At 43.2% G+C, this 105,391-nt stretch overlaps 7 protein-coding genes across 13 annotated transcripts; 6 read left to right on the forward strand and 1 right to left on the reverse strand.

Annotated features, from left to right (window-relative positions):
* The first annotated feature begins 3,946 nt into the window (after positions 1-3,946).
* On the forward strand, positions 3,947-6,335 carry LOC146753022 (myosin-binding protein C, slow-type-like). The gene is made up of 2 exons (XM_085531204.1): positions 3,947-4,288; positions 6,145-6,335. Exons 1-2 carry the CDS (start codon positions 3,970-3,972, stop codon positions 6,216-6,218), a joined length of 393 nt encoding a protein of 130 aa, XP_085387330.1. The 5' UTR covers positions 3,947-3,969; the 3' UTR covers positions 6,219-6,335.
* Positions 6,336-11,086: 4,751 nt separating this feature from the next.
* LOC146753023 (kinesin-like protein KIF20B) lies at positions 11,087-20,224 on the forward strand. The gene is made up of 7 exons (XM_085531172.1): positions 11,087-11,370; positions 12,000-12,266; positions 14,031-14,298; positions 14,794-14,855; positions 15,056-15,175; positions 16,386-16,581; positions 19,023-20,224. The coding sequence occupies exons 2-7, from the start codon at positions 12,234-12,236 to the stop codon at positions 19,382-19,384; spliced, it is 1,041 nt and encodes a 346-aa protein (XP_085387298.1). The 5' UTR covers positions 11,087-11,370; positions 12,000-12,233; the 3' UTR covers positions 19,385-20,224.
* A 1,400-nt stretch (positions 20,225-21,624) lies between these two features.
* LOC146753024 (kinesin-like protein KIF20B) lies at positions 21,625-25,657 on the forward strand. The gene is made up of 6 exons (XM_085531068.1): positions 21,625-21,802; positions 22,046-22,171; positions 22,435-22,574; positions 23,771-23,926; positions 24,855-25,045; positions 25,486-25,657. Exons 1-6 carry the CDS (start codon positions 21,763-21,765, stop codon positions 25,655-25,657), a joined length of 825 nt encoding a protein of 274 aa, XP_085387194.1. The 5' UTR covers positions 21,625-21,762.
* Positions 25,658-28,524: 2,867 nt separating this feature from the next.
* On the forward strand, positions 28,525-32,637 carry LOC146753025 (kinesin-like protein KIF20B). Its single transcript, XM_085531173.1, has 5 exons — positions 28,525-28,905; positions 29,848-29,928; positions 30,657-30,783; positions 31,321-31,463; positions 32,477-32,637. The coding sequence occupies exons 1-5, from the start codon at positions 28,681-28,683 to the stop codon at positions 32,555-32,557; spliced, it is 657 nt and encodes a 218-aa protein (XP_085387299.1). The 5' UTR covers positions 28,525-28,680; the 3' UTR covers positions 32,558-32,637.
* Positions 32,638-36,600: 3,963 nt separating this feature from the next.
* On the forward strand, positions 36,601-53,934 carry LOC146753026 (pre-mRNA cleavage complex 2 protein Pcf11-like). Of its 4 annotated transcripts, none has more exons than XM_085531219.1 (16): positions 36,602-36,859; positions 40,044-40,169; positions 42,261-42,449; positions 42,866-43,051; positions 43,954-45,062; positions 45,334-45,523; positions 45,611-46,250; positions 46,744-48,059; positions 49,003-49,090; positions 49,768-49,890; positions 50,416-50,521; positions 50,819-51,002; positions 51,397-51,519; positions 52,018-52,110; positions 52,783-52,818; positions 53,517-53,934. In XM_085531219.1, exons 1-16 carry the CDS (start codon positions 36,671-36,673, stop codon positions 53,640-53,642), a joined length of 4,824 nt encoding a protein of 1,607 aa, XP_085387345.1. In that variant the 5' UTR covers positions 36,602-36,670; the 3' UTR covers positions 53,643-53,934. The 4 variants fall into 4 exon arrangements, with proteins under 4 accessions (XP_085387346.1, XP_085387345.1, XP_085387344.1 ...); XM_085531218.1 differs by having other exon boundaries at positions 50,419-50,521; positions 53,433-53,934; XM_085531221.1 differs by having other exon boundaries at positions 36,603-36,859; positions 53,433-53,934.
* A 2,186-nt stretch (positions 53,935-56,120) lies between these two features.
* LOC146753027 (uncharacterized) lies at positions 56,121-68,149 on the reverse strand. Of its 4 annotated transcripts, XM_085531174.1 has the most exons (5): positions 67,945-68,149; positions 67,654-67,737; positions 65,542-66,100; positions 64,396-64,935; positions 57,737-57,811 (listed from the first exon to the last, which is right to left on the reverse strand). In XM_085531174.1, the coding sequence occupies exons 1-3, from the start codon at positions 68,114-68,116 to the stop codon at positions 66,003-66,005; spliced, it is 354 nt and encodes a 117-aa protein (XP_085387300.1). In that variant the 5' UTR covers positions 68,117-68,149; the 3' UTR covers positions 57,737-57,811; positions 64,396-64,935; positions 65,542-66,002. The 4 variants fall into 4 exon arrangements, 1 of the variants encoding a protein (XP_085387300.1); XR_014940326.1 differs by lacking the exons at positions 67,654-67,737; positions 67,945-68,149 and adding an exon at positions 56,121-56,662 and having other exon boundaries at positions 57,677-57,811; positions 65,542-66,674; XR_014940327.1 differs by lacking the exons at positions 67,654-67,737; positions 67,945-68,149 and having other exon boundaries at positions 57,398-57,811; positions 64,396-64,519; positions 64,826-64,935; positions 65,542-65,811.
* Positions 68,150-89,863: 21,714 nt separating this feature from the next.
* Positions 89,864-92,115, forward strand: LOC146753028 (uncharacterized). Its single transcript, XM_085531069.1, has 4 exons — positions 89,864-91,374; positions 91,489-91,545; positions 91,712-91,768; positions 91,906-92,115. The coding sequence occupies exons 1-4, from the start codon at positions 91,303-91,305 to the stop codon at positions 92,113-92,115; spliced, it is 396 nt and encodes a 131-aa protein (XP_085387195.1). The 5' UTR covers positions 89,864-91,302.
* The last annotated feature ends 13,276 nt before the right edge of the window (positions 92,116-105,391 follow it).

The raw sequence follows: 105,391 nt of genomic DNA on the forward strand, positions 1-105,391 counted from the left end.
TCTTCCATTTCTCCACTGCAAATAAAAGGCAATGTCAATCCCCCTCACACCTGCTAGTCCTGCATTCATGCTTGGAGCCTCTGTCTTGGTATCAACATCAGGACCCTGGGATCTTTCCTGGGACCCAAACAAGCATAGGAAGCTTATTCAAAATTGCTCTGCTGTTACAAGCTGGCTAGCACTAGAGAAGTCCATGATGTAAGTGCGTCAGAAATATTCTGCACTTGTACAGCCTTTTGTAGGGCAAACCATGGAATAGAAATGGAAGCCCATTTATTTAGGGTTTATCTGTTCTCCCACGCCTCAAATAGGAACTAGCATGAATGCTCTCAGCAACCAGTTGTTGGTAAAAGGAGAATCAGATAAAACAGTCATTAAAGTAATCAATAAAAGATTCAATGTATCAATCGATCCCACTTAGCAAAGTGATTAACTGAATCCCCTTAACTGAAGTGTGTATGCCTAACAAATTACACTTGCTATCTTTCTGATGCTAACTCCATTTGTTGACACAAAGGGTAAGGTGGGCTTTAAACACTTTCTTCTATATGTGTTAGGTATTAAGAGGAGATGACCTCAGCCAGTTCTCTGAAGAATCAGGGGTTGCTGAGAGTACAAAACCATGCTTTATGCATAAAACCGAGCTACAAAATCTAATGTAGGCCAAGTATTCACCATATTAAGGGCTATATCATTACCATAGGGTAGAGTCAAAAGATGGTTTTCTGCTCTTAAATTTCTATGGTTTCCTGATTTTGAGGTCTTCATAATTGAGCTGTACTTGGCTGATATCCAGTGTAGAGTGGAGCAATATCAAAAAGACAGACAGATGAAGATCTGTCATTGTCTTCATTAGAAGAAATCTGAAAATTAGGAGTCCAAGCTGATAGTAAAGACTACCCAGAGGGATGGGATGACCACAGGGACTGTGCTGAGGATGCATTATAATGTGTGATAAACACTGTGAAGCAGAGTTTCTCCAGAAAATGGTCCAATACAACATAGAAGCAACTTTTAATGTCTTCTAGTCACAAGCTGTTCATATCTAATATATATTTTACCCAATGTTTTCCAGTTCCAGAAGCAGAGGATGCCTTTATCAACAAGGAGAAGGTGCAGAAAGAGGTGAAGGCTGCACCAACAGAAAATGCCACGCTGAGCTGCGAGGTGGCCCAGGAGAAGACGGAGGTGAAGTGGTACAAGGAGGGGAAACTGATCACCTCGAGCAAGAAGTTCAGGGTGGAGTCAGAGGGCAAACAGCGTCGGCTGGTGGTGAGCCAGGTGGAGAAGAAAGATGCAGGGGAGTACAGCTGCGAGGCTGCTGGCCAGAAACTCACCTTCAAGATTCATGTTACAGGTGAGAGACATTGTTTTGACTGTATTGAACCCTCCAACAAAGAAGGAGGGGAAATTTAAGTGGTTTGACACATTCAACCCCAGCATTCAGTGATGTAGACGGTGCTTAAATTCTGTTTGTGTACATTCCTGTTTGCCTTCTGAAGCTATTAACACAGAGGACTTGGGTAGCCTCAGCTTAAGACAGGCTGGAAATAATTCGGGAATTTCCCTGGGGATCTCAAGTAGATGCAATGATAGCAAAATGAGAAGTCAATAATTACAGGGGAAATTAAAGGTTATTAAAGATATCTTCAGGGCACAAGCACACCCCTGCAAATGCTTCTTCCTAAATAGTCTCAGAGACAGCATTTGGTCACAATGCTAGAAGGCAGCACTGGTGGTTTCTATTAAATTAAAGAAACCTGGAACTAAAAAGGTTTTCCCGTATTTTCTTTTGTTTTCTTCTCTATAGCAGGTACAAAAGAAATGCTTAAAAATAGAAAGCCTTCAAGCTGGTGCTTTTCTTTCCAGAAATGGAGGAAGACAGGCATTCTATTTATTAGGAGAGTCTGATAAGAAAGTGGAAAAAGGCTTTTTACCAGGGTCTATAGCAACATAAGAAGGGGCAATGGTTTCAAAAGTGAAGAGGGTAGACTCAGTTTGGACATGAGAAAAGTTCTTTATGATGAGGGTGGTGATACACTGGAACAGATTGTCCAGTGAAGTTGTGGGTGACTCATCATTGGAGTGTCCAAGGCCAGGCTGGATGGGGACCCTGGGCAGCCTCATTTAGTGAATGATGTCCCTGACCACGGCAAGAGGTTGGACTGGATGATCTTTAAAGCTTCCTTCTATACCCAAACCGTTCTATGATTCCATAGGGGAAACCATTTTATTACTGCCTATGAAAACTCAGGAGATATTAGAACTTTTTTCAGAAATAAGTAGGTGAGAAAAATACATTTCCTCACTATGACTTAATCACAAACAGAATTTAACCTTGACCCTCACCTGGCTTTTGCTGGCAAAGCAACTTACAGCTGTCAGCTTGTTTGGACAATTTAATGCCTGTCCCCTTGTATGAAACAGACTTTTCAATGACTGCGTATGCTGGTGTGCTGCTGGACAGTGGGGAAAGGGGTGTTTTTTAATTTTTGAAGATTTTGGAACATGATACTGGTGGAAATGAAAACAAGTTTAGGGCTATCTAAGCTGTTTTGGTCTGGCAGGGAGGAAGTTCTTCACTGGCAATTGATATAGTTCAGATGTTGGCATTCAGTTCATAGCACTGTCAGGAAATGTGAGTGGGAAAGCTGTCCTCAACGGTACAGTCCAAAGACTAATTTGGGCATTTGGGGAAGGCTGTGTAGAAAAGATTCATGTCTTAAATGTGCCCGTTTGCCTTAAATTCCAGAAGCAGAAGATGCTTTTATCAACAAGCAGAACGTGCAGAAGGAGGTGAAGGCTGCACCAACAGAAAATGCCACGCTGAGCTGCGAGGTGGCCCAGGAGAAGACGGAGGTGAAGTGGTACAAGGAGGGGAAACTGATCACCTCGAGCAAGAAGTTCAAGGCTGAGTCAGAGGGCAAACAGCGTCGGCTGGTGGTGAGCCAGGTGGAGAAGAAAGATGCAGGGGAGTACAGCTGCGAGGCTGCTGGCCAGAAACTCACCTTCAAGATTCATGTCACAGGTAAGACAGGTGTTGTCTGAAATACAGAACAGTAAAGTAAAATCTAGTTTCTATTATACAGTGATCCAGGTGCAGTAGTCTGTACTGAGGTTTTTTCCCTATACTTGACTGCCTGGGTTTGTAGAAAGTATTTGGTTTCAGTATGGCACAAAGACCTGCTTCAGTCTGTCTGTAGAATAATAATTACTGATATATGTACAATGGAAGCAATATTCAAGATATTATTCAAATCTCTCCTGTGCCTGAGATCCCAAACTGTAATTCTTGTTCACCGAAACATTTGACTAAGATAAGTATGTGCAGTGAGGCTGGAGTGCATGTTGTACGTGCAGGCTTTCGTGGCAGGAGAAGCAGGAACTTCTCCTAGTAGTACACTGCCTTTTTACTATGCCTTTATGTTGGAGGCTGCATCTGGATAGGTGAGTCTGCTACTCACAGTAAGAGACCTGGTAGAGCTGACTATTCCCAGAACTCAAAGTAAGATAGATATCTGCAAATCACACACAAAGAACAAAGGACTGCGTTGGTGAGCATATTTCCTTTGTGCCTTTGACAGTCACAGTTGTGGCAATGGTAGAGGCCATGAGGAGTCTGTTCAGGAAGCCAGGAGTACTGTTCTGGGTCATGAAAAGGCAGCCAGTGGTTTGACTATCGCATGTTTATGTGTTTTGATGTTTCACAGTGGGTCTTAAGTAAAAGGAACTCAGGTTTTGGTTGCCTGCAGGACAGATGTTCTTTTGGGTTCAATATGTTTGCATAGTGACTTGCAACCATGGGACTGGTGTTCAAGGACTCTTGGTTCCTTCAGTTCCTAAGTTCTTTCTTGCCTAGATTTGACACTTTGTTTCAACAGAAGAGCTGATATTCTCTAGTGAAGGCTATTAGTTTGGGCACAAGTGGTAACCTAAACCTGTTCCAACCTGTACATACAGACCTGCAAGATGGTCTCATTTCAGTCCTTCTGTTTTTCTTTTCTTCCCTCAGAGCCAAAACCTGTGTTTATAAACCAGGAGCAGGTGCAGAAAGAGGTGAGTGCTGCCCTGTCAGCAAGTGCCTCCCTCAGCTGTGAAGTAGCACAGGATACAACCGAAGTAAAATGGTACAAGGATGGAAGACTGCTTGCCTCCTCCAGAAAGTTCAGAATGGAATCTGTGGGCAAAACACGGCGTCTGGTTGTGGAGCAGCTGGAGAAGAAAGACGCTGGAGAATACATCTGCGAGGCTGCTGGCCAGAAGATGACCTTCGAGCTGGAAACAACTGGTGAGCATTCAGAAATTCTCAGCCAGGATTTTGTAGCCTTGTTGTGAACTGGGTTTTAGGGTGAAATCTCAGTTTTCTTTGCACCTGACAGTGTGAGAATTTGCTCTGGCACTTTGTGTACCTCCCCGGTGCTCAGCTGTTCCTTCCCTTACTTGGGGATAACGTCATTTATTCAAGGTGATGTCCAAACGAGCTTGTTAACAGTCCTCTGCAGTGCTTTAAGCTGTCATATGTCAGCCAGAATTTATGCATGTTCTATAGCCATTCCTACATGTTGAAAACACTGCACTGTGCTTAAGCTTCAGCATATGTTCCAGTAAGTACAGTTCCATTAATTCTAGGGGAGTGGGTGAATTAAGCATAGATCTGAAGGCTGCCTTTGCCCAGTGCAGAGATGGAAGGACTAATGTAGATTTGACTTGATATTTTCCCTTCTAGGATGGGAAGGAGCTCTGTCAAAGTAAAAAAGTGGACATTACTTCCCAGGGAAATAAGAGAAGTCTCATTATTCACAGGCGGTGAACTCTCATTTTCTCTCTCAGTCTGCAACCAGGTTGGGTTGCTGTTTCAGTACTGGCTGTTTTATGCAGGAACTCTGCTCCTGAGGTTAATCCAAGTTGTATCCAGGCCCTTCAGAAGGAAAGGGAAATAGCAGCACAGAAATATGGTCTGATTCTGACATAAATAAGTGCAGACCTGGAGAGTTAAAAGGGATTGTGTGATGTTCAAGGGACTTTGAAGCAAAGATGTCCCCTAGGTAAGATTTGTGGCTGACATTCCCCATACATTGTGGGCACACAAGCTAAGGAGAGACTAGTGATGAGCATGCAGAGAAGCCAATGGTTCAGACAGGTTTGTAGTGACACGACACTGTAGAGTTCTGTCTAGTTCTCCTTGGCATAGTTTGGAAAATAAAGATGAGGTGATTGGTGGTAACCAATATGGCTTCATCAAGGTCAAGCCATGCCTGACAAACTTGGTGGCCTTTCATGATGGAGTAACAGCATCAGTGGATAATGGGAGAGCAACTGACATCATCTACTTGGACTTATGCAGAGCATTTGATCCCGTCCTGCATGACATCCTGGTCACCAAACTGGAGAAAAATGGTTTTGATGGATGGACCAGTTGCAGGATAGGGAACTGGCTGGATGGTCACACTCAGAGAGCTGCAGTCAATAGCTCAGTGTCCAGGTGGAGGGTGGTGTTGGGACCAGTGTTATTTAACATTTTTGTAGGCAACATGGACAGTGGAATCAAATGAACCCTCAGCAAGTTTGCAGATGACACCAAGCTGAGCGGTGCTGTTGATGTGCTAGAGGGAAGAGATGCTACTCAGAGGGACCTGGACAGGCTGGAGAGGTGGGCCCTTGGCAGCCTCATGAACTTGAGTGTGGCCAAGTACAAGGCCCTGCACCTGGGTCAGGGCAATCCCAAGCACAGGCACAGGCTTAGAGGAGAATGATTTGAGAGAAGCCTTGACCCTGAGGAGAAGAGTTGGTCTGGAGGGAGGTGTCCCTGCCTATAGCAGGGGGACTGGAACTAAATGACCTTAAAGATTCATTCAGTTCTATTGTTTTTCTATACTTAATTTTGCTTGAAAGGTTTTAGAATAAATGAGATTCTGGTTTCCATGAAAACTGTTTGCAGGGAGCTCCATTGTAGCTAGTAAGTCTGTCTTTAAGTTCAAGGGCAATAATGCATTGAGTGTGTTGAAAAGGGAAATGACTCAGGAATGGATGATGGTTTAGAATAAAACATAATCCTACTTATTTTCTATGCAAATATGTGTAAGGAAAAGATGCTGCACTCAGTTCTGGAAATATCCTGACAAATATATCTCTACTGTTTCACAGCTGGAGATATCAAGATTGTTAAACCACTGGAAGATGTGGAAGTGAATGAATATGGGAGTGCATCTTTTGTCTGAGATTTCACATGATGAGGTTCAGACCCAGTGGTACAAAGATGACAACAAGCTGAAGGCTGATGACAACATCAGAATGCAGCAAGATGGTAGGGTGTAAGAGGGGGATCTTTCTCCTGAGTGGGGGGTGGGTTGGAGATCAAGCATATAAGACATCTGAAATGAAGTGAAGAGGGTTCAGAAGGGAGTTCCCCCTTTGTTTTGGGACTGAGGTTAGGGTGGAACAAGTGACATGGTGGGATGCTTAGTGTGGGAAGTGTGATGCTATCCCACCATCCCACACTGCTGGGAGCAGGTAGGAAATGAGTGCAGTTATTTCCAAAGTGGGGGTGAACAGGGCAGTCAGTTCACCTCTCCAAAGAGGTTTTGTCTGACAGTGAGTGTGATCCTTCTGTATCAGGTACTTTGAAGGTGACGACAGCCACATTCGGTCAGTCCTTGTAGAAGCCATGTTTAGATTACGCTTTGGTGGGGATGTGGACATGGGGGAATGGGTGGTTTCATTGACATGAGAGAACAGGCAGTGATGCTGTGAAACCAGATGGATGATGCTCAGCCTGGCCATGTGCCTCAGAGCTCTTTGCTCAAGGAAGCAAAGTGTAGTTGTGGGTTTGCTCTCAAGAGCACAGTTTGGTAGGGATGAGCTGGCGGTTGGACTAGATGACCTTAGTGGTCTTTTCCAGCCTTAGTGACTCTGTGGTTCTCTGCTTCAGGAAAGACCTACTCGCTGACTTACACACTTGTCCAAGTCAAGGATGCAGCAGAAATAAAATCTGTAGCAGAAAAGGCAGAATCTCGTGCCCATCTTACAGTTAAAGGTAATTATGCTTCTCATGACGATTTTGATTAAATTATGTTATAAACGAGCTAACATCCTTTGCTTTAATGTCAAGGAAGTTAAACACCACCAGGACCTTTCACAGAAATAAAAACTCCTACCTACCTACCTTTCTGCCCACAAAATATCCAGCTTCTCTTTTGGAATTTACTTTTGCTAAGTAAAACAGATTATTTTCTTAGGAGGTTGATTTTCTACATTTAGACTTCAGATTTGTGTTTGAACGTTGAGGGATAAAAGACATAGCTTGACTTTTTCTTCATTTTCTCTTGCTGTTTGAAAAGAACACAGGGTTTTGGTTTTTTTTTTAAATATATACAATGTTAGGGTATATATATGATGTTAAGTGTGATAAAGAAAAGGGAGACATTTGAGTTAGCACACTACTCAAGAGTTCAGTCCCCAGCTTTGCCACTGTTACCATTATAAGGGCAAGAACTTCCTGGAAAATGAATTTCTCCTAAGTAGAGTCATTACATTTGAGCTACAGAGACCTTTACTAGGTGAAAACTTGTTGTTCAGAGCTAAGTTGCTGTATTTAACCAAAGTAATTATCAATGTCTGTGTTTCATTGAACCTCTATTCCATTTCGTAATGCGAGGAGTTTGATATTGGGATGGGAAGGTCATGGTTTGACTTAGATGTTGGACTGGGAATCAGAAGATCTGGGCTCTTTTCAGGTTGTCAATCTTATTGTCTGACTTCTTAACAACATTCCTTTCTTTCTATTATTTTTTAATGATGTTTTAAGGCATTTTGAGCTGATAGGTGTAGTGTTCATGTGCAGTAATGCTGACGTGAGTAAGTAGGGTGATAATGTAAGGGTTTTTTACATTCCTTCTAAATCTTTCTCTCCTGCTAACTTTATAAACGTATAATGTTCACTGAGAAGATTACACAAAGATCATCTAGTCCAACCATTCTACCACATCCCAGTATGATTTATAGTAACAGTGGTAACAGTTCACCTTGTTTCCCCACAGCCTGCAATGTAGAAGTAACGAAGCACCTGCAGGATGTGGAAATTGAAGAAGAGAGCTCTGCTGTCTTCTCCTGCGAGCTGTCCCATAATGACGAGGACGTGGAATGGTTCCTGAATGGCAACCTCCTTTACACCAACAATTACAATGACATCAAGAACGTTGGCAATTGCTGCACACTGACAATGAAGCAGGTTACGCCTGAGGATGCTGGCACAGTGACAGTGAAGTCAGACAAGGTGTCAGAAATCGCACCTGAAGGTGATAGGTGGGTCTGATCACACCCCTCCTGGATGTAAGAGATGCTAAGGAGCTCCAGTTCATTCTATTGTGCAGCAATCCTGCTTCTAAAGCTGACCTCTCTGGGGTGACAAGTCATCAGAGGCTTTCTTCCAGTGGAAGGTTCCATTGCAGCAGATATCAACGAAGGAGGATGGATTTGGTGTCCTGCCAAAGCATTCCATTGCTTTTTATCATCATTTTATTTAGCACAAGGAGAGTTACAAGAGCAGTTTCTTTTAATGCTTCAGTAACATGCAGTGTCAATGCTGTTGTCTCCAAGGATTTATGACTGCAGGGAGAGATCATTCAGTGTGTGTTTTGCCTCTGGGATGACTAATGACCAGGCTGTGAGCAAGCTGATCTAGCTGTGAATGTCCCTTTTTATTGCAGGGGAGCTGGGCTAGATGGCCTTTAAGGGTCTCTTCCAATTCTAAGGATACTGTGATTCTAATCTGCTCTCCCCAGCAATTAAGCTCTTTTACTCTATGCGCTCAGAGTTTGAAGGATTTCCTCTTTCTCCTTTCTTTTGCATTTGGTGGAAGTTTTTTCCCCAGTATAAACATCTGATGTGTGAAATAGAAGATAGATAAAAGGAGTCAATAAAACAGGAAAATCAAAAGTGTTCAGCAGCTTATCCTCTTAATCCTGTGGCCTGCTGTATGAGCTCTGCTCCATGTGAGGGCAGTGCCAGCTCTCCAGCTTTAGAAGAGCTGCATCCCAATTACTTCATATGATATCAGTCCCACCCACCGGCAATGCAGGCTGTCCCTCCTGTTCCCTGTATTCTCCTACTGATTAGTTCAGAATTCCATAAAGTGCATTCAGTCAACACACATGAAACCGCTTTAGGTTCTATATTGGTGTCGTCAGTGCTGGTAAAGATTTATTTATCCCTCTTTAAAAATCTGAAAGTAACTGGAAATGTCTCAACTTCTGTATCACATTGTTCTGTTTTGCCTTTTTAATTGCAGAGAAGCCTGCTGTCTTCATGAAGTCCTTGGATGATGTTTTTGGTGAGGAGCGGGGTGTGATTAAATTGGAATGCGAAGTCTCTAAAGAGAAGGTCAAACCAGTGTGGAAGAAGGACGGTGTTCTGCTCACTTCTGGCAACAAGTATGAGCTGGTACAGTCTGGGAAGACCCTATGTCCCCTTATCCATGACTTCGAGAAGTCAGATGCAGGTTTCTATACCTGTGATATTGGCACTGATGTTGCCAAATCAAAGGTTGGCATTCAGGGTAAGTACTGTGGAAAGTAAAGGAGTGCTGAAAGCACATTCAGTGTGGTCACTATGTCTTACACCTATTCCCCCACGAGCCTTAATAGTTTCTACAATAGAAGTGTATTACTGCAATTTAGCACAGTGATGTCTGGAAAATTCCCATTGCTTTTGATGTAAATGTATCTCATTTTGCCATGAAAATCACCAAACACATCAAGAATGTCCTGGAAATATTTCCTTTCTAAACATCCCTAAAATGGAGAAATGGTTTGAACACCAGTAGGGGTAGGATGGTAACAAATTAGCTAATAGAAACATTTAATTTCTTGTCATAGGCAAAACCCTTTTTCTCACGCAGCATCCTAGAGTTGTCCTCTCTGTTAGGTTGTTCCCTCTGTAGCTCATTGAATCTTCATTCTGCTCCATGGACTGGGCTGCTCTAATTGTAGTTCTTCCAGAGCAAAGACAAGAGATTCACGTCTCTTTTTTTTTATAGCTTTCTGGTAATTCTGAGTGGAGAATGTCTTAGAGAATACATCAGTAAGGAACACAGCCATGTTCTGCAAATCCTGAGTTAAAACACCAGTACTGCTACTCACATATGTCACAAATGCCTTTTCTCCATATACACCTCATACTAACGTATCTCTTACCTTCCAGAGCTGAATATTGGCATTACCAAACAGCTGAAAAACACTGAAATCCAGGAGGGAGAAGATTGTACTTTTGAATGCATTCTGTCCCATGAAAGCATTGATGAGTTCAAGTGGACACTGAATGGAAGCAGAGTGGAAAATGGTGGGCGATTTAAAGCTTCTAACGTGAGTCGGAAATATACTCTCATTATCAAAAGTGTGACTCCTACTGACGCTGGGGAAGTCGTTTTTACTGCCCGTGGTCTAACCTCCAAAGCCTCTCTGTCTGTGAAAGGTAATGAGATGGGAGAGATTCTGGGGCCTGATTCCTTCAACTGTCTTCTGATAAGATTGTCGTGAGAGCTAACTCATAATATGGTTAAAGTGAATAGCAACCTTCTACTTGAACCTCGAAGCACTGAGAATTTCTCTTAAAAATAAGTAAAAGGAGGAAACATTTTACACAAATGTGAGAACTACCCAAAGCACTGGGGTAGTGTTGGAAATGGGCATCTCACTACAGCTTGTTCCATTAACAGTAAATCAGGAATACTCTGTTGAGGGAACTGTGGGAGCAAATATCCTCTAAGTATAAGCTGAAGGGATGGCCTTCACATCATCTAGCTGTACAACAAATTCCTATCTAGAACATGTGCATCTGAGAGCATCATCCGAGGCTCCCAGTGTGATGAGTGGAGAGAAGAAAGAGGCAGTTTTCAGACATGGTTCATCATCCTCAATTGGGTAGATTTAAGAGAGAATAAATGCTGCCTGGAATTCTATTGTCTGTACTTTGCAGATTACTGCTGGCTGTAGGATGGCGTCTGTTGCAAGTGCCTCTCTAACTTATCTCCAGCATGTAGATGCATGTATTTTGAGAGAGGCATCCTACCCTAACTGTATGTTACTCAAAAAGCAATGTTTTCTTCCAGGAAAACCTACTGAGGTTTCAAAACAGCTGGAGGATAAGACAGCAGCAGCAGGGCAGGACATCAGCCTGAGCTGTGAGCTGTCAAAACCGGATTTGAACATCAGGTGGTACAAGGATGGCAAAGCAATCAGAAAAAGCCAGAAGTACGACTTGCAGCAGGAGGGAAGTGGGCCATTCTGATCATCCATGACTCTACTGCCAAGGACAGTGGGGAGTACCCCTGTGAGACAGAGGACTCCATAACAAAAGCCAGGGTCACTGTGCAAGGTGAGTTGAAAAGCACACTGGGGATGGCATGTAGAGAAGTCGAGGTAAATATCTGCAGCCTGTGGGTGATGTTTTTCTCTTCTCTTTCCTTGAGCAGGATCAATTCTTAGTTTTCAGAAAATATGATGGATTAAAATCTTTTCCTTAAAATAATCTGGAAACCGAATGATTCTCCAGTGTGATGTGGATCTGGGCAGCCTGGTCTAGTGGTTGGTGGCCCCTTGACAGGGGGTTTAAAACTAGATGCTCTTTGAGGTCCTTTTCTTCTCAGGCCACTATATGATTCTGTGATCATTCTATGGTTCTATGATCTTGGTTGTTAGTGAGCCAAGAAAAGATGGCAATCTGAATTAGTCTATATTGAATATGTGTAATCAAAACTATATGCAGTTGATCAGATGAGATCCTACCAGCGCATGTATAATGGTATTGAACTTTCCAGATATCTACTGGAATTATCAAACCTATGTAAATGGGTGGACTCTGTGGTCTTCTTAGACTCTTTGCATCTCTATGTGATATTCTGAAATGAGGGCAAAGGAGATTCAAGACACCTCTGTATGCTTGGGACTTGTTGGGGTAACAAATCCCTTTGTCCTACACCCACATCCTTTTTTTTTTCCTTCCAGAAAAACCTAATTACTTTATCAAGGAACTTTCAGATGTGAAAATTGAAGAAAGTGGAAGTGCACTTTTTACATGTCAGAGCGAGAAAGCCGCATCCTTCGTCATATGGAGGAAAGGCATTGCTGAGCTCAGGCCTGGCAGGAAATACAAGAGGGCACAGAAAGGACAAGACCTGCAGCTGTGCATAAAAAATCTGGAGAAAAGTGACAGTGACGTGTACACCTGTGACATTGGTGATGCCCAGTCCAGAGCCAAGCTGGTTGTACAAGGTATGTGTGAGAGCCATATGACTGCGCATCCTGTTTCTCCACTACCAAGACATTATCCTGGTAGAATTTGTACATTTATGGCAGGTCTTTGGGGCTGCAGCTGTCTGGCCTGAATAGCGGTTCACAAGCCATGCACAGAGCAAGCTGCACGGAAAGGGAAAGAGCTACCGACTAGAGCAGTGCCATTGAGAACTTTATGTATCATTTAAAAACCAAAAATGCTGATGTACGGTGAGGCTGGTGACCCAGAAATCAGTGTGAACTTTCTATCTCTGACCTTTCTGAGTTACAGATAGTCCTCCAGAGTTCTAGGCAAAAATTCCCTTATGCTGCATTCTGGGTAGTTGTCACGGTTTAAACAAAAATCTACCTGTGTCCATGACAGGGGGGCCACAGGCAAGTGAGGTGCTAGAAGGAGCTGAACCTCTGTCCCAACTACTTCAGAAGCAGCCCAAACCCCCTCATACACAGCTAAGATCTCCTTCTCAGTTGGAGTGTAGCACTCCTCAGACCCTTTATATGCTCGACTCCAAAGTCCCGGGGGTTGGCCTTGGGTTTCTCCTGAAGCTCTTTGCCACAAACTCCAAGTGGGACCTTTCTCTCCAGCAGCAGTGTAGAGGATGTTCTTCACATCCTGTCCCGTCCGTACTGGCCCCAAGGCCACGGCACGGGCTATCTCTTGTTTTACCTGCTCAAAAGCCTGCTGCTGCTCAGGACCCCATGAGAAATTATTCTTCTTCCGTGTTACCTGATAGTGGGGGCTCACTATGTGGCTGTAGTTTGGGACATGCATTCTCCAAAAGCCCACTACTCCCAGAAAAGATTGGGTCTCTGTCTTGTTGGTGGGAGGAGACATAGCAGTGATTTTGTCAGTCACATCTGCTGGGATGTGTCGATGCCCATCTTGCCATTTTACACCTAAGAACTGGATTTCCTGGGCAGACCCCTTCACCTTGCTGCGCTTAATGGCAAAACCAGCTTGCAAAAGAATTTGGATTATCTGTTTTCTTTTCTTGAAAATCTCTGCTGCTGTATGGCCCCACACGACAATATCATCAATATACTGCAAGTGTTCGGGAGCAGTAAAATTATTCATGCTTTATATGATGTTATGATGTGGAATACTGATAGCAAAATTACAAAATTATTAAACCATGACACCCTGGTATTTTTCTTTTTTTTTTTCTTCAATATTTTTCTTTTTTTTTTTCTTAAATATTTTCCTTTTTACTATTTAAATGTTATGGGCACATCTTATAGAAACACAAGGCTGTTTACAAAGAAGTGCATGCTGTGTTGCTGTATGATGAGCAAGATACATCTATTCTTCATCTAGCAGGAATAGTTGCTGAGCCTTAAGAACAGTTTCAGAAAGCTTTGGGAATTTGGGCATTTTCCTTGTTTCTGCAACACAAAATGAAAATTTACGCTGTATACAAAGAAAAGGGGAGTCCAAACTTGTACGTTAAATTTGAAGGAGATCAATCTGGGGTAATATTTAAAAAAAAAAAAAAAAAAAAAAAAAGGGAGCGTGGTCATCAAATACTATAAAATATATTAGCTGTTACTAGAATGCCACTTATCTTCCCCCCATACGAATCACTGTCATGTTGTATGTGAATTTGTGAGGTGGGTTTTGAAGCTGAAATTAAAAACTTCTTGTATGGCTGTCTTCATAGTGGCTATCCAGACTATGTGTAGAAATAACAGCTATTATGTAGTCAGCTATTCACCAGTTTTAACTGATTATAAATTACGTTTCAGGGTGGAGAACATAGCATAGTGCCTGACACCTGTGTTGATCCTGAGGGCATTCTTGATTCTGTGCATTATGATGTCATGGATATTAAAGAGCAAGCTGAGGCAGCACATAGTTCCATTGTATCCCTGGAGGACCCGAAGGAAGGTATTGGCTGGTTTGAAAAGCATCTGGAGAAAACTAACTTTGAACTGATGGAGACCAAAGAAGAGCTAACAGAGAAAAACACCAAACTACTTAAAACTGAAGAAGAGCTGATGCAGAAGAACAGAGGTGAGTTATGTGATGTGAAAGGTAGAAGACAGAAATAGTTCATTAATCTAAAAGAGAAATAACCAGTTTGAGTAGGAATTAGAGGAGATGTTCTACCTTTGGAACCATAGCCTGTAGATAAGTGATAGTTTGTTCCTTGTGTATATTCAGGTTCAGCAATTCCACGGTTTTTGGTTATTTCTTTTCTTTTTTTCCCCCCCTCCTTTAAACTGCAACTAGCAGCTTTACGCTTTTGTAAGTATGGGGTTAAATGTCTATATCTTGATTTTTACTTTTATATTGTAATCTCTACTCTTCTTTATGTCTTGTTGATGCAATGTTTTCGTTCCAAGAAATATAGAAAACTTTTGAATCACTCCCAATAAGTGAAGACCACATGCAAATTAATTAATCTGTTCAAAAGCTACCTAAACGTTAGAATATCTGGAAAAATTGATTACTTAATAAACTATCTATTGGCTACTTATGTAATACAACCTTTTCTGTGTGTTACAGACTTTGAAATGCAGGTGATTAAATTGGATGAGTCTGTTGAGCAACTTAAAGAAGCAACTGAGGTAACTTTATCAAGATGTTGTGTAAAATTGTTTTAATACCAACTTGTGGTAGCTTAAAATGCTATTCCAGTAGGCTCCATTAATAGATTTCTTACCGAGCTTAGCTTAACTGAATTTGCCTTTAATGCATTGTGTAATTCAGCTACTTAACACTACATTAGAAACTGATGACTGAATTTTTTTTATTTTTTATTTCCAAGAAAATGAATGCACAAAATGAAAGGATTCGAGAGCTAATGGACATCGTGGTGCAGAAAGATGACATTATTACAGAGCTACAAGACTTAAAATCTCATTTAGAAGAAAAAGTAAAAGATTATGTGAGTTTTACACATCTCCGTATCCTTATACAAAAAAAGGAAAACACTAATTCTATGCTTGTAATCAACACATTTTTGGAAAACTGATTTTCTGTATGTAGCTGGTACTCGCTTGAAATTGTAAACAATTCAAATTTATCTGAAGGTAGTTGTTGTTAACACAAACAACAAAAATATCAGTGTGTTCCACTAACTCCTGCCTCACACTCCTACATCAGAGGAAGAGCAACAGTAAAAGTATGTTGAGTAGAGTTGGAAGTACGAGTATGAATGGTCAGGATATCTCCACGTTCTATGCAGTCCATAAAACTTTATCCTGACTAATGTACTGCGAGCTACTGAATATGTGAAGACTAGCTTGATTAAGTATGTGTGCATACCACTTCTGGTGGTTTTTGTTCATTTTTTGATGTTTGGTAGCCTGAAGTAACATTTATAGTTAATTCTGTCACTCAGATCTCTAACCTTGTAAGCTTAGCAACTTGACCCTTCTTAGTCTTTGACTGTCTGCATCACTGCAACTTAGTATTTCCATGGTGTTAAAGCTGACTGTGATGAGTAGTCATGTCCTCACCTATTACTTCTTCCAAGAACAAGGCTCCAACTCTATCTGTGAGATTGTGTGGCCTGAACACTTCTGGGGCTTTTCTTTTCATAAGTTACTAAAGATGAATAATCAGTCCTTGGCAGTGCCAGCATGGCTTAACAATTGTCATCTTGTAAGTAAGGAAGCTTCACTTGTGGTCAAGGACACAATCTAAAATATGCGTGACAGAGCTGACTAAGCTTTAAGGTTGGATTCTATCTGTCACGATGAAAGTGATTTTAGCAGCTTAGCAGAAGTGTGATGTGATGAACTTGTATGAGAGCTGACCATTTGCTCTTTGACCGTGTTTGTAATTTTGTTGACTTCTTGGAAACAGGAAATTCTTTGATAAACTGGTAAACTCTTGATTGTGTGCAAGTCTTTTACTTTGTAACCTGCTAGGCTCTTGCTTTCCCTTGTATACTCTACCGAGTATTGCACTTGTCATTATCTGAAGGTGTACTTGTTCTGTCTGCTATTGAAATTTGTAACTGATGTCTATAGAGTCACCGGGTAAATATTTTAGCTGTATGGTTTTGTGTAAATATTTGTCTACAGAAGATTACTGAGACTTAAGTGCTCCTTTTGTTAAGCTTCAATGTAACTGATCTTATATCAATACAGGAAAAGACTACCTACCATTTAACTACCATTAAAGCAGAACCGGCAGAAGAGAACACTAATAAAGGAACTGAAAGCAGCCAATTTTCAGTGCTTTCAGTTAAAGCACTGAAACAAGAGAAAACTGAGTTGGAAGTGGGAAGAAAGCGCAGTAATGATGAAGATAAGCCTACTGTGGAAGAGCCACCTCCAAAGAAAGGTACAGTTTCTTCCATCCTTGAACAGGGTGTCTTCCAAAACAATAAATTGCTTCCTATTCCGGATAGGAAACAAAAGGCTGTGAAGCGCGTTACCTTATGGTATAAGGAGAAAAGCCACTGTGTTAAACTGTAAATAGAAGTAACTGTTATGTAAATATCCCTTTTTCAGAAGGTCCTATGCTGTTCATTTTTGAATGCTTAAGAATAAAAGTTTTTTGCACTATTTTTTTACTTTTTTGCTGCTTTTTCCTCATCTGTTGATGAACTTGCAGATTTGGTAATAGTTTTAAAGCAGTTTCTTTAGGATTGTTTCAACTGCTGTTGCTGATCTTCTGAGTAGCATTAGCTGCTCAAGTGCTTTTGTTTGTTTGTTTGTTTTGTTTTTCCTGAAGCAACTATCAAAATTGTTGACGACCTGCTAATTGCTCGCTCATGGGCAATATTTGAGCAAAATGGTTTGGATAAGCTCTGATGCATTTAACTTCACTTCTGGGCACAGCTGAGCATCAGTGTTCCTAGAATTACGGAAGGCATATACAATGTAGAAGGGAAAATCTAAAACTTAGCTGTAGTCCCTTCCTTTCTTGTATTCCTCTTGCAAAATATGTGCAAGGGAGAAAGTCAAGGCCTTCTTTGGATGAGATGCTGTTCTTGGATGATTTGTCCCTGCTGCCTTTATTTGGCATAAATATTGAATCCTAATGTGACCACTGAATGGCATCACATATAAGCATCTTACCAGAGACTGAGGGAGGGATGTGGACTCCTCCATACTCCAAATAGTAGTGGGTTTGTTCTAATCATATGACCAAAGCTCTCATTTAAAAATTAATGACAGCAATGCTCCACATAGGAATTAAAATGGGTAGCTGATAGTCACAATGTCAGCATGAAGTTTTCGGTTAAGAAGTACTGAGTATTCAATCATGTTAAAATTTTCTTCTATTTGTGAGTATTAATAGCGTCCAATTTCAAAAAACTCTTAATATATATTCTTTAGCTGTGTTAAATATACACAGTAGAACAATGAGCACAGGTATGTTGTGCTGGTTCTTTTGTAGAATTAGTTATATAAGTAGCACGAGCAAAAGTGTTTTAGGAGATGCTAGGTTATCTCAGCTTAAAGTTCAGGGTCTTTACACCATTCTCTGAGCTTTTAGGTCTTGTTTCCTATGCTCTGTAATAATGCTTTTTCCCTACTTCCTGTGTAAGGAGCTTCTAGACTGAACATTACAAATCTTCTCCCTAGTCTTATTTATCTTGCTTTAGTGCTTGCTTGTTGTTTTCAGCATAAAGTGTTTAGATTACTTATAAATCATATTCCCCTCACTAGTGTTGCTGGGAGCAGCAATCAAAACCAAAACCTGGTTTGGGGTGGAATATGCCACTGCTGTTTCTTCATTATGACTTTTAAATCAGTTGAGGGCTGTATATAAAACTCCTTAGATGAGTTAAGAGGCTGTTTCCATGCAGTACATGTGAATCTGTATGTAATGCAGGCTGCACGTGGGCACTATAAAATTCTGCATTGTAGTAATAAAAGGACTGTACAAGAATCACCATTGAATATATTGTTGTGGTGACCCAATCCCTAGTAAGTCTTGACTTATATTTATTTTTTTTAATACTTAAAGTATGCATATTATGGAATGGACATAACTGGATTCTAAAGCAATGATGAAATACAGCAGAAGTCGCTTTTGATAGAAAGAAAATGCATGTGATTTTAGCTAATTGCTCACCAGTTAAAGAAAAAAACAGCCCCAAGCTAATGGAATATTTATGGAAACTTGAATCTGCAAATTTGTACAACTTTACGAGTGAACTTCATATACAAAAGAGTAAGTGTGGACAGAAGTAGGAATCCTCATATTTTGTTTAGAGATCAACTGAATAAGAGAGACAGATATCAACACTTAAGTGATCAACTTGTCCAGGGTTTTATCTTTCTTTTAAAAGTAAGAGGACTGTGAGTTGGAATGAAATTTCTTAGAGAACTGTTTATCTACCATTTAGATGTAGATGGAGTGATTCCTGGCTGCCTTATAGGGATTGCTGAAGCAGGGAAGATAGAAAGAATATAGCTGTGAATTATCTATCTCGTTCCCATGTTTCTTAAATCTAATTAGATTTTCTACTGGTGTGGAGTGGAAGGTTTGAGTAGTGCCATGGTAAAAGTGATCTTACAGACTGAAAACCTTTTGCTGTTAATTCTGTATAGAAATCTGAGGCACCTGATTACGTGTTCAGAGGACTTTAATTCCTTCACTAGTATCAAATACTATGTGATGTGAGGGCATAGCTTGCATATTACGACAGTGTTTCACTTAGAAGTTGCTACTTGGTGTTGTGAACTGCTGTGTAATAATGATTTTAATCAATCTGAGCTACATTCCTTTTCCCTTTTTTTTTTTGGTTTGTTTGTTTGTTTGTTTTACAGTAGTTGTAAATGAGAGAAAGAAAAAGAACACTGTAGAGCAAAAGAAAATTGAACACATGAAACAAAAGTGCTCCGCGTACCGAAAGGAAGTACTAGCACTGAGGGAAAGAACTGAAATCTTGGAACATCATTTAACTGTGCTTGAAGAACAATGCAGAAGAGAAAAAAATAAAAAAGAAGATTTCAGTAAGCAGGTAACAAGCCTGCGTATTGAGCTTTCTTTTTCTGAAGAAACAGCTGATGCCCTCCGTGAACAAATTCTGCAGGGTCAAGCTGACTATCGGGAAATTGCTTCTGAACTGGATGAACAGAAATCTATAAATATGACACTAGAAGACAAAAATGCCCAACTAACAACATAGAAGTTGCCAAAGAATGTATAATTGATAAAGTGTCACAAGTAAAAGAAATGCGGACCAAATTAGATGAATTATACAAATGTCACTTAGAGTTTCACGCCATCGGTACTGACTTTGTCAGTGTAAAGGATTCCTCAGACTCTGAAAAAGATGAGCCAGGGACATCTCAAATTAGTTCTGCATGCATTCAGTCACAGACTTCTTCCATCTCAGATCTTGTGCAGGACCTCTCCTTTAACTATAGTCTTGAAAGGATTTGGGAAGTATGCAGAAGTATTGTTGATGTTTCCTCACAAAAAAGTCAGCACATCAAAGCACTGCTTCAAGACAATGAAAACCTAAAGGCGGGACTGAATAATGCTGAAAATCATAATCGTCAACTTGTAATGAAGCTATGTGAGATTACAACTCACACTAGTCAGGAAGAAGATCTTGTGAATCAGTTACATGAGCAAATAGAAAAGAAAACTCAGGAGTTTGAAGAAAAGACTGCAGAAGATCAGAGAGTGATTGCAAAACTTCAGGAGGAAGTTGCCAACTGTGAGGTAAAAATAAGAGAGCTTGAATATCGCCTGGAGGCTTCCAAGACAATTGAAGACAATGTGTCAAAACTCAATGAATTACTTAAAGAAAAAGAATCTATTATTGTTAATCTAGAGACAGTTACAGCAACTCTGCAGGAGAAGTCTGCAAATGCAGACAAAAAGTTTGAAGAGTTAAGTAGCAAAGAAGCAAATCTGATTCAAGAAGTTCTGCAGCTTAAAAACAGCTTGGAGCAGATGAAACACTCTCTTCGGGAAAAGGAAAAGAGTGAAATGGAGAAAGTGCAACGTATAGAATCGTAAGTAACCACTGAGTTAACTTAGAGCCCTTTGAGAATGAACTAGAGTTAAAAATAGTTAATGGGAACATCCCTTCGACTTAATGCATCTGCATGCTTATCAATGGCCAAACTACTACTTTAGGATGCTTTGGTATGCTACTTGAGTTCCAAGGGAAAACAGGAGTGTGCAAGGAAATAAAGAATAATATGGGGATTTCTGGTGGTTTTGTTGTCCATCCCTCAGAATAGCATCTGAATAATTTATTGCTTCAGCATCTGATTATGAGAAGCAAGCTGAAATTCAAAAGTAATTGTTTAAATCTTGTCACTGGTCTAGATAGATTTAAGAGTCTATTTACAAATAGAAACCAACAGGCAGGGCATGGATTAAGCTGTAATTGCTGTTTCCATGAGATGTGTAACAGTAATGTTCTTTGTCTCTTTATTTTTAACATAAGGCTAGAAAATATTCTTTCTGAGAGTTCTGCCCTTGTACTGAATTTGAAAAAAGATTTGCAGAGGAAAGAAGAAGAGTATGCAGATCTAAAAGACAAACATTCTGATGCCAAGAAACAAATTCAGCAAGTACAAAGCGAGGTTTGTAACTCCAAAGCCTAAAACCTAAGTCTTGTGAAAAAACGCTGATAACTGGGAAGAAGAATGCTATTTACTTGAAGAGAAATAGACTAATTTCCAGAGGCTCTTTAATATAAGCATGTATATTTTTTTTCTTCAATTTCAGCTTCAGTGATGTTAATAGTTAAAATTTAATTATTAAACAAGAAGATATCTTAAAACCCATTTTGCAGGATCTTAGTCTGCAAGTTTATTGGGTGTGCTTGGGGTGGAAAATTGAAGCTTAAAAATGAATTCATGTCTTCCTTGGTAACCTTGCACTTGCTGTCGTTTTCCTACTCAGCACTTGTTTGTGAATTCCTCTTTATTTAACAAAGAAGTATTTGGCCAGGTTGGATTACAGAAGTCTTTTAATGAACCGTGAGCTGTGCTTACATTACAGGTGTCCACGATGCGTTCTGTGGAGGAATCCCTCAGGAACAGGATGGATGAACTTGAAAGGATTAATAACCAGTTTAAGGATGAGCTGGATTATAAAGACTATACTATCCAACAACTTAAACAGGTATTTTTCATGCTCTTATTTTTTATTAAATGAATGATGCAGGTTTTCCAAGCAACAGGAAAAAGGTCAAAAAAAAAAAAAATTGGAGCAAAATGAAAGTGGCCAACTGAAATTAGCGGTAGACCATGAAAGATATTCAAATAATTAGTCACTACAGAGCATTGGCAGATTGCTTTAAATACAATAATCTGCATAGTAAATACATATGTAATACATGCATGTAACCTGATCTTGTTGAGTGACATCACGATATGTTAATTGAAATGTCTTACCATAAACTCTTTATATCAGCTTGAGTCCTTATTTATGCTATATGAAAAGCTTATTAATTCTAGGCTGTCTTAAAGATTCTGCTTGTTTTTACTGTGTATGCTTTTCTTTCAACATGAAATATAGGAGCTGGTGGAAACTGAGAGGATGGAAGATATCTCCAAAGACTATGACCAACTATGTGACGGTCAGCCATTATTTGTGTGTGTGTGTGTGTGTGTGTGGAATATCCGTGTAAATGTTGTCACATTGCTAATGACTTTGAGTCTTCTGTGTTTCGATTTTAAAACATGTCTGCATATATTTGTATGTAAATATTTCAATGGAGATGCTCTATTTCTTTTAAAAGAGCTTTTGGTCATGGGAGAATCTTGATTTGAGAATAATGGGAGCTAGTAGGGAGTTCATCTGTAAATTTTCAAACCTTCAGATCTGTGTGCAAGGGATAGAACAATTGAAGTTATGCGGATGACATTAGAAGAACAAGAGGAAATGCAGCTTGAACAAGATGAAATGCTTCAAGCTCAGTTAGAAGAGAACCAAAAATTAGCTTCAGGTAATCTTTCCAGGGAAAGGGAGCAGGGATGCAAAAGGGGTTTAGACGTACTGTGATAACCACTTCCATTTTCATGTGACTGTTACTTAGGCATTAACGTTCCATAGTAAACAACAAATCTCTTGTAGTTAAAGGCTTCTGTTATTTCTTTATGTCTGTAGCAGATAAAACTGAAGCAGCTTTAGTAAAAAGTCATTGGTGTGGTATTTCAAATATATATTTGAAATGATATGCTATCTAACCTCATTTTGTGTATTGAGTAGAACTGATTGCATGGAAACACAAATACAGTGAACTGGAATACCAGAGCAATAGTGACTGGCAGCAAAAGAACAACGAAAGTGATGAGGCAAATTTGAATGAAAACAATACAGAATTAATAAAGCTGCAAAAAGAGCTGGAGGTAACTTAACTTCAAAGTTGTAACTTGATAAAGTAAACTGTTATATTGATTACAGAAACTTCCTGTAAAAGCTGCAGTGCAACATGCAATAGGGACCAGGTGCAGCTTTTTTGTGGTACGTTAAGAATGGCATCACTGATGCCCCCATAGTATAGGAAGTGTAGCCTTCCCTACATTATGCTGCCATGAGCAGTGCTTCTTTTGCTGGCCTCTGAACAGTTAGTTGTCTTATCCCATCTGATCTTATTTTTTGTTGTTGATGTTTGTTTGTTTTTTTAAATAAAAGTAATGGGCTGGCAGTGGGAGTTTTCTAAGTGAGTATACAATAGGTTACATTCACTCTGTTAGTGGAATGGTTCTGAACTTCTTTCCTCCTTCACCTTGAGTAAGCTTATTCATGATATTTTTTTTAATGCGCAGAGCCAATTCACTTTTTCAAGAAGAGGGGAAAGTTGAACATTCATTGCTTCATTCTATACCACGTCAATGTGCTATAAGCAGAGTATGCTTATACAATTGTTGTTTGCAAGAAAGGAATACTAACTCAAAGCAAATTGTAACTTACAATGTATTTGTCAAAACTGTTTTCTGTTAGTTGCTCGGGCAACTAATATAAGCTATCGAAATCATCATCTAACTTTATCACCAGGAAGCCTTTTTTGTTGGGCTGCGGGTCTACTAATTTTCCTTGGTTAAAAGACTTTTATTTTTTCCAAGCAGTTTCTCAGGTGCTCTGTCCTATATATGAGAATGTCTGCCAGTAGGTTTGATAGGAAAGGAGACTACTCCTACAGTGTAAACTGTGTTGCTTTTCTTTGTCTTTCAACCCTAAAGGAGCTGCAAGTTTTTCTACAACTGCTGCAAGGCAGCGTAAAGTGTTAGAAGTTTTTAAGTTAAAAGAGTTTTTCTTATACTGACTTTTGGTGTAAGTTCTGTAAAGCTTGTGTGAACATTTATAAAGAAAAAGAGATGTTTTATGGAGGCTCTCCAGTCTGAATAAGAAATACTGGAAATGATTATTTTTTAATGGAAAAGAACTAATGATTATCCAATACCTGCCTTTGGGAATATTCTGTAGTAAAAACTGCTAATGTTTCTGTTATCTTGCAGAAACAAGTCTATTTAATGATGACCTGGCTTTTAAGACTTTTATTCCTTAATGACTCACTATTTCATTTTTGGTTTCTTTGAAATAGGAAAGTGAGACTAAGTATCAAACTGATAGAAAAAAGTGGCTGGAGGAGAAAGAAGAGCTTCTAAATCAGATAAAAGAAGCAGAGAATCTTCGCAACAAAGAAATGAAACAATTTGCTGAGGACCGACAACATTATGGAAAGCAACAAGCAGAAATCGTAAGTGATGAGGTCCTGGCAGAGTTGTCTGGTGCCTGTAGTTTGGAGACAACTACATACCAAGTATTAACAGTAAGGGTGCATAAGAGCAGCTTGTCCAAGTCCCCTTGCTTTCTTATGTGGCAAAGCCCATATGAGAACTGCTTGATTTGGAAAAGGAAGGAATGGGGGGGCCACAAAAAGAAAGATCTTTCATAAGTGCATAATGAAATGTCACGTATGTGGGACATCAATAAGAAAATTACAGTTGAAAAATAGATCACTATTTAATGAGGCTAAGAAAGTATTTTGTACAATAGCTTTTGTTTGTTCTCTTTTCTGCAAAGCAGAAGGCCTTTAAGCCTTTATAAGGAAGAAAAGGCAATTGAGTTTCTAAAGAAACCCCACAAACTTCTCTCCAGATACTGAATAAAAATACTTGGTCAAACGGCCACAGTTTTGCTCCTTTATCACTTTCCAAATAGTGACTGATAACAAAGTCACTAGACTTACTTGAGCTGTTTGCTGGGCTCTTGTCATGTAACTTCTTAAACATGTGAATCTGTACATTCTGCAAAGCTTTTTTTACATCTGGAAGTAGTTAGTCCCGACTTTCTGGACCTGCAAGCAGCATAGAAGGATGTGAGGAGCTTAGTATTATTATCACTTTGTGACTTTATTTTCCTAAAGCTCATTACTAATCATTAAATGAGCAAATTGAAGTTGTTAAATAATACTAATATTTTTTCACAAGGAGAGTAATGTAGGTTGTCTAATAGAAGCATGGTTTTGCTTCTGTAAGATTGTAGTGCAACTAGTTCTAGAGCTCCTGTGGATCTTGAAGAGATCATACATTTACTAAGACTGTAAAACGGTGCTAACTACCGAAGTGTTAGAACAGTTCAGTGTGTAGTAGGTGATGTTCACTGTTCATCTGTTCTTCTTTTAGGAAAGACTTGTTGCCCAGCTGGAGGAAAAGGACCATAATCTTCAAAAGTGGCGTGAGGAGAGAGATCAGTTAGTAGAAGCTTTGGAAGAACAGCTCAAAAGTTTGGCTTTAAATGAAAGCTTGGAGCAGATGAAACATTCTCTTCGGGAAAAGGAAAAGAGTGAAATGGAGAAAGTGCAACGTATAGAATCGTAAGTAACCACTGAGTTAACTTAGAGCCCTTTGAGAATGAACTAGAGTTAAAAATAGTTAATGGGAACATCCCTTTGACTTAATGCATTTGCATGCTTATCAATGGCCAAACTACTACTTTAGGGTGCTTTGGTATGCTACTTGAGTTCCAAGGGAAAACAGGAGTGTGCAAGGAAATGAAGAATAATATGGGGATTGCTGGTGCTTTTGTTGTACATCTCTCAGAATAGCATCTGAATAATTTATTGCTTCAGCATCTGATTATGAGAAGCAAGCTGAAATTCAAAAGTAATTGTTTAAATCTTGTCACTGGTCTAGATAGATTTAAGAGTCTATTTACAAATAGAAACCAACAGGCAGGGCATGGATTAAGCTGTAATTGCTGTTTCCATGAGATGTGTAACAGTAATGTTCTTTGTCTCTTTATTTTTAACATAAGGCTAGAAAATATTCTTTCTGAGAGTTCTGCCCTTGTACTGAATTTGAAAAAAGATTTGCAGAGGAAAGAAGAAGAGTATGCAGATCTAAAAGACAAACATTCTGATGCCGAGAAACAAATTCAGCAAGTACAAAGCGAGGTTTGTAGTCAACTGAGATATTTTTTTCTGTAAGATTATGCTTGGCTTTCTGCTGTTAAAACTTCTCAAACTTTAACTATGAAGCTGGAAATTTCACACTAGTGTGGCTAGCAGCAAATCTTAGGTAAAGTTGCCATTGAAGCTCTAGAGGGGACCAGAAGTTAAAACATGGTTTCGCATAGATAATGAACAGAGGAAAGTAAAGTTGGTTGGTAGTCTGGAATAAGGTTTGTGAAGAGAATAGCTAATCTGCCTCTGGAGGGGACTTGTTATTATCTCTACGTTACTGGTGACTTGCCATTGGTATCCGTGGTAACTCCAAAGCCTAAAACCTAAGTCTTGTGAAAAAACGCTGATAACTGGGAAGAAGAATGCTATTTACTTGAAGAGAAATAGACTAATTCCCAGAGGCTCTTTAATATAAGCATGTATATTTTTTTTCTTCAATTTCAGCTTCAGTGATGTTAATAGTTAAAATTTAATTATTAAACAAGTAGATATTTTAAAACCCATTTTGCAGGATCTTAGTCTGCAAGTTTATTGGGTGTGCTTGGGGTGGAAAATTGAAGCTTAAAAATGAATTCATGTCTTCCTTGGTAACCTTGCACTTGCTGTCGTTTTCCTACTCAGCACTTGTTTGTGAATTCCTCTTTATTTAACAAAGAAGTATTTGGCCAGGTTGGATTACAGAAGTCTTTTAATGAACCGTGAGCTGTGCTTACATTACAGGTGTCCACGATGCGTTCTGTGGAGGAATCCCTCAGGAACAGGATGGATGAACTTGAAAGGATTAATAACCAGTTTAAGGATGAGCTGGATTATAAAGACTATACTATCCAACAACTTAAACAGGTATTTTTCATGCTCTTATTTTTTATTAAATGAATGATGCAGGTTTTCCAAGCAACAGGAAAAAGGTCAAAAAAAAAAAAAAATTGGAGCAAAATGAAAGTGGCCAACTGAAATTAGTGGTAGACCATGAAAGATATTCAAATAATTAGTCACTACAGAGCACTGGCAGATTGCTTTAAATACAATAATCTGCATAGTAAATACATATATAATACATGCATATAACCTGATCTTGTTGAGTGACATCACAATATGTTAATTGAAATGTCTTACCATAAACTCTTTTTATCAGCTTGAGTCCTAATTTATGCTATATTGAAAAACTTATTAATTCTAATCTGTCTTAAAGATTCTGCTTGTTTCTACTGTGTATGCTTTTCTTTCAGAATGAAATATATGAGCTGGAGGAAAAGGACCATAATATTCAAAAGTGGCGTGAGGAGAGAGATCAGTTAGTAGAAGCTTTGGAAGAACAGCTCAAAACTTTGGCTTCTATTGCCATACAAAAAGAGACAGAAATAGCAGAACTGAGACAATCTGCCTTAAAGGATTCAAGCAAGGTCAGCTCTCCTTTCCTCCTACCTGATTAGCTACCCATAAATTCTGTAAAACTCCTGTACCTGCTCTTTGTATTCTGGGTGTGGTTCTGTTCTTGAACACTGTCGTATTGACATCATGTGCAACTAACCAAAAAAAGCACCAGCTTTTATTTTTGTTCTTCAGAAACAGAATTTCTGTTAATTACTAAAATTTCAATTTTTTCAGTAGTTCAGATAAGCAGATGTCAGTTTGATGCTTATGATCCTACAATCATACTGGACATCTGTAGCTTTTTCTGATAATTCCCAGCATTTCCGGATCCCAAGCTAGGCTCAATACTCAGACAGTAGTTCTGTCTCAGGTTTCTTACTTTCTTTGCTTTCTCTGAGGTAGTATCTACAATGGCATGAAAAGACAGAAGGGGAAGTGGAGAGAGATTAAGGGAAGCATCAAAAAGCAGAGGGGGGATGATCTCTGGAAGTTGCATTTCTTATTTCAACATCCAGCTTTTAATCAGGATAGCCAATCTAAGCCGTAGCATAGAATTTCAGAAGCTAAACAGAAGACTAAATGAGTTGTGCTCTTTTGAGAATGTTTGGATTCACTTTCTCTGAGAAGAAAGATGTTCTCATAGCAAAACTTCCCCTACAACTGCCGACTTTCTCACAGTACCGAGGATTTGGGAACAAATAAAAACTCGGGTTATTATATCTTAAGAGAGATGAAGGCTGAAGCACATAAGTAAAATAGAAGAATCAAAATATATTGTATTACAACTTCCCAGGCAATTCTGTGACTACTGCACTTGTAACAGTGACCGTACAAATCCGTGAAATGTTACTGTTCTTGAATAGTTAAGTGTTCTAGCCTGCAATTCTAAAACTGATGCTACTAAGTAATTGCAATACTGCTTGTGTGTGTTAATTCCTTTTGCCAATCCCATAACTCAGCAGTTTTTACTGTTTATTAGGATAATGCAACTGTGATAGAAGAGTTAAGAAAAGAACTGGCTGACAAAGATGACTTTATAAAGGAATTAAAACAACGCATTAACCACAGTAGCCCTCAGTGTTTGCCAGAAATACCTTTACTTGAAGAAAGACAAAGTAGAAGGAATGACTCTGTAAATGAAAAGGTATGATTATATTTATAGAAAGTCAGTACTTAACATCTTGTTAACCCCTTTTTGTTCTTCTGTTTTCCTAGGAGATACTGGAGCTAGAATCATTTTTCTTAGCATATAGTCCTTTAACTACATATTCAGTGATGAGTACTTGTTGGTTCTTTTTGTCTTCCACTCAAACATGAGCTCTCATCTTCTCAAAACTATTTTATTTACTAGAACACCATCTCTCTGTGTACATTATGGAACTTTTCCATGCAGTTTTCCATGTATTCGTATGTGGATGCTGAAGATTAGGCAGAGGTTTAGCCTTTGGTGTTCTAACATAGCAGCTGTGAGCGTGCAGAGTATGGGGGGAATGGATGACAAAACGACCAGCGTTACAGATTTTGTCCCTAAATAATGTCTCGCTTTCTCTCTTTTGGAGGCAGAATACTGCCTGAGACTGTTAGTGAGACCCAGTAGGGTGTATCTGAAGATCACACAATGAATAGATGTTACTACCTTCCCACACTTGTGCTGTGTTTCAGCTTACGTGTTCATGTGGCGTCTGAGCTTGAGGTTTTACACTGTAACTTTAGAAACCTCGAGATATTTTGGAGGTCTAATGCATAGCCTAATCTTTACTCCTTTTAAATATTTACAGCCTAGGAAACAACAAAGCAAAACTAAAACTGGAGAAAGTATTCCATTAAGATGCAAAGCTGAAGACAATTATTTGTCACGTCGATGTACTAGGAGCCTCACTTCATTAAATGAATCTGAGGTTAGTATGAAACTTCAGATCTGAAAATGTTGTGATTGTATTGCTTTTGATAAGGAATGAGTAGGAAAAGATCTCATGTTCTCTAAACAATTCCCAAGTTTTAATTTATTTATCCCTTTCAAGGTGATCAGATCACCTGTTTTTATAGCCTTTGATAGGAATAAAAGCTGTTGAAACAATTGTGTGATGCATTTTTGTCAGGTGCTGTTGAAAACTCTCCTCATGTTAATGCTTATGAAGTGGCTCATGATTAGATAAGTTACTTGGAAAAAATTCATAGAGCCACTGAAACGGGCACAGCAAATTGAACTTATTTTCTTCCTCTGCAGGATTTCTGGATATTGTTTTGTTAGCAGATGATGTTAATCATTCCTATATAAGTTTTTAATTGCTAACTTTCATAAAATAGCAGTTACATATATTTTAAAAACAAAGTATTTATTAACCAACTTAATTCTTGGAAATACAGTGGGTGGTGATACTCCATTCAGATTCTTAGCAGAGCCTGATAAAGTGGCTCTGACTACTTTTTGTCTTTCTACAATTAAAAAAAGCATTAAAAACAAGCATTAAAAATGCTATTTCTACCTCAGTAAAGTAGCTGAAGAATTTAATTAATGAACTGCTTTAATGAACAAAACTAATAGCCAAGCTCAGTGATAATGGTTTAAGAGAAGGGAATTTCTCTTAACTCCATTGTGTATTTTCTTTGAAACCTGTAGACATAAATCAGCTTTTTAGACATCATGAGATGTCTAATACTGATATCTTCATGTCCTGTTTTTATAATTGAATGCTTATTTATTATTTGATTTACAGTGGAATAGTTACTACTAGCAAATACTTCCCTACTATTAGCAAAAGTGTTTAAAGTGTTCACTTTTGTGACATCAATTGTTCTTTCCAAAAGAATCATGGCTGAAACTTGTCTTATTTTCCCAGGATTCTGTGAAAAGTGAGAACACGAAAAATACAAAATCTGTCATGGCTTTTAATTCACCCTCTGCAAGTGACGAGAAAATGGTTGTTTTTTGTTCAAGTTTTGAAGCTAGCTTGGGACTTCCTGTAATTGTGTGGTCACACGAAAGAAGCAGTGTCTTATCCTTATGTGTATACCTGAATGGGAATCTTACATGCTTATGAGCTCTTCCTATTAAATTCCATAAGCTAACCAAAGGGCAAGTCAGTCTGTCCCCAGAGCGTGTAATGGCTGTACTGTGTAATGATTTGGAGGGAAGGATATTGCACACTGAATAGTTGGGAAGAGAAGCTTTAGTGTATTATCGTGTGCTTTTGTAAGTGAAGCCCTTGTATTAAACTAAGGTTCATATCATTAATATGCATGGCAGTTATTAAAAACAGATGCTCACATGTGATAGCAGTATCCTTGGCATGGTCAGAGTATGAGTAGTAGATTTTTCCCATCTGTTGTCTTCTGTTTTGTATGTTTGTTTATTTTATGTAATTAGAACAGCTTATGTAAGAAACAACTCCACAGCTTGGGAGCTACTATAAAAGAAACTACTGCCTTATTAAGAAACTTTAAGAAACGTATGCCTTGAAATAGCTGAGATTTTGACAACTCCCTAAAGGGTATAAAATTGTCTACATTACTTGCCATTGTGGTATCATCAGCATAATGAACAGAGGTGTCAGTAGTAAAGCTCAAAATGTCAACTTAAAATAACGTTGATCTAAAATGAAGTTTAAACAATGCTCTTGTTTCACATGTTCACATCTCTGTTGAACAGAAATCCGGAAAAGACTACTTCCTGAGAAAGCGAGTACATGCTTCAAGACTGACTAAAAAGAAGGATGAAACACTGCAAAAAGTTGGAGATTTTATTCAAAGCTCTCCTTCTATTATACACTCTAAAGGTTGGTGTAGAATAAGTTTTATTCCATGTTTTCTAGACATTGTAGAATGGCTTGTTTCTGCTGTAGGCTATTAATGTATGTGTTCTTAGACTTGTCTGCCATGTTAAGTTGTCCTTTGATTTATGAAGTAAATGCATTTATTCGTCTCTTCAGAGATTCATTATTACATTTGTGAAAACCTACAAGTATACAGAGAAAGTTGGTTCTGTCTTGTGCTTCTGTCAGCACGAAAGTTAGGCCTGTTGTTTAACTCCTGCTGAAGTTTCTGACTTCCAGCGACTTCTGAGCCATGATTGTCTTTCATACTCCATTTTAACGCGTGCTTTAAGCTGCCGTACCTGAAACTATAAACTGTTTCAGCTATAGAAGCAATAAAGAACCTCGACGAACAAATACAATTTCTGAGTATTTTCACTTAAATGTTACATGTCATTTATAAACCAAGTTTGTTACGAAGCTTTTTTTGCATTCATTGATTTAAAGACTCACAAAACCAGTAAGTTGATTGGTTTATGTATCAAAACAAATTTATTCTAGCCAAGAAGCTGATGTCAGCAGTAAGTTCTCCTAAATCAAATGAACCTGAAAGTCTCGAAGAAGGAGAGACCAAGCCAAAACGATCCAAAAGGAAGCTGTATTCCACTGTCGTTTCTGGCCCTCTAGATATACCTGCTTATTCGGTAAGCGATTATACTGTAGTCTTGGCTTAAAATAAACTACTAAGGAGTCCAAACAGACTGGAGGTTTCATCTATTTGCAGGAGGAGGTTGAAAGTACTGAGGTATTTCTTTATTCTACCAAGTCATTCTTGTTGGTCTTCCTGCTGTTCTGTTTTAGTTTGTCCTCAAAGATCTCTGTGTTTGGCTGGCTTACAGTTTACTAAGTAGGTGATGTAGCAATCACGGAGATGTCTTCTAATTTGGAATCATAGATAATTTCAATGTGTTGGAGTGGGATTATTCTACTACACGCTTTTCTAGAGCACAACGTAGACAGCTTTTTAGGTATGCTTAAACTATGATCTCCTGTCTAAGCCAACTTGCAAAGGATCTGATGTGCCAGTTTCATGACTCTGTCGGCAGCTATTGTGCTAAGAACATTCTTGCTCTGTTGGAACTGCATCTTTTAATTATATTAGAGTCCTTTTTCTGTTCAGCATAGTGATCATTTGCCCATACTGTAATATCCCTCTGAATTCTTTGATGATTTGACGAATGATAGGGGCAGAAACCAAAATGTTATTTTTTTTTGTTAGAGGATGAAGAAGATGAGACAATTTCTTCTCTCACTGTAGTTCTGAGAACATGGAACTGAACCGAGAACTGAAATTCTGGGCAAGTCATAGCTACAGGGATTGAGGCTAAAAATGTTTTCTGAACGCTTCATGTTTCACAAAACAAGTATTATAATACTCTTTTGAAAACAAGTATTTCAAAATGAAAGCTGCCTTCAGGCTTTCCTCAGATGTGTGTGCTTTTTTAAGATAAACAGGATTTTGTACATTCTCCATATTTGTTCCTTGTGATTAAGCTGCATTAAAATGATCTCGGTATCCCATAGTTTTCTGAATAAAATATAATAAGCAAATTCCATTCTCAAATCCATTTAGGGGAAGAAATATGTTTGCGTGTGTCAAGAAGAGCTTGTCAGTCTTGTGTGAAAAGATGAGTAACTTTTGAAATGTTTTCTTCAGGAATCTGAGGAACAAAAGAAGGAAAGTGATCATCTGATCATCAAGCGACGGCTGAGATCCAGAACAGCTAAAAAACCTTGAAGAAGCGTGTTTGTTCCCCTTTCTCAGGACATACTTTTATCGTAGTATTAAAACTGGTTGTTAATAAACAGTAACAGTTACTCCGTTGTGTTCTTAAATTTGTATATAGGTGTTTGTTGCAGAACGGCGGGAGAAAAGCAGACGACCACACCTGTCATTGACATATGATCAGCTATTCTCGTTTATTCCTTGGCTGCGTGTACCTTTATAATACGGATAATTAGCTCATACATATTACAAATGTGGAGCTCATCATTGGTTCCCAATTACATACCATCCCCGAGTATCTTAACAGCTTGTTGTTATCAACTGAAAGCTACTCCCTTGCTGAGTTCCCAGAACCATGGCTAGTTTCTCACCATCCCAGGGCATCCTGTTGTTCTTGCTGTCCTTGCAAGTGTTATGGCTGCTTGCTTAGCTGCACCGTGTTTACGACCCTTCTCAGCTAACTAGCTGTAAAAAACACACTCTACATTTCCCCTGTTTTCTTTTAGGCTGAAAAAGGGTTTGATTTAACGACCGATTAATCATATTTAACAAGCAGTTCAGTTCATTTGTTCAATCAGTTCTCATGTAGTTTTATCCTGCTTCGTAGCTGCTGTTCTGTGAACTTCTCATCTGGATCCATGACGGACGCTCCGTAGAATTTTTCTTACAATACTGCCTATAGAATAGCAACACTACTTAAATTAATAACATAACTATTATAACTCAATCAAGGCCTCGATTGACAATACTCTAAAAGTGAAAAAAGAGACAAGTCAAATACAACATAACAACATTACTGTTAAACCCACTAAAAAGAACAAACATGTTTGTACTGCAACCTAAGTTTCTGTAACCTGAAAATAAATCCATGAGGGTCCCATTGTGTTAATCTGTAACTGATCAGGAAAAGTCTTCAATTTTCATATACTCTGATATATTGATTTTAATGACCACTAAAATTTGTGCAATAAATGCTTTTAAGATGCTCATAACCATGCTCTACCGACTGAGTTATCCGGGCTAATAATTGATTAATGATCGTGCAATTTTATGAAGTAGCATGTCAAATAGAACCAATTTTAGAGGACAAACGTACTAGAGTATCACTAGGGGCATTATTACTTATTGACCCTTGAGAAACAGCAAGCCATGTTGGTGGTGGATGCGACAGGTAGTGCCAGCAGGGCATCCCCTGCTTCAAGGTGCACATTTCCTCTCTCACCCATCACAGATTCTCTCCTGCATTCAGGGTCTGAAGGATTTCTTCCAGTTGTACACCATATCCGCATGGCCAGTGCGTGATATAGAGCCCAAGTGGAACACCTGCTTGGAAAACAGAATAAACTATCAAATTTAGTTCTATTAGCATGCACTTTTGTCTAAAACGATGCATGGTTATATTTCAAAAATCCCAATTAGTTGGATGTAAGAGAGATATCTATTCTATGTTACAGGGTCATCTCTTTGTCTGGGATTCCTTTCCAGGTTTTGTCTTTGCAAATTAAGAAAAGCTAACTAATAGGCTAATAACATCATAACCAAACAGTACTAAAACATTAAAAGAGCTATTCCTGTAGATTCTAGTATTGATTAGATCAAATCCTGTTTAATATACATCTGATCTATTACTAAAATAGAAGAAGCACACAACATCCTAGCTAATGCCTTAAACTCTAAATCTTGAGACTGCATTGGTAAAACAGAAAATCACACACTATGTCAAACTATTACTAATATTATCTATAACACAGCAAGTTACAAAGCAATATCACTAAGTAAGAAACACACAATTACAATTACTATGAAGGCTGGATGCTATTTTCTGCCTTCAGATGAGACCGAAGATATCATGCTGGAACCCACATAGGGCCAGTCCCTGTGGAAATACGAGCATATTCACAACCCCAAGTTGTCAGTGGTAGGGAACAGTCCCAAAGCCCAAAAGCCATATTCCAAACATTAACCATAGGCTGTTCCTTGAGCACTGGGGAAGCCTCAAAATGACGATCCACATAAGGCGGGAGAAAAGCAGACGACCACACCTGTCATTGACATATGATCAGCTATTCTCGTTTATTCCTTGGCTGCGTGTACCTTTATAATACGGATAATTAGCTCATACATATTGCAAATGTGGAGCTCTTCATTGGTTCCCAATTACATACCATCCCCGAGTATCTTTGCAGCTTCTTGTTATCATCCTGAAAGTTACTCCCTTGCCGAGTTCACAAAACCATGGTTAGTTTCTCACCATCCCAGGGCATCCTGTTGATCTCACTGTCCTTGCAGGTGGCATGGCTGCTTGATTAACTGCACTGTGTTTACGACACTTCTCAGCTAGCTGTAAAAAACACTCTCTACACAGGGCTCCTTTTCCAATTCTGTAATGCTTTTCTCTTTCAGGGCTGCTTTTCCTTGCTCTTTTCCCCTTGCAGGGCTCCTTTTCCCCTTGCAGGGCTCCTTTTCCAATTCTGTAATGCTTTTCTCTTTCAGGGCTGCTTTTCCTTGCTCTTTTCCCCTTGCAGGGCTCCTTTTCCCCTTGCAGGGCTCCTTTTCCCCTTTGGGGAAAACAGTATTTCCTCCTTTGGGAGGAAATTTTACTACTCGGAAAGGGTAGTCAGGCATTGGAATGCACTGCCCAGGGAGGTGGTGGAGTCACCGACCATGGGAGTGTTCAAGAAACGCTTGGATGTGGTGTTGAGGAATATGATTTAGCCAGGAAGTATCGGTGATGGTTGGACTGGATGATCTTCCAGGTCTTTTCCAGCCTTGATAATTCTGTGATTCTGTGAACCACAGAGAAACACCGTCTGCTTCCTTAAGTGAATCTGGGCTGGAGAACAAAGGACTTGAGCTCATGTACAGTGAGGTGATCTACATGTAATTAAACTGATGTTCGAAAACCTACAGTACAGTGAGGTAATCTACATGTAATTAAACTGATGTTTGAAAACCTACGGTGTTTTACTCTGGTAGTATCTGCAACCTTAGATGTTTGGGAAAGTACTTAATTCTTGAATGGCTTCTTACCACGGTTTAGTGGGCAAATACTGGTGGTAGGTGGATGGACTGGATGATGCTTTAGGTCTTTTCCAACCTTGGTGATTCTATGATAGTATTTCTATCTACCTATCAGGCCTGGCTGCCCTGCCTGTCTCATAGAGGCATCAAGTTCAGTTTTGTTTCCTCATAAAGGAGCAGCATTTTGGAAGGGCTGTGGAGAAAACACTTCGCCACTGAGTTTATTTCCACAAGCTTTATTATTATCTTTGGGAGAATATCATGAGCAGGCTTTGTTACTACGACTACGGAAAGCCGCGTTACCACAACAACGGCTGGCCAATAGCGAACCTGTTCTAGTAAAGATCTATGTTTGATCTAGTAAATGTGTATGTTTGATCTAGTAAAGGTTTATGTTTGGTGGCCCTGCTAGGCAGGGGGTTGGCACTACATGATCCTTGAGGTCCCTTCCAACCCGGGTCATTCTGTGACTGATTCTGTGTGACTCTGTGGAGGGTGAGGAGGAAAGGCGGGATCACAGCGGAGCACCAATCAGAACTGAGGGCTGAAGGGGAAGGCGGGAGGGATTGGCCCGGGGAGTTAGAGGAGGGGAGTGGGGAAAAACAACCAATCGTAAGTCTGAACGCAGAGGTGAGGGCGGGTTTTTGGCCATAGCAACCAATCATCTGTAGATTGAGATGGTCCAGCGAATCACATTCACGTTCTTCAGGTCGAGCCAATCGCATGCGGAGCGGTTGAGCGTCACCCAATGGGGACGCGCTGAGCGAACAAAAGGGGCATTCCAAGCTGCCGGCCCCTTTTTTCCCTCAGCCCAATTTCACATGACGCAACGGTTGGAGGAAGCGGTTCACGAGCCGTAGCCGCCGCCGCCATTTTGTGAGCGTTGAGACTTGAGCTGGCGGTGGTCGGAAGCGCATCGGCGATCTGGACGGCACTAGCAGCGTCATTAAGCAGCGGAGCCGCAGCTCGGAGGATGCGGTAGAGGAGCCCAGCAGCAGCGGAGGGGGGGAAGCGTCGCTCGGCGGCGGAGGCGGCAGGGGAATCGCGGAGAGGGGGCCGTCGGTCGGTGGGTCGGGTCCTGGTGCGGGCCCCGGTCGGAGGAACATGTCGGCCCCGGAGAGCAGCGCTGGTAGCAGCGAGGCCCGGGAGGACACGTGCCGCGATTACCAGTCATTGTTGGAGGACCTGACGTTCAACAGCAAACCTCACATCAACATGCTGACCATCCTGGCCAAGGAGAACGTGCCCTTCGCCAAGGACATCGTCTCCCTGATCGAGGCGCAAATCGCCAAGGTTTTATATTCAACCGCCTACTACTCCTACCTATACTGCTGGGGGGACTGGCCGGTGTCAGGAGAAAGGGCTGAGGGACGGAGGAGGCAGGGAGAGAAGGAGGGCCCGAGAGAGGGAGGCAGCGGGGCCGAGGCTGGGAGGGGGAGGGAAGGGGAGCAGGGCTCGGGGCCTCGAGTGAGGTGCTCCCAGGGTCAGAGATGGCAATGGGGGGAGCAGGGAGAGCTGAGGGAGGGGGTGTGGGGGCAGCAGGCCTGAGGGTCGTCGTTGGGAGCAAGCGGAGGACAGCGTGGCTCGGCAGGGAGCATGGCCCTCCCCTAAGCGGCCTTTTACCCCTCCCTTCCTGGCCAGGCTGAGGGCTGCCCCTTATTCCCACACCCCGTAGGGAACAGGGGACCCGAGGGCACCCGGACGGGTTGGGGTCCCTTGGGTTCGGTAACAGATGCAACATGGCGGCCCGGCCGTGACTGGGCAGAGCCTCGCCCTTGGAACTGAGTTTTCCCCTTTAAACTGGTGTCGAAACCGTTGAATTTAGCAATTTCTAACGTAGATAACGATTTTATAAGTCTCGTTATCGAGAGCCTGACCTTGTGCAGGTTTGTTGTTTCCCCCCCCAATTTATATCCAGGTAGCGTGAAGGAATATAAATAAGGTTGAGTTTATAGCACAGAAATCATCTGCTTTAGAAAGGCTAATTATAATGATTTATTTTAAAGTATTGTTTGTAGTTTGAAAGATAAGGTTATTTTCCCAGTGAGATATTAACTGGAGGAGTAAGGGTGGGGGACTGATCTTGCAGGGAAGTTTTGAGGTGAAAGGCGATCATCTGCTCTTAGTAGGGAAGTGTGTGTGTTGCTGGTCGGGTGATTCTTGTGTTTTCTGCTTAGAGAAAGCGATGTGGGCTTGGGGTAACCCATTTGGCTTGCAGGTGGCTGTTTGCCCTAAGTAAAGCAAGTGCTGTGTTATCTTCACGTGTCTTGGTTAGCGAGTTTGATTTGGTGAGGATGGGAAGAAGAAATTCTCCCAGACTGTGTAGAAAAGCCTGTAGGATCCTAACATGGCGTCTGAAAGGCACGTGATAGAAAAGGAAGGGAAAGAGGAGGCTCCCTCTGAGCCCAACCCAGGCAGTTGCTGACATCAGTCAGCCTCAGAACACAGATGGGGGCGGGGTGGGGGGTTACTGTACCTTTCTATTGCAGCTTTCTGTAAGAAAAGGGTTATTTCTTCAATCCACTGTGTGTTCTTGCCAGTCACCCCTTCCCCATTGTCTCCCTTGCTCCCTCTAATACCAGGCTCCCTCTAATATAGGCCTTTTTTTCCCCCCTTTGGCTTTAAATCACTGTTTATAATGGTGAGAATTGTATTGTCTTAATGCTGGGGAGGGGAAGATCTCTTACATTATTTAATCTGTCTTTCTACCAATGCAGGATGGCTCTTTAGCGTTCCACAGACCTCTTCCAGTCTAGTTTTAAATGCTACCAGTGGCCAAGCTTTGCCATTCCTTGGGGAGGTGACGTCATAATCGAATAGATCTCACCATTATATCTCCTAAAGGGCAGTGGTGGATGTATATAACATGTGATAAATATCAATGCTGTCAAATTTCTTCATTTCTGGGTGTTTTAGAGCCTGCTCTGAAGTGTGTTTTTAATTTTTTTTTCCTCCTTCTTTTGAAAGCTGTCTTTAATCTTGTATCAATGGTTAGTTTTGCCTTAGTTACTATTTGTGACTGTGGTTTATTCAAGGCAAGTTTTCTTACTTGTTTTTTTTGGGGGAAAGTGCTCTCCTTTGCGTAAGCCACTTTTAAAAAGTGTTGCCTGGAGGCAGTTTTGTTTAGTGTAAAACTGGAGTGCTCTGCTTTACGACTGAATTAATGGCTCTGAGATGCGTGACTGCTATGATAAAAAAATATGTAAATAAAAAGTGTGAAATATGTATTTGTCTTTTTATTTACCATTGTATAGTGCAGAGTTTGTTTCTGAGACCCATTTTGTGTACAAAGTTGGTTTTTAAAGTCTTTTTGTTCTTTGCAAGTTTGTGACTCGGGGTTTGATTATGGTTTGATTTTCAGTTGTTTTTTTTTTTTAAGTTTTTTTTAGGAAACTAATAAAAAAAAAACCAAAGCCGCACATTTCCAACAATAGCTTTCATACGTTATTTGAAAGAAGAGTGGGAATTCTGTGGTGATGAGCTCAGCGTTAGCATTCTGTGTGTTCTGGTGGTATGCGGAGCCTCCCTGCTGTTGGTTTAGCTCTGTGTGGGTCTCTTTCTTTGCTTAGGGGGTACTGTCTAGATCACCTGAAAACAAGAGGTTCAAATCTGGGATTCCATTTGTGTGGTTATTGGAACGTGGGCTAGAGAACATAATAAACATTACCAAAAAATGAAGACTTAAATAACCCAACTCTTTTGAAGTCACGGTTCTTAGACTGTGCCACCTGAGTAGCTGATGTTGGAAGGAGGGCACTGCTAAACTAATGCTGTCACATTTTGAAGTAGGCTTCCTTAATTTCTGTGTGATTACTTCTAACTACTCCCAAACACATGAAGTGCCAACAGAGACTGGGACTGCTTGCTCCGTTCCCTTGGATTACAGTGATATAGTTGTGACCTTTTCTGCGTGTGGCTTGTGAAAGGACTGTGATGTTCAACGTATAATCTGCTACTACCGAAGTTCTCTAACTCGGGCTGTTCGCAGGAAGTCTGATTTGTGTTCCGTGAGATGGAGAAAAGCAGCATTCGGGAGGTCCAAGTGATAAAATATTTTTTAGAAGTTCCTTGAAGTGCTAGCGATGGCTTCCTGCTCATTTCAAGTTACTTTCTCCAGTGGGTTTTGAAAGGCTGCACTCAGTACACTAGCAGTAATACTGTCTTGTGGGCTTCTTTTTTCTTTTTTTTTTCCCCTTTTTTCACCCCAAAGCTTTGAGACAAACAGGATTAACCCAAGTTGTTCCTTTTCTCTGTGGTAGACCCACCGCATTATACTTTGAACTGAGTATTGATTTTCCAGATTTAAGTTTTTAAGTTTTTGTATAAACCAAAACCAAAATCCCAAGCAAATCCCTTGGTGTGGATAGTGGCAACCCAAAAGAGAGGTCTGTATTTCTGGGATTGGTAATCCCTTTATATATAGTTTAACGTATGTCTTTGTTGTACTAAACTTCTCAGTTTCTTCTTATTACTCCAGGCTCCTGCGTCAGAGAAGCTTCCTGTTATGTACCTTATGGATTCAATTGTCAAGCAAGTTGGAAGAGAGTATCTTACTGCATTTACTAAAAACCTAGTTGCAACATTTATTTGTGTATTTGAAAAGGTATATATACACTTTCAGAAAAGTTCTGTATTTAAGCAAAGTTGTTCCTGGTAAAATAAATACATGCTCTCAGCTTTGGGTTTTCTTGGGTACCGAACCAGAAGAACTAATTGCTTTTTATGAATGGCAAATACTGTATCTATAATGTGGAAGGGCATTCCTGCTGTTGTCAAGCCTGTAAGTTAAGTTAGTAGAACAGTTAATTATGAATTGCTGATTTATTTTTTAAGGAAGTAGTTAGTCTTTGTGTCAGGAATATATTGAGAATCAGTTTCTTAGAGGTTTTCTGAGCTCTCTGAGTTAGATTTGTCTGATTCACTTAATTTTTGGTGTGAAAAATGGGTGCTTAAATTGCAACAAATACCACTAGCAGCTGATATTCTTCAAGTGGTCTGTGATTAAAAAACATGATGGGCGAGGGGGGGAGGTTGTGAGAGTATATTATTGCTTTGTTACGTTAAAGATACCCATTTTAATTTCATTCAGTGTTGAAAATTGCTGCCAAATGTATTCACTTTTTTTTTTTTTTTCCTAAGTCTTTAAACCCAGTGAAGTAATTGTGCTTATTCCTCAATGAGAATGGCAAATCCAAGTCCGGCTTTTGAAAGACTGGACTTGAGTGGGTTTAAGTTGAATTAATGGTTAATTTCTGTGGTTTCCTGTATGCCCTAACATAACAAAGTGGCACTGCATCTGAATGAGATAAGTGGAGCTTTGGTGTATTTGTTATTGCATAGCAGCGAGGATCTGTGATCCCAGAATGTTTTATATCTGTTTTTCAGGTGTACAATGAGTGACTAAATAAGGGGTAGATTGTAATAGTGAGCTCAGAGATATTGAACTCCTTTGTATAGAGTAGATAGGCAGGCATTTACTTATTTTTCCAATATTGGTTTGTGTTCTTTCACATAGTTGCATTTAAACTTGCAGCTGAAGCTCTGGGTAATTCATTTGCTGAGTTTTGTAGTTAACTGTCCAATAAGCTAACTAGAACTATTAAATTGATATTAAATATGTAAAGTGTCAGTCACTTTAGATAACTCATGATATCGCAAGATGAAATTCTCACCCTGACATTGCTAGAGATTCTGTTTTATCAGTAAATGATCACTGAAGGTATCTTTAAACACTTAGCGATGTCAGAAACTGGCTCAGTCATGGCAGCAGTGAACTTGATACCCTCACACTGAAAGTTGTGTAGAGGCACCTCCCACCCATATTAGCTAAGTATGAGTTACTTTTATTGAAGTTCCTGCCCTCTTTTTCAAAGAACTTCTGAACTTTCTGGACAACGTGTCTTAATGTGACACCTAAAATAAAACTGTAGCCCGAAAAAGGTTGAAAAGCCAAAAAAAAAGGGTCAATGTGTAATGGTTGAGCTAGCAGCAGCATGTGTTTTGTCAGCAGATGTTTTCCATTTGTTTAAATTAACTACTTGAGTTATGAGATTAATTGAATTTTTTCTTTAATGTGAGTTTTGAGCTTAATTGCTACATCTGATTGCAAAGAGAAAATGGGTTGTAGCACTATTAGTGCTTGATTTATGGGTCTGATTTTGCAGTTGAACGGAAATGTACTTGAGTTCGTTTTGACTCATACACCTTTTGTTGGATTTATTAGGGGGAAAAAAACCTTCAGTGATTAAACAGCTCAACAAAACACTTTCTCTGTTCAGAAAGTTTGTTGTTCTCTGATTTGGTTGTTGTTGCTGTGTGCCGCTCAGCACGAACATTTGAGTTACTGTATTGTTTCAGAGGCATTTTCTTTGGATATTTTTGTCGCTGTATTTTTTTTGACAGAAATTGGCCAAGTAAAATGAGAATTTTGGTAATGGAAAAGCTGAAAGAAAATTCTCAGAGAACGGTAATACACAATTAAACCTTCACATGTCCGCATTTGAACTTCTGTTACCGATTCTGTTGGTGTAGATGTATCAATCTACACCACTTACAAGTTCTTTGTAGCCAGTTCGTTGTGTTAAAATGATAACTTTGGTAAGAATATAAAGCATATGAGATCTTAAGTTCTACATAAAAGTATAGGTTGTTTTATATTAACTTAACAAGCCATAGAATTGTTTTATTGTTTTAGGTGGATGCAAATACTAGGAAAAGTTTATTTAAATTACGCTCCACATGGGACGATATTTTTCCTTTGAAGAAACTGTATGCACTTGACGTCAGAGTCAACTCATTAGATCCTGCTTGGCCAATTAAACCTCTGCCCCCAAATGTGAATACTTCTAGCATCCATGTGAATCCTAAGTTTTTAAATAAATCGGTAAGTCTCTATACCTACTGTATGAACAGATGGCAGTACGTGTTGTTTTTGTTGTTTGTATGCTGCTTTTGACAAACGTAGTGTGATAAGAATAAAGCATCTGATCTCTGGAGACAGGCAAGAGGAATTTATGGACTCAGTATTTAAGGGGCTTATTGAAAGTATTTATAACTTGAATTCTAGATTTCCAAACATTTATGTTAAATGCCATATTCTGTCATGGTGGCACAGTTAATCCTATGACAGTAGGCAATTCCTAGAGGAGCAGAAATTGTTTTGTTTGTATTTTGCATAAAAAATGCAGTCATTAACTTGTGCAAGCTAAGTCCCAGTTTTGTATCACACTAGCAGTTAAGAGAGATGGAGTTAGCTGGATCCATTAAGATGTTGAATGTAACCTTATGTTCTATTTTTAGCCAGAGGAATCTACTGCATCTACCTCTGCTGTCACTTCTGGTGCCTCTACTCCTCCAGCTGTTCCAGAAATACAAAAGAATTTGACACAGGAGCAACTGATAAGGCAGCAATTGCTTGCGAAGCAAAAACAGTTGTTAGAACTTCAGCAAAAAATGCTGGAGTTGGAACAGACTAAAGCACAGTTGGTGAGTAGGATAGTTGGTGAATGGTCCATAGTTCGGTCTCACTTTGTTTGGTCGTACCTTAGCGTCTATACTGGTAACTGCAGTTAAGTTTAGACAAGAGGAGCTGTTTTAGGACTAGAGTAGTGCAAGTTGATCTGGTCCTCTAGACCAGTAATTGTTACATAAAAATCTTAAGGATTACATTCAGAACAGGTTAAAAAAGGTTTGTGGTCTTTTGTTCTCATCTTGAAAATTATGTCTGCCTGTGATGTGTCTTCCACCTCTTTTTGTGGCTCACCATAAACAAGGCTTTTTTTGAATACATTTGCGCTTAGAAAATTGAGTATTTCCATAAGGAACGGGGAATCCTGATTGTTGGAAATGTCAAGGCAGTTTCTGTCTTCATTACGTCAGGTTGGTTTGATGTCACAATCTGAGGGTGACATTGAGGGTGGTGGCTGTCACAATCTGAAGGCGGTGGCAGTTAAACCTGTTTTGTTTTTACATTCATAATTGAAAGTCATCTTGTGTTGAAAGTTGATGATACTAAAGAGAAATATCGTAGAAGTGTAGAAATGAAAATATATAAACATGCTTGGCTGTTTAGTTGTCTTGGAAATGAGGAATGTATAGAAAAACTAAAGCTGTATTGAGGTGTGCTTTTGTTGATTTTTTTGCTGCGTTGACCTTGTAGTATTGACTTTGTACTTGATCTTCGCCTTTTGTGTTGGTACTATGTTATTTTAATTGCTGCGATGAGGAATGAATGGGTCATTTTCAGTTAAATGGATTAGTCTGATAACTACTTCAAAACATTTCTATTTTCATCTTTCTTTTCAAAACAGAACACGATCATCTCTGTGCAGGTGTTGTATCACACAGATTAATGCTAGGTTTTTTTTTTTCTTGTCACCTTATTTCAGGCTGTTTCTCTTAGTGTTCAGCAAGGATCATCTTCTATACCTTCAGTTCCAGCGCCTTCCAAGCCACATGTGTCCCAGACACCTCACGTGGCCGTTAAGACGCCTACTCAGGCTTCGTTACAGTCTGAGAAGATCAAACCATCCTCAAGTCCTCCACTTCACGATGTCAAAATAGTAAATAGAGATCCTCGACTTAATAGAATGTCACAACATTCTTCTCATGCTAAAGATCAGTCCCATAGGAAAGAATTTCCACCAAGCGCATCTGGTCAGTCTGATACCAAGGCGAGCAAAACATCCCAGTCTGAAAAACAAAGCTCAACAAAGCCAGAGAAAATGAAAGCAGGTGAAAAACCACAAAAGAAAGAACCTGATCAGTTGGAAACAAAGTCTAAATCTCCATCTCCTTTGAAAAACAAGCTTCCCAATACTAAAGATACTAAAACCCAAGAATCTGAAAGCACAAAAGTATCTGAAATGAGTAAACGGGATCCAAGACTGAAAAAACATCTTCAAGAAAAGCCAGAGAGCAAAGGGGATGAGGTGAAAGAAAAGAGGAGAAATACAGAGAAAAAAGAAAAAGATGAGCATAAGACATCTGAGCATAGACCAGTAGGCAGCAGGAATAAAACAATTAATGGTGTTGTCCAGAAACAAGACGTGACTACAGAAGAATCAGAAAAACAGGGTGGAAAACAAGGGAGATCCAGTAATAGAAAACGGTCACGATCCCGTTCTCCTAAGTCACGGTCACCATCTACACATTCTCCAAAACGAAGAGAGAGGAGACCACCCAAAAGAAGACTCAGGAGTTTATCTCCCACTTCTTCAACTCCTAAAATTGGAAAGATATGCCTGATTGGCGCTAAACAGTCTCATGCTGAAGAAGCCTCACAAGGGGCAAGAGATGAAAGAAATTCTAATAAGCGAAATGTTAAACAAGAGGTGCAAGATCCAAGGAGGGTGAAAAAAAGCCAAGAAGACAGGCCCCAAGAAACAGCAAGCCAGCATTCTACAAAAGGTTCTCCTGATCCAAAGGAGAATGCAGAGAATTGGCAGGGATCCAAAGCATGCAAGAGGTGGAAACCTGGTTGGGAGGAAAATAAAAAGTAAGTTACCATATTTCGAACAAATTCTCTCTGAAGTAAGTGGAAATTCTGCTCTTGGCTGAAGTACAGTTAGGTTTGGGAGGAAACATTCAGACAGCCCATGCTGACAGAAGTTCTTGATTGAGATTCATAATTTGCTTGTAGTAAAAAATGGCAATTATGCATACTTTCTAAATCGATAGTGATGTTTTACCATGATCGGTTCTGATAGAGATGTAATACATCCTGAATAAATAACTAACTTGTGTTTTAAACGTGTTCCTATTCACAGCTCTCAGCAGACTGAAGAACACCAAGCAGTTGGTAAATCCCCTCACCAACAACACCGAGAAAACTGGCCTGCTGCTAAAGGAATTCTGTCACCCCGAGCACCGAAACAGCAACACCGGTTAAGTGTGGATGCCAATTTGCAAATTCCCAAAGAACTGACGTCTGCAAGCAAGAGAGAATTACTTAAAAAGGTAATACTGATTGATTGATTTGTAGAGGTGTCTTGGATATAGTTGTGCTTTGCTTTTCTTCTTAGAAATCCAAACTTTATGTTACAGGCCAATGACCGCTTAGCATCTGGTGAAATAACACAAGACGAGTTCCTTGTGGTAGCTCATCAGATTCGACAGCTGTTCCAGTACCAGGAAGGAAAGCACAGATGTAATGTGTGGGATAGCCCTACAGATGAAAAAGGCTCTTTGAAAAGGAAGCCTCTTCTGTCGGATGCGGAGTTAACATACTATGAGCATAAAACTAAACTGAAGAGGACACAAGTTCAGCATTCATTGTCAAGACTTGATCTCTTGGATCCTGATGATATTTTGGATTATCATGTACCTGATGCATTGCTCTCTGTGGACTGTGAGCAAGCGAAAGCAAAGTGTGGAGTGCAGTTTGAAAGAAAAGAACCCTTTGGAGAAAGATCAAGACGGCACTCTCCTGTAAGTGGCACCAGCAGACCCTTTGCTGATAACCTTTCACCTCTGGAGGGTCGACAAAGGCTTGAGGAACAAAATGCTACTAAAGGAGGAAGAGGTTCAAAAAACTTCGACCCTTACGACAACTGGGGAGAATCAGATGAATTCAGAGATGCTCTCAGACAGCAGGGAAAAGGTACAACAGAGTTCCAGAAGATCGATGGTGATGCAGTCTGTAGGTTTGATAACCGTGAAGAAAGACAGCTGCTTGGGAAATCTGGTATGCATTTTTGCCTTATTTTACAGATGTCAAATAATTTGCAATCTTTTTGCAAGTAGTTATTGTTGAGTTGTAGGAGATACATAGTCCAACGCCCCAGTGCTAAAGCAAGTACCTTAGAGTAGGAAAGTGTCTGGGCAGATTATGATTATCTCTGGAGAAGGAAAACCTTTCTGGGCAGTTCGTTCCAGTGCTCTTTAACCCTCAGAGTAAAGTGTTTTGTCTTTTTTATTTATGTTTTTATGGAACTTTCTATGTTACAGTTTGGTTCCCATTGCACCTTATCTTGTCGCTGAGCACTGCTGAAAAGAGCCTGACCTCATCTATTATTCCTTTGACCTGCTGGCCGTGCTCTTTTTAACGCACTCTAGGTTTATCATTGGTCTCGTTGGCCACAAGGGCCTACTGTTGATACATGGTCAACCTTTTGTCCACCAGGACACCTAGGTCCTTCTCTGTACAGTGCCTTATCTTTTATTTTCTCCTCTTTCAGGTGTTCGAGATGAACCAAGATCACCATTCAATGAACGTTTCAAAAGAGCTAGATACGAAGATCCAGATAAAGAACCATTTCCTGACAGTCCAGGGTCAAGATTTGGAGGCATAGAAGCAAAGCCAAGAATAAGTGCACTAATGGAAGACAGACCTTTATTTGATGGCTCATCTAGACCATCTGCTGCAAGAGTTGGGGCAGATGGACAAAGAAGTCCTTTTATCGATAGCCCTACTGCTGGTTCAAGTTCTAGAATTGATGGACCGACTGGACAAGCTGCTCTGAGATTTGAGGGCCCTTTGGTGGGGGCAGGTGCTTCTCAGTTTGATGGGCCCCTGGCAGGAGCAGGGGGAGCTGGATCCCTAAGATTTGATGGGCCACCAGGGCAGCTGGCAGGGGCTCTCAGGTTTGAAGGACCTCACGGACAGGTTGGTGGGGGAGGTCCTTTGAGGCTTGAGGGACCTCTTGGACCATTGCGGTTTGAGGGGCCTGCAGGCCAGCCTGTTGGTGGTCCTAGATTCAAAAGACCTGGAGTTGGTCTCAGGTTTGAGGGACCCCGTGGTCAGCCTTCAGGTGGTCTCAGGTTTGAGGGAGGACCACATGGTCATCCCTTGGGGCCTCATGGTCAAGGTGGTCTCAGGTTTGAGGGTCCGCATTTACAGCCATTGGGGCCCCATGGTCAACCTGGAAGCGGCCTCAGATTTGAGGGGCCACATGAGCAGCCAGGTGTAGGGCCCAGGTTGATTGATGGACCAGTGCACCAGGGCGTTGGTGGACTTAGATTTGATGGTCCTATGGGACGGACCGGTCCGAGATTTGATGGCTGTCATGCTGGCTTTGATGGTCAACCTGGACAACTGTCTCTTTTGCAAAGATTTTATGGAATTCATGGACAGCCCGGCCCAAGATTTGAAAGGGCTCCTGGCCAGCCCGCACAGCCACGATTTGATGCAGCCATACCTCAAAGATTTGATGGCCCTCACCAGCCTGCCTCAAGATTTGACCTGCCCCTTGGCCTTCATGGTTCACGTTTTGAAAATATAGCTAGCCATCCTGCCTCACGATTAGAGATGTCACCATATGGACAAAGTGGTCCGTTTGTTGACCATCCCGGACAGGGCTACAGCGGACCAGCTCATGGAATGCAGTTCCAAAGGCCTGAAATGTTTGACAGTTCACTAGGACCAAATTTCAGTGGGCCAGCTGGCCCAGGAGCACAGAATTTTGCATTGAGAGCATCCGGACATTACTTTGACGACAAACTTCAAGGTTCACAATACGGAAACTTCAATATTATGTCAATGGGAGGTCATCAGGTAATAACTGATTCTAGTAAATAATTTACATTGAGGAGTATTCTTGTGTAGAAAATTAGCAGTTTTTCCTCTAAAAGCATTTTTTTTGCAGACTAAAAATACCCTTAAGTAGTATCTGGATGATTCAAGGAAAAAGGGGCAGGCATTGCTATTTGTTAAGTCTTTGTTTTTAGAAATTAAAAGCCAGTTCTTTGCAACCATTTTATAGCTGAGGATATTGCACTGACATCAGTATCTTTTATTTGAAAATGAATTAAGTAATAGGAAGAATGCGATGTTTTCTCTTACACAAAGCATGTTACCTACAAATCATGACAGATTATTGAAGCGAATATATGTAATTACTTTTTCTGAGAGGTTTAGAATTAAAAAGAACCAAAATAATTGCAGTCTTTTTGGAGACAACCATAACTTGGGAGCAGCTGAGAAAGATGCAGACTTTTAAGCTATAGCTTCTGAAGAATGATCATGGCACTGGCAGGCTTTATGGTGTCAGTTGTCCTTGCTGTTGCTTCTTGGAAGCGCTCTCTTCTAAAGGAGAAAGTAATTGTAAATCAGTGAAAACAATGTCTGTTCTCCCAGTAGATTGGAGGTTGTAGGGGACATACTACAAGCGTGCTGTAAAAATTTATTTTCTTTCTGAAGTTTCTTGCAGCTGGCTTGCTGAAAATCCATCTTTCAGGATGCATTTCATGTCATGGGTACTATCTCAGTTATTAGATAAAACCTCATTGTGATCTTGGTGAACGTTTAACAGTTTCTTTTGTTATTAGCCCTTTTTTTTTGGTGAAAAGGATTGCTTTGAAATACTTTAAGTGGAAAATGTGCTTGAAGGATGCGTAAGTAGAAGAAAAGTTTGTACTGAGAAGTGTGTAGAGGTTAATGATGGAATAATTAAAAACAAATTGCCTTGCCAAGATTGCATAAATGCTTAATTTTACAGGTTTCGCACATGTCTGCTCAGACAGGACCTTATGGCCAAGGTCAACAGTATCTACCAAATCCTGGAAGCTTTGTTCAGAACCCTGCAGGTACTGTAATAGTTAACTTCCTTCTGTGTCCTTTGGACTGTTCTCTGTTCATGACAACAAAAATTAGTGCTGTACGGTGATGGTGCCGTGGGTCCTTGTACACTAAAGGGCATCCTTCTCTGTGAGATGGCAGTAGGTGGGGTTTCAGGAGTACTGTCATCTCTCCAGGGGTTTCTCTCAAGCAGTGAGTGCTTTAACTGCGTGGTTTTGGTATGTAGTTACACTTTAAAACAAAACAAAACCACTGAAACCAATTTTTGGATTGCTTTTCACATAGCAGAAGGGCACCTCAATTGGCCAGGCTGAATACACATTCCCACTATATTAATTGTTAGTAATAAAAGTCTTGTATCAAGTTGTAAATGATACAAGTAGATGGATTCTCATGAGATCTTTAAGCACAGAACAAGAAAATACTACGTTTTCCATGGGAATTTCAGTAGAAAACAGGTAGATGGCATTTCAAAACACATTAGGAAGGAAGTTGTAGGGGCAGAAATGAGGCAAAGGCTGCGTATGAGGCAAACTGAAGTGGATGAGTAGATTGAAGTTAAAAAATGGAAGTAAAAAGGGGTAGAAGGAAAAGAGTGTTGTGAAATGCTGATGGAGGTGATTATTTTTTTTTATGCTAACCTTTGGTTTCCTTGAGTGTTGTGACCTTATTTCCCCTCACCTAGGAGGAGCAGTTCCACATTCATATCCTGATAACCACGTTGGTCAGCTCGATGTCAACGAATTGTTTGCTAAACTGTTGTCGACAGGAATCCTCAAACTGTCAAAAACGGATTCCACTTCAGCACGTATGTAGCTTTCATTACATTCTGACTCTCCAGTTTACGCGTAGCTAAAGTGTAAAGTGAAATGTAAGAACTATGTGAACTATTGCATTCTTTTTTCTTAAATGGATCTTTGTGGGAAACCATTTGGTGCGTGTGATAAAGTGAATTATTAACTTTCTAAATGTATCTTTTAAGCTATTTAGAGCCTCCATTTCTTTTTTTTTTTTTTTTGGTGCCCCACCTCAATAACTTGTCAGTGATTCTAATCAGATTCCTGTCAGTCTCTGAAATATTTGTCTCTCTCTAAATACTGAATTTTAGTGCCAGAAGCTTAGATGAAGTAGAGTCATGTTAAATTGCCATTTGGAGTTGCATACTGTCTTTTGTACGCTTTTTAAAGCTATGAGACTGACTCAGCTCTTATACACATTCAGGTTAACGTAGTCAGGTTATATTTATTAGTATTTGAATAAAAATAATATCCAGGTGCACCTTATTTTGTTCTGAAAATGAGCTGAAATTTTGATGAAATTCTTTCTTTTAAAGAAGCGAATGAAACATCGGCACAGCCAGCAGCTGAAGAGGAGGATGATGACCAGGGTGATCACGATGTCCCAGACCTCACGAACTTTAAAGTTGAAGAACTCAGTCAGTGCGTATTGCAGCATGAGCTTACTCTGCACTAGGAATAATGGCATGGTGGTATCTAGGCGGTTAATCCAAGGCGATTGAGTAGGTGTGATATAACAATGCTAGTGTGTTCACTGTGAGTAGTTCATGCTTATTTGAATGCTTTTTAATGTACTTACATGAATGCTTTGACTGTCAAATGCTTTAACCTTATAGGACAATCATGCTTTTCTTCTACTCCTGAGGTCACTTGAAACAACTTACTGAGAAACTTCCAATTTCTTTCCAAAGAAATGTTAACTTCTTTTTGTTTTTCTAGGCGTTATGATAGTGTTATAAATCAACTATACACTGGAATTCAGTGCTGCTCGTGTGGAATGAGATTTACTACTTCAAAGACAGACGTTTATGCAGACCATTTAGATTGGCACTATCGCCAGAACCGTTCGAAAAAAGACGTTCGCCGAAAAATTACACACAGAAGGTGGTACTACAGCGTAACGGTGAGCAATGCAGGACCTGGGCCTTGTTAATTAGGGCTGGGTTTGGTGTTTCACATACATGGAGTGGGATTGAGATTGAAGTTGTATTACCATTGGAGTTTGGTGATCAGTGATGTATGAAAACTACTTGATATATCAGAAATACTTGCCAAAAGAAAAGGCTGTTATGTGGTGAACAATAAGCAGCTTGGAGTTATCCGTACTGCTTTGGTTGGACTAAGAATGAAATGGAAGTTGAAGTATAATGGCCTTTCGCAGACTGTTTCAGTTTAACAAACTAAGGCTGATTATATCTGTTACTTCAGGGATTCCATTTTTCTTTTCTTTTTTTTTTCAAACGTATTTTTTAATGATTTCTGGCTGTTTGTGATTGTGATTGAATTATTGTCCTTAGGATTGGATTGAGTTTGAAGAAATAGCTGACCTAGAGGAGCGTGCAAAAAGCCAGTTCTTTGAAAAAGCTGCAAAAGAAAAGCAGTTTCAGAGTGTGCCTGCTGGACCAGCTGGAGCAGTTGAGGTGAGTTCCAGTTTTCCTGCTGTAACCCATATGGTCTGTAAGTAGATTCAAGTCTTGTGCCTTGTTCTCAGAGGTCGCTGTTTATTTTGCAGAGGAGTGTGAAGGGTGTTAATGCTTTGTGCAGTTCTCACTCTAACTCAGAGTTGAGTTTTGGAAGATGCCATGAAATAAACTAAATCCCTGCACCAGATTGTCTTAATTGACAGTAAAACAGCATTAGATTGTTACAGAGTGTCTTGCTGAGACTTCCTTGTTAAAGGGAAAAGACTTAACTTTTTCAATTGACAAATGTTGTTGCTCATTCTACCAACTGTACTCAAATAATTTCTATTAACATTTTCTTAAAGATATTTTGGAAGCGTGGAGGTAAAATGTAGTTTTCGTGTTATCTTAATGTATATATATTTGTGACTGTTACTAGCCAAGTTCTTGATGTTGGTGTTCAGTAATGGCTTTAATAACACCATGTATCTATCATGTTACTTCAATAACTTTCAGAGGTGTGAAATCTGCCGGGAGCAGTTTGAGCAGTACTGGGATGAGGAAGAGGAAGAGTGGCATCTAAAGAATGCTATCAGAATGCATGAGAAGGTAATCCAATCTTGTTACGTGGCACTCATTTATATTAAAAAGCAAAACAAAAGCGTAAGAGAAGAATTACAGAAATAGATCACAGTGACCCATCTTTTCTGAAGGACTCCCCTGTTAGTTTTCCTGCTTCTAGTTGTATAAATATCTCAACCTTTGGACATGCTTGAAGTCCTGGGATCATTAGTACAGGCTCAATAGGCTTCCATCGTAATATGTTGCTAAAAGATAAATGAAGGTGATCTTCTCTACTTAGCATTGTTGAGTCTGCCTGGATTACTGGGTCCACTTCTGGGCCCCTCATTACAAGAGAGACCGTGCTGGAAAGAGCCCAGTGGTGGAGCCTGTTTCTCTTTGGAGGCCTTCAAAAGCCAAAGGATGTAGTACTGGGCAGCTTGGCTCCAGATGTCCCTTCCACCCATTCTGTTCTGTGAATGTTCTGTGAGTGTAGGTGTTGGTTTTGGTCCAGTTATTTCCCTGTGCTAAACAAGGTTTTTATATGATGGCTTTTCCTAACTAAGCATACACCAGATATCTTCCCAGTCACATTTGACACCATACTTGTTCTACACATTGTTGTCCTGGAGGAATAGTGTGATTTGGATTTGTTCTGTTTATGACTGGTGCTTTTACTGTATCCCTAATGTATTTAAATGGTTAACAATTATTTTGCAGATTTACCATCCATCCTGCTATGAAGATTACCAAAACGTAAGAAAACCTTTACTTTCATATATATATATTTTTAAACTATTTTGCTTTCAGTTTGTTTGCTTGATCACTGTCTTTATATAGAGCAGGTCTGCAGAATCAGTTCCTCTTGCATGTGCCTAGGCAAAGAATCAGAGGGAATGCCTTGGGAATGGCAAGTTTGTAATGTATAGTTAGAGTTAGCTATGATGTATCCATGACAGCTTTCGTGTTATATAGGTGAGACTAAAGTGAAGCCATTATGATTTTATTGTTAACATGTGTAATCTTAAGAATTTTAAGAAACGGAAAAAATGAGTGTTAGTATATGTTAAATTTGTTATGACTTGGGAGCTAACAGTGGGGGGAATAGTTGGGAATATTTTACAGTAACATATTAAGCATTTCATCACTGTGAGGATAATACCGTTTGATAGTAATTATGGAAAAGTAATGCTATGATATAGTAACTTTGTATTATTAGATAAAGTAGAAAGTAATAAGTGGAAGTTTGGATTTTGAGTGCTCTGCTTGCCCACATGTTTGCGCTTTGAAAGAGACAGAAAGGAAAAGAAGGTAAAAAAAAATGGTTGTTTGAACAATGTGTTAATGCTGTGTGAATGTTTGTTTTATAGACATCATCATCTGATTGCACACCCTCTCCCAGCAAGACCCCTGTAGAAAATCCCCTACATATTATGTTGAACATTGTTAAACAGGAAACGGATGAGTCCTGTGACTCACCTCAAGTGAAAGAAGAACCTGATGGCACCCCTGCTGCCTGTGCAGAAGAGAGCACACCTGCCTCTATAGATGTTAAAACAGAACCAGATGAGTCTGTTTAGAATGAGGTTTGATTTTTTTTTTTTTACAGAAGAGCTCCTGTGTTAATTCTGGAAAGCAGATACTTTTTATAGGAAATAAAAGCACTCAAATTGAGGCAGGGCCTCAGCGACTGTTTGGTTAATAAATACATTTTTGTATTTAAATTTCTTATTGCCTGCACTGTTTCAGGTGTCATTGTGTGAAAATTCTGTAGATGCGTGAAAATTTAATGGAATGAAATTGTATATGTAAAAAATGTACAATTTTCACTTGTGGAAATGTAAATTATAAATAAAACCTATTTTTGCTATATACGGGGAGTGTAATGTTTATGCACACCATCAAACAAAGACAGCGTTTCTGTACTTTTTTCAGTTTAAATGGAAATAAAAAGACCTCAGTTTTAAACCTGTTGCTGAATCAGATTCAGAAAAGTAAAAGCAAGCAACTTCCTTCAGTTATTTCATAAGCGGGTGATCAAGGGAAGCAATGCTGGGACTTCTCAAGATAAAATCCTAGATTTCTTCTTAACCTTAACTTGAACAATCTTTTACATATCCAGATGTTAAAACAAGTAACCATAAGACCGTTTTGGGTAGAAATGCCAGAATTTAACAAAGCAACCAGAGTTGCTCAGTTGTGAACACAAGTGCCAACAGACCATTAACAAACCAGGATGCCTGGTAGCTGAGACATCTTCAATGATATATTTTCCCATTAGTCACACATAAGAGTTTAATACAGCTGGACAAACTTTTCTTTACAGGGGAGGTATGAATCTAAGAATGCTCATTTGAAGTTTTTTTAAAATTTTTTTTTTTTAATTTTTTCGTTGCTTATGACTGAATTTAGGTGATAAACCAGATATCCTGAGATGTTAATACTTCTTAAATGTAATAAATAAAATTGAAGCATATGTTTGTGTCAGTCTCTTTCCTTTCTGTAGTGGGTTTGTGTGGTTGGGTGTGTTTGTGGGATGGGCAGTAAGCTGCATAGGTATGTATGCATGGAAGTGTAAGTGTGCATAAGTCATAGGGTGTTTGTCTTGGGATAAAAATGCATTTTGCCAGGTGTGGATTTCAGGGGCAGGGGTGGATTTCATCTAAAAGTCAGAGGAAATGTCACTGTCTTAGGATAGATGGCTCTTGCAAGGTCGGGTACTCAGAAAATCCAAATTCATCCCAGTGCATGTTGTAAGTATCAGCTGTGAACTTTGACAACCAGACCTCAAGCAATAACCCACACCTTTATGTAAGGCTGCAGTGAGAGGTTTGATATAGGGAAAATCTGGTCTAAAAGCAGTGATGCATTGGCACAGGCTGCTGGGGAAGTGCTGTGGCACTGAGGGATGTGGCCTTCATGATTCTGAGAGGAGCCACAGCAACCTCCCGCATCACTGTGGGGCAGGGCCCGTCCCCCTGAGCCGCCATGGCCGCCCGCCATTTTCCTCCCGCGAGGACTGCGCCCATAGCAACCCTGCTGCGGTGTGGGGGAAGGACTGGAAGAAGAGGAGAACGCGGCTCCAGCCCTATTCCGGCCAGTGAGACTGCTCCGCCCGCAGCCTTATCCCCGCGTCCTCCCCTGACGGCCGGGCCGGGCTGTGCTGCTCCTTGTCCCGCTTCCCCCCATCGGCCGTGAGGGGGACGCCCGTGGGGCGGCTGTGCCCGCGCTTTCCGGCTCTCCTCAGTTGTTTTGCCCGTTAGTTAACTTCATATTTCGTATTGGGCCCACCTAAAATACCCCAGACTAATCGATATTTGCCAAACACGTGGAGAAAGGTGGCATAACCCCCACGGGCACTGCCGGGATGGGGTTATAACCCCACACAGGGCTCAGGACCTCGGTCTTTGCCCACTGTGTGGTTTTGTGCCTCATCCCCTTCAACTGCTGCCAAAAAGCACCACAATGGCTTATTTTTGTGTGTTATGGAGATGTAGGGAAAACCTAACACTGTCTCCCTCCCTCAGGCTGAGTAATTTCTTGGGTGAATTCTGGTTAAGTACCATTGTAACACTCACTCTTTTATCTACTTCTTTCTACAGGGCAACTAGGGAACAAGCATTTGATAACAAAGTGCACTGAAGTTATGGAAAATATCACTTGCTCTCAAAACCAGTTGTGTTTTGTAGGGAGTTTGTGTTAACAGCTGTTCATTAAACTCCAGTCCCAGCTGTGCTCGTGGTGCCTGAGCCATGGGGCTGCAGCTTGGCACCCACCTGCACACAGCTGTAGTTCATTGCCCCTTCCGGAAGAAAAAAGAGGGCAAAATTGTTCTGGATTAAAAAACAGTAAATATTACCTTGAACCCATTGCACTGGTACGTGGTGTTAAGCACATTTGTGCTCTGGCAAGCAGTCTGGTTGGCTAGATATGCTTCTGATGTCAGCCTGCATCACCGTGCTGAAGTCTGTAACCCTCACCTGGCATCGTGAGAAGTCTCTCCCTTGGGGGAAAATCAGGTCCTAGTGATGCTTTGTTTAGAAAACACAACACGAGAATGCTGCATGTACTTAAGTTCTATTTAAAAACATGGACCCCAGGAGGTCCCTTCCAACATGAGCTGTTCTGAGTTGCAGCTGGTGTTGGTTCATGCACTGTTTTGCTGCCTCTGTGCAGGGCAGTGGTACAGCCTGGCGCTTGGGGGAGTGGGAGTGAAGTGATGGTACACCAGGGTGTGATACAACACTCAGCTTTGCTTAATGAAACAGTTTAACACCCTCTTTTCCTCTCTGTGGCAGTGCTGAATCTGGCCAAGCATTACTTTCATGCTACAGACTACATGGGAACAGGTATAAGTACTGGTAAACAACGTCAGCTGTTTTCATCATAATTTCTGCTTTTATGTACGCCAGGCACCTTTGAGCAGCAACTCATTGATATGCTTTAACATTTTTGATCTCACATTTATAACTATTTGAACTGTTGCCTCAATTTCTTCTCCATGGGCAGGAAAACTGAGGCTCTAATAACTTAAGACCAATATTTCTGTGTATGCTTGACTTGCAGAACAACAACCTGCCTCTTCAAGACTTCTTAGAGCCTGAAATTTAATCAAAGAGTGTTGGTGCGTTTTGGTTCCAGAATGATGACTACTCCAGAAGGTGATTATCAATTGTTTTGGCTTACTCATATGCTTAGCTATCTCAAGTTAGCCATCCCAGCCATTAAAACTACTTACATCACTTATTTTTATTGGCAAATATAGGCAAAATGCCAAAATGTTGCAAGAGGATTTAGATATCCAGCTCCCATTGTTTACAGTTACAGTGTCAAACAGTAACTAGGCCTGAAGGAAAATACAGACTATTTGATCCCATGGCCTGGTGATGGTTTTTTTTTTTTTTTTTTGGACCACGCTGTGTCTACATTAAGAGTTTGATTCTGAGCCACTGAAGTCCATGAAAACACTATTGACTTTGGTGGGAGAAAAATACTAGGTTTCTAACAAAGTAACCTGTGCCAGAGCAGTGCTATGGGTATAGCAGCAGAACAGAGCAGGATGACTAACACATTGTATAAAGCATTGCTTTTATGTAGCAGCTTTAACTGATAGGTTCAGCTCAGTCAAGAGCATCTGCGTGACCTTATGTCCTATTAGCAAGGTTTGCCTACTTAGCGAAGGGCCCTTGGTGTGCCGTGTCCTTGGGTGGCAGTAAGGAGTGTGGCCATGCAGAGCCCCTGAGGAGCAATGGCTGAACACCTGAAGGCGTGATTGATGAAACAGTTTAGGAAGAGAGCCAGCATTGGGTTGGACTTGATCCAGCATCTGTATACATAAATGGAGTTGCTCTGCTGTCCTGTTCTTTATCTGTGGCTGGAGGGGACGTGGCTCTTTCAGGTTCTTGAACATTGGTTTGCTTCTGGGAAACACAAAGGGCTAAAGACTTGTGCTGATACAAGTTACACTCTCATAGGTTACACTATTGTCTGGTTCTTATAAACTGTCACCCTGATGCTTATTTGATTCATCACTTCTTTCATCTCTCTGAAATGTGACTGAGCTGGCTAATGCTTTTATTATCCCTCACTAGATGTCAGGAAGAAGCAAACTTACACCAGTGTACATGAGGCAGTGAAAGCTGGTGATGTAGAACAGCTTGCATTAATGATAAAACGTGGAGCCTCTATCGATGAGGTGGATTTAGTCCACAAGTTCACACCATTGCACTGTGCTGCACACTCTGGAAGCCTGGAGGTAAAATCATAAAATCATAGAATAACCTGGGTTGAAAAGGACCACAATTATCATCCAGTTTCAGCCACCTGCAGGGTTGGCAACAACCAGACCAGGCTGCCCAGAGTCACATCCAGCCTGGCCCTGAATGCCTGCAGGGATGGGGCATCCACAGCCTCCTTGGGCAACCTGTCACCACCCTCTGTGTGAAAAACTTCCCTCTAATCTCTAACCTAAACCTCCCCTGTCTCAGTTTAAATTCATCCCCCCTTGTCCTAAAAATATCTACCCTTGAAAACAGCCATTCCTCTCCTGTTTATGTTAGTGTTTGGACACAGCAAGGTTTTATGGGTTAACATTTTCCTCTGGGGAGAGGCTGAACACAACATTGCTAGCTTTGATCAAGCTAGATCTATAATCTCTGCCTGCTCTTTTTTTCTGATTTAAGGTATTCACTAAGGAAAGATGTGCAGTTTGTTAGGACTACATTTTACCTTTCTGAAGCCCCAGGCAGTTTATGTAATCAGTGTTCTCAGATTTTACAAAATCAGAGCTTTTCTAACACCAAACAAGGTGTGCCTTCTGGTCTCCCCTTCTAGCCTCATTACCTTCTTTTGTCCTTTTGTTTTCCCCTTCACTCAGAACACTTGGAAAATCCATAAGGATATGTTTAATATTCTGAAAGTGACTGAGCCAAGCGAGAAGTGACACAGAAATGTTTGTTCATTTCCCAGTGTTCTGTCCCATGCCTCATTCTCTACAGAAACAGTTCAAATACAGTTCATTTTCATAAGCAAGAACACTGACTGTTGATGCAGAAATGATTTGATTTCCAGAAGGACTGAGCTGCTGCATTCAGCACAACATTCACCTTCCTGTTACAGCCTCCTTGTGCAATGTTTATAGCGATCTTACTTTGAAACAGCAAGGCTGTAAATAACCGTATAAAAAATGAAGTCCCAAAGGAAAGAGAGCTGGAGACTAGCCTAAAAGAAGACAGTAAATAGTAATGATGTGTAACAAAAAGCTTTAACTAGTTTTGTAGTTTATTATTTTCTTAATTGTTCTTTAAGCTTTCCATGGAAAGCAATAACACCTGCTGAAAAAAAGGTGAATAAAGTTAAAATAATCTGTGATGGGTGAGAGGAGAGATGGGATTACATATACTCAAGAAAGCCTAATAAATGAACTGAGGCTTTACTTTTGATTCATGGCATCTTTCCTGCTGTTCATTTTAGCTGGACTTCAAATGAGCATCTTTGCACCATTTTTCCCCAGTGTTTTTACCTCATGCCACATGAACGCTCTCACAGTCTGCATTTTAAGTATGGAATTGTAAGATAAAGAAGGCACACTGCAAGTCATTGCAATTAGTAGGTTGGTTGTGCTTTTTGTGCCCTTGGATGAAGCCTTGAGACCATGTCATTTCCTAACACTGTTTGAAATGTAACATCTACTGTTGATTTATAGTTAGCATTTGCCTCAGATGAGTTATAAGAATTGTTATGGAATAAGAGTTTATTAAATGAATAAAAGCTTGTTTTTGGTTGCACAGTGCCTTCACTGGTTGCTCTGGCATGGAGCTGATGTGACACGTGTGACAGTCAGAGGCTGGACAGCAGCTCACCTTGCGGCAATCCGTGGGCAGGATGCTTGCGTGCAGGTATGTAGAGATATTCACTCTCCAGCAAAAGGAAGGCAGGCCTTTGGTTTGGACACTTCCTTATGAAGATCAGTGGAAGTGCTCCTACTGGAGCTGGCTCTGTGTCTTTACAGCTGAAACCAAGTCACTGGTAAAATGACTGCACTCGTTTGTTCCCTCTGTGCTATCAGATTTATCAGAGGAACCCAGCTGACCATCTCAAGTCACCCTGTGAGACAGTGTTTGCTCTTTCAGCCTGTGAGCTTTGCATTTCTTGTAGGCTTTGTTAATAAATGGAGCAAACCTAGAAGCTCAAGATGACCGTGGGTGCACTCCATCACACCTGGCTGCAGCCCATGGGCAGTCGTACACATTGCAAACCATACTGCGAAGTGGAGCGGTGAGAGCCTTCTACCTGCAATTCCCTAATGCAGAGCCAGAGTCTGGTATCCTTTTCCATACCAAACCCCTCACTAACTGAGGTTTGGGACTATAGATTAACCTCTGTTGGTACATTCTCATTGGTGACGCTGTGAATTTATTTGTAGTGTAAATTTGCATTTTTTTAATCGTAAGATGTTAAAAAAATCCAGTTGTGTATTATATAATGACTAACACGGTGGTAGATGTCTGAAAACACAACTTTTATGTGTGTTTTATTTCAATGAAGCCACGAACCTGTGAGAAATACGTCTTATGCTGCTTTCGTGGCTTGAATTTGGAGAAATATTTGATTTTGTTTAAATAAAGTAGCACAATGAACTGTTGATACTTATTTATGGAATGTCTCGTGTCTAAGCTTCATAAACAAACTAACCTGCAGCTTTCGTTTTAGAATGTAAACGCAGCAGACAGGAATGACTGGAAGCCTGTTCATTATGCTGCTTTTCATGGTGGCTTGGGCTGTTTGCAGCTTCTTGTTAGATGGGGAGCATGCATAGGTGATGTGGATACTGATGGAAACCTTCCAGGTATGTCAGGAATAATCATTTGGTTTTTCAGCCCTTGTTGTGGATGTGATAACTCTAGCACATCATATATAAAACACACAAGCAGCATTGATAGGATGATAATGGTTTGGTAAGACAGAAGGGAACAACTTAAAAATAAAAAAGGAGATTAAATGGTAGGAATAAATTCTTTCTAAATTCAAGACTAAAAGGTAAAAGCAGAAGTGAAAGGGAAAAGCAAGACTGAAAGGGAAAAGCAAGACTGAAAGGGAAAAGCAGCAGTGAAAGAGAAGAGCAGCAGTGAAAGAGAAGAGCAGCAGTGAAAGGGAAGAGCAGCAGCGAAAGGCAAAAGCAGCAGCGAAAGGCAAAAGCAGCAGTGAAAGGGAAATACAGCAGTGAAAGGGAAAAGCAAGACTGAAAGGGAAAAGCAAGACTGAAAGGGAAAAGCAGCAGTGAAAGAGAAGAGCAGCAGTGAAAGAGAAGAGCAGCAGTGAAAGGGAAAATCAGAGGTGAAAGGGAAGAGCAGCAGTGAAAGGGAAAAGTAAGACTAAAAGGGAAAAGCAGCAGTAAAAGGGAAAAGTAAGACTAAAAGGGAAAAGCAGCAGTGAAAGGGAAAAGCAGCAGTGAAAGGGAAAATCAGAGGTGAAAAAGAAAATCAGAGGTGAAAGGGAAAATCAGAGGTGAAAGGGAAGAGCAGCAGTGAAAGGGAAAAGTAAGACTAAAAGGGAAAAGCAGCAGTAAAAGGGAAAAGTAAGACTAAAAGGGAAAAGCAGCAGTGAAAGGGAAAAGTAAGACTAAAAGGGAAAAGCAGCAGTGAAAGGGAAAATAAGCAGTGCAAGAGAAAATCAGAAATGAAAGGGAAAAGCAAAACAAAAAGGTAAAATCAGCAGTGAATGGGAAAAGCAGCAGTGAAAGGGAAAAGCAGCAGTGAAAGGGAAAAGCAGCAGTGAAAGGGAAAAGCAGCAGTGAAAGGGAAAAGCAGCAGTGAAAGGGAAAAGCAGCAGTGAAAGGGAAAAGCAGCAGTGAAAGGGAAAAGCAGCAGTGAAAGGGAAAAGCAGCAGTGAAAGGGAAAAGCAGCAGTGAAAGTGAAGAGCAGCAGTGAAAGGGAAAAGCAGCAGGGAAAGGGAAAAGCAGCAGGGAAAGGGAAAAGCAGCAGTGAAAGGGAAATTCAGCAGTGAATGGGAAAATCAGCAGTGAAAGGGAAAATCAGGAGTTAAAGGGAAAATCAGACGTGAATGGGAAAATCAACAGTGAAAGGGAAAATCAGCAGTGAAAGGGAAAAGCAGCATGAAAGGGAAAAGCAGAAATGAAAGGGAAAATCAGCAGTGAAAGGGAAAAGCAAGACTGAAAGGGAAAAGCAAGACTGAAAGGGAAAAGCAGCAGTGAAAGAGAAGAGCAGCAGTGAAAGAGAAGAGCAGCAGTGAAAGGGAAAATCAGAGGAGAAAGGGAAGAGCAGCAGTGAAAGGGAAAAGTAAGACTAAAAGGGAAAAGCAGCAGTAAAAGGGAAAAGTAAGAATAAAAGGGAAAAGCAGCAGTGAAACGGAAAAGTAAGACTAAAAGGGAAAAGCAGCAGTGAAAGGGAAAATAAGCAGTGAAAGGGAAAATCAGCAGTGCAAGAGAAAATCAGAAATGAAAGGGAAAAGCAAAACAAAAAGGTAAAATCAGCAGTGAATGGGAAAATCAGCAGTGAAAGGGAAAATCAGCAGTGAAAGGGAAAAGCAGCAGTGAAAGGGAAAAGCAGCAGTGAAAGGGAAAAGCAGCAGTGAAAGGGAAAAGCAGCAGTGAAAGTGAAGAGCAGCAGTGAAAGGGAAAAGCAGCAGGGAAAGGGAAAAGCAGCAGGGAAAGGGAAAAGCAGCAGGGAAAGGGAAAAGCAGCAGGGAAAGGGAAATTCAGCAGTGAATGGGAAAATCAGCAGTGAAAGGTAAAATCAGCAATGAAAGGGAAAATCAGGACTTAAAGGGAAATTCAGACGTGAATGGGAAAATCAACAGTGAAAGGGAAAAGCAGCAGTGAAAGGGAAAAGCAGCAGTGAAAGGGAAAAGCAGAAATGAAAGGGAAAATCAGCAGTGAAAGGGAAAAGCAAGACTGAAAGGGAAAAGCAAGACTGAAAGGGAAAAGCAAGACTGAAAGGGAAAAGCAGCAGTGAAAGAGAAGAGCAGCAGTGAAAGAGAAGAGCAGCAGTGAAAGGGAAGAGCAGCAGCGAAAGGCAAAAGCAGCAGTGAAAGGGAAATACAGCAGTGAAAGGGAAAAGCAAGACTGAAAGGGAAAAGCAAGACTGAAAGGGAAAAGCAGCAGTGAAAGAGAAGAGCAGCAGTGAAAGAGAAGAGCAGCAGTGAAAGAGAAGAGCAGCAGTGAAAGGGAAAATCAGAGGTGAAAGGGAAAATCAGAGGTGAAAGGGAAGAGCAGCAGTGAAAGGGAAAAGTAAGACTAAAAGGGAAAAGCAGCAGTAAAAGGGAAAAGTAAGACTAAAAGGGAAAAGCAGCAGTGAAAGGGAAAAGCAGCAGTGAAAGGGAAAATCAGAGGTGAAAGGGAAGAGCAGCAGTGAAAGGGAAAAGTAAGACTAAAAGGGAAAAGCAGCAGTAAAAGGGAAAAGTAAGACTAAAAGGGAAAAGCAGCAGTGAAAGGGAAAATAAGCAGTGAAAGGGAAAATCAGCAGTGCAAGAGAAAATCAGAAATGAAAGGGAAAAGCAAAACAAAAAGGTAAAATCAGCAGTGAATGGGAAAATCAGCAGTGAATGGGAAAATCAGCAGTGAAAGGGAAAAGCAGCAGTGAAAGGGAAAAGCAGCAGTGAAAGGGAAAAGCAGCAGTGAAAGGGAAAAGCAGAAATGAAAGGGAAAATCAGCAGTGAAAGGGAAAAGCAAGACTAAATGGGAAAAGCAGCAGTGAAAGGGAAAAGCAGCAGTGAAAGGGAAAAGCAGCAGTGAAAGTGAAGAGCAGCAGTGAAAGGGAAAAGCAGCAGTGAAAGGGAAAAGCAGCAGTGAAAGGGAAAATCAGCAGTGAAAGGGAAAAGCAGCAGTGAAAGGGAAAAGCAGCAGTGAAAGGGAAAAGCAGCAGTGAAAGGGAAAATCAGCAGTGAAAGGGAAGAGCAGCAGTGAAAGGGATGAGCAGCAGTGAAAGGGAAAAGAAAGACTAAAACGGAAAAGCAGCAGTGAAAGGGAGAAGCAGCACTGAAAGGGAAAAGCAAGATTAAAAGGGAAAAGCAAGATTAAAAGGGAAAATCAGTAGTGAAAGGGAAAAGCAGCAGTGAAAGGGAAAAGCAGCAGTGAAAGGGAAAAGCAGCAGTGAAAGGGAAAAGCAGCAGTGAATGGGAAAGCAAGACTAAAAGGGAAAAGCAGCAGGGAAAGGGAAAAGCGGCAGGGAAAGGGAAAGGAGCACAGAAAAGCAGCACTGAAAGCGAAAAGGAACAAGAAAATGCAGCACTGAAAGGGAGAAGCAGAACTGATAAAGAAAAGGAGCCGTGAGAGGGAAAAGGAGCCGTGAGAGGGAAAAGGAGAACTGATAAAGAAAAGCAGCCCTGAAAGGGAAAAGCAGCCCTGAAAAAGAAAATAAGCAAAGAAATGCAGCCCTGAAAGGAAAAAGCAGTCCTGAAAGTTAGAAGGAGCCCCAAAAGGGAATGGAACAGCATAAAGTAACACTGACAGGGAAAAGGAATACATAAAGGGCAAAGGCAGCACTGAAAGAGAAAAGGAGCCCTGAAATGGAAAAGCATCAAAGCAAGGGAAAAGAAGCACGGAAAGGTAAAAGGAACAAGCACAGGGAGCAGGCAGGTAGGCACAGCAAAGCAGCAAGCAAAGCCCAATCTCTCAGAGGGGGCCTGCTAACACGAAGCCCAGCTATTGCCCTCCCAAAGAAACTCCACCATTTTGACAGCCAAAACAGAAACTACGGTTTCGGTTCTCATGACTCTTCCCTGCGCTCCCAAATAAATGGTTTCGTGACATCCTCTACCACACTGCAACTGCTCTGAATAATCAAAATTATATCATTCATGACATAAGAAACTCACTTTTGCCTGGTGGCAACGACAGTCCATTCCCATCCTGTCCCTCCATGTAATGAACATTGCATTTGGCCTTCTAACAGCCTCCTGGATGAATCCACCAAAAGCAAGGAAGCACCCTGCCCTTACTCTGAAGAGAGAAAGAAAGCAAGGTTCATGGAAACAGGCACACAAGGCTCGCAACAAGACACGGTGCTCCAGATCATGACAGAGATAGGGCTACCACAGTGCCCGAACATGATTTACCACTAAAGGAAACATCTGGGGGCACATTCACAACTTCAGCACAAGCTGTAATGGCTCAGCATATTTAGCTTTCTTATCGTTCAGCTGGAGAACGAGATAGTCCGAAGTATCAGTCAGCAAGCACTCGGATGAGCCTGCCCTCTGGTTTTAACGATGACAGACATCATTACTGCCACCTCTGACACCTTACCAGGAGATGCTTCCATTTATTAGCCTGGTCTTGATTCCTTCCATCAGCAGCTGCTCCTAAACTGACCTCCATTCATACAGTGATACCACTGACTTCTAGCACGAGCTGACCTGCAAGACAGAGAAGAGAAAGCAGGATGGCAACAAACACTGACATAGCACGTTCAAATATTCTTGAACAGCCATAAAAGAGACAAAACAGGAGAGAAACGCATCCGCAGCAACACCCAGGTTCATAAAGAAATGCAACTCCAGCCTGGCCTCAGAAGCCCTTATATATTTCTTACACATTTGATTAAGCCAACTGCAATTTGAACCAGGAGAATTCACAGTCTCTTGCAAATGTCACCGTAAAGCAGAATAGGACACAGCAAAAAAAAAAAAAAAAAAAGAAAAAAAAAAAAAAAAAAGAAATATAAAGAAAAGAAGCAAGCCAAAAACCAGGGAATCAAAGTTTAAAAAACCACAGAAAACAAACAGAAAAAAAACACATACTATCTGTAACAGCAGAAAGACTAGCACAGTGTGAATATACTACAAAGGTAAGGAAAGAATGGCTCACCCACCACTGAGGATGGAAGTGCACAGAACAAACTCCACAGAGGAGAAACCATCAAAAAAAATTCCACCCAGGGGCAGTCAGCCTTCAAAAATGAGCTGTAAGAGAGGTGCAGCCAGGCTCCATCCCTTCCAGTCTCTCAGCTGCATTGGCCTCACCTGCACTAACCAAGGCTGACCAGGTCCCTTCCCTAGGTGATAATCAGTGGCTCAGACTGTGATTCAACAGTTCTCATACAGTGTATCTAAAGAAAAATAGCAAAGCATAGATGAAAAACAAAACAACAAATAAACCATGAAGGATTTTAGGAAATAACACAGAATTAAAAAAAATAATAATAATAAAAGCAAAGAAAAAATAATAACTCAAACAAAAGAAAAAAACTAAGACAAGGAAAAACAGAAAAAAACTTATAAAAAAACCAAAAAACAAAAAACAAAAAAAAAAAAACAAAAAAAAAACACGACATAGAAAACACCAAATAGGAAAGAAAACCATAGAACTGCAAAGGAAAAAAAATAACACAGCAAACCAAAGCACAGATGATAAAAAACAACAAGGAAAACACACCTCCCTGACATGACATCTTGCCTCCTGAGCAGGTCACGGTGTCCCTCACTCAGATGTAGAGCAGGGAGGAAGATGAGACCCCACGTGTTCCTTGCTGCACACTCCCATCTAAAAGGTCCATATGCTCCTTGGGAAGCACAATGCCACCTGGGGAAAAGAGAAAGCAGGAACAGGACATGCAGGCGGCTTTCACCCAGCAGAAGGCCAGATCCTTCCATCTGTTATCCGCTCCTCTTTTTAGTCCTAATAGGGCCCCGAGGATACAGAAATAGCAGTGCTTAGCAGAAGGACTCGGAGAAGGACCGGTAGAAACTGTCAGGAGGACAACTGGCATCGTGTGGACACAAACAGGCTGCTGGTGCAAGGAAGGAAACAGCACCTGAGCATTTCACCAGACAGGTTCCCTCCTCTCTGTCTTCCTGCAAAGATACAAGGATAAAAACCTCATTTCCTCTGAGCAACAATTGGAAACAAGACCAGAAAATTATTCATTCAAAGGCACTTCTAGGAGATGTATAACAGAGTCCTTCCCAGTTACACGAGCTTACGCTGTGGCCTTTGGTGAAACAAGCTGCCTTTGTGGTCCTGAGGACTCCTTTTTGTCATCTGTTGGGCACAGCAAGAGAGCTTTTCTTGTACAAATCTATGCCCTGTGTACCTTTCTCCATCCCAAAACCTAGAGTTGCGGTGCAGACACTGGATGCTGACCAGAGCAGTAAAAGAACAGAAGAGGGGAAAAGCAGATACAGGTAAGACAACTAAAGGAAAGGAAAAGAGCAGAAGAGAAGGAAGGATACGGTTAAGAACAAAGGACAGAAGATGGAAAGTGCTATAGAGGATTGGACTGGACACGAGCAGATCAGAGCTACACCAAGGTGTGGCTTCTCCCTGTGTCCCTGTCCACCACTGGCAACATCCCCCAATGACAGGGATGATGCTGCTCCAGCAGCTGATGGGGTTGTGGTCTGGGGTTACGTTCTATGCAGAGCCTCCAGAACGTGCTACAGACCTCCAGTTCCCTGCCACTTCTTTTTTTTCCAGGTGTCTGCACACAAGGAACAGGTGTTCTCTATGCCCTGCATGCTGGTAATTAGTGTGGGCAATTACTGTGTATGAACTGGGGGAGGAAAATTCAGGGGTGGGATAGTGAGGAGGAATTGGAGGGGGCTGGGAAATTGTTTGGGTGGGATTGTAGAGATCAGATATGACTGTTAGGATGGGGGATATTTGGTTGGAAATATTGTCATTTCTATTACTCATTGCTTTGTATAAGTTATTAAATGCTTTATGTTCCCTCTGCTACATCTCTGCTTGCAGTCATTTGTGCAGTGACAAAGGTCCTCAGCTCTACATGCCCACCTCCAAGGTAGGATGGAGCACCACAGATGGCAGTGTTCCACAGCTGCCACCAGCAGCCCCAGCTCGTCCCTCCACACCTGAGGTGTGAGTGGCTGTGAGAGGAATGTCTCTGTGGAAGTGCAGCTCATTCCTCCCCTCTGATGGGGGCAGAAGGCATCTGCATTTCCCTCATGGCTCTTATTTCCTGTGTTACTGTGGGAAATGAGCTGAGCCACTGTGCCTCCCTACTATGGCAAGCTCTGCAGCTCTGCCACTGTCTTTATACTCAGCTGTTCCTGTGTGTAATGCTCCACACTTGGACCCTGCAGAGCCCAAAGGCCTCCTTGGCTGCTGTTACTCACCTGGACATTGAGGGTGCTGTGTCTCCAGTCTGTACCTGCTTCCAGGTGTCACCTGCAAGACACTGCGAGTCCACCTGGTTGGAACTGCAGTCAACAAACACAAATGTGAAAGAAATAAGAAAGGATTCTCTCATTTCACAGGCTTTCATCTCCATTGAAAGATGTTCTGCTGTGCAGCACAGCTGGGAGCATTTCATATGTGCAAAAAAGGGGGATAGGCCCTGGCTGTGCCGGGCCCCCTTCCGGCCCAGGCCCCAAAGCAGCCCCGACTGTGCTGGGTTCCCCTCTCACCTGGGCCCTGCAGTGGCCTCAGCTGTGCCTGGTCCCCCTCTGCTCTGGGCCCTGAGCTGGCCCCAGCTGTGCCTGGTCCTCCTCCATCCTGGGCCCCAAGGCCCTGCCTCTGCCTGCTCCCCCTCTGCTCTGGGCCCTGAGCTGGCCCCAGCTGTGCCTGGTCCTCCTCCATCCTGGGCCCCAAGGCCCTGCCTCTGCCTGCTCCCCCTCTGCTCTGGGCCCTGAGCTGGCCCTAACTGTGCCAGGCCCCCCTCTGGCACAGGCCCTGCCTCAAGCCCCGCCCCCTGTGGGCAGCACTGCTAGTGCCTGTTGGTTTTGCTCTCTTCCCTCTTCTTTCCCTGTTCTCTTCACAAATGCATTCAGGTCCCCCAGGATGACGTGCACTGACACTGCTGCCTTCTTCCTGCACAAACTTTCTGGGCAGCTCAGCTTTTTCTACAGAGCAGCGTGCCTTTGGAAGTGCTTGGAGGATGTAAACTAACAGCAAGAGAACACTGAGCTCTTTTGGGTCTTTCTAGGCATGGCAAAGAGACAGGAGAGTGTGCTCAGCCTCGAGTGGTTGCTTGTATGCAGAAATCACAGTTGTCAACATCTGTGCTGTTTTGCTGTAGGCAGTAGTGTGTGACAAGAAGCCTACAATTACCAATTTAGTGAACGTAATTAATTGTAACAGTTCCCCTTTCTTCTTCCCTCGACACTTGGGTTATGGAGTTCTCCTATGCTATGTGCTGGTGTAATACCTCTGAGCCACAGCACTGTTGGTCTAGCAAAGTTCATGGCAACAGGCTTTGGCCAACCTCAGAGCTACGTAGATGATGATAAGATATCCAATGATAGGAGAGAAAATGAACAAGCTCCAAGGTAAGTGTTGTTTTTTCCTTCTAGTCAGCACGCCATCGCTAAATCTTCCATGCTGTGACTTTTATCTTGATAGTGATGATCCCTTAACCTCACACCTTTAGCACAGCACTTTCTGTGGAGATTCCCACCAGTGACAAAGTATTAGTGCCGCTTTTCTGCCTGTTTCTTTTTTGTCTGTATTTTCCAGAATGTGGGTATTTCTAAATAGGGCTGCATGAAGGGGTGCGTGTGTGATGGAAGAGTGAAGGAAGTCCACTGCAGATCTGTGCTTACTGCAGAAATGGCACCATGCTGTAGCAGCAAAAAGGCAAGTGGTAGGAACTACACTTGAATAGTGGAAGTTGGTGGTTGGCTGCGCTCAAATCTTCCTCCCAGGAGATGCTCTTCAAGTATTGCTTGTTCCTTTCTGCCAGAAGCTGACACAAGCGGTCTTCCAGCCAAGCGCAGCCTTGCGGAAAGTCTGGGGAGGACTGCAGCCTGTGACGTGGCACCCAGGAGAGGTACAGATGCACAACAGGCATCAGGGTTTAATTCAATGTCTTTCTAGTTAGGCTTTCTGTCCATTCTTTCTTCATACTCCTTTTGCTGCGTGTTGCTTGAGGTCTTCATCCCTGGGATTTACAATTACCTTCCCTGTCCAGATTTGAAATGCAAACCCACCCTTCAGCTAAGATCCTAAGATCCGCTACTGTGAACACGCAAGATGAGATTTCCTAGTATTGTGGCCCATTTTGCTACAGAAATTAGCCTTGGTCACTCTTTAAATCTTACTGCTTCTCCTTTCTTGATTATAACAGATGTACGCCTGGAGCCAAATGGAAACATCTATGTGAAAGTGGTGCAGGAAGTGCTTTCGGAGGGAGCTCATCTTCAGGCTGGAGGGCTTCCTGTAACAGCAGGTCCCAGCTCTGTCTCCAAGACCCTGGCTGGGTGTAAACGCAAGGGTTTGGACAAAGAGAAACAGACTGCAGCGCAGTTGCCTGCTACCAAAAGAGCCAGAGGCCAGAACAGAGACAGTGTGCCGGCCCTAGCAGCACACCCTGGGCCTGCCCCAGCACTGAGCTCCAAGCAAAGAGGTAAGAAGGTGCTGCGGTACCGTCCTGGTGAAGGTACCGTCCTGCTTTTTCCTGCTCTGTAGATTGGATAAGAGTTGAAGGCTACAAAGTCCAAAGGCAGTGAGGTGCCAGCATACCTAAATGCATCTCTTTCTGTTAACTTCACAGTAGTCTTCTGTATGTCCCCCTGGAAATGTCTGAGAGACTTCCTAGTCCCATTTGCTTTGTCTTTGGACTGCCATTTGTTTTCACAGCACCCATGTTTCTGCAGTTTTGCTGTTAACAAAATGAATTCATTGGTATTCTTGCTTTATAGAAAGAAGACAATGACAAAAAGAAAGGAGAAGGGAATTGAAAAAGGCTTCTCAGAGAGCTGCACATATAGAGGTGAGTCCTTGGTGAACACAGACACACATTTTCTTGTTGGTCTCAGTGCCTCCATCTGTCAGATATGAAAGAGATGGTAAAATCCTGAGGGAAGCAATGGAATAGAAAAGCAGCCAGCTGTGTGTTTGAGGAAATGACACTGTCAGTGAGAGCTGCCATGGGGAGCTTGGATGCCTTCCTCTGTCTTGAGAAGGATGTGGTTGGTAACAGCCAGAAGGTTTTGCTGTGATAAAGAAGCTTGCCATGTCGGGCACTGCAACCTTTGAAACAGCCTTTCCACGACAGAGCATAGGCAGTGTGTCCTGGGAAGAAGTGTCAGTGACCTGAATGAAAGGAACATGCTGTTCCACACGGGGCCATTCTGGATGTTTACTGGTCAGAGTTTCTTCATGAGATCTCCCTAGATTGTTTCTGTCCTACTTCTACGCTTGCTTTGTTTCTTTCCAGTTCTTTGCAGCGATGAACAGCCTTGCAGAGATGATGCAGAAGCTGCAGCTGAAAGACTGAGAGGAGAAACATCACAAGGCAGCGTCTGCAGTGCGCAGTGTTTCAGTTGCTGCCCAACTCAGTACTTGTAGTTTGATTGCAGTCAATCAATAAACCATCACAATTAGAGATTCACAAACAGCGCACAGCCTGATTTGTCCAGTGACACTCCATGAGCTGCTGCATGACTTTTGGTCCAGAGTAGCATCTACCATCTTCGGTCCACTATGCATCTTCGGCCCACCACAGCCCATCCCAGCACTGTTCTTCCTTTGCACACCATGTGCCCACACAACATTGCATGCCCTTGTACTGATAATTGCTGCTATTCCTTCCCAGATTCAAGACTCTGCACTTGCTTTTGTTAAACCACTTCTTGTTTATTAGTGCCCAGCTCTCCAGTCTGTCCAGGTCTTGTTGAATGGCAGCACAGACTTCAGGTGTGTCAGCCATTCCTCCCAGCTTTGTATCATAGGTGTACTTACTGAGCGTGGACACTATCCCCTCATCAAGGTCATCAGTGAAGATACTGAACAAGACCAGACACATGAACAAACCCCGGGGAACAGTGCAGGCCACAGGTCTATAACTGGACTCTGTGCTGGTGATCAAAACCCTCTGAGCTCAGACAGTCAGACAGTTCTCAGCCCAGCTTACCATCCACTCATCTATCCCACACTTTCTCAGCTTTGTTACCAGGATGTCATGTGAGACAGTATCAAAAGCCTTGCTGAAGTCAAGGTAGATCACATCCACTGCTCTCCCCACATCTACCCAGCTGGTGATGCCATCACAGAAGGCTGCAGGGTTGGCTGAGCATGACATTTCCCCAGTGAATCCAAGCTGACTACTGCTGGTAAACTTCTTCCCTTCCAGTTGCCTGGAGATGGCATCCAGACCAAGCTGTTCCACCACCTTTCCAGGGAGAGGTGAGACTGACTGCCCTGCAGTTTACCGGATCCTCCTCCTTGCCCTTTCTGAAGACTGCAGTGTCACAGGCTCTCCTCCAGCTTTCAGGCACTTCTCCAAGACCTGTCAAAGATGATAAAGAGTTTGACAATCACCTCTGCCAGCTCCCTCCACACATGTGGATGCATCCCATCAGAGTCCATGGATTGTGCACGCTGATCCCAACCAGATGCTCTCAGATCACCCCCTCCTCACCCAGAGGGAAGCTCTCCATTTCTCAAGCTCTCTCTCTTCCCTCCAGGGCCCAGTAGTCCCAAGGGGCAGTCACTGAAGTGAAAAACAAAGTAAAGAAGGTGTTCAACATCTTCACCATCTCAGCATCACCCATTTCCAGGACACCCCCCTTCCCTATTTCCTTCTCTGAGGGATGCACCAATCCTGAGCTCTGAAGAAGCGCTATTTAAATGCTGCCCAGCTCTCATGACCCCCTTACCTTTGAGCACTCTAGCCTGTGAGATTCCTCCAAGTAGGCAACAGAAAAAAATCAAAGTAGGCTCTCTGGAAGTCCAGGGCCAAATTAGTTCTAGGCACATTGTTACCTCCACAGGTTAGCTGGATGCCTGGCACTGACCCCTTCCAATCCAGTACTTTCGACCCCCAGTTGCTGGCTCCAGGGGGTGTCTCTACTGCAGTTCTGGCTGAGGACTTTGCCCGAGGAGACAAATCACACTGCTTTTGAAACTCCCAAGTTTCAGGATTTCCTGCTTGTTTCAACACGCCAGGGAAACACGTGGGTGGCATGAGTTGGGCAGCAGGGTGCTGGCTGCAAGCACACAGAGACAGCAACTTCAGCCATCAGCACAGTCTGAGCCTGCCTGCAAGACCTTGCACACAGACCTCAGTGCCACGACTCCCCTAACTGAACATAGCAACCTGGAAATCCAACCCAAATGGAAATGTCCTTAGAGTGCCATCACCCTGCACTCCACGCACTTCATTGTGCCCCAGAAACCAGAATCAAACCACAAAGACCCTGACAATCACAGCTATGTCTGTTCTTCCCTAAAGAATCAAAGCTGCAGCAGGCCAGAAGTTTCAAGGAAGAAGAAGCGGCTCTTTCAACCATTTCCTGAGCAGTTTCTGAGGCTGTACATGCAGTTTGATCACAGCCCAGCTGAGTCCTGGTCACACCCCACTCCCTCTGACAACTAAGGGAATCAGCACAATGAATCTGAAGACAGAAGTGATAATGCAAACAAGACGAGAAGATATTTGCTGAGTCTGGATCCTCAAACGCATTTCAGCTGGGAAAAAGGACAGAGATGCCCACCTTGTAAATTTGGGTCACCTCCTCCCAGACGCACCAACACATCACCATTGTGAGAAACTCAAGTTTGGAGTTGTGCCAGATGTTCTCAGGTAAGTTTTGGACTGTTTTGTGTTTGCTTGAGACAGCTGCGTTCCCAACCAGTTCTGGAGAGTCCCTGCAGAAGTCCATCCCTTGAACACATGGCAGGTGTTCAAAAAACAGCTCTGAAAGAAAGCAAAGTTGGTGTGTAATTTGTGGTGGAGCTTGCAGATCTTAACAGCCAAATTAGAGCGACAGCAAAGTTGGAGGACAACTGGCAGAGCAATTGCTTTACCAGCTTTTCTGAAGTGTATTTTGACCTTAACAAAGTGTATGGGAAACTGTTGATCACAGCCTGAACATCTGATTGACCACCTGAGGCAAGCAATGAGTCAGCTGCAGGAGCACAGGTGAAGGTAATTCAGCTGTGCTACTGGAAGGGGTGGAGCTTGGCTCCAACTCTCCCAGATCTCATGTAAGGGCTGACCAGCTCTAAGGCAGGATTTCTTCCTCTGGTGATTTTTTTTTTTTTTTTTTTGGTACTTTACTGTGGACCTTCAGTGTTGGTGAGCATTTTCCCTTTATCCTTCTATCATATTAATCATTTGTATGAAGCATCTGTATACCCTGTGTTTACATTTACATTACATTACCTATTGGCTGTCTAAGTGTTCAGTTGTATAACTATACACACATGGTCAAAACTAAAACAACGCGTGTTTTATGTCTGCTCTCAGCAGCTTGGAAGGAACCAGGCTAGACCTTGTGGTAGGGCATTCTGTGCTGGGAAGTCAGCAGCACTGTGCGCATACAGCTGTTTATGCCAGGTGAGGCTGTGTGCACACGGTGTGTGGGGGCAAATGCTGCATTGGGAACATATTAGCATGAAGCACAGAAATACATGCTCAGAGGTACTATGGGGCGTGCTGGGTTCGATTGTTTCAAGACGTGAAATTAGAAGGCTGAACAGACATCATGTGCTTCTGGTTTGGAGAGGGGATTTTAATAAATGTATTTAAAGTTCTACAGAAACTTGGTTTTACAGCAGGCAGTGTCACATTAGTCCAGTTTTTTTCCTATCATCCTGAGGATAATATCACCAGATTAAATTGCTGGTACACCTCGATCCTCTGAGTTTTAAGAGCTTATGCTGTAGTTAAAAGTTGCTTTCAGGCATCCAAAGCAGGTTACCAGAACACGTACAGGCACTGTGAAAGCACACAACAAGACACAGCTGTTTGCTCTAAAACATTTGTGATAACACAAAAAAGATAAAGCAATTGTAACTACTCACTGCCAATGTAGGAATGAAGTGATGAAGCAAGCTTCCCAAATATGTGGGCACTGCAAGCTGGAATAATCCACTGGTCTTCTAATGCAGTTCCTTCTAGATTTGGTTTTCCAAGTCCTGGGTGAAGGCAATAAACAATTAACAGTAGCTGCTGGTAAATTCTTGTTTGAAGACTGCATTAGAAGAGTCTTCCTTATAAATACCAGACTGCTGCACATTGGTCCCTACTGCATGAACAGGCAGGAATGGGAATCAGCAGAGCACACAGCCCGGCACATGGGGAAAAACCAGTAAGAACCAAACAAGGTAACACTTGATTTGGATTTGTTGAGATAGCTTCTATTTCTTTTCTTCAACAGGGTGCTAGTCTGAAATTGTTCTGTGACCAGAAGGAATACATTGGGCAAAGAAACTTCTGATTAGCTTGGAAACCATCAGGGAGAACAAAAATGTTCCTGAACTGACTGATCCTCTCTACAAGCATTTCCATCATGTGGACATTCAGGTGCAGATGGATTGATCTAAGAGTAGAGTAGAGGGTGTTATATGACAATATACAAGCTTTTGGCTGTGGTTAGACCCAGAAGATGGCTAAGCACCATGCCATACTGTACAGAACACCCCTTTGGCCAGCGTAAACCAGCTGTCCTAATTCTGTTCTTTCCCAGCTCCTTGGATCCTTTCCTGAGAACAGCTTTGTCTGTGCACAACATGCTTAGCAGGAGCTATAAACATTGGTGTGTTATCAGCATTGCTTTTCTCCTAGAACCAACACATTGCATCATACCTGACAAGCTGAAGAAAGCAGGTCTGTCCCAGCTGGAAATGAGCCACATTTACATTGCTTGGGCTTTTTGTTGTGTTTGTTTATTTATTTTGTAGTTGTTGTTGTTGGGTTTCTTTTGGGTTGTGCTAACGATGAGATTTGGTAGTATCAGAATGTATCTGGTGAAGGGGGAAACAGTATTTGTTGAGAACTTCTCTTAGTTGTAGAACTGTATCTGCTTGGATGACACTGACCTCCCTGAGCACCGACTTTCTTCCAGAAGTATTTTCTTGTCTCAGAGGAAAATGAGCGATGTTGTTAACTTTCTCCTACCCGATTCCTTCCTGGCTGTTGGCATGCACCAGCTGTTCCAAGTATCAGTGTGTACGTTAGGTATAACTTGTTTTTCGCTTTGCTTGTAGGTCTTTCAGGTTGCAGCCTATGAAGAAGAGGCACGTATAGCACTTGCAGTGCTGGATGCAGTTGAAGGCAAAACTGATGATGCTTTCCTAGCATTTGAAGCTATGAAGAATGTGGTTCACACTGGAATCTTGCCGAGGTTGGTTCCTAGCTTGCATTACCCCAAATGCTTTTTGTTACTTGCATTCCAGCTGATTCTCATTAATCTAAATACTGTTGCTTAGCTTTGGCAAAGAAAGGCAGATGAGTTTATGAATGATGGTGTGTTGGCAGAAGCACAAGAAGTGCACAAACCCTGTCTTCAAAGAAAGCACTGCCTAATGAAGATCATTGATGAATGCTCCTCAGATCTGTCAGTAGCTGACAAAGTCATTCTTGCTCTACAGCTTGTTTGGAGAGATGCCGTGGTGTTGCTTACAGCTACACTGTGGCACTGTTTCATGCCAAAGCCCAAATCCAGCTATGTGGGAAACACAGTAATGGCCCTCTCTTACTGAATGTGCTGCAAGTTTCAAAGCCAGTCGTAATACTGCACAAGAGAAATGTGGATCTGTCTTTGCTAAAAAGGCAGGAAGGTCAATGGGACTGTATAATCTGTTTGGTGAGAAACAACCATGCTGCCTCCTAATGCACTGCCTGCTGGAATCCAAGCAAAACTAATACCAGAGCTTCTCTTCAGCGATTCTCCTTTAAACTTGAGCAAGTAGATGCTCCAAAGACCACTCAGAATTACTCGAAAATGTCTTTTTCTTTAGCTGTTCTGTATGCCTAGTCCAAAATGAAGCAAGTGATGAAAACTGTTGATCCTGTCAGAATCCTAACTCACAATGTCAACCTAGTCTGCTAGTATCTGTTGTTCAGGTGCGTAATTACATGTGTTTCAAATATCTAATACCTATAATATTTGTTATGCACCTGTCTGTTACATTTCAGAGACTGAGAGCAGTGTTCTGGTTGTCTCAGGAGCATGCAACTAAAGGATGACTTCTTGAACAGTAAAAGTTTCAGTAACAGCTACCATGGTAATAGACTGAGGTTAGTTGGTAAGAAGCACAGACTTCCCCCAAATAATTTGAAACCACTCCTCTTCAGTTGCTGGTTAATGTTTTCTGGGATGTCAAACCCTCACAGTTACTCAGTGATTCAGTAGTACACATTGCTGCAGACAGCTCAGCTCAGAAATAAGGGCACTGTGGGGTTAGTGTTGCTGTTCTGAAGTAATTCAGTCTTCACGTTTGGCTCAATTTCTGTCCAAAGCTGAGATGACGACTGTGCCATCAGACAATCCTCCATCTGATGGTGCTATAATTGCTGATGAACCAGCACCTATCCCAGAGCAGAGAGCTCGTGCTGGCTTTCTCAATGCGCCTTCGATGTTCTTCTGTTATAAGAATAAGCCTGGATACGTACCTGAAGAGGGTGATGGTAAGGAGAGACTGTTGGAAGTAACCGCGGGAGACAAGTCTCATGCTATCATGGTCAACAAGCCTCGTTTATTAGGTGTTACAGCATCTCATTTATACAATCAGTAATAAGTTCATGCATATTGCAAAAGTTAAGCTCAGGATTGGTGAATTAGACATTACTTCATCTGACCTTTGTGGTTAGTCTTATGGATACTTTTTCTTTGCAGCTCTGTCTACACCTTGCTACACATCTTGCTTTTCCCTCAGGCCGTCCTTGCTCCTAGATACATATTTCATCTTTAGCTACATACCCTGTCTTTTCACATCCTGATTTCTTCTCAGCTGCCTAGCCCGTGATCGGCCCTAGAATAGACCGTCTTTGTCTTTAATCACGTTCATTCTTTTACAATTTAACTAGTGGAATCTCTTCATGTCCTTTCTCATGAAGCCATTCTGCAAAAACACTCTCCACATTTCCCCCGTTTTCTTTTAAAATGAAAAGGCTCAGTTTAACGACCGATTAATCATATTTAACAAGCAGTTCAGTTCATTTGTTCAATCAGTTCTCAAGTAGTTTTATCCTGCTCCATAGCTGCTGCTCTGTGAACTTCTCATCTCGATCCATGGCTGCTGCTCCATAGAATTCTTCTTGTATTACAACAATTCCAAGATACTGTCTATAGAATAACAACACTACTTATATTAATAACGTAACTATTATAACTCAATCAAGACCTCGATTGACAATACTCTAAAAGTGAAAAAAGAGACAAGTCAAATATAACATAACAACATTACTATTAAACCTACTAAAAAGAACAAACATGTTTGTACTGCAACCTAAGTTTCTGCAACCTGAAAATAAATCCGTGAGGGTCCCATTGTGTTAATCTGTAACTGATCAGGAAAAGTCTTCAATTTTCATATACTCTGATATATTGATTTTAATGACCACTAAAATTTGTGCAATAAATGCTTTTAAGATGTTCATAACCATGCTCTACCAACTGAGTTATCTGGGCTAATAATTGATTAATGAACGTGCAATTTATGAAGTAGCATGTCAAATAGAACCAATTTTAGAGGACAAATGTACTAGAGTATCACTAGGGGCATTAATACTTATTGACCCTTGAGAAACAGCAAGCTGTGTTGGTGGTGGATGCGACAGGTAGTGCCAGCAGGGCGTCCCCTGCTTCAAGGTGCACCTTTCCTCTCTCACCCATCACAGATTCTCTCCTGCATTCAGGGTCTGAAGGATTTCTTCCAGTTGTACACCATATCCGCATGGCCAGTGCGTGATATAGAGCCCAAGTGGAACACCTGCTCGGAAAACAGAATAAACATCAAATTTAGTTCTATTAGCGTGCACTTTTGTCTAAAATGATGCATGGTTATATTTTCAGATCCCAATTAATTGGATGTAAAATAGGTATCCGTTATATGATACAGGGTCATCTCTTTGTCTAGAATTCCTTTCCAGGTTTTTGTCTTTGCAAATTAAGAAAAGCTAATTAATAGGCTAATAACATCATAACCAAACAGTACTAAAATATTAAAAGATCTATTCCTGTAGATTCTAGCATTGATTACATCAAATCCTGTTTAATACACATCTGATCTATTACTAGAATAGAAGAAGCACACAACATCCTAGCTAATGCTTTAAACTCTAAATCTTGAGACTGCATTGGTAGAACAGAAAATCACACACTATGTCAAACTATTACTAATATTATCTATAACACAGCAAGTTACAAAGCAATACCACTAAGTAAGAAACACACAATTACAATTACTATAAAGGCTGGATGCTATTTTCTGCCTTCAGAAGAGACCGAAGATATCATGCAGGAACCCACACAGGGCCAGTCCCTGTGGAAATATGAGCATATTCACGACCCCAAGTTGTCAGTGGTAGAGGACAGTCCCAAAGTCCTGTGGCCATATTCCAAACATTAACCATAGGCTGTTCCTTTAGCACCGGGGAAGCCTCAAAATGACAATCCACATAAGCTGTATCTCTATGAACATGATTCAAAAAATTCAGCACAAACAAAACAAGCAAAACCTTACATAATATTTCTTGCAGTGTGTCTCCCATATTCCCCCTTTTTTGTTTAATAATAAGAATGGATTTCAGTGTTTGATAAATGTGATCAGTGATAGCTTGTTCAGTGGGAGAATGAGCAATGGCTGTAGTATGTTTAACACACCCTTCTTGGAGGAAAGTTTGAGTGGCCTTAGAGGTATACGCAGGCCCATTATCTGTTTTTGTAGTATGTGGGATTCCCATAGCAGCATAAGCAGATAACCAGTGTTTACGGGTGTCATGACTGAGTTCACCTGTATGTGCTGTGGCAAATATGTAAGAAGAATGAATATCTATTGTTACATGTGCATATTTTACACGGCCAAATTCAGGAATGTGAGTGACATTTGTCTGACACAGTTGAAGAGGTGCTGTGCCACATGGATTTGTCTGAGTCTGAGGCAAAGAGGTATCAGTCAAATTATGTAGCCGGTATTCAATCATAAACACAGCATATTGCATAGGAGAGAGGATCATTCTTAACGCAGTTTTCCAATCGTGAGGGGTCATAGTGTAAGTGTCACTGTTTGTAACCAAAAGATTGTATGTAAAGGCTGACTGAACTCTGTATGTTCTCACTGACTCCTTTAGCTCCTTCACTGCCTCATAAGGCAGGGATTCCACATGGGGGACCTGATTAGGAAAGGTTTGCAACGTGTCAGCATCACCCCTTAATATTGTTTCTTCTCTGCATTGCTCTAAGACATCACAGTACGCTGTAGGGAAAATTGTCATTCCTGCTTCCTTCAAAGTACCATCAGGAAGAAATGCGTCCGATTCTCTTTCTGGATCTACTGGACCTGGGTCACAACAATCCCCTGGTTTCAGTCCATCCGTGTCTTTAACCACGTTACACACGGGCTGCAGAGACACAGCCGCGCAGGACGAGGGAGGGGCGGCATGGCGAGGTGCAGAGAATGACGTGGGCGAAGCAGAGGGCGGGGGTGCTGTAGAGACCGACAACGCGACGAGCGACGTGTGCGGAGGGGCAGGCGGCCGCTGGCTGGGAACGGCAGCTTGTATCGGAGCGCGGCCGCTGTTCTTTCGTGCGCTGCTTCTCACGTTTCCCGACTTCCTATAGCATACAGCAGCGTTGTGGGTGTTGGATTGACACTTGCTGCGCCAAATCCCAGTGGCTTGGCACTCGTGACGGATGTGGCCAGTTTTTTCACAACGGAAACATTTCATGAGGGAGCTGATCTGCGAGCGTGGGCTTGTAGCGACTGCAGCTTGGAGGGGTGCAAGGGCTGCTAACACTTGATTCTGAGAAGCCTCAGCCTGTGCCTTTAATCCTGCCCCTAGCTCTTTAATAGCCTCAACTATGAAAGCCTGAGCCCCCGTGGGCACGCTCGATAGTCTGTCTAACGCCTCCTCTATTGTCCAGTTACTCCTCAAAGTACTTAGAATGCCACGAGCTGTAGCATTACAATTCTGAAGTGCACAATGTTTTAGCATTATTTCCCTCATGTACTCTGGTACTCCAGCCTTCTCTATGGCTCCAGCTACCTTATCTAGAAACACTCCAAAATCCTCATTTCTTCCTTGCTGGATTCCCATATAAGACGACAGCCCACCTGGTGCCTTGATCTTATCCATAGCCTGTCTGGCCAGATACATTGACTCTCTACATTTAGCTGGTCCTAATAAAGCCTGGGCCTCCGTCCGGATGAAAGGACACACCCCTAAAAGTTCTTCAATGGTGACATTATACAAGGGATCTCCGGGCTGCCTAACTATCGCAACTCTCTGTTGGCACATCTCTTCCCAATAAGCATTAAATAGCAATTGTTCGTGCTGCGAAAAATTCAACCTAGCTATAGCCCGACAATCAGATGGCAACAAAACCTGAGTACTCCAGATATAATCCAGTATCTGTCTTGCTGGCTCACTTTTTACTCCAAACTGACTGACCGTAGACCGCAATTGTGACAACAACTTCCAATCTAAAGCACTGATAGTAGACTGTGTCCCGCCTGCAGCATTAGGCGAATACCCCACCGACAGCACCATCTGTTGCACCGCTTCCAACGCCTCACCGTCTCCTGCCTCTAAACAAGCCCGCGCCAGCGCAGCCCAAGCCTCCCCCCGCTCCCGCGCGACGGCCTCCGCCAGGTCACTCTGTGCCCCAGGGAGCGGCTCATTGCAAAGGGGGGTCGAGGGGGCCGGCTGTAGCGCCATGGTCGATGCAGGCGGCTCGTCTGATACAGACGTGCAGGGAGACGGAGACGGGGCACTCGGCTCCACAGCCGCTGGCAATGCAGGCTCGGCGGCCGGCGGCAACTTTACGGTGGACACTGCAGGGGGCCCCGGGCAATCTGACCATTCATTATAATTCTTATTCCTCCCCTGCACAGCACTAGCTTTCTCTGCCGCTTCCTTTTCTGCCTGATATTGCAGCAAATCATTATAAACCACACGCCACCACTTCCCGCATTTTTTAGCCATTTTCTCCCCATCTATAATTCCCTGAAAAATTGCATCTCCAAATTTACACCACTCAGCAAGATCATGCACTAAATGCGGATTCTGAAATAACCCTTTAGCATACCCATACACTAATAACTTAGGGAGTTCCTTTTCCAAGTCTACCCCCTTAAACTGTCTCCGCCTAAGAAAAGCGAAAAATAAATTATATGCTGCTTGCCTGTCCATTTTTACTCACGTCGGTACCGTTGCAGCCCTCCAGGCTTCGGCAGCACGTGTCGGTCGAGCCCACCTGTCGTGGTCGCTCGAGACGCGGAGCTCCAATTTTAGCTCTTTTCGTCGTCCGTCGGGCTGTGAAATCCGGACCCGAACCCAACGCAGTTCTTCACCCGTGGCACCCTTTTTTTCCTTATCACGTCGAGGGTCACCATTTGTTGGAAGTAACCGCGGGAGACAAGTCTCATGCTATCATGGTCAACAAGCCTCGTTTATTAGGTGTTACAGCATCTCATTTATACAATCAGTAATAAGTTCATGCATATTGCAAAAGTTAAGCTCAGGATTGGTGAATTAGACATTGCTTCATCTGACCTTTGTGGTTAGTCTTATGGATACTTTTTCTTTGCAGCTCTGTCTACACCTTGCTACACATCTTGCTTTTCCCTCAGGCCGTCCTTGCTCCTAGATACATATTTCATCTTTAGCTACATACCCTGTCTTTTCACATCCTGATTTCTTCTCAGCTGCCTAGCCCGTGATCGGCCCTAGAATAGACCGTCTTTGTCTTTAATCACGTTCATTCTTTTACAATTTAACTAGTGGAATCTCTTCATGTCCTTTCTCATGAAGCCATTCTGCATAAACACTCTCCACAAGAGACCAAGTTGATTTTTGTGTTGCCTTTTTTGTGGGGAAAGGACATTTGGAACCGACAGATGCTGATACAGTTTGGACTGATGGGCAGCAATACTGCTGCCTCCTTCCTTTTGGGAGAGGATCATGCGTCTCCCTTCCCAAATCTGTCTTGTGGCTCTCTTAATAAAATTACCAACACGCTATTTTTTCTGGAAACACAAAACCTACGCCAGACCTCTAGGCTGAAAAGCTGTCAATAGTGTAATAAGGCACCTGTACACAAATAGGAATGGGAAGCTTGCTTGCTGATGCATAAAGCTCTTAACACTTATGCAGAAGTTTTTTATATGCTTGCTAGGCTTGTAAGTCTGAAGGGCGTAACAGACTTAGACTTCTCTGTGTTTGGAACATCACTGAGTAAAAAAGAAGCCTTTACAAATGCTTTGGTCACAAAATTCATAGGATTATTCTCACACCTCTGAGACGTGACTATTTTCACTCTGTGAGGAATAAAACGCAGCAGAAGAAACACTCTCTGGCTCCTCTCACTGCACCTCAGGTCTTTTCAAACACTGGAAGGGAGACACAGATCTTACATTTCTCTGGGAGAGAAAGGAGTCACAGCTGTTTCCAAACCTGGATCCAGCTTCAGCTACTAAAACTCCAACCGTGTTTGAATTAACTGATTTCAGAGAGAGATTTCAGAGGAAAACAGTACATCATTTTATGGAGTGATACTACTTCAAAGGTATAGCAGTCAACAACCTTTTTTTTTTTTTTTTTTTTATAGTGCCAAATTGGCATTAAGTGAAAATTGAACAGGTTTTGGAGCTATTTCAACATTTTCCCCTTGATTTTTGCAGCTCCATGGAAAAGAAGAAGCTCTGATGGAGCAAGAAGCCTCTCTAGATAATCTGAAAGAGGTGCGGTAATGTAAGGATGCTTATTGCAACTTGGCTTGTAATCGTTTCTAAAATGATCTGGTTCATCCTGTTTGGAATGTGATATTTCTACAGCAGAAGGATGCAGAAGTGAAAAGGCTTGAAATGCTGCTGAAGGAAATTGCCGAATGTCAGGACGACCTTGAGGAAGCAAATGAATCCATATGAAATCCATCGAGAGGAATTATTTCCTATGATCAGTAACTCTCCAAGTCTGAGTTAACACTGCTGGTTGTCTGAACGGGATGTCTGCAAAGCTGATGACTTGGTTTTTCTGTGACAGGAAGGGTGTGAATGCAGTCAATTACTTTCCCTCTCTCTGTTTCTGAGTTCTTGAGGCATTTTTGCAGCGTGGTCTCTACTGTTCTGTCACTTGTTTACAAGAAGAGAAAGGGTAAAGCAGTTGTTGGTTTAATCACTCTGCTGCTCAGGAACTCCGTCAAAGGATTTCGGAGTGTTGTTTACCAAAAAAATCGAGTTTTCTGTACACAGATATTTGAGTATTTTTCTTTTATTTCAGGTAAATGACGGGATTCTAGGGAAGAAGTACTCAAATCAATAGATAAGGACAGCAGAAGCTTGTTTCATCTATCTTGAAGGTAAGGTGTTTTCTTATCTGGATAAGATTCCTTTGTAGGTCAGAAGAAAAACATAATTCCTTGTTCTGTTTTGTTGTAGTGTAAATATCAGTTTATAGTGGCAGAGATGCGTAAGGATACTGGTGAAGTGACACAACAGATGACACCTTTCATGCAGGAGGAAGTGAGGGCAGCATCAGGAAGGGATCAAGTAAGAGTTGGGCAAAGTGGGAAATTCACTCAAAAGCCATTCAGCAATGGAACATTCTCTGCATACCTGTTGAAATAAGGAAACTTTTCTAATTTCATTTGTTTCATGAGTTAATTAGTTGGAGAAAGAATAGATTCTATGAGGGGGAAGTGGGCAGAGAAAATAAAGCTTGCTGCTAGGACCATCTTTTGAATTTTATGGGGTGTCTGTATCTACTTCTTATTTGTTTGACATATCATGCATCATTCAGTGGATAATGAGCAGAACTGATGTGCTCTGGCGCATGCCCATCTGCTCAGGTTTTGGCTTGGAAGATCATCAAGTTGAAAGCTGAAATAGCTGATGATGTGACTATATTACAACTACCACCAAATTCTGAAGTTGATGAGCTCCTGACTGCTCTTAAGGATTGGATCTCAGACGAGCACCTGAGCAAACTCCAAAGAGGAGAAGAAAGCAAGGACGGTCAGAAGCCTCAGTCTGCTGGAAGAACCCACATCCAGGAGAAGGTAGAGGGACTGGAATTTGCTCTGCTTCACGTGTTTTCAGATTCACGTATGTATTGATTGATTTTGAGAATGGGTAAAGTCAGCCTGTTTAGTGTAGACTTTGGATAGAGCAATGAAAGCCAAACAACAGTTACTAATGCAGTACTAATCCCAGCAGTCAAATGGAATGGGTGATTTGCCACTTGTAAAATAGAGCCATCATTTTGAAGGGAAAGTGTCATGTCCAGTCTCAGCTTGCAAGTTTCAGCCTTTTATTACCTGTATGTGTAACACTGTTGTATTTTATGTGTAACACTGTACATAACTGATTTTTTATTATTTTTTTTTCTACAGAGATGCTCAAACCCAATTGAAAATACTTTAATGTCTCTGTTGGATCTTGAAGTTTCAGTGAATGACTTATGACAGATCATACTATGTGAGACTGAAAGCCTTTCCTTCCATCTCTCCAGGGGCACCAAGGCATGGAAATCAATGTGGTGTTCAGGAGTTCTACTTGTACTGCTTTCCTTCATTCTCTGAAGGGTTTGTAGGCACTGGTGTTGGTCTTGTGGTTGAGCTCACACGATGAATCTCCGCTTTGCATGCAAACCTGTGTAAAGCTTAAAAATCTGCCTAGGGTGTGATAATTCTTTGACCTCTACAGGACCTGATGAGTGAGTGTTTGCAAATACAGTCTGACAAAGTTGTGTGTTTTGTATGTGAAGTACAAATACAAAGGAGATATTTTCAGGGTGTACGTAGGATGGAAGCTCGGCTGTCTTTGAAAAATTCATAATGCAGAGATGGAAAAATACAGCAAGAAGAAACCACTTCTCATGAGCTGAACTTTCCCAAGATCATGTTTGATGTTTTTGCACTGTGTATCAAAACACACTTTTACATACACATGCGATCGCTGTTGCAGCAGAGTCTGAGCATCTCAGGAAATATGTTTTCATCAGCGTGTTTAGCAGACTATGAGGTAGGGAAGGAAACAGGTTTTTGTTCACTGTATGTGTGAGGTGAGCTGAGATTAATGGCAAAGTGTGACAAAGCAGCACGGGGATTTTGGCTTTGTGCTCTGCCAAATGTCTCACAGACTCAATTGCTGTTTCTCTTGCCAGTGAGGAGCTATTTGAAATGATCATGCTGTAAAGTTGGGTTCTGAAGTAATATTTCTGTACAGTTTATGATGAAAATGAGCATTGCTGGACCTCACCTGAATGGAGATCTGAAGGTTCAAGTTGAGATCTGTAAATGCTTTTGCTGCACGTGACTTCGGGCATCTGCACAGGACAGCGTAGGCAGCACTGACTGAAACGGGGTTTCCTCTGGAACCAGAGGCAGCTCCATATACCGTCAGAGTATCATGGGCCCTCACTCCCCAGTCTCTTTGTGCAGTCAGTGTTGATAAGGCCTTGTGCTGATGGTGTTCAGTCTCTTTTGTAACACAAGTAGTATCCTCTGTACAGAGTCTGCTGTGATACGAGGTCAAACCATTTGCTGCTTCACATTTAATCCTTAGGGGAACAGAGTTGACTGGAGTTCCACGTGTTTTCATGTTTACAGATATTAGATGGGTCCCATGGCTCGTTTCCCACTCGGTTAGGAATTTGGAAGTACCGTGGAGGAGTTACATGCAAATCACAATCAGTTGGACTAAATGGGGTGACAGAAGGGGTCAGAGGGATGGTGTCACTGTGCAGGGAGCACCAGAAAGCCAGGATGAGCTGTGAAAACTCTGAACCCAACTGTGAAGTCTAACAGGTCCAAGGACTGATATCAGTCACAACACACAACCACAACAAACCATTTAGATGTTCTGCTTCTGCCTTTGTAGCTCTATGGACAGACAGACCGCACAGATGTGTGGTGCTCATGGGTACGTCTCAGCAAACCAGTGGTGGAGGAGCACATTTGGCTGCAACATCCATCCTGCTTCCCTCGAGATGTTGGTCTCCAGCAGGTGACGCTGTGATTCAACTTTTGCCACCCGAGGAACTTTTTCCTGTGCGCTTTAATTTCCTCTGCTCCAGGTGATCAGTGCTATTGCAAGAGACCGAGAGAGATTTCTCATCAGGAAATTAAGGACATTAGATTGGTTCCCTTGATCTACATTCTTTGCAGTGCAGAACTAATGAATGGCTGCATGAAATAGACGCAGTGAAAGCTAAATGACAGCTTTGGATGGAGAAGAACGGGAGTGGCTGCTGTCCTGAAAGTCATGGCTCTTATTCAGGTGCATGAGCCCTTTCCTCCTCTAATAACAGAGGCTTCCCAGATGCTGAAGCCTGCATGGTCTGAAACGACCCAGTTTGTAACTTCTTTACTTTCTGAAGGAAGATACCGGAAAGGTTTTGTATTTTCTTTGGTGTGGAAGACCTTCCTTTTGGGATGCCAGTGTGTGTCCCTCTTGTTTAGTCACCTAAATATATCGAGTAAGGGTCTGTTTTCTGGTGCTCCTGATGGATTCTATCAGATGAGCACAGAATCTGGTACGCTGGGATACAGTTTTATTTTAAACAGAGATATCAAGTTGTGCTGAAAACAAGTGAGGCAAACAGAAATACCAAACATAAAGCAGTGTGATTCTTCTCTAGGAATGCCCTAATCTGTCACCAGCATTCATTTGTGTTGTGTCAGCAACCCCAGCACTGAGTTACGAGAGGTGAATGGCAGGAACAGTTACTTGGAGTTCTTTTCTTCCTTCCAACTTCTTTTTCTGGCCATACGGTTAGCATGGTTTTACTCCTTGCAGAGTAGGCACAGTAATTAGGAAACAGACAACTCTGCACAGGAAACCTCAGCAGGACTGATGGTATCGGGCATGGCTTGGAAGAAGAATTCCGTGCCCAGTGTATTGAGCAGTAGTCATTTTGAAATGCTAGATGCCTTGGTTTGAAAGTGTTGTTAAGGCAGAAGTCTGGAAGTCCAAATGCACATTGTCTGTCACTCAACTGTAAATGTGTTTGGCTTGAATCGCCCTGTGGAGCCCTCACTGGCTTGCACAAAACCGAGTGTCACCAGCCAAGCAGGACAGTGAAAAGGCACATGCACAGCTCATCAGTTTCCCTTCCCAGCAGATGCTGGTTCAGTGCAGAGCTCACAGAGTGACCTCAGCCTGCAGCTCAGCAGTTCTCACCTACATCAATGCTCTCAGCTCACTGGGCTCACCACTCACCTGACAGTGCAGCTGACTTGCGGAATCAAACTCCATAACCACCAAGTAGTTATAAAGCAGGTATGTTTAATGAGTGATGCGCACACACCCTGGTGCAAGGGGGAGAGCTCCACCTCACTTGCACACCGTCAGGAGAAAGCGTGCTACAGATGTAGGCTGAACTAATACATCATCAGTAGTTGGCAGGAATTGGGATACATATTCATGACATTCCTCAGACCCCATTAGCACGCAGTCCCTCCCCCGCTGTGTGTGCATAGTGAGTCGTGGGGGTGGTGGTGGGATGAAGGCTCATCATCTTCCTCGCTGTAAACTTTCAACCCTGCAAAAGGGGCACCCCCCAAACTGGTTCCAGTTTGCCCTGTGGACATCCAGTCACCTCACTGTACTCAGGCTGTTGCATCCTTATCTTTATGGCCTTCATCCCCCTTGTTATACCACACCCAGTGTCTGCACTCCCCATTCTTCTTTTACCAGACTACCTTCCCCCCCCCCCCCGTCCTTCGTCCCAGTTTCTGTGACAGTTTCTTTCTCTCCCTCACTGTGGGGCCCTTCTCTCATCCTTCACATCAGGTAGATCAAGCAGCAAGATCTGAGGTGATTCAAATAGATTTGGACTGGCAGAACAAGGTTGAATTGTTTCTTTCCCGATGGGCCAATGAGACCTCAGGCCATCAAGGAAGAGGCATGACATATAAGTTTGGTGGAGACCGAGGGGTGAACTTAACTATGGACGCTATTGCACAGGTTATTCGTGACTGACACGTGTGCCATGTTTAAGCAAGAGGATGAAACCTCTCTGGGGGGAAGGGTGATGGCAGAAGGACAAATATGGGGAGGCGTGGCAGGTTGATTATATCACCTTGCCACAATCTCACAATGGTGTTATGCGCTTGCCATGGTGGAGACAACCACTGGGTGGCTTGAAACATACGCAGTACCCCATGCTACCACCCGAAACACCATACTGGGTCTTGAGAAACAAGTCCTGTGTCGACATGGCACCCCAGAAAGAATTGAATATCATAATGGGTCTCCTTTTAAATATTCCCTTATAAATACTTGGGCCAAAGATCATGGCATTGAGTGGGTTTATCGTATCCCCTACCATGCACCAGCCTCTGGTAAGATTGAATGATACCATGGGTTGTTGAAAGCTATGTTGAAAGCAATGGGTGGTGGAACATTGAAGCACTGGGAGAAGCACTGGGCAGAAGCCACTTGGTTGGTCAATACTAGAGGATCTGTCAATCGTGATGGTCCTAGCCAATCCAAACCCCTGCATACTGCAGAGGGAGATGAGGTCCCTGTAGTGCATGTAAAGAACATGTTGGGAAAAGCAGTTTGGGTCCTTACAGCCTCTGGAAAGGGCAAACCTCTCCGTGGAACTGCTTTTCCCCAGGGAGCTGTGTGCACTCGGTGGGTGCTGGAGAAACACAGGGACGTCCAGTGTGTACCACAAGGGAATTTGATGCTGGGGGAGTGCAGTCAGTGATTTCATGTATATATACATATATAGGTGTGTGTATACATAACACATGTTAATTATTGTTTCTTCCTATACAGCTAGCCAGTTGAGGTAAAAGAAGCTCAGCAACTCCTCTCTTTGGATCATGGAATCTCCTTTAAAATAAGGGGCTTTGGAAGCTGATCTGTGACCCCAAATCCCCCCAAATGACCTCAAAAGACCCCAAATGACCACAAATGACCCATAAATGACCCTAAAGCCATGGCCATGGTAAAGCTGAGAAAACCAACACAGGAATGTGACACGCCAATGGGTTCTGTTCCCTTTATTGCGGGGCTGGGTGCATGGGGATCGCTGCATCAACCCACACACCCAGACAAACAGTGACTACCCACTGATAGGCATAGCCTATCCGTGGTCATTCATTCCATTGATAGGCATAGCCTATCCGTGGTCATTCATTCCATTGATAGGCATAGCCTATCCATGGTCATTCATATCATTGATAGGAATAGCCTATCCATGGTCATTCATTCCATTGATAGGCATAGCCTATCCATGGTCATTCATTCCATTGATAGGCATAGCCTATCCGTGGTCATTCATATCATTGATAGGAATAGCCTATCCGTGGTCATTCATACCATTGATAGGCATAGCCTATCCGTGGTCATTCATACCATTGATAGGCATAGCCTATCCGTGGTCATTCATACCATTGATAGGCATAGCCTCTCTGTGGTCATTCACTCCACTGATAGGCATAGCCTATCTGTGGTCATTCATACCATTGATAGGCATAGCCTCTCTGTGGTCATTCATTCCATTGATAGGCATAGCCTATCTGTGGTCATTCATTCCAAGAACATGGGCAGAAATTCCAAGCATTAATTAACATTTCTGATGGTGGTGGGATGAATGCTAATAGCCATTCTTGCTGTAAATTCCCAACCCTTTAAAGGGGGCTGCCCAGGGCAGTTCCCGCTGATGTTACATCCACCTGAGGCATCTGTTCTGCCATCTTATCTTCAACACCAGCACATTTCTACTTTCTAATCTTCCCTTGACAGCAAACTCTGTGGCCAACTCCCAATTCTGTTCCTGAGCTGATATTAACGCCAGCCCTTTGTCCTTCAGGCTGTATCTGCCCAAGTTGTGCAAGAGGCTATCCGCAAAACGTAAAACAGCTGCTCTCATGATTCACAACCCTAATCCTGACCCAAACGCTATCCCAAACACTAGACCAAACCCTAACCCTAATCGAACACCTAAGCCTAAAACAAACCCAACATAGACACAAATCCAAACCCCAAACCTAAAACCAAACCTCCAGAACCCAAACCCCAAACCTAAAACAAACCTAAAGAACCCAAAGCCAACATAGACACAAAACCAAACCCCAAACTTAAAAACAACCCTCAAGAACCCAAACCCAACAGAGACACAAACACTAACCCCAAACCTAAAAGTAACCTAAAGAACCCAAACCCAACAGAGACACAAACCCAAACCCCAAACTTAAAAACAACCCTCAAGAACCCAAACCCAACAGAGACACAAACCCAAACCCCAAACCTAAAAACAACCTAAAGAACCCAAACCCAACATAGACACAAACCCAAACCCCAAACCTAAAAACAACCCTCAAGAACCCAAACCCAACATAGACACAAACCCAAACCTCAAACCTAGAACCAACCCTAAAGAACACAAAGAACCACTCCATGCTTCTTTGATCCTCCAGGACCCTTCCAAACCAACCTGTTCTGTATTTCTTCAGATCTCCACGGACTTTTCCAACACAAACCCTCCTTGCAGTGCTAAGATTGTCAAGGATCCTCCCCCACAAACCCTTCTATACTTCTATTTTCATTAAGGAACACCTCCATCCACACCATCCTACAGTCATGTGAACTTCGAAGACCCTTCCAACACAAGCCGGTTCTTTGATCCTCAAGGAGCCTCCATCCCAAACACAAACCATTCTCTGGTTCTTAATGACCTTCAGGGACTCTTCCAGCACAGACCATGCTCTGTTTCTGGGACCTTCAAGTGACATCACAATGACACGCTGACCTCATAGAAGCCCTGCCGGGGTGGGGTAGGGGCAGTGGGTCAGCACCGAAGCTGCCGGCCCCATTCTGCAGGCGGTGCAGGTCCTGCAAGGAGCTGTGCGAGTGGTGCAGCAATGCAGGCCCAGTTTGCCAGTGGAACATTAACAGCGCTGCAGCGTGTGGAGCTGCTGCAGGAGCTGGAGCAGGTGAGCACTGAATGGATGGGAACAAAAGGGCCAAGCTGCCGGCTGGAGGGCACCCTGCCCATGGCATGGCAGCAGAGGGCCGGGGGACAACGCTGCTCCTTTCCCCTCCCACAGGCTCATGAGCGGATCATGGAGAACCGCACGGCCACAGCCAGGGAGTCTTTGTTGAAGGTGAGGAGATGCTGCTGTGTGGTGTGGGGTGGGAGAAGTCCCCTCGTGTGGGTCTGCAGCTCCAGCCCTGCAGGTCCTGCTTGCCCCGATGGAGGAGGCAGGAGGGGACGGAGCCCCATGGGAGCACCGGTGCCCTGACGGCCACTGCTCTTCTCCTTTCCCACAGAATGCCCAGCAAATAAGGGCTGAAAGAACGGCTGCCCGTAAAGAGGAGCTGGAGCAGGTAGGGGGCAGTGAGGGCTCGTCCTCACCGCTCAGCATCCTCACACCTCTGGCTGTGCAGGAGGACCTTGGTACCAAACCCTCAGGTCCATGGGACCCAACGCAGCCACCCCTCATGGCACACGCGTTGTCTTGCAGGAGAAGCAGCTCATTGCCCAGCTGGAAGAGCAGCTGAAGACCATGACAGAGGAGATTGAGGTAGGGTGGTGGACTGAGGGGAAGGGTGGGGTCTGCCCACCCCCATGTTGTGGACCTGGAGCTCATGCTTTTGTCTTCCAGGTGCTGCGCAGACAGAAACAGCGCCTACGAGAGGAGCGAGAGGAGCTGGAGCTGGAGGGTGCCTGGTGAGTGGGATCCTGCACCCCACGCCTGCACACGGGGGTCTCTGACACACCTGGGGCAGCAATGGGACTGCAGTGCTGCTGGGGATGGGGCTCTGGTTCCTGCACGGTGTGTCAGAGCAGCCCCATCCCAGCCCTGGGGGGTGGGCACACAGTGTTAGGGAGCCCCCTGTGGTGATAGACTCCAACCAAGCCTTGTTCAACACAGGCAGCAGCATCAGATGGAGATGGAGGTGGAGCGTGAGCCTGGGGCTGTGCTGCCAGAGCTGGTGGAAGTACAGCTGGTAAGGAGCAGAACACACAGCACCCTCATCCCATCCAACAGGGGTCTCCCCATCCAACATTGGTCTCCCCATGCAATGGGGTCTCCTTGAGGACAGGGCTCCTTACAGCACTGTTGTGCTGCTGGGCTCCCGAGTCCTGCATGATCCCCCTGCTGTGCAGCAGACCCTGACCTCCATCTCTGCCCCATCTTCACCTACAGGAGAAGAAGGAGCGGGCGAGGAGACGTGGGTTCTCCTTCTGGATGCAGTGAGTATCCCCTCATTGCTCTTTGCCAACAGCAGCCGGGTTCCCATCAATGTGCTGATGGCCTGGACCCCTCTGCAGCCCCTTTGGCACCGTATGGGGCTGTGCTGCCATGGGGCACAGACGCCTCATTCCCGACCCTCTTGCACTCCACAGGACCATCTGCCTCATCTTCGTCTGCCTCCAGCTGCTGCTCATTGCTGTGCTGGGCTCTGCCCTATTTTACGCCCAGCACTATGACCAGGAGCTGCTCTATCGGCTCCTGCTGCAGGTGCTGCCCCAGCCAATGTACGCTTCCGTGGCGTACTTTGCAAGCAGGACCCTGCGTGTGGTCTGTGATGGGCTGCTGCCCATCTGACCACCCAGCTCAGTAACCCCTCCCAGCTCGGGGCTGCGTGCTGGGGCACGGGACAGGGCTCTGTCCCCACGGAAGGGGCCTCTCCTGTGCTCCTGCCCCCAGGCACAGCAGTGGGGCAGTGCTGGCAGGCGGCTGAGTGCCACCACGTTGGACTTGTTGGAAATCAGTCTGGACTGTCATCGGGAGTCGCTGTCAAACAACAAACCTCTGATGGCCCATCAGACTGAAGATCCGCACCCAACAGCAGAACGTGAATGGATCTACCAGCGCTGAACCGCCTCGCTTTGCTGCCTCTCTGTCCCTCCTTCCCTTTCTTCTGTCTTTACTCTTGGTCGTCTTTCATTCTATGGCTCATCAGAGCAGCCATGGCCTATAAGAACGGCCTCTAATTGTAATTAGCCCATATTAACCCATTAGCCAATGTTACCCCCAATTGGTTGTTGTTAGTTGTTAAGAAAGCCCTCAATAAAATCCATATCTATTATTCCCCCCACTTTGGAGTTTGGGACCCTTTGCATTGGAGATGGGGAAAGATTCCCCCCTTGAAAAGCACAGAGTGAGAGCAGACGTAGATAGGAAGAGAGATGGGATGGGCAGCATCCATTCTGCACTCAGATGCTGCTTGGTCTGCATGCTTCTCTTCTGCTTTTATATGAAGTTCATACATGAAGTTTATATATGAAGGCTGCAGCAAAGTGTCTCTGCTATGGAGCCCTGGAGGGGGATAGAGATGGAAAACGGGAGAGAAAGGGCAACTAAAAGCAGAACCGTGATGCCAAATGGGTCAGAAAAGTGTATAACCCCAAGGAATCAAAGGGTGAACCCCTCTCAAAGGCCTGAACCCAAGAACCAAAGATTGAAGCCCTTTTAGATGCACTCCAATGCCCAATGATGCATCCCTGTCACCAAACCCTGAGCCCCAGGGCTGGTCGTTGTGGCTTTAAGGCTCCTTCCAGCAGTGTATGGGGAGAGCAGCTTCAGGGAAGCGAAGGCTGCAGTGGGTAAGGGATGTGAAGGGAAAATGGGGGACAAAAAGGCTCTTGATGGGTTCTCTGCTCTCTGACTTGGTTGTCTGGGATGGGGAGCAGAGCAAACCCCCACTATTCAAGAGGAAACAGAGTCCTGCTGTTCCACCTGGAGCACCACGAGTCCATGGGGCCGGATGGGATCCATCCATGAGTGCTGGGGGAGGTGACAGCTGAGGCTGTTGGTGTCTGTTGGTCTGCACTGACTTCAGCAAAACTTCCACACCATCCGCCATGGGTTTCTCCTGGGGAAGCTGCAGCCCATTTGGGGGCACTTACGGGATCATTTTAGGGTCACTTGGGGGGATTTCGGGTCATTTGGGGTCATTTGGGGGCACTTCTGGGGTCATTGGCATGCATTGGTGCACTCTGTGCTGGGTGAGGAACTGACTGGAGGATGGGTCCAGACAGTGGTGGTTGAATGGAGCAACAGCCCGCCAGCAAACAGCCATCAGATAACACCAAGTGGGGGCATGGATTGATCTGCTATGGGGTAGTGAGGGTCTTATTGCTCCCTATAACCCCCAAAGGGAGGCTGTGGTGAGCTGGGGGTTGGTCATTGGGAGGACACTGGGGTGATGTCGGGAGTGATGCTGTTGGGGTGACATTGGGGTGACATTGGGGTGGTATTGGGGCTGTGTTGGGGTGACGTGGTGACATTGGGGCTGTGTTGGGGTGACGCTGGGGTGATGGTGTTGGGGTGACATTGGGGTGACACTGGTGTGATGCTGTTGGTATAACGTTGGAGTAATGTTGGGGAGCGATGTTAGGAGTGATGTTGGGGTATCACTGGGGTTGCTATCAGGGAGGGAGGGATGTTTTTGTTGCTGGGAGGCGACGCTGGGGGGTCATGTTGGGGTTATGTTGGGGTATCCCTTCGGGGGCGACATCGCTGGGGTGGCGATGGGAGGGTCAGTTTGGGGTGACACCAGGGTGCAGTTCCACGCTTTGGCCACGCGGTGGCAGCAGAGAGCTCTCCGCTCTCTTTACGACAACGAAACGAAGTCGGGTCAGCAGAACCGGACCGGAACCGCGCATCCGAATCCTTACGGAACACAAAACTCAACACTCCAATCTGCATCGTTCCCATTTACAGAGAAAACCTTATGAGAAACACCCCTACTTTCCCACCCCCCAGAACCAACCCAGACCCATAGATACCTTCCCGAACCACCCGTGTGCTGCCCTCAAGCCACCCCCTTCAGTAGGCGACCCAAAGGGACCAGAGCCCCCCAGCACTGACACCACACGTCCACTCTCCCCTCCCTCCCCCAGATTAGGGCCAGACCGCGGGGGGGCAACGAGGCGGCCGCCACCCACCCCCCATCTCCATCCCCTTCATCCAACATGAAGGGGGTGACGGCGGCGGAGGTCGAGCCCCTTTCCACACCAACTGGCTTTCGGGTCCCACCCCCAGCGTTTCCCACATGGCGTCGAACATGCAGCGTCACCTGGAGGCGTCCCAAGGGGGGGGGATGGCCGACGGTCGCAATTGAGCCGCTATGGGTAAAGGAAGGGGGAGCAAAGAGGAGACGGAGACACCCCCTCCCCCCCGAGGAGCTGAATACGGCATTGACCGGGAGGGGAGGGGGGTGAGCGAGAGGGGCGCAGGGTGAGCCTTAATTCTTCTCCCCTCGATCCCAACCGCACCAAGCGGTCCTGAGCCTTAAGTTGTGCATGATTCACAACCCTAACCCTGACCCAAATGCCATCCCAACTGCTACATCAAACCCGAACCCTAATCCAATGCCGAAGCCAAACCCAAACCCAACCCTAACCCTAATCCAGCGCCAAAGCCTAACCATAAACCAACATAGACACAAACCCAAACCCAACATAGACACAAACCCAAACCCCAAACCTAAAACCAACCCTACCCTAAACCCAAACCCCAAACCTAAAACCAACTGTGCCCCAAACCCAACATAGACACAAAACCAAACCCCAAAGCTAAAACCAACCCTACCTCAAACCCAAACCCCAATCCTAAAACCAACACTACCCTAAACCCAAACCAAACACAGACACAAACCCAAACCCCAAAGCTAAAACCAACCCTACCCCAAACCCAGACCCAACTGAGACTCAAACCCAGTCCCCAAAGCTATAACCAACCCTACCCCAACACAAACCACAAACCTAAAACCAACCATACACCAAACTCAAACCTCAAAGCTAAAACCACCCCTAGCCCAAACCCAGTCCCCAAAGCTAAAACCAACCCTACTCCAAACCCAAACCCCAAACCTAAAACCCCCCACAAACCCTTCTGTACTTCTATCATCATTAAGGAACACCCAAACCTTCCAGGACCCTTCCAACACAAGCCGATCCACGGTTCTTTGATCATCAAGGAGCCTCCCAAGGAGATCATGCCATCCCAAACCATTCCCTGGTTCTTAATGACCTTCAAGGACTATTGATGAGAGGTTGACCTCTCGTCTTTGACCCAGCTCCTTCACTTAGTCTGGTCAAAACCAGTTTCTTTGGCTACTCTTCCCTTATGTATACCCAGCTGTATTCTCTTAACTATAGACCCAGCTGTATTGTAACTATAGCAATGTCTACATGTCCCACTGATCCTTTTCTTCTGACATTCCCCAAAGCCAAGGATACTTCATCTTCAAAGAAGAGCCCTATTTTCCTGATTCCTACTTTCATACTGATTAAGGGTCAAGGAAATAAAGTGGATGTCACTGTGGGAGTCTACTAGAAGCCACTCAGCCTGGACAACAATACAAATTATTCTTAATTCTTTAAAGGAGTATCTCAAGAAGAGCCTCACTTGTCCTAATGTTTCACCGGCTTCCTAGAAGTTGACGTGGTGTAGCACATAGCCAGTGGGCTCCATGGTTTTCATGGCCAACTAACTGAATATGAAAAACTGCAAAATGAGAATTTATTTCAGGAGAGTCTGGTGTCCCTTACTACCCTCCATCAATAGTGGCAGTAGAAAGAGCGAAAGTCTGACAGTAACAAACTTCTCTTTGTGCTTTGCCAAATGAGAAGAGAGAATAGCCAATACCATCTGAGTCAAACCAGGCGTGATTGTCAGGCTACCATCTCTTGGTGTTGTGCTCATCATCTGGAACTGAAGTTTGTAACCGACTTTGCCATAGTAGTGGTGCTAAGCAAAAAGATGAAGGCCTGCCTGTAATGACAGCCTCCAATTATCTGCTCAAAGACAGCTGTGGAGAGACTTTGTTGGTAATGGCCCCACAGGGACCAATTACAGCTCCAACTTTCTTGAACATTTCTGGACAGCATTTTGTCTGTACCTCCATTGTTTGCTTACAGCAGTCTTCTCTCAGTCCCCAAAGTTCATGTACACCACACACGCTGTGGGGCTCATTACAGTGCAGAAAGACCTAACAAGCCATTTACCTCAAGTCTTCAAGGCCTGAACTGCTCCTTAGGGAGGTCTCAGTGTTGTAGATGAAGGTTACAAGGATCACTGCCCAAAAAAGGAGATGTCCTATTTAAGGGTATTTTGTCTTACAGCAGGCACCGAGGTTTCACCGAGTGCACCACAACCTGTGTGACACAGATGGCAGAATCACCAGGGAGAGTGAGGTACAGCCAGCATGGGGGTAGCATTGGGATCCAAGAGGGAAATGTAGTCAGTGAGAGCTGATAACTGGAGAGTGACTGCAACAGGCAAAGATGGGAATGAACGGTGATGGAGGAGAAAGAAGGCTGTGCAAGAGGAGGGATGCAGAGGGCCAGATGCTTGTGGCCCGATGTGTGGTCAGTGCTGGTCCGGCTGAGTGTGTGGGAGGCATGGGAGGGATCTGAGTCCCCTCCAGGAGCCAGGACTACAACCTCAGGATAAGATGCCTGGATGGATTCAGCTGAATCCCTTCCCTATGGAAGTGTAAAGGTGTCCTGCAGAGCCAAAATCCCTGCATCCCAGGGCACTGTGCTGGGGCAGGGACTCAGCCACCAGCCAGGCTCAGCACTCAGCCTGCCCGAGGAGCTGAACAGGTATCTGTAGGGAGACGTGGGGGGGGGAAGGAGACCTCCAGCAGCACTGGGGCCTTTTGCTGCTCAGGGTGCTGCATGAGGCTGGAGGCTCACAGCTGCACTGCGTGCTCGGGGCATTGCAGAAGGGACTTAAAAAAAAAAAGAGGACCAAACATGGGAATTACTGCCTTTTGTTCATTTTCCTACCGTTAGGGTAGGGATGACCGGTGAAATGAGAGACAAGCTGTATATATTAACACAGCACTGAGTCTGCTGTGCTGTAGCTTTGGAGATGAGTGGGTTTGTGAGCAGCATCCTCATGCTCCATCAGCCTTTTCTGGCTCGATGGACACAATGAGCATCAGGTTTGAACCTCCTCCTCAGCAGCCAGAGCTCCAGCAGAGCAGAGCTTCATCTCTCCAGGCGTGAGCTCATTTCCTTCTCCAGCACATGGGCTGAGAGCAGCTGCTCAGGGCTGTGGACAACACATTCTGTGCAGCTGGGAAATGGGCTGCATTTCTTTTAATGAGACTCCATCATTAGGACACTTGACTCTCTCTATAAGACAGAGGTCCTTCCAAGCTGTGAACTGCCCTGCAGGACGCAAGTATTTGCCTTAGCATCTCTCCGTTACCAGAAAGAGCATCTTCCCAGGGAGATGATGTGGAGAGATGCTAAGAAAGGCGTCACATTCTACAAGTAAAACTGAGCGCTCCTGTCACTTTACATTGTACCCACCTGGGTGGTTCAGGCTCGCCTCCTCCAGAGCCGACCAGCAGAGGCCTCTTCTCCTCTCCTCTTCCATCCACATTCCAACTCATGACAACAATCTTAGGCCGTGGATATGCGCCAACATTTCCATCGGAATATGAAAAAGGATTGGATTATACAGAAGGAGGAAGGTCACCAAGGAACAGTACAGGTTTATGCCAAGAGAAATCTCATCTAACTCTTTTTTTTTCTTCTGGGATGATTCCCCATGTCCAGGAACAGCAGATGCCCAACAGCAGCTCCATCAGCGAGTTCCTCCTCCTGCTGCTGGGAGACACGCGGCAGCTGCAGCTCCTGCACTTCTGGCTCTTCCTGGGCATCTACCTGGCTGCCCTCCTGGGCAACGGCCTCATCAGCACAGCCGTAGCCTGCGACCGCCGCCTGCACACCCCCATGTACTTCTTCCTCCTCAACCTGGCCCTCCTCGACCTGGGCTGCATCTCCACCACTCTCCCCAAAGCCATGGCCAACGCCCTCTGGGACACCAGGGCCATCTCCTACACAGGATGTGCTGCACAGCTCTTTTTCTTTCTCTTCTTCATGTCAGCAGAGTTGTCCCTTCTCACCATCATGTCCTATGACCGCTACGTTGCCATCTGCAAGCCCCTGCACTACGGGACCTTGATGGACAGCAGAGCTTGTGCCACCATGGCAGCAGCTGCCTGGGGCACTGGGGTTCTCCATTCCCTGCTGCACACTGCCAGTACGTTTTTACTGCCTCTCTGCCAAGGCAATGTTGTGAACCAGTTTTTCTGTGAAATCCCCCAGATCCTCAAACTCTCCTGCTCAGAATCAAATCTCAGGGAAGTTGTGTTTATCTTTTTTGGTGCCAGTTTAGCCTTTGGGTGCTTTGTTTTCATAATTGTGTCCTATGTGCAGATCTTCCTTGCCGTGCTGAGGATGCCCTCTGAGCAGGGACGGCACAAAGCCTTCTCCACGTGTCTCCCTCACCTGGCTGTGGTCTCCCTATTTGTCTGCACTGGCTTTTTTGCCCACCTGAAGCCCCCCTCCATTTCCTCCCCACTCCTGGATCTGACAGTGGCACTTCTGTACGCAGTGGTTCCTCCAACACTGAACCCTATTATCTACAGCATGAGGAACAGGGAGATCAAGCATGCTCTCAGGAAGGTGTTGCAATATGCACTATTCCAGCTTTGATGAAGTGCACATCTTCCTCACCCAACACCCAGTGATGGTCCTTCATGTTTTATTCTTTTTGGTTTTTTTGATTTTTTGTAATACTGTAATCTGCAAATAAGTTGCATTTTATTTCACTACTTCTTTCCTACCTAATTTCCATTTTCTTATTCAGGAGCTCAGGTAAACATGGAACCATATTGCCTGAATAGATTAAGTGGTAAATAAAAAGCTTTAATAATAGACTTTTCCTTAGCTCTTCTCTCTTCCTACCTTGTCTGTGTCATGGTGAGGTACAGTCACAGACAGCAGCACAACGTGCTGTTTTCAGTCCTGCTCTATTTACACTGCCACAGTGCTCTCAAGCCCTCTCATTTGTTCAGGCCTGAAGGTCTTGTGTTTCTCACAACAGTCCTGTTGTCTCTACAGCAGCACTCCGGCACAGCAGTCAGTAGCCAGCAATATGATCAGCTGTGTCATGGAGTTATCTAGATCAGTCTGTAACCATGACAGGGGGGGCAGTAGACCTGTGGTCCACCTGGGCCCAAACAAATGGAATGGGGTAGGGAGATGGGAGCTGGGCTCAAGGAAACAATCATAGCAGCGACAACGACCTAAGGAGGAAAACTTTTTTTACTAACTGTGATACGTGGAATACCAATAGGAAAAATCACAAAACCATGACATTCCACCCTTAATTGTACATCACTATATCATGCTTAGAAAACATTTCTATACAGAAAGAAACAATAATTAAAGTGCACAACACACTTGTCTGTATACATATATATACATGGAATTACTGTCTGCACTCCCCCAACATCACATTCCCTTGTGGTACACATTGAGCATCCCCATTTTCTGCATCACCCACCAAGTGCACCCTGGCTAAAAATGGTTCTAAGGAGAGCTCTGCCCTTTCCAGAGTCTGGAAGGACCCGAACAGCTTTTCCCAACATGTTCTTTACATGCACTGCAGGGACCTTACCTCCCTCAACAGCATGTGGGGAGCTGGACTGGGTAGTACCATCTCTACTGACCGATCCACTTGTGTTAACTAGCCACATTCTTAATTCTTAAATATTCAGCCTCCTTTTGCTTTCAATATGTTTTTTTAACAACCCGTTGTAGCATTCAATCTTACCAGAGGCTTGTGCGTGATAAGGTACATGATAAATCCACTCAATGCCAAGTTCTCTGGCCAAGGTATCCAGAAATGAATTTTTGAAATGAGTCTCATTATCAAACTGAATTCTTTCTGGGGTTGCCATGTCACCACAGGATTTGCCTCTCCAGACCCAGGATGGTGTTTTGGATGGTAGCATGGGGTACTGCGTACGTTTCGAGCCACCCAGTGCTTGCCTCCACTGTGGTAATCACATAACACTTACCATTGTGAGATCTTGGCAAGGTGTTATAATCAACCTGCCATACCTCCCCATATCTATAATTCCACCATCTCCCTTCCCCCCAGAGAGGTTTCATCCTCTTGGCTTGTTTAATTATGGCACATGTTTCACAGTCATGAATAATCTGTGCAATAGCGTCCATAGTTAAGTCCACCCCTCAGTCTCTGCCCCACTTATATGTCGCTTCTCTTCCTTGATGGCCCGAGGTCTCATGGGTCTCATCGAGCTAGAAATAGCTCTCCCATGTTCTGCCAGTCCAAGTCTATTTGAGCCACCTTAATTCTGGCAGATCAATCTACCTGATTGTTATTCTGCTGTTCTTCAGTAGCCCAACTCTTGGGTACATGGGCATCTACATGATGCACATTTATAACCATATTCTTTGTTCGGGCAGCAATGTCCTTCCTAAGTTCAGCAGCCCAAATATATTTACCCCTTTGCTGCCAGTTATTTTGTTCCCACTGCTGTAACCACCCCCATAACACATTCACAGACATCCACGAATTAGTATAAATATAAAGCATTGGCCACCTCTCCTATACAGCAACATCTAAGGCCAGATGGACAGCCTTTACCTCTGCAAACTGACTTGATTCTCCTTTACCTTCAGTGGCCTCTGCAACCTGTCGTGTAAGGCTGCATACAGCAGCTTTCCATTTGCAAAGCTTCCCTACAATACGACACGATCCATCGGTGAACAGGGCATATTTCTTTTCATTTTCTGGCACTTTGTTGTATGGTGGGGCCTCTTTGGCACGTGACACCTCTTTTGCTAGTGATGTGCTTAATTTTTCACCTTCAGGTCACTCCATGATCATCTCTAAGATTCCTGGATGACTGAGGTTCTCTATCCGCACTCGTGCAATCAGAACAATCCACTACTTCCGAGTGTCATCTGTAGCATGATGGGTGAAGGGAACCTTTCCTTTGGACATCCAGTTCAGCTCCGGCAGTCCAGGTGCCAAAAGGAGCTGCATCTCAGTACTGACTATTTCAGAAGCAGCCCAAACCCCCTCATAGGCAGCTAAGATCTCCTCCTCAGTTGGAGTGTAGCCCTCCTTGGATCCCATGTATGCTCAACACCAAAATCCCAGGGGTCGGCCTCGGGTCTCTCCTGAGGCTCTTTGCCACAGACTCCAAGTGGGACCTTTCTCTCCAGCAGCAGTGTAGAGGATGTTCTTTACATCCTATCCAGTCCATACTGGCCCCGGGGCTACAGCATGGGCTATCTCTTGTTTAATCTGTTCAAAAGCCTGCTGCTGCTCAGGGCCCCATGCAAAATCATTCTTCTTCTGCGTCACCTGATAAAGGGGGCTTACAATGACGCTGTAGTTTGGAATGTGCATCCTCCAAAAGCCCACTGCACCCAGGAAAGACTGTGTCTCTTTCTTGCTAGTTGGTGGAGACACGGCATTGATTTTGTCGATCACATCTGCTGGGATGTGACAACGTCCATCCTGCCACTTCATACCTAGGAACTGAATTTCCTGGGCAGGCCCTTTTACTTTGCTTCGCTTAACAGCAAAAACGGCTTGTAGAAGAATCTGGATTATCTGCTCTCCTTTTGTGAAAACTTCCTCTGCTGTATCGCCCCACACAACAATGTCATCAATGTACTGCAGGTGTTCAGGAGCACCACCCTGTTCCAGTACAGTTTGGACCAACCCATGGCAAATGGTTGGGCTATGTTTCCACCCCTGGGGCAAACGGTTCCAAGTATACTGAATGCCCCTCCAGGTGAAGGCAAACTGTGGCCTACATTCTGAGGCCAAAGGAATAGAGAAGAAAGCATTGGCAATGTCAATGGTGGCATACCATTTGTCTGCTTTTGACTCCAGCTCATACTGGAGTTCTAACATGTCTGGCACAGCAGAGCTCAATGGGGGTGTGACCTCCTTCATGCCACGGTAGTCCACTATCAGCCTCCATTCCCCACTGGCTTTATGCACTGGCCATATGATGCTGTTAAAAGGGGAGTGAGTTTTACTGATTGCTTCCTGATTCTACAGCTGGCGAATCAAGTCATGAATGGGGAGCAAGGAATCCTGTTGGTGCAGTACTGCTGTCTGTGCACTGTCTTTGTAGCAATCGGTACCTGCTTTTCTTTTACTCGTAGCAGCCCCACAACACACAGGTCCTCTGACAGGCCAGGCAAAACAGACAGCTGCTTAATGTTGTTCATATCTACAGAAGCTATTCCAAATGCCCATCGATACCCCTTAGGATCCTTGAAATGCCCCCTTCTGAGCTAATCAGTACCAAGTATGAATAGAGCCTCTGGGCCACTCACGTAGGATGTTTTTTCCAGTCTTTACCAGTGAGGCTTATTTCAGCCTCCAGCACAGTCAATTCTTGAGAGATATCCAGAAATATGGATTGATTCTGTCCCTTCATGACTGGAGGGCATTAGGGTGCACTGTGCACCAGCATCCACCAGTGCCTTATATTTCTGTGGTTCTGATGTGCCAGGCCATCAAATCCACACAGTCCAATAAACTCTATTATCCCTTCCACTCCCTTGACTGAGGGCAGGGCCCCTCTATTTGTTACCTGTGATAACTGGAGCAGCTGTACTCGTGGTTGATCTGTTTTGTAGTTCTCTCACCCGTGCTAATAGTACAGGAGTAGGCTGGTCATGCCACTTCCTCATGTCTTCTCTGTGGTCACGTAGGTAACGCCACAAGGAAACACACAGTGCAATTTACTGTTGTTCCTTGCTCGATCTGGAAAGCGCTTGTGTCTAATAGCTGAGATTTTTAATGATACACATGATGGCTTTACGATCTCTCACCTTCACAGAATCACAGAATCACAGAATTACCCGGGTTGGAAGGGACCTCAAGGATCATGTAGTTCCAACCCCCCTGCCTAGCAGGGCCACCAAACATACACCTTTACTAGATCAGGTTGCCCAGGGCCCCGTCCAACCTGGCCTTGAACACCTCCAAGGACGGGGCATCCACAACCTCACTGGGCAGCCTGTTCCAGGACCTAACCACTCTTCTAGTAAAGAACTTTCCCCTAACATCCAACCTAAATCTTCCCTCCTTCAACTTAAAACCATTTCCCCTAGTCCTGCTATTATCAGCCCTTTCGAAGAGTTTACTCCCTTCCTGGGAGTAAGTTCCCTTCAGGTATTGAAAGGCTGCAATGAGGTCACCCCGCAACCTTCTCTTCTCCAGGCTGAACAAACCCAACTCCCTCAGCCTGTCCTCATAGGGGAGGTGCTCCAGCCCCCTGATCATCTTTGTGGCCCTCCTCTGGACCCTTTCCAAAATCTCCATATCTTTTTTGTACTGAGGGCTCCACACCTGGACACAGTACTCCAGATGGGGCCTCACAAGAGCTGAGTAGAGAGGGACGATCACCTCCCTATCCCTGCTGACCACCCCTCTCCTGATGGAGCCCAGGATCCCATTTGCTTTCCGGGCTGCCAGAGCGCACTGCTGGCTCATGTTAAGTTTCACATCTATCAGGACCCCTAGGTCTTTTTCTGCCGAGCTGCTCTCAAGGACAACTCCTCCCAGGCTGTACAGGTGCCTGGGGTTCTTCCGGCCCAAGTGCAAACTTGCTGAGGGTGCACTCCATTTCCTCATCGATGTCATTAATAAAGATGTTAAAGAGCACCGGTCCCAAGACAGACCCTTGAGGGATGCCGCTCGTTACCGGCCTCCACCTGGACATAGAGCCATTGACCACCACCCTCTGTCTGCGGCCTTTCAACCAATTGCTTATCCATCTAGTTGTCCACCCATCAAATCCACCTCCCTCCAATTTGGAGATGAGGATGTGATGGGGGACCATGTCAAAGGCCTTGCTCAGGTCCAGGTAAATGACATCGGTCGCCTTCCCTTCATCCACCAACGCCGTCACTCCATCATAGAAGGCCACAAGATTAGTTAAGCATGACCTTCCCCTGGTGAAGCCATGCTGGCTGTCTAGGATCACATGCTCGTTCTTTATGTGATCAAGCATGTTGTCCAGGAGGATCTGTTCCATAATCTTCCCAGGCACGGAGGTGAGACTCACCGGCCTGTAGTTCCCCGGGTCCTCCCTGCTCCCCTTCTTGTAAATGGGAGTGATGTGACCCTT

Source organism: Coturnix japonica, unplaced genomic scaffold (genome assembly GCF_054131305.1).
Source record: "Coturnix japonica strain WE unplaced genomic scaffold, WE-NBRP24 Scf040, whole genome shotgun sequence".
NCBI classification, from domain to species: Eukaryota; Metazoa; Chordata; class Aves; order Galliformes; family Phasianidae; genus Coturnix; species Coturnix japonica.

Coding starts and splice junctions, on each gene's coding strand:
- LOC146753022 (XM_085531204.1), top strand. CDS start 3,970: ATGGTCTCATTTCAGTCCTTCTGTTTTTCTTTTCTTCCCTCAGAGCCA. Junction 4,289..6,144: donor CTTCGAGCTGGAAACAACTG/GTGAGCATTCAG, acceptor ACTGTTTCACAG/CTGGAGATATCAAGATTGTT.
- LOC146753023 (XM_085531172.1), top strand. CDS start 12,234: ATGCCCAGTCCAGAGCCAAGCTGGTTGTACAAG. Junction 14,299..14,793: donor GCTGATGCAGAAGAACAGAG/GTGAGTTATGTG, acceptor TGTGTGTTACAG/ACTTTGAAATGCAGGTGATT. Junction 14,856..15,055: donor AACTTAAAGAAGCAACTGAG/GTAACTTTATCA, acceptor TTTATTTCCAAG/AAAATGAATGCACAAAATGA.
- LOC146753024 (XM_085531068.1), top strand. CDS start 21,763: ATGGAAGATATCTCCAAAGACTATGACCAACTATGTGACG. Junction 21,803..22,045: donor CTATGACCAACTATGTGACG/GTCAGCCATTAT, acceptor TCAAACCTTCAG/ATCTGTGTGCAAGGGATAGA. Junction 23,927..24,854: donor GAAAGCAACAAGCAGAAATC/GTAAGTGATGAG, acceptor TTCTTCTTTTAG/GAAAGACTTGTTGCCCAGCT.
- LOC146753025 (XM_085531173.1), top strand. CDS start 28,681: ATGTGGCGTCTGAGCTTGAGGTTTTACACTGTAACTTTAGAAACCTCG. Junction 28,906..29,847: donor CTTCATTAAATGAATCTGAG/GTTAGTATGAAA, acceptor TTATTTTCCCAG/GATTCTGTGAAAAGTGAGAA. Junction 29,929..30,656: donor CTGCAAGTGACGAGAAAATG/GTTGTTTTTTGT, acceptor TCTGTTGAACAG/AAATCCGGAAAAGACTACTT.
- LOC146753026 (XM_085531221.1), top strand. CDS start 36,671: ATGTCGGCCCCGGAGAGCAGCGCTGGTAGCAGCGAGGCCCGGGAGGAC. Junction 46,251..46,743: donor ACAGCTGCTTGGGAAATCTG/GTATGCATTTTT, acceptor CTCCTCTTTCAG/GTGTTCGAGATGAACCAAGA. Junction 48,060..49,002: donor TGTCAATGGGAGGTCATCAG/GTAATAACTGAT, acceptor TTAATTTTACAG/GTTTCGCACATGTCTGCTCA.
- LOC146753027 (XM_085531174.1), bottom strand. CDS start 68,116: ATGGAGGAGGACCAGGCACAGCTGGGGCCAGCTCAGGGCCCAGAGCAG. Junction 67,738..67,944: donor GAGGCCACTGCAGGGCCCAG/GTGAGAGGGGAA, acceptor TGTTGACTGCAG/TTCCAACCAGGTGGACTCGC. Junction 66,101..67,653: donor ACAGCACCCTCAATGTCCAG/GTGAGTAACAGC, acceptor TCTTTTCCCCAG/GTGGCATTGTGCTTCCCAAG.
- LOC146753028 (XM_085531069.1), top strand. CDS start 91,303: ATGCAGGCCCAGTTTGCCAGTGGAACATTAACAGCGCTGCAGCGTGTG. Junction 91,375..91,488: donor TGCTGCAGGAGCTGGAGCAG/GTGAGCACTGAA, acceptor CCCCTCCCACAG/GCTCATGAGCGGATCATGGA. Junction 91,546..91,711: donor CCAGGGAGTCTTTGTTGAAG/GTGAGGAGATGC, acceptor CCTTTCCCACAG/AATGCCCAGCAAATAAGGGC.